Genomic DNA, 116,494 nt, shown 5'->3' with positions numbered 1-116,494 from the left:
TTTAAATTTTTTTTTTTAAATGCCACTTTTTTTAGGCCTTACTGTCTTATAGAATCAAGAATAAGCCTTGGTTCTTAGGCACAAGAGACAAGGGCGGGCTGTGGGGGTGAAGTGACTTGCTCAGGGTCACCCAGCTGGGAAGTGTCTGAGGCCAGATTTGAACCCAGGTAACCTTGACTCCAGGCCTGACTGTCCCCTGAGGCACCTAAATGCCCCCCAATAGTGTGCCATTCAGAACTGGCATTTAATGGAGTAAAAAAGCATTCTGTCCTGATCTTGGGGGGCTTTTGAGAGCCTCTTTGGAGTGTTGCAAACATGAAGTTGGAATCACCCCAACTTTTTTTATTCCACAAACTCAAAAAACAGTCCTTGCCCAAGCTGTGTACTAGGATTGGTGGTAAGCTCGTGAAGACTAAAATGGCGGTTCCTCCGCTCCAGAAGGCCACCCCCAAGCGGATGCTCCCAGGAGCACTTTGTGGAAGCAGCAAAGACCTGGAAGGAGAGGCCGGTTAGCTAAGGAATGGCTGAACAATTGGGGGGTGGGGTGACAAGAAAACCAGGCGTGACAGGGAAGTCAATCAGACCAGGAGAACCTCAACAGTGACTTCAGCACTTCACAGGAAGAACAACCAAACCAAAGATGTGGGGTTATTTTTTTAACCCTTGCCTTCTGCCTTAAAATCAATACTATATACTGGTACAAGGCCATGGGGGTGAAGTGACTTGCCCAGGGTCACCCAGCTAGGAAGTGTCTTGAGGCCAGATTTGAACCTACTCTCTAGACCTGTCTCTCTAATGACCAAACTTAGTGCTAGAAGATGCCCTTCTTTTTATTGAGGTGTGGACCACAGGGATGGAATGTTATCGGACAGGATTGATGGACTGGTTTTTGCTAAATTTTTCTTTAATCTTGGAAGGAGAGGGCATCTGGGTAGCTCAATGGATGGAGAGGCAGGCCTAGAGACGGGAGGTCCTGGGTTCAAATCTGACCTCAGATACTTCCTAGCTGGGTGACCCTGGGCAAGTCACTTAACCCCATAGCCTAGCCCTGACCACTCTTCTGCCTTGAAGCCAATACACAGAACTGATTCTAAGAAAGAAAACAAACAAAACCCAAACAGAAGGCAACATTTCTCCTAGAGCTGGACAGCCACCTTGAAATTGAGGTGATTTACACCCAGCTATCTGCAGGATTGAGGCAGGTATCCCCCCCAGTCAGGAGTTTAATCGAGGCCCTATTAGGTTTCCAAATATCACAGAGGAGCCCCAAAGGATGTTTTGGGAGTCATCTACGCAGAAATGATCATTAAACCTGATTACAGTCCTTGGAGGTCATCTTTCATTTCTTTTTTTTCCCAAGTTTTGGAAAACTTTCATTAATTAGTTTAGAAGATGTTTCCATGGTTACAAGATTCCTGTTTCTTCCCTCCCCTCCCCTTGTTCGCACTTTCATTTTAAAGACAAGGAAAGGGAGGCCTGGGGGAAAGGGACGAGTTCAGGGTCTCACGGCTAATTCGTAGCAGCGCCAAGAGGAGTGTCCGTTCCATTCTCCTTTCTGGATGTTGCTGCCAGAGGTGAGGGAGAGATCCCCAAGCACGCTCTGCCGCCATCTGCAAGGTCAGCTTAGTCTTTTCCGAGGTCACCTAAAACTCAGGCGCCTTCTGGCTTCTCTGAAGAGGCGCCGTGCCTTCTGTTGGTCTCAGACGCCTAGCAATGATGTCTCAGGATTCTCCCACGGAGCCACTACTGTGTTCACTTCTGATCCTTTAGAGACTTATTAACCATATCAGTCACGTCTGACTCTCCATGACCCCATTTGGGGTTTTCTTGGCAGAGATACTGGAGTGCTTTGCCATTTCCTTCTCCAGCTCATTTTACAGATGAGGAAACTGAGGCACACTGGATTAAGTGATTGTCCAAGGTCTCTCAGCAAAGATTACTTGAGTACTTTGCCATTTCCGGCTCATTTTACAGATGAGGAAACTGAGGCCAACAGGATTAAGTGATTGTCCAGTCTCCCAGCAAAGATTACTAGAGTGGTTTGCCATTTCTTCCTCTGGCTCATTTTACAGATGAGGAAACTGAGGCCAACAGGATTAAGTGATTGTCCAGTCTCCCAGCAAAGATTACTAGAGTGGTTTGCCATTTCTTCCTCTGGCTCATTTTACAGATGAGGAAACTGAGGCCAACAGGATTAAATGATTGTCCAGTCTCCCAGCAAAGATTACTAGAGTGGTTTGCCATTTCTTCCTCTGGCTCATTTTACAGATGAGGAAACTGAGGCCAACAGGATTAAATGATTGTCCAGTCTCCCAGCAAAGATTACTAGAGTGGTTTGCCATTTCCTTTTCTGGCTCATTTTACAGATGAGGAAACTGAGGCCAACAGGATACATGCATTGTTCCTGCAGTTAGCTGGATGTGAATCACTTCACTCTCAAATTGGCTGTCTACCTCTAAGAGAAATGTTTGCTTCTGGTTGGGTTTTGTTTGTTCATTTAAAACCCTTAACCTTCTGCCTTGTATTGATTCCAAGGCAGAAGAGCTTAGGTCAGGGCTAGGCAATGGGGTCAGGGCATGGGTGATAAGCCAGCAAAGAGTCCAAACATAGGGGAACTGAAGGTCACAGTTAAGTAAGGGTCAGAGATGGGATTCTTTTTTTTTTTTATTTTAACCCTCACTTTCTGTTTTAGTGTCAGTTCTAAGAAGACCACCAAGAACTAGGCAATCAGAATTAAGTGACTTGTCCAGGGTCACACAGCTAACAAGTATCTGAGGCTAGATATGAACTCGGGAAGATGAGCGAAGGATACTGGACTTCTATATCATAACTGTCTTACGATCATCTTTCCAAACTGAAGAGGAGTAACCTTGCAACTGTCCTTTGTGTCTACATCGACAGAGTAAATTCTATACATCACAGTTTAAAGTGAGTTTGACTAGCAGCCTTGAGATGAGCCCCAAGTCAAGGTTGGTTCCCCCTTCCACCAGCTGACTGGCCAGCGGTTATGAAACTTACCATTGAAATTGTCCAGACCCATCCGTCCATCCCACCGTCCCTTTTACTATCCTTACACCATGGGCTAGTGGTGAAAACCGTTCAGTTTTACTTCTCAGCCCTAAAGTTGTTGACTATCCAATGATCCTCCAGAGCATCGTTTCCCACAAGCTTTTATGGCAGCAGAACTCTTTGGGTCTTCACCAATATTGTTGGAACCCATCAGTTCTGGGTCACGGTCTCTCAGCGGGGTCTCGAACATCACTGAGGAGTTCAAGAGATACGAGGAAGCTTAGAACAAAGCGGAGGAAATTCAATCCTGAAAATGTGCTGTATTTCCGGGAAGAAAATGTCACTAGAATGCTTTGTCATATAATACTGAGGTTCAGCGGATCAGAGATTTAGAGCTGGAACCCCTTTCATTTCTGAGACCCAAAGAGGCTGGCATTTGCCCAAGGCCACACTGGTAGGGATGATGGGACCAGGACCTGAAGCTAGACTCAGACTTTCTCTTTCCAAATAATTTGGAGCTGATGGAGGGAAAGGGTGAACCAAGTAGTTTCAGATGCACTCTATATCCTCTACTATGACACGAAGCAGTGAGATATGATGGAAAGAGTTAGAAGTTAGAATCCCAGCCTCAGTGGAAATAGGACATTTAGGAATAAGGGTTCGGTAGGAATCCTATCCCTGGGGGGGCAGCTGGGTACCCCAAGCCTAGAGTAGGGAGGACCTTGGTTTGAATCTGACCTTAGACACTTCCTTGCTGTGTGACCCTGGACAAGTCATTGAATTCTGATTGCCTAGTCCTTAGTGCTCTTCTGTCTTAGAACTGACACTAAGAAAGTGAGGGTTAAAAAAAAAAATAAAGAATCCCATCCCTGACCCTTACTTAACTGTGACCTTTAGTTCCCCTACATGTTTGGACTCTTCGCTGGCTGATCACCCGTGCCCTGACCCCTTACCTCTGCACGTAGTCCAATGTTCTGTCTTGGACTGAAATGCTAATTAGCTCCCATGAACCCAATGATTCTATAGTCAATTTCCAACTCGTTAATTTCCCAGGTTCCAGCCCTAAATCACCAACTACCTCCTGGAATTTCCAACTGGATCTCTTCCAGAGGTATCACAAACTCAACATGTTCAGAGCACAAAACAGAGTCCTCACCACTCCAACACACCATCTTCCCAAGTCTATTTCTGTGGGATGTTCTGCTAGTCTCTTGTGTTCAAAACCTCACTCATCCTCCATTTTTTTATTCTCCTTTATTCTCCCCATAACCAATCAGGTGGCGAGCCTTGTTGATGCTACCCCTATCATATGTCTTACATCAGTCCCCTCATCTCCACTCTTGTAGCCACCAATTATTAGAATTATTCAGGCCTTCTTCACTTTCTACTTGGACTATTGCAACAGTCTCCTAATAAGTCAAGTCTTTCCCCTCTGCAATCCACAGAGTTGCCAAAGTGAAATTTCTTTTAAGTTAATTTTTATTTTAATAGCAAATTTTCCACATCACTTTTCTTAAGTTATATGATAAATAGTATCTCCCTTCCTTCTTCCCTCCCCATTCCTGGTGCTGGCAGGTGATTTAATCTAGGTTATACATGTATTATCACACAAAACATTTATTTCTATATTATTTATTTTTGTAAGCAGATAATCTTGTAAAACCAAAACCCCCAAATCATATGCCCTAATAAACAAGTGATAAATCATGTATTTTCATCTGCATTTCTACTCCAACAGTTCTTTCTCTGAGGGTGGAAAGTATTATTTTTGTAAATTCTTCAGAATTATCCTGGATCTTTCAATATTGCAGTTACTGTGTACAATGTTCTCCTAGTTCTGCTTATTTCACTCTGCATCAGTTCATGGAGGTCTTTCCGTTTCTTTCTGAAATCATCCTATTCATCATTTTTTATAGCACAATAGTGTTCCATCACCATTAGATACTACAATTTGTCCATCCATTCCCCAATTGAGGGACATCCTTTCAGTTTCCAATTCTTTGCCACCACAAAAAGTGCAACTATAAATATTTTTGTACAAACAGTCCTTTCCCGTTTAAAAAAAATCTCTTTGGGATACAGACCCAGCAGTGGTATTACTGGATCTATTATCTGGATCTATATCATATTACTGGTAGACATTCTTAGTTTTTTTTTTATTTTTATTGTCATGCAAGACACACTTCTGTATTGGTCATTGTTGTAAGAGCAAAGTCATACATAACCAAAACCCCAAATAAAACCAGATACACTGATGTGAAAGATGACTCCAACAGTTCTTTCTTTGAAGAAGGAGAGCATTTCCCCATCATGTCTTTCAGTATTGTCCCAGATCATTGCATTGCTGAGAGTAGCCAAGTTTTCATAAATAATCATTGTCCAATATTGCTGTTACTGTGTACAATGTTCTCCCAGTTCTGTTTATTTGGCTCTGTATCAGTTTTTGCAGATCTTTCCAGCTTCTTCTGCCATCATCCTGCTTATCATTCTTTATAGCACAATAATATTCCATTACCACCATATATCAAATTTTGTTCAGTCATTCTCCAATTGAGGGACAACCCTTCATTTTCCAATTCTTTGCCACTACAAAAAGAGCTACTATAAATATTTTTGGACAATTGGGTCCTTTGCCCTTTTTTTATTATCTCTGAGATAAAGACCCAGTCATGGTTTTACTGGATCAAAGGGTATGCACAGTTTTATAAGGTATGCAATCTTTTATATCCTTTTGGGCATAATTACAAATTGCCCTTCAGAATGGTTGGATTAGTTCACAACTCCACCAGCAATGCATAAGTGTCCCAATTTGGACACATTCTCTCCAACATTTATCATTTTCTGAAATATTTCTGACTATGTCGCTCACTTGAGTAAGCAATTCAGTAGCTTCACCTCTCAGATGAAATAGAAATATTTTCTATATTTGGCATGTAAAACACTTTGTGATCTGTCTCCAACCCAAATTTTTAGGTTTAGGATACATTCATTCATTTTAGAAGAAGGCAAACTGTTTTATGTACAGTCCCTGACAAGTTACATCCTTCCTCCCATCTCTGTGATTTTTTACAAGTTGTTCTATGATTTACATGTTCTCCCTTCTTTTCTCTGATTCTTAGAATCAAAGCCTTAAGGCAGAGTCAAGATGGTGAATTAAAGTGAACATTTTTGCATATTTCTCCCAGTATTACCCTCTAAACAACTTTTAAGAATTGTGTCAAGTGAAATTCTAAGTAGCATAAACAATAAAAAGCCAAACTGTCATTTTTACAGTCCAGGACAGCTTAGGAGGGCAGAAAGAGAGGTCTGTAGACACTGGGGTTGGGACTGGCTGGGAGCAACATTGGCTATGAGACTTGAAGGTGGTGACAGTAGTACTTAAGACCCAGATATGATGAGAGATTGAATACTTGGTCAAAAAGTGATTACAGGAGCTCCCTGTGCTAGCAATTGCAAGACTGGGCACCATTTGGCAATTCCATTCCCCATTACTCAAATCCAGGTTGCTATTTTCATGGGCAGAGAGGAGTGCTTATGATCACAAGGGAGCAGGGTCCCTACTAGGGTACAGTTTGAAATTTTAGAGTGGAGAAGAGTTAAAGTTGCAAGGGAAGTAAGATCCCTATCTGGGTAAAACTACTACAGTAGTGAATACACACCTCTCTAGAACACAGCACCTTTGGAAAAGGTCCCCAAATTCTCAGACCTCCTTATGAAAACTAGAATTTAAAAGCCTGAAGCTCAGGACAATCAACATAAGAACTCAACTCTAAGTTAAAGTCCAAAGTTAAGATAGTCAAGAAATAGCAAAAAACAAAAGGAGAACCTGACTGTAAAAAGCTACTTTGGGGAAAGAGAAGATCAAGGCACAAACTCAAGAGAGGACAATAACTTGAAAACTTCTCAAAGAAAAAAAAATGGACACAAGCCCAACAAGAATTCTAGGGTAGCTAAAGAAAGAAATGAGAGCAAAAATATTTATTTTAAAACTTAAAAAGGGGGCAATTGGGTAGCTCAGTGGATTGAGAGCCAGGCCTAGAGATGGAAGGTCCTAGGTTCAAATCTGTCCTCAGATACTTTCCAGCTGTGTGACCCTGGGCAAGTCACTTAACTCCCATAGTCTAGCCCTTACCACTCTTCTGCCTTGAAACCAATACACAGTATTGATTCCAAGATGGAAGGTGAGGATTAAAAAAAAAATTTAAACAAGAGAGGTAAAGGAAAAAGTGGGAAACAAATGATAATAATACAAGAAAATTATGAAGAGAGAATCAATAGGTTGGTAAGAGAGGCACAGAAAAAAAAAGTATAAAAGCTCAATGAAGAAAATAATTCCTTAATTAGAATTGGGCAAGTGGAAGTTAATGACTCCATGAGATTTCAAGATACAATAAAACAAAGTCAAAAGCTGAAAAAAATAGGTGAGAATGTGAAATATTACAAAGAAAAAACAATTGATCTAGAAAATTGAGGAGAAATCATTTAGAAATTATTGGACTAACTGAAATCCATCATTGAAAAAATAGCCTAGGTAACATATTTTGAGAAATTACTAAGGTAAGTTGCCATGATATTTTAGAATCAGAGAACAAAATAGAACCTAAAGAATCTATTGATTATCTCCTGAAAAAAGATCCCCAAATAAAATTACTTAGGAATATGATAGCCAAACTCCAGAACTTCTAGTTCAAGGAGAAAATATTGTAACTGGCCAGAAATATATAATTCAAATGCTGCAAAGTCACAGTCAGAATGACATAAGATTTAGCAGTTACCACAATAAAGGAGCAGAAGGCTTGGAATGTAATATTTTAGAAAGCAAAAGAGCTATGATTACAACCAAAACTCCCGTCCCCAGCTTACTGAGTAAAATCCTTCAGGGTGGAGGGAATTGATATTTAACTAAATAAAGGACTTTCAAGTGTTCCTGAAGAAATGCCCAAGTCTGAATAGAAAATTTGACATACATGTAACTTCCAAGAATTTTATAATCATTAGGACATTTATAAAGACTTTATTTAGACAGAGGCATGGGTGTGAGTCTATTATATTGATATGACCTCAAAAGAAAAATGGAGGGCAGTCAGGTGACTCATAGGATAGAGAACCAAGCTTGGAGACAGGAAGTCCTGAGTTCAAATTTGACCTCAAATTCTTCCTTGCCATATGACCCTGGGCAAGTCATATGACCCCAGTTGTTTCATCTTTACGAACCAATACATAGTATCAATTCTAAGATGATGTTTATTTTGGTGCCTAATTAGGGCTTTTGATTTGTTCTTTTCCTGTGTTTTGTTGTTGTTGTTGCTGCTGCTGCTGCTGCTGCTCCTGCATACCCAATTAACTGATCTGCTCTTTCTCTCTTTTGTTGATGTAAAAATTTAGAGATATAGTCAATGTTTGCGAAGGTATCATAGACAATGAGTTAAAATAAATACTAAACATATATGTACCAAATGTCATAGCAACCATATTCCTAAAGAAAAAATTAAATGAGTTAGAGGAAGAAATAGATAGTAAAATTGTACTAGTGGGAGACCTCAATTTACCCTTCTCAGACTGAGATAAATTTATCTAGAAGCTAAATAAGAAAGAAGTTAAGGAGATGAATGGAATTTTAGAAAAGTTAGATATGATAGATATTTGGAGACTATTGAATTCAAATATAAAAGAATATACCTTTTATTCAGCTGTACAGGCACCTTGACATATATATTGACTCTATATTAGAGCATAAAAGTTTCAAAGGAGCAGTAAAGCAGAAATAATGTAACCTACTCTCCATAATGCAGTAAAACATCAAAGGGCCTTTGAAGTGAAGATGAAAAATTAATTGGAAATCCTAAAGAATGAATGAATCAAAGAACACATCATATAAACAATTAATATTTTGTTAAAGATAGTAACAACAATGGGGCAACATACCAAAATTTTGGGGGCGCAGCCAAAGTAGAGCTTAGGGGAAAATATTTATCTCTAAACGTTTATACCAATAAAAGAGAGAAAGAACACATCAATTAATTGGGCATGCAACTTAAAAAGCAACAACAGGGAAAGAACAAATTAAGAATCTCTAATTAAGCACCAAGATACACATCCTGAAAATTGAAGAAGTGATTAATAAAATTGGGGGAAAACCACAAAAGCAAAAATATTGAGGTAATAAATAATATTAAGATCTGGTTTTATTTAAAAAGTAAACACAATAAAATAGATAAACCATTGGTTAATTTTATTTTTTAAAAAAGAAAAAAGAAAACCCAATTACCAGTATAAAGAATTAAAACAATAAATGCTACACAAGTGAAGATGAAATTAAAGCAATTATGATGAGTTATTTTGCCCAATTATATGACAATAAAGTTGACAATCTAAATAAAATAAATGTCTATTTAAAAAAATTCCCAGATTAACAGGGGAGGAGAGAGAATACTTAAATTTTATTTTAGTAAAATTAAATTTTATTTTAGTAAAAGTAAATAAGCAAACCATTGAGTTCCTAAGAAAAAAAAATTCCAGACCAGAAGGATTTATAAGCAAATTCTACTAAATATTTAAAGAATAATTAATTAAAGTAAATTAAAAAATAGGTAAAGAAGGAGTCCTACCAAATTCTATGACACAAATATGAATTTGGTATTAAATAATAGAGAGCCAAAAAAGAACAAGAGAAACTATAGATTAATTCCACTAATGAATATTGCTCCAAAATTTTTAAAAGAAAATACTAGCAAAGAGTTTGTAGCAATATATCACAAAGATCATACAACATAACTAGGTTGGATTTATGCCAGGAATGCAAGGCTGTTTTGATGTTGGGAAAATTGTAACCATAACTGACCATATCAATAACAAAAACAACAAAAATCTTATTATTATCCCAAAAGATGCGGAAAAAAAAACTTTTGAGAAAATATAACATTCATTCCAATTTTTTTTTTAAACCCTTACCTTCCATCTTGGAGTCAATACTGTGTATGGTTCCAATGTAGAAGAGTGATAAGGGCTAGGCAATGGGGGTCAAGTGACTTGCCCAGGGTCACACAGCTGGGAAGTGTCTGAGGCCAAATTTGAACCTAGGACCTCCCATCTCTAGGCCTGGCTCTCAATCCACTGAGCTACCCAGCTGCCCCTTCATTCCAATTTTTAAAAATTAATTAGTTATAATTTTTAAACCCTTATCTTCCTTCTTAGAATCAATACTGTGTATTTGTTCCAAGACAGAAGAGTGGTAAGGGCTAGGCATTGGGGGTCAAGTGATTTGCCCAGGGTCACATAGCTGGGAAGTGTCTGGGGTCAAATTTGAACCCAGGACCTCCCCTCTTTAGGCCTGACTTTCAATCCACTGAGCTACCCAGCTGTCCCTTCATTCCAATTAAAAAAACAGAAAACATGGGAATAAATAGAGTTTTTCTTAACATAAGTAGTAGAGCAATGGGGATAATCTACAGTGGGGATACATTAGAAGCCCTCCCAGTAAGGTCAGGGGCAAAGCAAGGATGTCCACTATCACCAATATTAGTCAATATTGTACTAGAAATGCTAACTAGCAATAAGAGAAGAAAAAGAAATTGAAGGAATTAGACTAGGTAATGAGGAAATTAATCATCACTCCTTGCAGATGATAGATGGTGTAGTTGGAGAACCCAAGAGAACCAACACTACTAATTCGTGCCTGGGGTTGGCTTTGAACTTAGATCTTCCTGCTTCTAGGCTGTGTTGGCTAGAATGATCACCCTCCTTATTATTGTTATTATTATCCCTATCACCTTCTGGAACATCCGTGAGACCCTGGTAATGCTGCTTTGGCAGCTGGTGAAGTACCGATCCCTTGGCTGCCTCTGGATGGAAAAGTACGAACAACTGCAAAGGAAATATTTACTCATTCTGGAAATGCCACAACTTTTTTTTTTGTCTTAAGTTTGAAGTAAGAAACCTCATCAGCTTTCAGATCATCTTCCTCTTTTCTTTTCTTTTTTTTTAATTGAATTACAATACTGGACAGTATTCCTTTCTTCTGCTTCCACCTACACACACACACCAGCTTACACACACAGTCTAGAACTGATCCCACTCACTTATGCAACTTCCTGAGATCACCTGGGCAAGAAAAGGGACTCAGGTGTGGGGCTCAGCCTTCCTTTCTGAATAAAGCCCTCTAGCACAAGCATGTACCTTGCTTTAATTTGAGAAGATTTTCCTCTGCATCAGATTGCTTGTCATCTTAGGGATGGGAGAGGTCAGAGAGAGAGAGAGAAAGAGAGTAAAGGAGGGAAGGTCAGAATAAGGGAGAGAATTTGGAACTCAAGACTTAAAAAAAAGGATGTGAAAAATTATTTTTACCATAATAGGAGAAAAATAAAATATTATTATTTTTTAAATTTGAGAATATTTTTCCAATCAAATAATGAAAAAGAGAAAAAAGAACTCACACCCTCTCTAGAGTCTGTGGTTTGTCTAAAGGCTACAGTATGAGGCGGTTAAGGAATCTTGATTCATGGAGATGCTTGACTCATAGTCCCATGTCTTTGGTGCTGCCCTCCCATTCACGTGACCTGAGAAATGAACTCATGCCAAAGGGATAAGCTTCATCGTCCCATTTCCAGCTGCTTCTAATGTTGGGATTGCCCAACAGTCTGTGCTCAGTATCATCTTGGGTCCCCTGAACACTGCAGTCCCGCTCTCCTCTGTTTTTAAGAACTAAAAAGGTTTTTGTTTTGTTTAGAAAGCTTTTACCTTTTTAGACTATCGTTGATTCTAAGAACAGCAGTAAGGGCTAGGTGAATGAAGTTAAGTGACTTGCTCAGGGTCACACAGTTGGAAGTAAAACTTAAATATTTTTGATGTTTTGTTTTTATAATACATTCATTATTTATATATACTATAAAATACATTTATTACACATATGTTATATAATACATTTATTATTTATATACACTATATAATACATTTATTACACATGTATTATATAATGCATTTCTTATTTATATAATACATCTATTACACATACATTATATAATACATTTGTTATTTATACATATACACTATATAATATATTTATTACATATTCATGATCTGAGAAATTTATTATTTTATAATATATTTATTATTTATACATAATATATAATACATTTATATAATACATAATGTATTACTTTATAATGCTTTATTATTTATGTATAATAAGTAATACATTCATTACTAATATATTTATTATTTAGCCATAATGTAGAATAAATTTATTTTTATCATATATTTATTTTTTATATATGTAATATATTACTTAATATATTTATTATTTATGTATAATGTAGAATAAAATTTTATAATACATTTATTGTTTATATGTAATACATTTATTATTTTTATAATGCATTTGTTACTTCTACATAATATATAATACATTTGTTATTTTTATAATACATATCCAATAATTCTCCTTCACTCCTTATACTAGAAAAAAATGAGAATAATAAAAGCATTTCAATAAAACTAGCCAACCCTTCAATCAAATCTGATGGCAAATGCAAAATCCCACATCCATCATCTCCCACCTTTGCCAAGAAGGGAGAGACAAGTATGTTTTGTCATCTTTTCTTTTTTCTTTTTGGAATGATAGATTTTATTGATATCTCTTGTTTTCACATCACCTAGATTTTCTCTGAAACCCTGCCCTGTCCCTGTTGCCAAAGGATCATCCCTCCTAACACATTTTTTTTTAAAGACACAAGAAGAAAAAGAAACAACAAAAGCCATCAACTAAGTGAAAAAAAATCCAAATTGCTTATTATCTGGGGGGCTGGGGGAGAGGGAAGGGAAGGGAGGAGACAATTTGGATCTCATAATTTCAGAAAACATGTTGAAAATTGCTATTATCTGTACCTGGGAAATAAAATATCTTTGAATAAAGAAAAAAACACCCTGACAGTTATATGTACTAGTCCATGTGTTGCAGCTATAGTTGTGTACCTAAATAGCTTGTCTCCAATTTATATACCCTGTATAAAACATGAATGTTTCCTGAATAAAATAGGAGTGTTTTCCAATGCAATATATGAATATTTCTGGGGAGAAACTGTTGACTGATCAAGAACAACCTTCTGTTATATTAGTGAAAATCACTCTATAGTCAAGTTATAAAATTGTTTATTTTATCCATATTGTCTGTTATAATTTTTTAACTTCCATAAAATGTGAATTTTAAACAGGAAGAACAAAACTTCTGCATCCACTTCTGCAAAGGAGTAGGAGAAAGAGGGAAGGGGGGGGCGGGGTTCCAAGTCTTTTTTGTTACATTTCTGCAAAACTCAGTGACCTTTTCTCTGGAGAGAAGCTTAGTCTCCATCACTATATAACATGGAGCTTAGTTCTTGTGCTTCCCTTGTTGAAGTCATTAGTGTATGTTTTCCTGGATCTGCTTACTTCAGTTTGCATCAGTCCATATAAAACTTTCTAGGTGTGTCTGGATTCCTCCTATTTAGCATGGTGAGGGATGGCTACACCCACTCAGTCCAGACCAGCCTGATGCTCTTGGTGTGCCCAAGCTTTGAGAAGGGATTGTGCCTTTGGACCCTGATGCAACTCGTCTATCCTCCCAAATCCCCCTTTACCTTTGGGCAAAATGGAAGGTCTTCCATTCTTAAGAATTACTTAGGACACGTCTAGGCCTGTGATTGCCTCCATAGACTTGGGTGGAGTGAGCTGGGAGGGTGAGTCACCAGATGGGCTGAGGCTCTTTAAGTAGGCTCAGATGTCAGGGGCCTCTTTATTTATTTTTATTTTTAATAAAACCCTAACCTTCCTAGCTGTGTGACCCTGGGCAAATCACTTGACCCCCATTGCCTAGTCCTTAAGCTCTTCTGCCTTGGAGCCAACACAGTATTGACTCCAAGACCGAAGGTAGGGGTTTAAAAACAAAAAAAAAACTACCTTACCTTCAGGGTCCTCTTTAGATGATTGTGTGTAGTGATTTGAAAGGCAATATAGGGGGTAGCTAGGTAGCCCAGTGGATAGGGCACCTGGCCTGGAGTTGGGAGGACCCAGGATCTTACCTATCTCAGACACTTCCTAGCTGGGTCACTGTAGGCAAGTCACTTATGCCCCAGTACCTAGCTCTTGACAATCTTCTGTCTTAGAATTGATACTGAGATAGAAGGTAAAGGAAAGAAAGAAAGAAAGAAAGAAAGAAAGAAAGAAAGAAAGAAAGAAAGAAAGAAAGAAAGAAAGAAAGAAAGAAAGAAAGGAAGGAAGGAAGGAAGGAAGGAAGGAAGGAAGGAAGGAAGGAAGGAAGGAAGGAAGGAAGGAAGGAAGGAAGGAGGGAAGGAGGGAAGGAGGGAAGGAAAGAAGGAGGGAAGGAAGGAAGGAGGGAAGAAAGAAAGAAAGAAAGAAAGAAAGAAAGAAAGAAAGAAAGAAAGAAAGAAAGAAAGAAAGAAAGAAAGAAAGAAAGAAAGAAAGAAAAAAGAAAGGAAGGAAGGAAGGAAGGAAGGAAGGAAGGAAGGAGAAAAAGAAAGAGAGAAGGAAAGAAAGAAAGAGAGGGAGGGAGGTAAGGAGGAGGAAAGGAAGGAAGGAGGGAAAGAAAGGAGAGAAGGAGGGAAGGAAGGAAAGAAAGGAAGGGAGGAAGGGAGGGGAGGAAGGAAAGAAGAAAGAAAGAAAGGAAAAAAGGAAAGAAGGAAGAAAGAAAGAAAAGGAAGGAAGGGAGAAAAAGAGAGACAGGAAGAAAAAAAAGAAAGAAAATATAGATGAGGAATAAAGAGATGGCCTTCTAGTTAGGAAGACCTGGATTCAAGTATTGCCCATGACATATACTAGCAGTTTGACCCTGGCAAGGCACTTATCCTTGACTGCCCTTCTGTCTAAGAGCTGTTAAGAAGCCAGAAAATAAGGATTTTATGAAAAGAAAAATGACCAGGGGAAAAGCCCTAACTATGCTAGGTTGTTCCATGTTTCAGTTGTGTCTGACTCTTTAAGACCCCATTTGGGGTTTTCTTGGTAAAAATACTGGAGTGATTTGCCATTTTATAGATGGGGAAACTGAGGCAAAAAAGGTTAAGTGACTTGCCCAGGGTCACACAAGCTAGTAAGTATTTGAGGCTGGATTTGGACTCGAATCTTCCTGCCTCCAAGCCTGGTGCTCAATCCACTGTGCCACCTCACTGCCCCCAACTAGTCTATAGATGACCTTCATCCTGAGATAGTAATTCCCACATAAAACCGTCCATCCCAGCCTCTCCCATTTCCCTGAAGAGCTCCTGCTGCTTAAATCATGATATTTTCCAGGGTCCCTCCTGGTGGAGGGGGCAGAGCAGGTGCAGAGGCTGGGGATAGGTAGCAGAGGATTGAGAAGGGAGATGAGGCACTTGGTGGCCGGCTCCGGTATATAGTATATAATATATTTTACACACACAATACTACATACATATTGTAATAGTGCTCGGGCTGGCTCCCTGCAAGCATGGTCCTGAGGAAGCCGGCAATCCGCCATTCTAGTATTTCATCATCATCTTTATTTCGTCCTCGGGGAGTGGTTCGGGCAGGTGAGGGATGAGCAAGCTCAGGTGATGGCAGGAATGGGGGTGCTTTTAGGGAGGGGGGGAGAGGAAGGGGAGGGAGCTTGGGGTGTCCTAGGGAAGGGGCTGGGGCAGCAGGGGTGCCTCCCCCTCCCTAATAGCCAATGACCAGAGGAAAGTTTCCAGGGGAATCCTAGCAATGACAAGAAGCTGATGGCAGAATGCTCAAAGGCTAAAATGAAGAGAGGAAGGCCAGTGAGAGCCTCAGGGGCCGGGGAGGGTCTCAAAGGGCTGGGGGGAGAGGGGGCTGGGTGACTTTCGTGGGGCTCAGGAGCCAGGCAGAGTTCCCAGGACAGCCAGGAGTGGGTTTGGAGAACAGCCAAAGCAGAAGGGACTTTATGGGGAGACAGAGGAGACCCCAGGCCTGAGCTCAGGGGACTGACCCAGGAGCTGCCCAGGGGGTGAGTGAGGGGGCTTCCGTGCCCAGAGCGGGAGGTGACCCAATTCAGGGGAAGAAGATCTGGGACCAGATCTAAGAGAGCCGGAAGGCCAGGGTCCTAGGAGAAGAGCCATAGGGTCTGGGAGGTCCTGAGAGGCACGGGGCTGGGAGTGGGGCTCAGAGCTGGCCCGGGTGGGCGTCCTTGGGGAAGCCATGGGGTCGGTGGAAGGGGCGGAGGGTCTCTGGATTTGGGTCGAGGACCCATAAGGCCGCGGTGTCCGGGGGGGGAACTACCAGGAGGAGCTGGAAGGGCAGAGTGTCCTGGGAGCAGAACCAAGGGGGCAGCTGGGGACGGGGGAGGCGCAGGCTGAGGGGCCTCGGCTGAGAGGGCCGGGAAGGTCACAGTGTCCCGGAAGCAGGGAGCCGCAGGGGATCGCAGGCTGACAGGTCCGGGGAGAGGAGCTGGGAGCCCCAGGCAGGCTAGGGAGGAAGTGAGAGTCCCCGGGTGTCGGGCCTGAGTGGCCCGGCTGAGGGCCAGGAAGGTTTGTGGTGAGAAGGTGAGAGCCTCTCAGCAGCCTAGGGGAATGGGAGCTCCGTGTTCCCGGACTCAGGTCTAAGAGTGTCGGAGTTTAAGGGCCAGAAAGGTCACGTTATCCCGAGAGGGCTGGGGGTCCTGGACAGACTAGGGCCGTGGGTCAGGAGGGTCCCAGGGACCCAGGAGCCGGGGAGAGGGGCGCCAAATGGAGCGGGTCTGGGGGTCTCTGAGCAGATTAGGGGGATGGGAGTCCCAGGTTCCCTGGCTCAGGTCTAGGGGAGCCTGAGTGTTCTGGCTGAGGCTCGGGGTGGGGGTCGCCCTGTTTGGGGCGCTCCAAAGAGGGTCGCAGCGTCCAGCCTGACACTCAGGAAGGTCCTCGGATCCTAGGCTTAGATATGGGGGGGACTGACTGTTTGGGGCTGAGGATAAAGGTGGGTGTTTCCTGGTCCCGGGACGCTACGGGCCGGTCCCGGGCAGGCGGGGTGGAGCCGGGCCGGCCCCTCTCCTGACATCAGTTCCTGCCGCCAGGCGCGGCTCCTCCCCGCCCCCGCCGCGCCTGCCCTCCCTCCCGGTCCGGCCCCACGAGCCGCCTGCGCGGAGCCCGGGCCCGGGGCGCGGGGCGGCGCACGCAGCAGCGCAGGGGGCGCGGGGCGGCCCGCGCGGAGCCGCCACCACGGAGCCCCCGGGCGGCGGCTGGAGGCAGCGGGAGCCGGAGCCGGAGCAGCCCCGGGAGCGGTTGGCCGCAGCGGCGGGGGCGGCCCGGCGGGGGAGGAGACGGCGCGGCGGCGGCGGCCCCGGCCCGGGCACGGGCAGCGCCTTCGGCACCATGGAGCCCGGCGAGGTGAAGGACCGCATTCTGGAGAACATCTCCCTGTCTGTGAAGAAGGTAAGGACCAACCCCCAGCCCACCGTCCTCCTCCTCGAACCTTGCGAGCCCCCCCATCCCTAGCCTGTTCCCCGCCGAAGTTCCTGGGGGAGCCTCGCCCCACTTCCAGCCCCCTACGCTTCTCCCGCCCTGTGACATCAGCTGGTCCCCTTCAGCCCCCTGGGGGGGGGAGGGACTGGCTCCACCCCCCAGCACCCCACCCCCACCCTGCTGTGGGCTAGCGCGAGGGGAAGGGGAAAGGGGTGACCCACCTGAGCCCCCGGGGTCTCTCCAGCTCTTAGAAAGAGCAGAGCTGAGGCCAGCTTCATGGTAGTGTGGAAATGACAGCTCTGGGGACCCACGGGCCACCCCAACCCTGCCGGGGCACCGGGCACCTGCTAGGTGGCCCCCTACAGCCAGGGACACCCCTCTTCTCGTCAGCTTCAGCAGCCAAGGGACCCCTCCTCTGCTAGGTGACCCCCGCCAGCAAGGGCTGCCCCCTCACTTACTCAGGGGCCCCTCTCCCGTGCTTCCCTTCGCTTGGCAGAGGTGATTGACAAGACCTGCAGGTGCCCCCTGTCAAACCCTTCCCAAGCCGGGGACCTCCCCCCTCCCGCGCCCCACCTTGGCTGAGGGTGGCTCCGGTGACAGAGCAGCCCGGTCCCCCCTGCTTCCTCGCCGGGACTTCCCCAAACTCACTTGCTCCGGGGTTGGAGGAACCAGGAATGAGGGAGCCCCGGAGCCCTCTCCCTGAAGCAGTTTCTCCTCTTCCTCTGCCCCTTTTTCCAGCTCTGGTCCTGGGTGGTTGGGAGATGGAGGAGGCGGCTCGGAAAGGGGCCCATGGGCGCCACTTGAGTTTGGGGGTGCAGAATGTTCGCCGTGTCTTCTTCTAGGGGCCCTTCTCCAGATGGGGTGACAAGCTTAGTCCTTAAAGAAATAAAACTCAGAGAGCCCACTGAGCCGTATTTCCACAGCCCGAGGGGACTGGCGGGTAGGGAGCCCCTAGGGGGTTGGACAGGGCCAGGGTGGGGGGGGGGAGGGGGGGAAGGACGGAGGGAGGGGGAAATGCAGGGACCTGGGGTCAGATTCTGCCCCCGGTGACCTTGGCCATCGCCCAATAGCCTCGGCTCGCTTCAGATCTCCGAGCGCCGGCAGCTTCCCTCCTGCACCCACCCCCGAACTGAAATCTCCTAAAAATAACCGTCCTGGGCTAGCGCTCGGCTCCCGGCTCCTGGGGGGAGGGCTGGGCTATCTGTTATGAAAAGGGCCATTTCGAAAAGGAACTCCTCCGTGCTGGCCAAGGATGCCGGCAGCAGCTTTCATTCTGGAGCTGAGAAATCAGGGAAAAGCCAGCCCCAGAGCGCCCAGCTTATCTGGCACTTGGTGAGAGTCACCCCCGAGATGACATTATAACAATAGATTATTATGGAGGCAACCAGGTGAAAGCACTGACCTGGAGTCGGGAGGATGAGTTCAAATCCTGCCTCCAGCATTGAGACTATTCCAGTTACTTAACTTTGCCTGAGTTTCCTCATCTGTGAAATGGAGATAATAATATAAGGAGATAAATCATGGAAAATGGGGAGATAATAGCATCTACCTCACCGGGTCATTTCCAGGACCAAATCACATATTATTTCTGATGCTTCTCTTTCTCTCTCTCTCTTTTTCTCTCTCAAACCCATTCCATTCTTCTTAGAATGAATACTCTGTTTTGGTTCCAAGGCAGAAGAATGGTAAGGGCTAGGCCATGGGGGTTAAGTGACTTGCCCAGGGTCTCATAGCTGTCTGAAGTCAGAATTGAACCCAGGACCTCCCATCTCTGGGTCTGGCTCTCAATCCACTGAACTACCTGGCTGCCCTTCAGTTATTTCTTTCTCTCTTTTTTTAATCCTTACCTTCCATCTTAGAATCAATACTGTGTATTGGTTCCAAGGCAGAAGATCGGTCAAGGGTAGGCACAATGGGGTTGAAATGACTTGCCCAGGGTCACACAGCTGGGAAGTGTCTGAGGACTAATTTGAACCCAGGACCTCCCATCTCTAGGCCTGGCTCTCAATTCACTGAGCTACCCAGCTGTCCCCCTCCAAATATGTCTAAAAGCCCTCATATTGGACACATAGTTAAATGCTTATTTCCTTCCTTTCTATGATCATTGTTAGTATTATGCCCAGCACATAGTAGGTACTGCATAAATGTTTATTCCCTTCTATGATTGGCACATAGTAGGCAGTCTATAAATATCCCTTCTATTCTTATTGTTATGACTGGCACTTAGTAGGTGGTGTATACATGCTTATTCCCTTCTCTTTTTTTGTCATCAGTATTATTCCTGGCACATGGTAGGTGCCATACAAATGCTTATTCCCTTCTATGAAGGCATTCTACAAATGTCCCTTCTATTACCTTATTATGCCTGGCACATAGTAGGGGCCATATAAATGTTTATTCTCTTCCCTTCCCTGATGGTGATAATGACAAAGACAATGAAGATGATGATGACGATGACGACGACAATGATGATGATGATGCCTGGCACAGAACTGGCACTCTCTAAATGCTTACTCCTGTCTATGATTGGCACATAGTAGGCATTTTATAAATATCCCTTATATTATCATTATTTTGCCTGACACATAGTAGGTGCAATATAAATGCTTACTTCCTTCTCTTTTGTCATCATCAGTATTCCTGGCACATAGTAGGTACCATACAAATGCTTTTTCCTTCTATGACTGGCACATGGTAGACACTCTATAAATGTCCCTTCTATTTTCATTATTATGCCTAGCACATAGTAGGGGCCGTATACATGCTTATTCTTTTCCCTTCCATGATGGCACTCTCTAAGTGCTTATTCCCTTCGATTATGATGTGGTGATGTTGCCCCTTATTGTCATGAACATTATTATTACTATTATCATAATCATTGTTGTTGTTATTTCATGGGAGGGATTAGCTTCTTTCTGCTGGACCCCAGAGGGCAGAACCAGGAGGGGTGGGCTGCCTCAGGAGGTATGGGTCATCCTTGGTCATCCTCCAGGAAAGCTAGTCATCCTGGTGTCCAGATCGACTAGGCAGCCCATTGTTAACAAAGTTCTATCTGGAAGGCTTTGCCTTTGGACTCTTTCTTGCTGACCCTAATAACTCCTTTCACCTCTCTGAGATTCAAGTTTTTTCTATCTGTAAAATAGGCAGCAGTGGATAGAGAGCCAGACTTAGAGATGAGAAGTTCTGGGTTCAAATCTGACCTCAGACACTTCCCAGCTGGGTGACCCTGGACAAGTCACTTAACTCCCATTGCCTAGCCTTGACTGCTCTTCTGCCTTGGAACCGATATACAGGGAAGGCAAGAGTTTGTTTGTTTTTTTTCCTTAAATAAAAAATAAAGTAGAAAACATTAGAGTGGGCTCTTCACAGGCTTGCAAAGCTGGTAAAGGATGGTGCAGGAGGAGCTCCTGGGCTGCACAGCTGGTTGGAAGGTCCCGTGTCCCAGAGATGATGGGATCCATTTGGGCGTTCTTGCATGATTGTTTCTCTTAGTCACAGGGAGGTCCAGCTTGGACGCGGCGGCCCCTGTGGTCCCTTCCAACCTGGATAGTCTATATTTCTTACCCCCGCCCCCAAGTAGGGCTAAATATACCACCTGGTTTTCCTAATGGGATGTGATTTCTGCTTACCCAGGAAAGGCTGAAGGAGCAAATCACTGTGAAAAGGCAATCAGTCTTTTGAATGGGAGAGATGGATGGACTGCTGACTGTAGTGATCCTATCAGTGCCGGTAATGGCATCGGTGCAGGAGGCCAGGAAGTTTGCCATTCACTTCTAATGTGTGTTTGGAGGGTGGGGGGGGAGTCACCCGTGTAGGGGTGCTGAGCGAGATGCTGGGGGAGGCAGAGTGTCAGCAGGATTTCAGAGGCTCAGGACCTGGGTGCAGGCCCCGGTTTGGACCCTGACCCAGTCCCCCAGCTTCCTCGTGCCTTGGTTTCCTGATCAGAAAAAATGAGACCAAATGAGATCTCTTCCAGCTCTAGCTTGAAATGCCAGGAGCCTATAAAATAGATTATGTGAAAATATTGCCCACCGAGACCATTAGACAACGTGCAGATGTCCTCCAGCAGTGATTGGGGCCATCTGGTCAGGTGTGACTTCACAACAGCTACAATATCATTTTTTTTAAGGTTTTGCGAAGTGCTTTGCAATTGTTATTTGATCCCTCTAGTCATCTGGAAAATGGGCATGATAATAGCAGGTGCCATGTAGGGTTGATGAGAGATAATATAGGTTAAGTTCTTGACAACCCTTAATGGGTCGAATTATTATTAAGGACAAAAGGGGAAGATGGTTGGTATTAGAATGGTTGTGGGAAAATAAAGCTCAGGATTGCATTTGGGGGTGGCTAGTGTGAACTTTAGATTAACTCCACCCTACTTAGCCTAACAAAAACAGGAATGTATACACTCCTACTTAAGGATTAAGTGTTGAGGAGGATGGCCTCTGACAGACATGTGCTAGCAAATGACAAATCAGAAACTGACAGACCCCTGGGCTATCCTAAGTCAAGCTTAAGCTACCATTGGTACAGGTGAGACACAGGAAAGTGATGTAAAACTGTCTGACTCTATGGCTCTACTAGGGACACAACTGAAAAACAAAATTACAATTGTGATTATTGATTATTAGCTCTATTAAGTGGCAGGCACAGGATTTGAATTCTGGTCTTCTTACTCTTTCACTCCTTGGGCTTTGGTTTTCTCCTTTGTAAAATGGAAGAGGTTGAACTTGGTGGCCCCTGTGCTACACTCTGATAATGTCTCCTACTAAACTGTGGGCTCTATGAGGACAGGCACTGACGTTTTCTCTACATTTTGTATGGACTTCAGGGCGATGTGTTGAACACAATCATTTCAGGGATGGCTACATGGCAGAGCAGATAGATAGAGACCACGGAAAGAAATGTGGGTGAGAATGAACAAATGGATGGATAAAACCTCCTAGTGGAGGATCAGAGGCAGCGATGGGGGGAGGAAATCACCATACTTGGTGCATGGAAATGATTTGAGGAGGCAAGTTCAAGGGCTAAAGTTTGATATTAAATATTTGAATAAAACATTTTTAAAAGTTTCAAGCAGGAACATGGTAGATAGAGAGCCAGACCTGGAGCCAGAATTGGGAGGACCCCAGTTCAAATATAACCTTATAGACTCTTCCTGGCTGTATGATCCTGGATAGGTCACTTAACTTCCATTTGCCTAACCCTTGCCTTTTGGTCTTAGAGTTGTCACTAATACAGAAAGTAAGAGCTGTTTGGTTTTTTTAAGTGGTTGTTTCTGTTTAGAGGCATGAGGGAAGACTCAGTGAAGATAAAATGGCAGCCACTTCCATCAGATTCCCATCAATATGATGACTAGAGTAGGTTCTGGAATCTTGGGGTCCCCAGTTTGTTCCTAGGGCTCACTTGAATTTGCTCCATGTCTTAAGGAAAGTTGCTTCTCTCCCTCCTTCTCCTCACTTTCCTTCCTTCAGGTCTCGGCCAGTTTCCTTTCTGTCAGCATCCATTCCCAAATCCCCCAGAATGCTTGCGCCTCCCTCTTAGACCATCTCTAGTTTATCTCATCCATCCCTTGTTTGCCCATAGTTGTTGCTCCCGTTGGACTGTAAGAGCAAGCCTCATCTCTCCCTGTTCTTTGTGACTCCCACCATATTTGGAACAGTGCCTGGCACTTATAATGCCCATTAAGTCTCTGGCTTCTCGTAGAATGGACTGAACCCTCTCCTCTTCCTTCTCAAGGATGTTATTTAAAGGAACAGGATGCAAGAGATATAGTTTGGGTTTCTGCAAAGAAAGACGTAGCCCAGAATGGCTGTGGTTGACACGATGCTGCGCTCCAGACCTCCTGAACCCAGCTGGGTAACTGTGAGCCCTTGGCTGTAGAAGGAGGAGGTTCTGCTCTAGAATCCACAGTCCTGCGTTTCCATTTAGGCTCTGTTGGCATCATAATTGGATTTCCCAGCCTTCGAGGTGTGGGAGATGAGCTCCCTGGGGTGACACCACTACCTCATTTCAATATCCATCCCACCTGACGCCCTGGCATGGGGTGGGTTTAGAGGAAAAGGAACTGAGCTGTTGGAGCTTTTGACTCAAATTCAGAGAGAGAAAATGGAAGGGGTTTTCATATGTTCTAAAGCCGGAGTGCTGGCAGAGATCTCCCAGGTGCAACCAGTGGTTGCTGGTATGATAACACCTGTCTCCTAAATGAGGGCTTTGGATTTGAATTCCAAGGTTCTTCCTGTATCTGATGAGCTCTAGGATTCACTACTGAGTAGACCAGAGTCTGGGTGCTGGGTTTTTAGGGGGAGTAATAGGAGGAAGGGTTGGAAAAGCAAGTTTGTGTATAACTTTCATGCAATATTTGAGCCTCCATGGGGATTTGTAACATAATCTGTGTTTTTCAAACTAAAATATTCAATTACTCCTAAAAAATATTAAAAACAAAACAGCCCTTTTGTTCCACAGTGACACAATTACTGCCCAGCTTTCATTTTCCATTTGGAATCCACCAAGTCCTTGAACCAAAATGAGAAAAAAACAAACACCCTAAAACTGAGCTGTTAGTTATTGGTCCAAATGATGACTTGTTTAGAGAGAATCCTTTCTATTTCAGCTTCAAGCATTTTTTTTAAAAAATCCTTACCTTCTGTCTGATTCTGTAGAATCAATATTGCATATTGATTCCAAGGCAGAAGAGCAGTAAAGACTAGGTGATTGGGGTTAAGTGACTTGCCCAGGGTCACCCAGCTCCTAGCTGAATCTGAGGTCATATTTGAACCCAAGACCTACCATCTCCAAGCCTGACTCTATCCAGTGAGCCACCTAGCTGTCCCCCATCTGTTCATTCTTACCCACATTTTTTCCTGTGGTCTCTGTGAAGGTGACCAGCATTCTTCTGGGGTTTTTTCCCCCCCAGTTTGTAGGATTTCATGAAGTTCTTTCTAGATTTCTTTGTATTCATCATACTTAAGTTATAGTGGCTTGGTTTGATTCCATTCTGTTAATAACCCACACACGATATACAGGCTCCTTTTGTTGGACTTCATTAGGGTTGGTGTTTTTTTTTTTTCCTTGGAGGGAGTATTTAGCTAGAAAGCTACTGTGACCAGTTTTGAACAGAGAACTCTTGTTTTTGTTTGTTTTTGATAACAAAGCCAGCATATATTCTACAATGTTCTCTTGCTCTCCTTTTCATTGTCTGTGGTGCAAGGCCCTGATCTTGGATTCACTAGAGAAAGAGAAAATCTAAAGATCATGGAAAGTGTGTGCTTGGCAGTATGGCTAGGTCTGAATCTGGATCTCTGTCTCTTGCTCCATCGCCAAAGCTAGGCTGGTCTCTGTCTCTGCCTCTCTCCCTCCATCTCCATAGCTGAATCTATCTCTGACTCTGTCTCTCCATCTCCATCATTTATATTTGCATATACATATACATCTGGTTCAGACTCATGATTTCATCAATTTAGGGAAGTCCCAGGATGAGAACGCCCTCCCTGATGATCTATAGTAGCCCTTCTGGAACTTAGGAGTCTTGCCTGGTCAGTTAGCCCCAATGTGGCAGAGACACAGAGATGGGAAACCTGGTCTTCCTACCTCGAGGGGCCACTTGGGGAAATAATGCCACCACATTACTGTTGGTGACTGCTTGGTACTTGGCCCATGGGATGGAATCTCAGTCCTCTCCTCAGTCCATTCTACTAAACAGCACTGAGAACATTTTCATCATGTGGACCCCACAACTGGGCCCTGATTCTGTCTCTCTGCCTGGGAAACATCCTACCCCCAGGGGTTTGTCCATTCCCTGCCAATCCTGCTTAGGTCAGACTAGCATGGAAGAAGAGAGTCCACTTTTCTTTTTGGGTTCTCTGGGTCTGATGGCTATTTTAGGGTCATCTAAATCTTGCATGGGACCAGCAGGAGTCTTTCTGTTTGGCGGCTGCTGAAGCTTAATAATTGACTGCAGCTGTTATTCAACTAGGAAAAACTGTCAGACAGCTGAACCCCCCAAATGCATGCACACTCCCCTCTCCCTCCCTCTAATCTCTCTGTCTCTCCCTCTCCTTCATTTCCTCTCTCTTCTCTTTTTGTCTCAGTCTTTTTCTCCCTTCCTCCTCCCCCTCCTCTTTGTCTCCCTCTCTTCCTCACCTCTTTCTCCCTCTCTCCCCCTCTTGTCTCTTTCTCTCTTCCCCTACAGAGTCCTCTGTTCTAATCAGCCACATTTGGTGTAGCAGTTTCAGTTCTGGGGGCATTTAGGGAAGGAAACAGGTAAGCCAGAAGAGGTCCAAAGCAGGACAAACAGGAAGGAAGCTGAAGGGTCTTGAGATCCTTCCCTTATTAGGATTAGCTGGCCTTTCTCCAGAGCTAGTAGTTTCCCTTTCCTTGGAGGTCTTCAAGTAGAAGCTGGATGGCTGACCTTTTATTGGGTACGTCAGTCACTCAGCGAGTGTTTAAGTGCCTACTGTGTGCCAGGCACTGTACTGAGATGCCAAGTGTGGTGGAAGGGAATCTTTTTCCAATGTCTATTGGACTTGAATGGACCCAGATGTCCCTCCAGCCCTGGATGTCTTAATTCTATGTGAACCTCATGATCGGGACAGTGGAAATCCCTTATTCTTCCAATTAGTTGTTAATACCTGCTATGTGCCAAGTGCTGAGGATATAAAGACAGCCCCCACCCTCAGGGAGCTCACAATCTAATAAAGCAGACAACATACAAATATCTACAAAATAATATTCAATATACACATAGATTTGTTATTGTTGAATCTTTTCCAGTAGAGTCAGAATCTTTGTGTCCCCATTTGGGGTTTTCTTGGCAAGATGTTAAAGTAGTTTGTCATCTTCTCCAGCTTATTTATTATTATTATTTTTTAAACCCTTACCTTCCGTCTTGGAGTCAATACTGTGTATTGGCTCCAAGGCAGAAGAGTGGTAAGGGCTAGGCAATGGGGGTCAAGTGACTTGCCCAGGGTCACACAGCTGGGAAGTGGCTGAAGCCAGATTTGAACCTAGGACCTCCCATCTCTAGGACTGGTTCTCAATCCACTGTCCAGCTTATTTTATAGATGAGGAAACTGAGGCAAACAGGGGTGAAGTGACTTGCCCAGGGCACGTGGCTAATAAGTATCTGAGACCAGATTTAAATTCAGGAAGAGGAGCCTTCTTGACGCCAGGCTGGTACTCCATGGTACAGCCATACACAGGACATGTACCAGCACTGAGCTCTGGCCTCTGCGGGGTCCCGTGCAGTGAGCAGAGCTGGGTAAACCTTCCCTCTCCCTCTAAGCCAGACTGAGGGGAAGCAGTAGGCCTCAGACCCACTGTGAGTCAGGGGGTGCCTCCCCCAGGCACGCGACCCCTGAAGACGTCCCCAGGCAGGAGAACTATTTGTCCCAACGGCCTCCAAGCGAGCCTGTGGATCCCTTAGAGCGTGCTCAGCCGCCAAAGACCCCGGGTCAGCCGCTGCCTCCGGGCTGGCCATCCCGGTCTTCCTGACTTTTGTCCTGCCACTGGACGTCAGTGACTGGAAGAGAGACTCAGTGGGGTGCAGCTTCATAGAAATCCGACTCACGGATGAGGCTGGAATCCCCGCAGTAATGCCGCTGGCCCTTTCCGGAAAGGATAAACAAGTAGACGGTCCACTGGAGCGGCTGCCGTGGCTATACAAAGGATCGGGCTTCCTGGTCGGGCCCCCTGCTCTTAGAGACCCCCGTGGCCAGGGCTGGTGCCCTCTGTCTGGGAGAGGCAGGGAAGGACCTTTGCTCCTTCCTAGAAGCCAGACCTCCAGGACGGAATGGAGGCTGCTCAGACGCCGAGAAGCGTTGGCAGCGTGGACGTCGGCAACGGCCCCCCACCATTTATAGTTCAGTTCATCGTCTAGACTTCAGAGACGGGCAGATGGACCGAAAGCCAGGCCTAGAGATGGGAGGTCCCGGGTGCGGACACTCCCTAGCTGGGTACCCCTGGGCGAGTCCCCTTCCCCCCACTACTGAGCCCTTACCACTCTTCTGCCTTGGAACCTAGACACAGCGCTGATTTTAACGTGGAAGGTGAGGGTTAAAAAAGAAAGAAAGCCGATGGGGAAAGGGTGAGTCATGCAGAACCTCGGACCTGCATGCAGTTTTCTTTCCTGGAGAACTGGTTGTTAAACTCTGACCAGCACGCTTCTGCATCTGCCCGTTTTGCCCACAGCCCAAATCGGAAATCCTCGCCGGCTCCCGTAGAATGCAAGCGCCTCCGCCTGGTATTTAAAGCCTCACGGAATTAGCGTCCTCTCCTCCCGCTGTCTAATTATATTAACCATTGCTCCAGCTCCCGTGCTCTGTTCCCTTCCGGCCCGCCCCATGGCTGCTGCCCGTCTGCCCGTCTCCTGCTCCGGGCATCGGCCTGGGACGGCTGCCGCCCCTGCTCTCGCCTCTGAGCAGCCTTTGCTTCCCTCCAAACCCGGTTCAGGGAACTCCTCCTCAGCGGAAGAGGCGGGCTGACCCAACGGATGGAGGAAGAGCAAAAGTGAAAAAACGCGGGCAAATACCAGATTTGATCTTCCCAAGAGCCCTGGGAGGCGGGGCGGGGCATTAGAGGCATCAGAGTGGGCAGAGACCAGGGATGTGTTCAAGGAAGGGAGGAGGAAAGCCAGCCTCGAACCCCGGGCCAGCCACAGACTTTGGCGTCTGGCAGCGGACTTTCTGCCCCCTCCGCGGTCCTCGCCCCCCAAGGGTTCCACATGAGAGAGCCCTTGCCAGGGGCCTCTAACTGGGCTGCAGCGGCCCCGGGCCCAACGGGAAAACACACTCCCCAGGAGGTGGCTACATGGGCCGCCCGGCACCATAGACGGTGAGGACTGGAGTGGGGACATGCCAAGCCCTAAGGCGGAGTAATTCCATTCTAATGACTGTCTCCCGCCTCTTTGTCTCCCTGGCCCTTCGCACACAGTAGGCACTTAATTAATGTTTATGGATGGATAATAATGAACCTACAATAATAATAGTGAATATAAGCTCCCCACAGGCCCCTGGGATGTTTCCTCACTGGGGGGCGGGGCTTGCTGAAGAAAGGACCAGATGCAGTTCACTCCTTTACTCGCTGAGTTTTGTCTCTGGGTTTGGATCCAACGTGCCGTCCTGACAGGCGGTCAGAGTGGACCTCGCGGGACCCCGAGTGCAGTGGCTGAGAGGAGGCTCTGCCTTCTGCAGGAATTTCCTCGTGTCTCATGTTCACTCCCAGGCTGGCTGGATTTTGGACAGTCAGTCCATAAATACTTATTAAATGCCTACTATGTCCCAGACTATGTACCAAGGCCCGAGTTCAAATATGGCCTCAGAAACTAACTACTGGGTAACCCTGGCAAGTTACCTCGCCCTGTTTGCCTCAGTTTCCTCACCTGTAAAATGAGCTGGAGAAGGAAATGACAAACCACTCTTGTATCTCTGCCAAGGAAACCCCAGATGAGGTCTGAAAGAAGCAGATATGACTGGAACGACTGAACAACAAATATGCCAAGCACTGTGCTAACTGCTGGTCAGGACCTGTTGTCCTTCTGGGTTGCCCTTCTCAACTCCTGCCGCCCTGATGGGGTTGTTCTTCACCAGGCTGTCCCTGTTTCCTGCTGAGCATGGGTCCAGGGCTTCTACTATGTCTCCTACTATGAGACCCTCCCCTCTCTCCATTTTGTGTCTCCCTGGAGAGTCCTGGCCTGGATAGAGGATCTTGGGGTGTCTGGGGGAACCGGGCTCCTCCTCCAGGCCCTAACCCGCTGCCATCTTCCCAGGGTGTTGGGGAGGGATACATCTGGAATTGAGAAGAAATGTCAATAAAATTTAATTAAAAAAAAACAACTGGTGTTAGTTGAGGAGATCGAATAGTGGAAACCGTGAGTGAGAGCAGAATATATTGGGATTAAATGCTTGGGAATAGAGATGGGAAAAGGAAATGATTCCTGTCTTCTGGGAGCTTGGGATCTTTCTGGGGGTGAAAATGGGCACGTTTTATACTAATGAAGAGGGTACTTTTTATACTAACTAAAGAAGAGGGTAAGTCATGGGTTTGGCCTTAGTACCCCACAGTCCCCAGTTGGAGAGATACTTTCTTCTTTCTTAGAAGCAATACTAAATATTGCTTCCAAGGCAGAAGAGCAGTAAGGGCTAGGCAATGGGGGCGAAGTGACTTGTCCAGGGTCACACAGCTAGGAAGTGTCTGAGGCCACATTTGTGGGAGAGATTCTTCTCCAGTGTCCAGAGGGCTTTCCCTTCTCATCCAGGTGTTAGTACTCCCCCTCTTAGTTCCAGTGTATGTGACATCATTGAAGCTTCCAGGGATGCCCCCAAAAGAGTCAATTCTGTTCTTTTCCTTCCTGGTTATGATGCAAACTTCCCACCATCTGCTGGGCATTTGGTCATGGTTTCCTAGGTCCAGGTTTGGGGATGCCAGTAGTGGTCAGGGGAGAAGACCAGCTCCTAGGCCTGGAGACGCCATTCTTCAAAGTCAATCTCTCTTTCTCTCTCTCTCTCTCTCTCTCTCTCTCTCTCTCTCTCTCTCTCTCTCTCTCTCTCTCTCTCTCTCTCCCTCTTGATCTGTCTGTCTATCTGTCTATATCTATCTATGTCTATATTTGTCTATCAATCTATTGATCTGTATATAAATATCAATCTATCAATCTGTCTGTCTATATCTGTCTATAGCTATCAATCAATCTATGTTTATATCTATCTATCCATCCGTCCATCTATCCATCTATCTGTCCATCTATCCATCCACCTATATCTATCTATCCATCCATCTATCTGTCTGTCTGTCCATCCGTCCGTCCGTCTATCCATATCCATCCATCTATCTATCTATCTATCTATCTATCTATCTATCTATCTGTCTGTCTGTCTGTCTGTCTGTCTGTCTGTCTGTCTATCTATCTATCTATCTATCTACCATCTCTCAGCTAGGAAGTGTCTAAGGACAAATTTAAACCTAGGACTTCCTGTCTCTAGGCCTGGCTCTGAATCCACTGAGCCACCTCTCTGCCCCTAAAAGCCATATTAATGTCCTCTTTTTGTGCCACATCTTGCTTGTTTCTCCCCCCGCCCCCCCAAGGGCCAAAGGCTCTCATGACTCTGATTCCTGGCAGGGAGGTTTCTCGGGGAGAGTTCATTTGGCCACAGCCAGACCTTGGGGCATCGATTAGCTCATTAGCTCAGACCCATGGAACCAGAAGAGCGACTTGGCTGCTTTTGTCTGTCTGTGCAGCCTTCGATGAGTAGGAGTCCAGCTGCTTAGCATTGTGGGCAGCCCAGGCAGCCTTTCTGGTCCTGGCAGTGGAGGGTGACTTCAGTTCAAGGCAGGCTCTCGTCATGCCCTCTCTCCAAGAATCTCCCCCAGAAACCAGTAGCTGCCAGGGCTCTGGAGGACTGACTAGCCTTTTAGAGGCTCCGATTTTCCCACCCACTGTGCTAGGGGGCATATTGTAGAACAGTGGTCTGGGCCAAAGCTGGATGGGGAAGAATAAAGCTTTGTTCCACCCCGGACACTCATTCTCTAAGCAGTCCAGAGCAGAGGCTGCCTCCAAACCTTCTCCGCTTCCATTTTGTTTGACACAACAAGAAGGATCCAAGAATTGTTAACCCCAGACTCTGGTGGCACCAACGTGTTGTCCATTGTTTCAGTCCTGTTTTTATGGACCCCATTTGGGGTTTTCTTGGCAGAGATACTGGAGCAGTTGGCCATTTCCTTCTCCAGCTCATTGGACAGATGGGGAAACTGAGGCAAACAGGGTGAAGTGACTCACTCAGGGCCACATAGCTAGGACATGTCTGACGCCAGATTTGAACCCAGAAAGATGAGTCTTCCTGATTTCAGGCCTAGTGCTCTATCCACAGTACTACCTAGCTGCCCCTCACATTCCTTAATGTGACTTAATAAGAGGCAATTGGTGGTGCCATCATGCACAGAGTTCTGGACCTGAAGACAAAAAGACCTGATTCAAAAAAGCCCTTCCTCTTCAAGTCATCCTCAAAAACTCCTAGGTCAGTTTGGGCATGCTTTATTCCTGTTCAGGCTCTGTGGAAACTCCCAGTGAGGAAACTCCCTCCACCAGTCTAGATAATCATCTTTGGAGTTGGCCTAATAGTTGAGTGACTTCAATCAGAGTCAAGTCCAGCCAGGACTTGAATGCAGGACAAGAATAGTAATTTGTACCTTTCTCCTGGGGTTACTGTGAGGATCCAATCAGATAATATGGGGTGTTTCAAAAGTCTTAATGTCATTCTAAAGCTGAAATTTAAGGGTGGAAGGAGACAGAAAGAAAGGGGAGAGATAGCAGGGTGGAGGGAGGGAGAGACAGAGTCTGACAGAGACAGCGGTAACATTTGGGTTCCACGTCCTTAAGAATTACTCTTGGCCTCTTGAACAAGAAAAAGCTGTTGTCAAGGCATTAGTTGCCAATTTTGCCATATCCCTTCCAACACTTTTTCTTTTTTCTCTTCTCTTCTCTTCTCTTCTCTTCTCTTCTCTTCTCTTCTCTTCTCTTCTCTTCTCTTCTCTTCTCTTCTCTTCTCTTCTCTTCTCTTCTCTTCCTTTCCTTTCCTTTCCTTTCCTTTCCTTTCCTTTCCTTTCCTTTCCTTTCCTTTCCTTTCCTTTCCTTTCCTTTCCTTTCCTTTCCTTTCCTTTCCTTTCCTTTCCTTTCCTTTCCTTTCCTTTTCTTTTCCTTTCTAAACCCTCACCTTTTTTCTAAACCCTCACAGTATTGGAATCAATACTGTGTATTGGTTCCAAGGTATAAGAGTGGTAAGGGCTAGGCAAAGGGGGTCAAGTGACTTGACCAGGGTCACACAGCTAGGAAGTGGCTGAGGCCAGATTTGAACCCAGGACCTCCCATCTCTAGGCCTGGCTCTCAATCCACTGAGCTACCTAGTTGCACCCCACTTATTATTTTCCTTTACTGTCATATTGGCCAATCTGCTAGATGTGAGGTGGTTGGTACCTCAAAGTTTTGATTTGCATTTCTCTAATCCTTTCATATTCCTTTGACCAATTTGTCAATTGGGGAATGGCTTGATTTTTTTGTAAATTTGACTTAGTTCCTTATATATTTCTACATAAAGGAAATTTATATATAAAGGAAATTAAATCTTTGTCAGAGAGTTTTGTTATCATTTTTTCCCCAGTTTGTTACTTCCCTTCTAATTTTGGTTGCATTGGTTTCGTTTGTACAAACCCTTTTTAATTTAACATAATAAAAATTATTCATTTTATATCTTGTATATATATTCACTTATGTTCTCTGTCTCTTGCTTGGTCTTAAATTCTTTCCTTTCTCATAGATCTGAAAGGCATACTATTCTATGTTCTCCTAATTTATTTATGATTTCACTGGATTAGCTTCCAATTCCCTATTCAATCTTCCCCAGACCATTCTTCCCAGGAATTTGTATATATCCCAGGATTTGTAAATTTGTAAATATCCCAGGAAGATCCCAGCATCTTCCCATAAGTTTATATCCAGAATCCCAATTTAATAATCTCGTTAAAGTGAAGGGAGTTGTGACACTTCCTGGGGGCGGACTCCAGTTTAATCCCTTCTAGAGTTCTAGGGAGGAGTTTGGCTTTAGATGAGTCAACATCCTGGTCACAAGCCTGGGTGGAAGAAGGCCATGTTCTTCTCTTTAAGTTTTTATCACCCTTAACCCATTTACTTAATAAAGGGCCCTTTTCCTTTTGTCTTTGACCTGCCCCACCCATTTTTCCTAGGGACTTTTTCTAGGAGTTTGGGAAGGGAAAAATAAAAAAGATTTTTTAAAAAAATTCTGTCCCAGAATTCAAAGCAGGATTGGAACTCATGGTTTCTTGACAGCAAGTCTAAAACTGTTAATCATTGAAGGTACTAAAGAGGAAGGCTGTAGTGTCCAAAGGGACAGAGAAGCCAAAGATCTTGGCCATTAGATGGATGAAATAGTCCTGGGTCATCCTTAAAAAATGAGGCTAAAACTGAGATAGAATGTCGTGAAAATATAAAGAGCAGGGGTGGCCCCAAAGAAGGTTTAAGCATTGGTACCTCCCTGCTCTCCTTTGCAGAGGTAGAGGCCCCATGGATGTGTAACATGGCATTCAAGCTCAGTTTTCTTTTGGATGGACCCTTTGGGTTTGTGGATTTTTTTTTCTTCTTGATCTTTTTTATTAGGGATGGCCCTCAGTATGGGAGAAGGGGAAGAAAAGGGCAAATCAAGGTGCTATAAAAACAAAAGATAGCGATACTAATTATTAAAAAACAATAAAAGCTCAGCTTTGTGAGATATGGGTTGCCTGGGGCTCTCCCACTGTTCACTGGGATGCCAAGCTTTCCTTTCTGAGTCTTAAACAAAGCCCTGCCACTTTGGCTTCTTGTTTGTTTTTGGTTTTCCTATTTTTCTTTTTAAGTTGTATTTTCCTCCCTCCTTTCTCTCTACCTGCCTTGGAGATGACAATAATCTGATATAGATCATACATGTGCTTAACCCCATTACTTTGGAAGTCTGGGGCCTAAAGGAACCTTAAAAAAAAAGATTTGGTATATAATATAATATTATATTATATTATAATATATTATGATATGATATATATATATATAAAACATACTATCATGTTTACAATAATATTGACAACATTGAGGTTTTGAAATACTGCCTTAAGTTGACAATTTTGTTGGTTAGTCATTTTTCAGTTGTGTCTAACTCTTTGTGACCCTATTTGGAGTTGATTATTATTATTATTATTATTATTGTTACTATTATTTCAGTTACATGTAATCATTTTCAATACACATTTTCTGATATTGTAAGATCCAAATTGTCTCTCTCCCTCCTTCTCTTCCCTCTCCCTCACAGAGATGGTAAACAATTCGATCTGGGTTATACGTATACAATATAATATAATATATATAAATATAATATATAATTTGATGTATATTCTCATGTAAAATATAGTTCTCTATTGGTCATTGTTGTAAGAGAATACTCATATGAAACCAAAACCCATTTGATATTTTCTTGGCAAAGATACTGGAGTGGTTTACCATTTCCTTCTCCAGCTCTTTTACAGATGAAGAAACAGAGGCAGATAGAGTTAAGCAACTTACCCAGGGTCACACAGCTAGTAAGTGTCTAAGGTTGGATTTGAACTCGGGTCTTCCTCACTTCAGACTCTGTTTTATATCTGTTTTCTCTTATGCTCACAACTGTCCTGTGGGGTATGTAGTCCAAGTATGATTTCCATTTTACAGATGAGAAAAAGGCATCATATGCCATATCACATTTATTTCTGAATGTACTTCTCCCTTCTCCTACCCATGAGCACTCCTTAAAAGTAACAATAATAATAAAAACAAATATTTATATAGCCAGGAATGGTCAGCTGGGTACCACAGTGCACAGAGCACTGGGTCTAGAGTCACAAACACCTGAATTCAAATCTGGACTTGGGCACTTAACTAGCTGTGTGAGTCCCTGAATCTTGTATGCCTCAGTTTCCTCAATTGTCAAATGAAATGAAGAAGGAAATGGTAAACCATTCCAGTATCTTTGCCAAGAAAACCCCAAATGAAGTTATGAAGAGTCAGATACAACTAAATCCACCAAATGATGTAGCCAACAAATCAATTATCAACCAATGACAAGCATTTATTAAACACTTACTGATGAAATGATGTAGTAAGATTTGCCAAGTCCTTTACAGATATTTTTGATTGTCACAACCACCTTGGGAAGTAGATGCTGTTATCACCCCCGCTTTCCAGATGAGGAAACTGAGGTTGACTGAGATAAAGAGACTTGCCCAGGATCACATAAGCTCTTAAGTGTTTGAGGCCAGATGTCTTCCTGACTTGAGGAGACAAGGAGGAGAGGTTCAAAAGGCTGACTGAGCCTCAATTACAAAATTATACAAAGCATTACTCAGAAATAGAAATAATACAGTGTCAGAAATGCCACTAAACCTTCTCCTATCTTTATATATGTGCATCTATATCCACACACGTGTGTGTGTGTGTGTGTGTGTGTGTGTGTGTGTGTGTGTGTGTGTGTGTGTCTCCATCTGCACTTGAGTCTGTCTCCTCTCTCATCAGTGGATGGGTGGCATGTTTTATCACGAGTTCTCTGTCACCGTGGTGGGTCTTTATATTTCTATGACCCCCCCCCCCAAGTTGGCTTAGGGATTCCCCGGTTCATGGACACCTGCTTTTGTTTCCCAGATCTTTTCACCAGACAGGTACTTACTGTGTCTGAGGTAGTGAAGTGATATGATGCAAAGGATGTCATGAGCCATGGAGCTCCAGAGTGATGGCTTAGAGTCTACATCCCCAGTCATGTCCCCATCGACCCATGTGATCAAGCAGTTGTTTTTCTTCTGTGTTTCCTCTCCCACAGTTCTTCCTCTGGATGTGGATAGCATCTTTCTCATAAGTCCCTCCTAATTGTCCTGGATCACTGCATTGCTGCTAGTAGAGAAGTCCTTTACATTCGATTGTGCCACAGTGTATCAGTCTCTGTGTACAATGTTCTCCTGGCTCTGCTCCTTTCACTCTGCGTCACTTTCTGGAGGTCGTTCTAGTTCACATGGAATCCCTCCAGTTCATTATTCCTTTCAGTATAATAGTATTCCTTCACCAATGTGTTCAGCCATTCCCCAATTGGAGGGCATCCCCTCATCAAGCCTTTTAAGTTTAGAGAGGTGCTGGCTCCTTGGCTCAGTAAGAAGGCAGATGAGATTCAGTTTCGTGCTGATAGTACAGCACAATGCCCTGGTGGCTACTTATGGGCCAAAGAGCTCTGGTGTGTCTCAGCCCCTCAGCACTGATGGAGCCCCACTGATCTGTGATGAGGACTGGATCCTGGAGAGACGGGCAGAATACTTCCATGATGGTCTCATAGACTGTCATCAGACGATGCTGATAAAAACACAGAGAACAAACCAATCCTACATTCCAGTGGGGCAGACAGCAAATAGATAAATCTGTTCTAAATAAAAAGAAAGAGAATAAATACAAATATTTGGAAAGCAGGCATTTTGGGAGGGAGAGCACTGAGATGGGGAGATCAGAGAGGAGGGAAGGAGAAAGGGAGGCATTTCAGGCACAGGGGACAGACAGTGCCAAGATAAAGGGGGGGTGGAATGTGCGAGGCAATGTGCTAATCTCTAGGGGTAGACAAAAATGAATCAGTCCCCACCCTCCAAAGAGCTGACTTTCTACTGTGGGAGATATGCACCTATTGACCAGTCACTCACAAAAAATTTATTGCAAGTGGGGGCAGCTGGGTAGCTCAGTGGATTGAGAGCCAGACCTGAAATGGGAGGTCCTGGGTACAAATCTGGCCAGAGAAGCTTCCTAGCTGTGTGACCCTGGGCAAGTCACTTCATCCCTATTGCCTGGTCCTTACTGCCTTGGAACTAATATGGAAGGGAAGGACTTTTTTTTTTTTAAGTGCCTCATATATCCTGGGCAACATACTAGCCAAGCAGCAAGGATACAGAAACAAATGATGAAGTCTCTATCCTCAAGAAGCTTATTGTTCTGCTTGAGTTACACAACACATGGAGATATGTACAAAACTCTTAGAAAGTTATTGTGAAGTAGTGTTAAGAGGGAGAGGACCCTGAGAAGGGGTGGGGGAAGAGCCCAGAAGCCTCTCCTGTCTGGCACTTGGCAGCCCCTCAGTACCCATGTGGCCTCTCATCCACGAGGTGTCTGGCTGATGTTGGGATTGGAATAACTGCAGGCTCTGGGAGATTGGGTATTTCCCCTCTCTCCAGGGTTGGATATCTATTTTTGGGAGCCCAGATCAGAAACTTCTCCACTGTGGAGGGTTAACAGAAGAAGGCCACAGCGCTGGGGTAAACTTCCTTTTGTACTGCAGATGCACTTTCAGAGGGTCCACGGAAAAAGAGGATCCAGTTATCTTCTGACATCCTCTCACTGTCTCCTGTAATGTAAAGCCTGAGCAATAGATTGAGGAAGAGTTGTGTAATGCTCTCAGGGTCAGGAAACTCCGAGTTCAAGTCCTTCCTCTAACATGTAGCAGCTGTGAGACCCTGGGCAAGTACCTTATTCTCTCCATGCCCCAGGGCACTCTCTGAGGATTTAAGTTGTAAACAGGTGGCTGACCTGTGTTTGTGGAAGGAATTTCTACTTTAGGGATGAATTGGTTTAAATGATAGATCTGAGGTCAGTGAGATGGCACCAGACCTGGAGATGGGAGGACCTGGGTTCAAATTTGGCCTCAGACACTTCCTAGCTCTATGGCCCTGAGCAAGTCATTTAACCTGTTTGCCTAACCCTTGCCCTTCTGTCTTAGAGTGGTTATTAAGACAGAAAGTCAGGATTTGAGAAGTCTGCAGGAAGCTTAAAGCCCAAGGGTAATTCTAAGTCTTCCAGGTAACCAGCCCTCTGGCCGGATTTCAAGCCCTGAGCTTCTCTGAAAGCACCTCCTTCCCAGGATGGTCAAGGTAATAATTGTAAAGGGCTAAGCACAGTGCTTGACTCATAGTGAGCACTTTATTATTTTTTTATTTTTATTTTTTGGGTTACAATATTTCCCTCTCTCCCCTCCACCCACCCTTCCCGCAGCCCATGCGTAATTTCATTGGGTATTACTTGTGTCCTTGATCAGAAACTATTTCCATCTTGTTGTTTGTGCTAGGATGTTCATCCAGAGCCTATATTCTCAATCATATCCCCTCGACCCATGTGATCAAGCAGTTGTTTTTCGTCTGTGTTTCTACTTCCATACTTCTTCCTCTGGGTGTGGATCGCATCTTTCTCGTAGATCCCTCCAAGTTGTTCAGGATCATTGCAATGCCACTAATGGAGAAGTCCATTACATTCAATTGTGCCACAGTGTATCCACCTCTATGTACAATGTTTTCCTGGTTCTGCTCCTCTCACTCTGCATCAATTCCTGGAGGTTGTTCCAGTCCCCATGGACTTCCTCCCATAGTGGGCACTTTAGAGATGCTCTCTCTTATTATTGTTGTCGTTATGATTATTATTGTTCCTTTTCTCTGAAAAAAAGCCATCACTAGGGCTTGTTGGACACAGCCAGCACACAGAGGGGATGTAGGAGTAAGGCTGGTCCTAAAGCATCCTACTGACAGGACTGGTCAATTGTGCTTCCTCCAGATGCCCTGTAATAATAATGAGCAGCTAGCCAGGGTTTATATAGGGTTTGCAAAGCATTTTACATATATGCAAAGTCATCAAACCCCGAGGTATGTGCTGTTGTTATCCTCATTTTACAGGTGAGGGCACTGAAGCTGAGGGAAGTTCAGTGACCATAGCTGGTAAGCATCTAAGACAGGATTAAAACTCAGGCCTTCTTGACCACTGAGCCCCACACTCTGTCCTGACAAGCTGCCTCTTATTGGCCCCTAGCTACAAGCATGAATAAAGACTCATCACCAACTGGAGAAGAAGCACGATTTCCATTAGGCAGATGGAGAAATTGAGGTTCAGTGGTCATCCCATCACCATCATAGATTTTAGAGCTGGCTGTAGAAGTCATGTGGGCCAACAACCCATCATGGGATTGTTTTGGTTGTTCACGACTTACTTAAGTTACTTGATTGCTGCCTCTTTTGGTTTCCTTATCTATAAAAAGGGTATAATAATAGCATCAACCTCTGAGGGTTGTTGTCAGGGTCAGATGAGATGATTGTAAAGTTTTTTGCTAACCTTAAACTGCCACATAATAGCTATTATTATTATTTTTACCTTCATGGGATATTGTACCCAATCAAAGAATGACGAGGTCAAAGTAGGAAGAGTTTGGTGACTTTTCTCTCAAATTGTTTTCTTTTTAAACCCCTTAACTTCCATCTTAGAATCAATACTTGGTATTGATAAGGGCAAATGAGTTTCCCAAGGATATATAGCTAGGACCCAGGACCTCCTCTCTCTAAGACTGGCTCTCAGTCCACTGAGCCACCAAGCTGTCCTCAAATAATTTTCTTAAAAGAGAATGAATCTACAGCCCCATGAACAGAGCATCAGTGGGCACTAACATGCGCCTTCCTTCCCCCAGGCATTGACTAGCTGAATCTCTTGTCCTCTGTGTCCCTTCTCTGGCTGTGGAGTGAGGCAAAGACTGGCTTGTTTTGATTTGCATTTGTCTTCTGATTCGGAGCTCTTGTTCATATGGTTGGTGATGGTTTTGTTCCTTCCTTTACAAACTATGTTTTGATTTGAAACTTGGTCATGGGATTTTTAAAATAAATCAGTGGTTAAGACATGACTCAGACTCTTAAACTCAGGGCAGCCTATGGCCCAAAATATTTCCCATGGGTCTCATCCCTTGTCTGAAATACTTCCCAAGAATATGCCCCAGGAAGCCTTTCTTTTCTTTAAAAAAAAATGTCCAATGGCTTTTGTTTTATGTTCATTCCCCCTTCCATTCTTTTTTTTTTTAATTATGTTTTAAACCCTTACCTTCAGAAGTCTTAGTAGCAATTCTAAGACAGAAGAGCAACACAAATTGGCAGTGGGGGTTAAGTGACTTGCCCAGGGTCACCCAATTAGGTAGTGTCTAAGGTCAAATTTGAACCCAGGACCTCCTCTCTGACCCTGGTTTTCAATCCACTGAGCTCTAAGCCATTCCTTTTAACAAAGAATAAAATTAGAAAGAGGAGGAAAGGAAGCAGTCAAGCAAAACTAACTGGCCAAAATATCTACAAGTACAGGCTGTATTCTTCACCTGTAGTCTCCCGCCTCTGTAAAGGAGGAAGGGAATTGAATTCTCATGTCTCTTCTTTGGGGACCCAGTGTGCCATGCATAGTTACCCAGTGTTCAGTTTTGATTTTTACTTGTTTGTTTATTTGTGGAGCTGAATTTCCTTAAGCTTCTTTCATATAATCTTCCATAATCTTTAGGAATGAACAGGATGTGACATCACAGGAGGTATATATTTCACATCTATATATATCCCATCAAACCAAGACTTGATCTGGTTTGGAATCACGACCTCCTGATCTTAGGGGAGGTGAGATCTGATCCATCTGCAGGTTGGATGCATCGGCCCTGATGGGGCCTACTGTTGCCTAGCAACTGCCTCCCTGGGTATGGGAGGAGAGCTGCCCCTAGTGTGGGGCCCCAGAGCAGCAGCTACTGTTTTCCCAGCCTGGGCACTTTTGTCTATATTGCTAAGGCAGAAAGGGCACTGGGGTGGGAGATGACTTAAACTAAGTTTCACTTCCCATATTTTTGAAGTTTCATTTTCCTTTTTCTTTTAAACACTAGAGACATTTCCACAAATACTTCCAACCCCTCTGGGCTCTCCTTTGTAACCAAGAAAAACATTTAAGCAAAACCAGCGGGCAGAGCAAAAGTGTCTGACATTGAATCCGCTGTTCTGTGTCCGTGGTTCCCCATTTCTTTTGTTTGTTTCTAAGACAGAAGAGTGGCATGGGTTAGAGGACGGGTATTAAGCGACTTGCTTAAGTTCACACAGTTAGGAAGTGTCTGAAGGCAGATTTGAACCCAGGTCCTTTTGATTCGGGGCCTGGCTCTCTCTGTCCAGTGAGCCACCTCACTGTCCCCCATCCTTTATTTTTGAAGAAGACCAGTGGCATCCTGAGTGCTGTTTTGACTCGAGAGTGGTAAATTGGATTTAAGTGAGGCAGAGATGCACAAAGTCTCACTCTCCCTTCCAGAGTCGTCCAAACCAGTGACAAGACAAAAGTTAGGATGACGGGAGATGGCCCGGGATGCTGTGGATGACCTTGGCCTCTTCCATCTTTGACCTTGATCTCTGAAAAGGCCTGGACAAATCACCCAATATCTGACCTTCACGTTTTCTCATCTGTAACGTTAGGGGGCTGGACACAATGCCTTCTAAGGCCCCCTCCGGCTCTCAGGCATTGATCCGCTGAATTCACTGGCGTAAGTGGGGAAACTCTGCCCCAGATGGGCATTGATTCTGCAGTTTATAGAGGTGATGAGAGGTCAATGAGAAATAGGTGTCACAGGCAGGACTGGAACCCAAGTCTTCATGACTCTGAGGCTACTTACTGGTCCTCTCTCCACCACATCATCCCACATCTCTTGTTTTTTGTGTTTTTTTTTAATTAAAAAAATAAGAATTGTTTTGTTTTACCTTTGTTTTATTTTAATAACCAATGTCCACATAAGTTTTCCCCACACCTCTTGTTTAATTTCTTCTGGAGTGGAATCCCCGGACCAAAGGGCCCATTCTCTGAATTTCCTAAAAAACTCAAAGGACATTTTATATACCTGGGAGACGGGGAGGCTTCCTCCTTTGCAAATTTGACAGGGCCAGCCCGGCATGGCATTTGCCATCTGTGTGACCACTTCGCTGAGCCCTGATTCTACATCTGGAAGATCAGAGTGTTGGACCAAATCAACGTGAAGACCTCCCCCAATTCTAGATCTATGAACACAAGTTACTTACTGTCTCTGGGTCTCTGTTCTCTCATCTGTCAAATGGGTGGGTTGAACTTATAACCACCAGAGTCCCTTCAAGCACTAAATCTAGGGCCCTTTGTTCCTTTGAACCCAGAGGGAGGTTGGAACCAGCCCCCAAGCCGTCTGCTCGTAGATGAATGCTACATGTTCCCTCTCCTGGTTCCTGTGATCCCCAGGCTTTCCCTGGTGCCATCTGCCCCTCAGCAGTGGGCAGGAGCCAGGGACCAAAGGGTGACACCAATAGCCTTGTTCTTTCTGCAGAGCAGCTCCTAATGCTCCCCAGATGCTCCCGAACTTGTGGGTGGGAGGGAGGGAAGAGGCCCAGCCCTGGGGCCCCGATGATAATGATCTGAGTCAGGCCTGCACAGGATGCAGAGCCGGTCAGCTGGCCAGGGTACTGTGCCAAAGGAGATGCCAGGGCATGGGGGCAGGGACTCTTCCTGGGCACTCACGTGCCTGAGCAGGCTCCAAGGAAGGCTTGGTTTTTGTCTTAGGGGGATCTCCTGATGGGGAAAGCCTCTCCACTGGCGAAGATTGCAACTCTTCTCCAATTTAGGGACTTTAGAGGGTTGCTTGAGGGGTTGTGACTTGCCCAGGGTCACACAATCAGAGTATCAAACTGCAACTCCTCTCTTTCTGGCTTTTGAGGTCAGACTTCTACTATGTTCACTATGTCTCAACGCAAGTACTAATATGGATATTAATAATATTTTTCTATTGTTAAATTAATAGTAAAACATTCATTATAAATCACAATAGACACTTAAAGGGAGTTTTATCCAGATTGCACTGTGGATCATAAGGTCATAAATTCAGAGTTCATTGAATCTAACCCCCATTTTACAGATGGGAAGACTGAGACCTTAGAGGCTGAGGGAACTGCCCAGGTCACTCTTATTACACAGTTTGGATTTTTTTAAAAATTAGAGCTGTGATTTCCCTGCATATGGGTGCTCTCCTATGTGTGCCTTCAGCATTTGGCACTTGTGTAATAGGTGCCTAATAAATGCTTGTACCCAGCGAGGCAGGTCCTACAGGTTTTATGCCCTTAAAAAAAAATAAAACTCCAGACCTGTCTTGATGTGAGGAATTCCTGGCATGGAAATTCCTTTCACTAATGCAGATCTCCATCCTCAGGGCTGCTCTGACTTCACCTTAGAGAATTGCTCGAGGGAGCCAGCTCAGTTGGGGTCCAACAGCCTGCATGTTTCCTAGTCAGGACTTGAGGCTGCTGGGCCATCCTCTGCCTTCTGGGCCATCCTGTCTCTCATCATCATCCCTCCCTATGGACGAAGGGCCTAAAGAGGAGTGAGGATAAGGGGTGGGTGGAATTTGAACACAGTGCTCTTTCCATGCTGTGCCGTGCCATATATTGCTTCCTAGAAGAGCTAGGCTGAAGGAAGAGAGGCTTAACTAGCAAAAACCCGGAGAGATTGTGGTTGTGCCCATTACTTCAAAAGGATTTGTGATAAATTCCTTCAATGGTGCAGATCGCAGCCCCTCTCTACCTTCTCATTCTTTTAGATTCTGATCTCTGCCCTTCTATCACTCTCGGTTGTCCACTTCTCTTAGCAACCTTTGGACTATCCAACTGCTATCCCCTATTCTCTTTACATTCATTTCTTTCTTTTTTTTTTAATTAAAAAAACAACAACAACCTTTACCATCTGTCTTTTAATCAATACTAAATATTGGTTCCAAGGCAGAAGAGCAAGAAGGACTAGGCAATTGGGAGTTAAGTGACTTGCCCAGGGTCACACAGTTAGAAAGTATATGAGGCCACATTTGAACCCAGGGCTTCCCATTTCTAGGTCTGGCTCTCCATCTACTGAGCCATCCAGCTGCCCCATTTAAATAGAATTCATTTCCTCTCAACAGTAGAAAAACATCCTAGAAAAAAATAATAAAAGCATTTTATTAAGCACCTTCTGTATTTTAAGGTACTGGGAGTACAAAGTTAAAAAAAAAAAGGCAAAGAGCCCCAAATCTCTCAACCCCAGGTTCATGAGGTTTCTGAACTGGTTTCCAAATCCATCTGGGACTCTTGTTGTCTGGCCCACATCTCTTCCCCCTTTTCTGCCAGAGCAGCCCCAGAGACTCTGGCAGAATCTCTGTTCAATGCCATGGGGAGGAGGCAGCTAGAGATGGGAGTTCTCAGCCTGGTGACCCTGGGCCAGTCCCTTTACCTCCATTATCTCGCCCTGACCGCTCTTCTGCCTTGGAACTAATACACAGTATTAAAGATAAGGGTTTTAAAATAAATAAAAAGTGTTTTAAAATAAATAAATGAGATAAAAATAAATTTAAAGGGTTTTAAAAATAAATAAAATAAAAAATAAAAAGCCCTTTCCTCAGCCTCCCCCTGATCTGCCAGAGGAGTAGTCCTGTCAGATAAAGAAATAAAGTTAGTCTGGCGCATCCTGTTCTTGCCAAAGCTCCGCCAGCTCCCCGAGATCACCGTGTTCTTTTCAGGAGCCTCCCCTTCCGTCTCTTTAATAATAGATTATAAAATTTTACCAGGGATCCACATCACTGGCCAATAAATTGAAGATTTCATTTTCTTCTTCTTTTTTTTTCCAAAATCTGGGACAACATAGGCCCTTCTCCAAACCTATAGCAGCTCTCATTGACGATGACCTTTTACACCCCATTGCCTGGGGCTTATGGGTCCTATCCTGGACTCAGCCTCAGATCCTTCCTAGCTCTGTGACCCTGGGCAAGTCACTTCACCCTGTGTGCCTCAGTTTCCTCCTTTGTCAAATGAGCTGGAGAAGGAAATGGCAAACCACTCTAGGATCTCTGCTAAGAAAAACCCAAATGGGGGCATGAAGAGTCAGACACGACTGAACAGCAGCAGGAATGATAATGAGCTGTCAGAGTTTATTGAGGAGAGGAGTGACACACAGTCAGAGCTGAGCTTCAGGCTCCTCATTCATAAAATGAAGAGTCTGGACTCGATGGCTGCTAAGTTCCTCCCATCATGCTCCATTGGCCTGCAGAATGGACATGCTTCTGGAGCCTTGCTGACCATGGAGAGATGTGTCACCAATATATGGAATACCTGGTGATAAAACTTTTTTCGCTGTGATTTAAAAAAAAAATTAAAAACGAAATTTGTCAGAATAAATGAACAAAGTACATTTTGCCATGAAGTAAACTTGACAACGGCATGCTGCTCACCATTTGCTAATCAGGAAAAGCATTCTCTCTTGCCATCAAGATGTTACCATTTTTCTAGTAATAAAAACCAAAATGAGAGCATCAAAAGTGTGATTGACATTGAAATGGGGAGAAATAAAAAAATGTCCCCATTAATGAAGCAAAGAGAAGCCCTGCTCTGACTCAGACGTAACCTATTACAAGCGAGGGTTCTGGACAAATATTGATGCAGGAGGGTACGATCGGCACAAAGCAATGGAACGATTCCCACTAACACTTCTCCGAGCCAGAACAAGTTAGTTGGACAGACTTCTGCAACACTATAGGCTACTTGGGGAAATGATGAGAACTTGGCGCAGAATTAAAAATGTTTAAGTCATTTTCTACTTTTATTTTTCTTTTGATTGCCAACCGTGTATACCTGAAATTCTTGTTTTGTAACAAGGTCCTACTCTGCAGCTTATACACCACACTGGCTGTTAAAGATGAATTTGATTAAAAAAAAAAAACTGAGCCAGAATATACTCTGGAACTTGGTGCTTTCAGTGCACAGGTTGGGAAAAAGTGAGGATAAGGGAAAAAATAGGAGAAAGGATGTTTCAGGAGGAAGAAATGAGAGAGGCAGAGGATTTGTAGATGATACCGAAGCCTCGTGCCTCTGTATCAGGGACTTTAAAATAAGGATTGGTAGGTTCTGTACATTAAGGCTTTCCTCATCTTCCCCATTAGCACCCTTCTCCTCAATTATTTTTATTATTTATTTTTATGGTATTTTATATTAATATTAACATAAGAATATTATCACGATATCATACAATATTATATGTAATAATATAGTCATCATATGTTATATAGTATTATACATAATAATAATAATAATAATATTTTACTTTAATTAAATATTTTTCATATGCCCTTAGCTAGATAGCACAATGGAAGACCTGGCCTCTGCACCCAATGACATCACAAAGAATGAAACTGACAGCATTTCAGTAGATGGGAAAAGACTGATGGGTAAAGACTTTATCCACATCAGTTGTCTTTGTATAGTCAGACTAAGATCTGAATTTGTAATCAATGAGGAAAAAAGAACACTAGTGAGAAATTATATGGTACAGCTCAGAAGATTTAACCCTGAATTATTTAAAGAAACTATTGAAAATTAAAAATGGACTCTAGAAAAGACATCAGCACCAACTCAAATAATTTCATCTAGAAATTAAAGCAATGCAAATTAATGACTATAGCAAGTAGTCTAAAAAAGCAGACATTTGGCTTACTTGCCAGATGGAGAGAGAGAACAGCCAATGGGTCCAGCAGAATCTTAGAAAGGACAATGGGCAATTTTAAGCAATGTCCTTGCATTGCATAAAAAGGCGATCAGCAATGGAGGCTAAAATTGGTCTTTTTTTTTAAACCCTTACCTTTTGTCTTAGAATTGATAAGTATCAGGGGGCAGCTGGGTAGCTCAGTGGATTGAGAGCCAGGCCTAGATAGATGGGAGGTCCTAGGTTCAAATGTGGCCTCAGACACTTCCTAGCTGTGTGACCCTGGGCAAGTCACTTGACCCCCATTGCCTAGCCCTTACCACTCTTCTGCCTTGGAGCCAATACACAGTATTGACTCCAAGATGGAAGGTAAGGATTAAAAAAAAAATTGATAAGTATCAATTTCAAGAGAGAAGAGCAGTAAGGGCTAGGCAATGGGGGTTAAGTGAGTTGCCCACGTTCACAGCCTAAGAAGTTCTAAGACCATATTTGAACTCAGGACCTTGCTCTCTCGACACTGAGCTACCTAGTTCCCAGTTTGTTTTTTCCTTCCAATCTTGGTTGTATTGGTTTTGTTTGTACAGAACCTTTTAAATTTAATATAATCAAAATTATTCATTTTATATCTTGTAATATTCTCTGTCTCTTGTTTGGTCATAGATTCTTTCCATCTTCATAGATTTGACAGGTAAACTATTCTGTGCTGTCCAATTTTCTTATAATATCACCCTTTATGTCTAAATAATATACCCATTTTATTTTGGTGTATGGTATGAGATGTTGGTTTCTGCCTAGTTTCTGCCATACTGTTTTCCAGTTTTCCCAGCAGTTTTTGTCAAATAGTGGGTTCTTCTTCCAAAAGCTGGGATCGTTGGGTTTATCAAGCACTAGATTGCTGAAGTTATTTCCCCATAGTCTATTCCATTGATCCACCCTTTGATTTCTTAGCCAGGACCAGATTATTTTTTTGATGATTACTGCTTTAAAGTACAGAGTAAGATCTGGTACCTCTAGGCCACCATCTGTCACTTTTTTTTTTTTCAAAAATTAGTCTCAAAGAAAACTTGACAAGATATCTGACTAAGCAAAATCATTCCAAGGGCATTCATGAATGAAAATGTGCAGATTACAATGAAAAACTACAAACAGACAGGGAATGGAAAAGATTTGCAAAAATCGTTCCAACAAACCATTTACCATCAAGTGTAATGAACCCACCACACCAACACCCTTGGGCCATTACTATTCCTCAAACGTTTATGGCACTTAAGATAGGAAAAGCAGCTGGAGTAGACTAATTATATATAAAGATCATTCATTCTAGAGAGCATTGAAGGACTGGTTTCCTAGGTACCTAAAAGAGGGGAAGATATCAAAGATGGGGGGAAAATTATTAGGCTTTATTGATGCAAAAAAAAAAAGAAAAAAAGGTGAGCAAGAAAAGAAAATCAGCATCATCTGCTCTGTATTCCAACTCTTATCTGTACAAAGTATTTATTCATTAAAAACCCTTACCTTCAGTCTTAGAATCCATATTAAGTAGTAATAAGGCAGGATCACATGACTTGCCCAGGGTCACCCAGCTAAGAAGTGTCTGAGGCCAAATTTGAACCCATCTCTAGGACTGTGTTACTCCCATCTCTAGGTCTGTGCTACTATCTATTCTATAGACTACTGTCTATCCATTGTGCTACCTTGCTGCCCCAGTTAGTGCTATTCTTATCCCCATTTTACAGAGAAAAAAATCAAGGTGCAGTGAGGTTGAGCAATTTAGCTCAGGTCACACAGGCAAGAAAATAGTGGCAGAGCCAGGATTTGAACCCAAGCCCTCTGAGTCCCATCTAGCATTCTAGGTGCCGTGCCATACTGCTTCCCAATCTCTTGATTTTCATTCCACGTCACATAACTCTCTTTTATACAGTGGGACAGGCTTAGGATTATTTCACTTGGCAGACTCGTGGCACCCCTGACCACCTCCACCTTGTTCCAGCTGAGCAGGGGGAAATCCTTGCAGCAGACTTACTATTCCTCCAACAGCCCAATATTCAAGCACTCTGGCCAGGACTAAAAGTTCAATGGTTCCCACAGGCTTTCACTCTTGGTTTCTTTGTGCTGGGGTCTTGGCTCAACCCATCCTCCTTTGCTGGCTGAATTGGAAGCTCCCTGGCCTTGGCAGCCAGGACTAACAGCTCTGTCTAGGGCTGGCAGGAGGAAGAGAAGCTACATTTGTTTTAGGGACTGAATGACTGGCCCCCCTCCAGGAGCCCGTGCTTGGTGGGATGATGGATTTATCTTGACTACCACTGTCAGTGGCCTCTAGGAGACACAGAAGAAAGCCTTTGCTGGGTCTTAGGAGCTGGCCCCGAGTGACCAACTGATGAGGATCCCTCCTGCTCTCTCCATCAGTCTTCTGTCTCCTCTGAACAACCTGAGACTCAGATGTGGCCAGGAAGAGATAGGGAGATGGGGTGGGAAGAGAGGCTTCTTTCCTTAGGGATCCTTGTCCTCATTTGCCCCCCTGGGATTATTTGAGGGGGCTCCACCCCCATAGTTTGGAGTCCTGCTTTGGTCAGAGTGCACCAAGACTTCATCTCTCCTATGGGGTTTCTGTCCAGTGGTCTGGTTCATCAGATCCACAAACTGAGTCAGCATCTCCTCTGGGCACACCGTCCCATCCCCACCTTGATGAGCAGGTTCATGAACTTGGCATATATACAGATTCTTGTCTGGATCTGATCTTCTTTCCCTCAAATAGACAGCCCCCCCCCCCAATGGTCTCTTGATTTGTCATGTGCTGGAAAGAGGCAACTAATGGAACATCTTCCTTTAATAAATTCTGGAGCCAGGCAGCAATGTTTCCTCCACCCCAATTACCTAAACCAAAGCAAGGACTTGGGGTCAATCCGAATACCCCACAGAGTCATCAGTGACATTCAGAGCAGATAAGGTAGAAAACTCTTGTCCTTTGGGAACTTACAAATTTCCGAGAAGCAACTGATGCAAAGTGGGATAAATGCAATTTCAATTTCAATAGAAATTATTATTTTCTTAATTTTGGATTTTCTTATCCTGAACTTGACAAAGATCTCCATAGGCAAAGAAGAGAAAAAGAGGGTTATATAGAAAGCAATGAATCTCTGTTATGTATCACTTGTATTTTTTAAAAAGAATATAATGAAGTCAATAGTTCCAAAGCTGTCCTGCTTGTCTGAATCCTTCTGAATGTCTTTCTAATTTTTCTGGATGTTTTTTAAAACGATTAACCGGCATTCTTTTCTTTCTTATTCTCTTCCTTCCCTTTCTTCTGTTCTTCTCCTCTTTCTCCTTCCATCTCTATCATTTTCATAAATAGTAGCATGGAGTAGTAGATAGAAGGCTGTCCTTGGAGCTCAGAAGACCTAGGTTCCGGTCAAACCTCTGACCTGTACTGGTTTTGTATTCCAGGAAGAGTTATTTAAACTTCAGTACCTATGCCAGTGATTCTCAAAGTATGGCTTGAATGCCCCTTAAACGTCCCTGAGACTTTCTTCAGAGGACCCATGAGGTCAAAATTATTTTCATAATACTGATAAGATGTTTTAATTTCTCATTTGGTAAATATCAGTAGAATAATTCATGTAAACAAAAACTCTTTGGGGAGGCCTTCTGTTTTTTTTTTTTAAACCCTCACCTTCCGTCTTGGAGTCAATACTGTGTAGTGGCTCCAAGGCAGAAGAGTGGTAAGGGCTAGGCAATGGGGGTCAAGTGACTTGCCCAGGGTCACACAGCTGGGAAGTGTCTGAGGCCAGATTTGAACCTAGGACCTCGCTTCTCTAGGCCTGGCTCTCAATCCACTGAGCTACCCAGCTGCCCCCTAGACCTTCTGTTTTTAAGAGTATAAAATGGTCTTGGGACCAGAAAGTATGAGAGCCACTGCCCTCGCTAAGTCCAAGACTCAAGTTGTAGAGAATGTTGTTATTCAGTCGTTTTAGCCTTGTCTGACTCTTTGTGACCCGATTTGGGATTTTCTTGGCAAAGATACTGGAATGGGTTGCCATTTTCTTCATTTTCTAGATGAGGAAACTGAGGCAAACAGGATTAAGTGATGTATCCCAGGGTCCCACAGCTAGGAAGTATCTGAGGCTGGAGTTGAACTCCGGAAGAGAAGTCTTCCTGATTCCAGACCCTGTGCTCTATCCACTGTACTGCCCTGTAGAGAAGGTACCAACTTCTGTTGGTAGAAGGTTTCCTTGTCCATAAGTTCCCCATATTGGTTAAATTGATCAAGACCTATGTTGATCATTAGCCTCTTATCCCCGCATTTTCTTCTCCCCTGCAAAATAAACTTCCCTTGTAACAAATAAACAGGAGTCAAGTAAAACAAATTGATGTGGTAAACTTATTTTCTAAAGTCTCATTGTGTACATTCGTCTGTCAGGAGATGGGAACCAGGCTTCATCGTAGGAATCTGTACTCTAGAGCAGTTTTAAAAATTTGATTTAATATTATTTTATTAATTAATATTATATTATATTTATTAATATTTAATATTATTTTACCATACTTTGAGAATCACTGACGTAGGTACTGAAGATTAAAGATTATTATTTTATCTGTCTGAGCTGGGGGCTCCCTATCTTAACCAGGGTTAGAAGGGTATGGACCACTTACAGGCCTGGTGCCAAGGCTGATCAGGATGGAAGCTTTGCTGCTCTCTTGTTCTTCCCTGCTCCGCTTTGCCCTCCTGGGGCACTTGGTGGCCCCCTGTCCTAGGGGTGCGTCATATTGGTCCTGGATTTGGTGGGGACACCCAACTGGCTTTAGCTCTGCTGTGGCTGAGAATTCCCAAACTCATGGAATTACCAACGTTGGCCTTTACAGGCATGCACCACCATGCCCCGCCATTTGTAGCCTGTTAAATGGGGCTGAATGGAATTGATCCTTTAATTTCCCTACTATCACTGACAATTGAAAGCCGGCTGAATCAGTCTCTTAGGAAACCCCAGAATGGTTGGTGACTTTACATTGACTAAAAGACTTTAATGGAATAAAATGTTTAAATTGTGGGGGGAAAAAAAGACTTTAATGGCGGCACATGGTAGTTTCTTGAATTGAGGGGTATCTCACCGGGAGAAGAGAAGGCGTAGTGGGTACCCAACAGTCTCCCAACATTTGAATTCATGTGGAAAACAGATGAACTTTGTTCTTCTCGGTCTCAGAGGGTGTGAAAATGATGGAAGAGAGACAAAGATGAAGCCTTGATGTAAATAAAAAAACTCCCTGCTTTTTAAAATTGTTCAGAAATTCAGAAGGGTGAGGAGTCCTCCGTTCTTGGGGTTCTTCAAGCCAGGCCGAATGGGCACTTGTCAGGGATGTAGAATGTAAGCTCCCTGAAGGCAGGAGTTGGCTCATTTGTGTCCGAGTGTCATCCCAGGCTCTAGCACTGTGCCTGGCAAATAGGAGGTGTTTAGGAAATGCTTGTTGGCAGAATGATTGACGTCCTAGAGGAAATTCCCATCCCGTGGACGCCTCTCTCCTTGGTAAGAGCATCTCTGCATCCATGGCTAATTCAGAGTCTTTTTCTCTTCTTCTCTAACCTCCAGTTGCAGAGTTATTTTGCTGCCTGTGAAGATGAAACCCCGGCCATCCGAAACCACGACAAGGTCCTGCAGCGTCTCTGTGAGCATCTGGACCACGCGCTGCTTTATGGGTAAGGCAGATGGGGTTTGAGGGAGTACCTGGTTCAGGAGAAATCTGTGAAGCGGGAGGGACAGGCATGGGAAGGGTGGGGGCAGAACAGGCTGCAGGAACATCTCCTTAGCAGCGTCTGCCAGGCGTTGCTCCCCCGTGGGAAGGACACACGAGCTCAAGCAGCCATTCTGCATCTGTTTTCTGTAAATTGCTTTTGAGGGCTGAGTTAAAGAACTGGAGGAAGGGTGGCCATCTAAGAAGAAGAGGGCACCAAGGCATTTGGGGGAATTATCTGGATTCTACTCAGCAAAAATTGATTCATTTGTTTCATTTATGTTTTTATTAAGGAAAAAAGATAATGAAAATTTACATAAAAAAACTCATGAGTTGGCAGACTGGGTTTGACTCCCAGATCTGCTCCCTTAGTATCATGAGACCTTGGACAAATCATTTCCATTTTCTCTTCCTCTGGGACTAGGGCTGGTCATTGCAGTTAACCTGAGCTCAGCTGCCTCTCAGCACTGTCTTTGTTGGCACTGCTAATTTTGGTGTTGTTCTTCTGGGTCTGCTTTACTTTGCTCTGTCTCCTGTCATAAGATTAATTAACCAGGCGTTCTGTGTTCCTCATTTCTTACGGCTCAGTAAAATACTCTGTGACACGCACATACACAATTTGTTATGCCGCTCCCCAACTGAGGGACACCTACTTTGTTCCCAGCCTTTTGCTGCCACAAAAAAAAGTGCTAATATGGTTCAAATCTGACCTCAGACACTTCCCAGCTGTGTGACCCTGGACAAGTCACTTGACCCCCATTGCCTAGCCCTTACCACTCTTCTGCCTTGGAGCCAATACATAGTATTGACTCCAAGATGGAAGGTAAGGGTTTAAAAAAAAAGTGCTAATACAAATATTTTGATTGCTGTGGGGTGGCTGCAAGAAGTAAATTTTATTTATTTTTATTTTTTCTTATTTTGTCTTTATTTTATTACAGTAACAAATTTCCACAAAAATTTTCCAAGGTGACATGATTTGTGTTCTCTCCCTCCCCACTCCTGGAGTTGACAAGCAATTCCACCGGGTGAAACGTGTTATCATTCAAAACCTCCTTCCATATTATTCATTTTTGTAAGAGAATGATCTTATAAAACCAAAACCCCAAGTCGTATTCCCAAATAAACAAGTGATAAATCATATATTTTCATCTCCATTTCTATTCCAACAGTTCTTTCTCTAGAGGTGGAGAGCATTCTTTTTCAGAACAATTTCAGAATTGTCCTGGATCATTTTATTGCTGTTAGTAGCAAAAAGCACATTTTTTAAATTGTTGGTTGTAATGTTTACTTTAAAATGTTTTTAATTTGAATTTTTTTCTTTATTTTTTACATGACCTTCATTTCCAAATAACATCTTTCCTTCCCCTCCCCAGAAAGTCATCCCTGGTGAAGAATAAAAACAAATGAGAGAAGAGTGGTTCAGTAGATTGAGAGCCAGGTCTAGAGATGGGAGGTCCTGGGTTCAAATCTAGTTTCAGACACTCCCTACCTAGGTGACCCTAAGCAAGTCACGCTCTTCTGCCTTGGCACCAATACTCAGTATTAATTCTAAGACAAGGGGTTTGGGTTTTTAAAAAAATGAGAAATAAATTCCTCAAAACTAACAAACACACCAACAACATCTGGTGGCTCCTCCACCTCTGCAGAAGGGGAGGGAAATATTTCTTCTCCTTTCTTTTTCAAAGCCAAGACTGAATTATCATGATAATTTCGCAGCATTCTCTTTCTACAGTTTCTTTGGTTTTTGTCTTCTTTTCTATTTTGTTGTTGCCATCATTGTGCATGTTGTTTCTCTGGTTCCACTTAACTTCATCAGTTCACGTACGTCTTCCCCTGATTCTCTGGGTTCCTTCTGCTCATCATTTCTCGAGGTGCAGGAATAGCCTGTTCCATGGACAAACTGATTTTGGCCAGAGCACCCGGGGGTCCCTCACGTTCCTGCTGTGGCAGGTCTGGTAGGCAGCACAGCTAGCCAGGGGCCGGGCTGCTCTGGCCCCCCACCAATGCCCACCCCTGGCTCTCTCTCAGGCTGCAGGATCTCTCCTCCGGCTACTGGGTCCTGGTGGTGCATTTCACCCGAAAGGAAGCCATCAGGCAGATTGAGGTGTTGCAGCACATCACCACCAACCTGGGGCGCAGTGAGTACAGCCTGGGGGCTGGTGGGCTGGATGAGCTGGACCATCCACTTGGGGGGGAGCAGTCATGTGGCCTCTTGTTCCAGCCTCAGTGCTAGGAGGCTGTTAAAGCAATACCCTTCCCTTCCGAATGTTAATGCTGCCTCTTCCCCCTTGTGAGTCCTAGTGGAAGGCTGGGGGGTCCCATTCAATTGGTATTACCTCCTAAGCTCTCTTGGCTTCAGTTTCCTTATCTGTCAAATGAAAGTATTGGAGACTCGATGGCCCCCGAGGTCCTCTTGAGCTCTAAATCAATGATCCTGCCCCACGCAAGAAAGATTTCTCTTTCTAATCTCAGTAGATGCAGATGAAAGCATATGAGCTATCACTTGTTTACTTGGGTCTATGTTTTGGGGTCTGGGTCTTATAAGATTATTCACTTACAGAAATGAATACTAATGAAATAGGTTTGTGTGATAATACATGTTTGTATTATCCTCCCCAGATTGAAGTGCTTATCTGCTCTGGGAGTGGGGAGGGAAGAATGGAGGGAGATGATTGGATCCTATAACTTCAGAAAAGGAATGTGAAAACTTGTTATTACATGTAATTGGCAATAAATAAATAGATAGGTAGATAGAGAGAGAAGGATGGATGGATGGATGGATGGATGGATAGACAGATAGATAGATGGAAGGATAGATGGATGGATAGACAGACAGATATAGATGGATAGATAGATGGAGAGAAAGATAGAGATGGATAGATAGATGGATGGATGGACAGATGGATTGATTAGATAGATAGATGGATGGATAGATAGATGGATAGATAAATTGATTAGATGGATTGTGGATAGATAGATAGATGGATTGACAGACTGATTAGATTGATCAATTAATAGATTGCTTAGATAGATGGATGGATAGACAGGTAGGTAGATAGATAGACTATAGATGGATAGATAGACAGATGGTGGATGGATGAATAGATGGACTGATGAATTGATATATTGATTAGATGGATGGATAGATAGATGGATGGATGGATGGATAGGTGGATGGATGGATAGATCGATTAGATAAACAGACATGTAGATGGATGGATAGATTGATAAATTTATAGATTGATTAGGTAGATAAAATAGATAGACAGGTAGAGAGATGGATGGATAGGCAGACAGGAAGGCAGAGACAGACAGACAGACAAACCTAAGCTAGTAGGTACTAGCCCTAGGGATTTTCAAAGGAGTTTATGACTCTTAATCCTTTTGAGCCAGACAGTCCCCCTTCTTCCTCAGCCCACTGACCAGTAGCCATGGGTGCTAGTGTGTTTGAAGATCTTGGTCCTTAGGAAGACCTAGATCCAGAAGTCTCTTCTACTACCAGAAAGGTACTCATATGGCACTAGTCAAACTCTCTCTCTGTCCTGGGCCTCAGGTTCTCCATCTGTAAAATGAGAGGGATTGAGGAGATGACCTCTTGGCCTGGACCTCTAGACTTCCTGGTCTAAATCTGTGGCCCTATGATCCCTTCTCCAGTCAGAACTAGAGGTCATGTCTGTCCCTCATTGCAGGCCGGGCCTGGCTCTACCTGGCCCTCAATGAAAACTCGTTGGAGAGCTACCTACGATTGTTCCAGGAGAACCTGAGCCTGCTGCACAAATACTATGTCAAGTGAGTACCTGCAGGTCTGTCTGGCGTGACACCGAACAGATCTCCCCTCTGGTGTGGCCAGGCCCCTCCCTCACCTGTAAAATGCCCTGGGAGTCTGGGCAGTGTCAGCAAGGATGGAGTGCCCTTTGGGGTGCTGGCCATGCTCTCCATCTCTCCTTAAACTCAAACATATCCAAAACAGAATTCCTTCTCTTTCCCTCCAAACTTCCCTCTCACTGCTAAAGACTCCACCATCATCCTATCCCTCAACATCACAACCTGAGAGTCAGCCTTGGATTTCTCCCCCCGCCCCCACCCCCACATTGAATCTGGAGCCAAGACCCATCAGTTTCCCTTTTGCCACCTCCTTCCAGTGTGCCCCCTTCTCTCCTCTGATACAGCTCCCACCCTGCAGCAGACCTTTGTTGCCTCCTACCTGGATTTTTGCAATAGATGCTGGGGGAGGGAGGGGGCTGCTTCGGTTCTCTGCCCACTCCCATCTGTCCTCCGTTCAGCCACTGAAGTGATGTTCCCAAAGCTGGGCTCTGACCATGTCACCCCCGCCCCCCATTCAATAATCTCCGGTGGCTCCCCGTGACCTCCAGGGTCAAATACAAAATCCTCTCTGGCTTTTCAAGCCTTCCAAAGCTGGTCGGCCCTTCCTCTAGTTATTTGGGCAGCTAGGTGGTGCAGAATCATCTTCCTAAGTTCAGATCTAGCCTCAGGCATCCACTAGCTGTGAGACCCTGAAAAAGTCACTTTACCCTGCCAGCCTTAGGATCCTCCTCTGTCAAATGAGCTGGAGAAAGGAAGGGGAAACCATTCCAGTGTCTTTGCCAAGAAAACCCCAGAGGGGCTCACAAAGGCTGGATGTGACTGAAAAATGACTGACTGGCAAACCTCTAGTTGTTGTCGAGATTCTCCCATTAGACCATGGATTCCTTGAAATTAGAAATTGGTTTTTTGCCTTTATATTCCTTGGCACTTCGCACCATGTCCAGCGCATAGCAGGAAATTAATAAATGTGTGTTGACTCGTCCTAAAGGCTGAGGCGCTCTGCCTGTCTTCAGTGGTTTGGGCATCCTGGGCTTGCCTCAAACTCTGAAATGTTTCTTGTCTTTCCCCTACACTCTCCCCTCCCCCAGATTTCCCTGTTTCTGTGGAGGGCACCGCCATCTTCCCATTTACATCCCTAGAATCCTCTTTGTCTCTTCTCTTCCCTTACCCGTCTGGCCAGTCAGTCTGCTGAATCCTAGAGACTCGATTCCCACAATGTCTCTTGCATTTGCCCCTTTCTTTCAGACTCTATAGCTTAGACTTCGCAGGCCTCAGTTTCCTCATTTGTAAAATAAAAGGGGTTGGACTCGCAGTCTCTGAAGCCTTTTTATCTCCAGGTCCAGAACCCTTCTCTTTTACATTTTCTCCCAACACCCCCCATCCTTCCCACTTCCCACAGCAGAATTCTCTCTTGTGACAAAAGAATAGTGATGAGAGAACAGATCGACTCAGTGGCCCCATCTGGCAGTGGATGCCTTTCTCCAGCTCCTGCAGCTTCCCAACTCTGTGTTGATAAGAGGCTGGAAAGGTGCTTTACCATCTGATCCAAAGTCACATTCATGACTGGAGCTCCAAAGTTTTTCAGTGTATCTTCTTTATTTCACGTATCCAGAGCTCCAACGTTTTTCAGTGTATTTTCTTTATTTCATGTATCCAGAGCTCCAACGTTTTTCAGTGTATCTTCTTTATTTCATGTATCCAGGGCTCCAAAGTTTTTCAGTGGACTTTCTTTATTTAACGTATCCAGAGCTCCAATGTTTTTCAGTGTATTTTCTTTATTTAACGTATCCAGGGCTCCAACGTTTTTCAGTGTATTTTCTTTATTTCATGTATCCAGAGCTCCAATGTTTTTCAGTGTATTTTCTTTATTTCACGTATCCAGGGCTCCAACGTTTTTCAGTGTATTTTCTTTATTTCATGTATCCAGAGCTCCAAAGTTTTTCAGTGTATTTTCTTTATTTCATGTATCCAGAGCTCCAACGTTTTTCAATGTATCTTCTTTATTTCATGTATCCAGAGCTCCAAAGTTTTTCAGTGTATTTTCTTTATTTCACGTATCCAGGGCTCCAACGTTTTTCAGTGTATTTTCTTTATTTCATGTATCCAGGGCTCCAAAGTTTTTCAGTGTATTTTCTTTATGTCATGTATCCAGAGCTCCAAAGTTTTTCAGTGTATCTTCTTTATTTCATGTATCCAGAGCTCCAAAGTTTTTCAGTGGACTTTATTTAACGTATCCAGAGCTCCAACATTTTTCAATGTATTTTCTTTATTTCATGTATCCAGGGCTCCAAAGTTTTTCTGTGTATTTTCTTTATTTCACGTATCCAGAGCTCCAAAGTTTTTCAATGTATCTTCTTTATTTCATGTATCCAGAGCTCCAAAGTTTTTCAGTGTATTTTCTTTATTTCACGTATCCAGGGCTCCAACGTTTTTCAGTGTATTTTCTTTATTTCATGTATCCAGAGCTCCAATGTTTTTCAGTGTATTTTCTTTATTTCATGTATCCAGAGCTCCAAAGTTTTTCAATGTATCTTCTTTATTTCATGTATCCAGAGCTCCAACGTTTTTCAGTGTATTTTCTTTATTTCATGTATCCAGAGCTCCAATGTTTTTCAGTGTATTTTCTTTATTTCACTTATCCAGAGCTCCAAAGTTTTTCAGTGTATCTTCTTTATTTCATGTATCCAGAGCTCCAAAGTTTTTCAGTGTATTTTCTTTATTTCATGTATCCAGGGCTCCAAAGTTTTTCAGTGTATTTTCTTTATTTCATGTATCCAGGGCTCCAAAGTTTTTCAGTGTATTTTCTTTATGTCATGTATCCAGAGCTCCAAAGTTTTTCAGTGTATCTTCTTTATTTCATGTATCCAGAGCTCCAAAGTTTTTCAGTGGACTTTCTTTATTTAACATATCCAGAGCTCCAACATTTTTCAATGTATTTTCTTTATTTCATGTATCCAGGGCTCCAAAGTTTTTCTGTGTATTTTCTTTATTTCACGTATCCAGAGCTCCAAAGTTTTTCAATGTATCTTCTTTATTTCATGTATCCAGAGCTCCAAAGTTTTTCAGTGTATTTTCTTTATTTCACGTATCCAGGGCTCCAACGTTTTTCAGTGTATTTTCTTTATTTCATGTATCCAGAGCTCCAAAGTTTTTCAGTGTATTTTCTTTATTTCATGTATCCAGGGCTCCAAAGTTTTTCAGTGTATTTTCTTTATGTCATGTATCCAGAGCTCCAAAGTTTTTCAGTGTATCTTCTTTATTTCATGTATCCAGAGCTCCAAAGTTTTTCAGTGGACTTTCTTTATTTAACGTATCCAGAGCTCCAAAGTTTTTCAGTGTATTTTCTTTATTTCATGTATCCAGGGCTCCAAAGTTTTTCAATGTATCTTCTTTATTTCATGTATCCAGAGCTCCAAAGTTTTTCAGTGTATTTTCTTTATTTCATGTATCCAGAGCTCCAACATTTTTCAGTGTATTTTTTTTATTTCATGTATCCAGAGCTCCAAAGTTTTTCAATGTATCTTCTTTATTTCATGTATCCAGAGCTCCAAAGTTTTTCAGTGTATTTTCTTTATTTCACGTATCCAGGGCTCCAACGTTTTTCAGTGTATTTTCTTTATTTCATGTATCCAGAGCTCCAATGTTTTTCAGTGTATTTTCTTTATTTCACGTATCCAGGGCTCCAAAGTTTTTCAGTGTATTTTCTTTATTTCATGTATCCAGGGCTCCAACGTTTTTCAGTGTATTTTTTTTATTTCATGTATCCAGAGCTCCAAAGTTTTTCAATGTATCTTCTTTATTTCATGTATCCAGAGCTCCAAAGTTTTTCAGTGTATTTTCTTTATTTCACGTATCCAGGGCTCCAACGTTTTTCAGTGTATTTTCTTTATTTCACGTATCCAGGGCTCCAAAGTTTTTCAGTGTATTTTCTTTATTTCATGTATCCAGAGCTCCAAAGTTTTTCAGTGTATTTTCTTTATTTCACGTATCCAGGGCTCCAACGTTTTTCAGTGTATTTTCTTTATTTCATGTATCCAGAGCTCCAAAGTTTTTCAGTGTATTTTCTTTATTTCACGTATCCAGGGCTCCAAAGTTTTTCAGTGTATTTTCTTTATTTCACGTATCCAGGGCTCCAAAGTTTTTCAGTGTATTTTCTTTATTTCATGTATCCAGGGCTCCAACGTTTTTCAGTGTATTTTCTTTATTTCACGTATCCAGGGCTCCAAAGTTTTTCAATGTATCTTCTTTATGTCATGTATCCAGAGCTCCAAAGTTTTTCTGTGTATTTTCTTTATTTCACGTATCCAGGGCTCCAACGTTTTTCAGTGTATTTTCTTTATTTCATGTATCCAGAGCTCCAATGTTTTTCAGTGTATTTTCTTTATTTCATGTATCCAGAGCTCCAAAGTTTTTCAGTGTATTTTCTTTATTTCACGTATCCAGGGCTCCAACGTTTTTCAGTGTATTTTCTTTATTTCATGTATCCAGAGCTCCAATGTTTTTCAGTGTATTTTCTTTATTTCACGTATCCAGGGCTCCAACGTTTTTCAGTGTATTTTCTTTATTTCATGTATCCAGAGCTCCAAAGTTTTTCAGTGTATTTTCTTTATTTCATGTATCCAGAGCTCCAACGTTTTTCAATGTATCTTCTTTATTTCATGTATCCAGAGCTCCAAAGTTTTTCAGTGTATTTTCTTTATTTCACGTATCCAGGGCTCCAACGTTTTTCAGTGTATTTTCTTTATTTCATGTATCCAGAGCTCCAAAGTTTTTCAGTGTATCTTCTTTATTTCATGTATCCAGAGCTCCAAAGTTTTTCAGTGGACTTTATTTAACGTATCCAGAGCTCCAACATTTTTCAATGTATTTTCTTTATTTCATGTATCCAGGGCTCCAAAGTTTTTCTGTGTATTTTCTTTATTTCACGTATCCAGAGCTCCAAAGTTTTTCAATGTATCTTCTTTATTTCATGTATCCAGAGCTCCAAAGTTTTTCAGTGTATTTTCTTTATTTCACGTATCCAGGGCTCCAACGTTTTTCAGTGTATTTTCTTTATTTCATGTATCCAGAGCTCCAATGTTTTTCAGTGTATTTTCTTTATTTCATGTATCCAGAGCTCCAAAGTTTTTCAATGTATCTTCTTTATTTCATGTATCCAGAGCTCCAACGTTTTTCAGTGTATTTTCTTTATTTCATGTATCCAGAGCTCCAATGTTTTTCAGTGTATTTTCTTTATTTCACTTATCCAGAGCTCCAAAGTTTTTCAGTGTATCTTCTTTATTTCATGTATCCAGAGCTCCAAAGTTTTTCAGTGTATTTTCTTTATTTCATGTATCCAGGGCTCCAAAGTTTTTCAGTGTATTTTCTTTATTTCATGTATCCAGGGCTCCAAAGTTTTTCAGTGTATTTTCTTTATGTCATGTATCCAGAGCTCCAAAGTTTTTCAGTGTATCTTCTTTATTTCATGTATCCAGAGCTCCAAAGTTTTTCAGTGGACTTTCTTTATTTAACATATCCAGAGCTCCAACATTTTTCAATGTATTTTCTTTATTTCATGTATCCAGGGCTCCAAAGTTTTTCTGTGTATTTTCTTTATTTCACGTATCCAGAGCTCCAAAGTTTTTCAATGTATCTTCTTTATTTCATGTATCCAGAGCTCCAAAGTTTTTCAGTGTATTTTCTTTATTTCATGTATCCAGGGCTCCAACGTTTTTCAGTGTATTTTTTTTATTTCATGTATCCAGAGCTCCAAAGTTTTTCAATGTATCTTCTTTATTTCATGTATCCAGAGCTCCAAAGTTTTTCAGTGTATTTTCTTTATTTCACGTATCCAGGGCTCCAACGTTTTTCAGTGTATTTTCTTTATTTCACGTATCCAGGGCTCCAAAGTTTTTCAGTGTATTTTCTTTATTTCATGTATCCAGAGCTCCAAAGTTTTTCAGTGTATTTTCTTTATTTTACGTATCCAGGGCTCCAAAGTTTTTCAGTGTATTTTCTTTATTTCACGTATCCAGGGCTCCAACGTTTTTCAGTGTATTTTCTTTATTTCACGTATCCAGGGCTCCAAAGTTTTTCAATGTATCTTCTTTATGTCATGTATCCAGAGCTCCAAAGTTTTTCAGTGTATTTTCTTTATTTCACGTATCCAGGGCTCCAACGTTTTTCAGTGTATTTTCTTTATTTCATGTATCCAGAGCTCCAATGTTTTTCAGTGTATTTTCTTTATTTCATGTATCCAGAGCTCCAATGTTTTTCAATGTATCTTCTTTATTTCATGTATCCAGAGCTCCAACGTTCTTCAGTGTATTTTCTTTATTTCATGTATCCAGAGCTCCAGTGTTTTTCAGTGTATTTTCTTTATTTCATGTATCCAGAGCTCCAAAGTTTTTCAGTGTATTTTCTTTATTTCACGTATCCAGGGCTCCAACGTTTTTCAGTGTATTTTCTTTATTTCATGTATCCAGAGCTCCAATGTTTTTCAGTGTATTTTCTTTATTTCATGTATCCAGAGCTCCAAAGTTTTTCAATGTATCTTCTTTATTTCATGTATCCAGAGCTCCAACGTTTTTCAGTGTATTTTCTTTATTTCATGTATCCAGAGCTCCAATGTTTTTCAGTGTATTTTCTTTATTTCACTTATCCAGAGCTCCAAAGTTTTTCAGTGTATCTTCTTTATTTCATGTATCCAGAGCTCCAAAGTTTTTCAGTGTATTTTCTTTATTTCATGTATCCAGGGCTCCAAAGTTTTTCAGTGTATTTTCTTTATGTCATGTATCCAGAGCTCCAAAGTTTTTCAGTGTATCTTCTTTATTTCATGTATCCAGAGCTCCAAAGTTTTTCAGTGGACTTTCTTTATTTAACGTATCCAGAGCTCCAACATTTTTCAATGTATTTTCTTTATTTCATGTATCCAGGGCTCCAAAGTTTTTCTGTGTATTTTCTTTATTTCACGTATCCAGAGCTCCAAAGTTTTTCAATGTATCTTCTTTATTTCATGTATCCAGAGCTCCAAAGTTTTTCAGTGTATTTTCTTTATTTCATGTATCCAGGGCTCCAACGTTTTTCAGTGTATTTTTTTTATTTCATGTATCCAGAGCTCCAAAGTTTTTCAATGTATCTTCTTTATTTCATGTATCCAGAGCTCCAAAGTTTTTCAGTGTATTTTCTTTATTTCACGTATCCAGGGCTCCAACGTTTTTCAGTGTATTTTCTTTATTTCACGTATCCAGGGCTCCAAAGTTTTTCAGTGTATTTTCTTTATTTCATGTATCCAGAGCTCCAAAGTTTTTCAGTGTATTTTCTTTATTTTACGTATCCAGGGCTCCAAAGTTTTTCAGTGTATTTTCTTTATTTCACGTATCCAGGGCTCCAAAGTTTTTCAATGTATCTTCTTTATGTCATGTATCCAGAGCTCCAAAGTTTTTCAGTGTATTTTCTTTATTTCATGTATCCAGGGCTCCAACGTTTTTCAGTGTATTTTCTTTATTTCACGTATCCAGGGCTCCAAAGTTTTTCAGTGTATTTTCTTTATTTCATATATCCAGAGCTCCAAAGTTTTTCAGTGTATTTTCTTTATTTTACGTATCCAGGGCTCCAAAGTTTTTCAGTGTATTTTCTTTATTTCACGTATCCAGGGCTCCAACGTTTTTCAGTGTATTTTCTTTATTTCATGTATCCAGAGCTCCAATGTTTTTCAGTGTATTTTCTTTATTTCACGTATCCAGGGCTCCAACGTTTTTCAGTGTATTTTCTTTATTTCATGTATCCAGAGCTCCAATGTTTTTCAGTGTATTTTCTTTATTTCATGTATCCAGAGCTCCAATGTTTTTCAATGTATCTTCTTTATTTCATGTATCCAGAGCTCCAACGTTCTTCAGTGTATTTTCTTTATTTCATGTATCCAGAGCTCCAAAGTTTTTCAGTGTATTTTCTTTATTTCACGTATCCAGGGCTCCAACGTTTTTCAGTGTATTTTCTTTATTTCATGTATCCAGAGCTCCAATGTTTTTCAGTGTATTTTCTTTATTTCATGTATCCAGAGCTCCAAAGTTTTTCAATGTATCTTCTTTATTTCATGTATCCAGAGCTCCAATGTTTTTCAGTGTATTTTCTTTATTTCATGTATCCAGAGCTCCAATGTTTTTCAGTGTATTTTCTTTATTTCACTTATCCAGAGCTCCAACGTTCTTCAGTGTATTTTCTTTATTTCATGTATCCAGAGCTCCAATGTTTTTCAGTGTATTTTCTTTATTTCATGTATCCAGAGCTCCAAAGTTTTTCAGTGTATTTTCTTTATTTCACGTATCCAGGGCTCCAACGTTTTTCAGTGTATTTTCTTTATTTCATGTATCCAGAGCTCCAATGTTTTTCAGTGTATTTTCTTTATTTCATGTATCCAGAGCTCCAAAGTTTTTCAATGTATCTTCTTTATTTCATGTATCCAGAGCTCCAATGTTTTTCAGTGTATTTTCTTTATTTCATGTATCCAGAGCTCCAAAGTTTTTCAATGTATCTTCTTTATTTCATGTATCCAGAGCTCCAATGTTTTTCAGTGTATTTTCTTTATTTCATGTATCCAGAGCTCCAAAGTTTTTCAATGTATCTTCTTTATTTCATGTATCCAGAGCTCCAAAGTTTTTCAGTGTATTTTCTTTATTTCACATATCCAGGGCTCCAACGTTTTTCAGTGTATTTTCTTTATTTCATGTATCCAAAGCTCCAATGTTTTTCAGTGTATTTTCTTTATTTCATGTATCCAGAGCTCCAATGTTTTTCAGTGTATTTTCTTTATTTCACGTATCCAGAGCTCCAACCTTCTTCAGTGTATCTTCTTTATTTCACGTATCCAGAGCTCCAACGTTTTTCAGTGTGATCTCTGACATTATCTCCATATATTTTTCACCAGATTCTAGGGGTGGGAAAAGGTGAACCACAGCATTGGAATTCAGGGTCTTGATGAACGTTGGGCTACAGTGCCCTGGACTGGGTCACCACTCTCAGTCCCATGGGGAGAAAAGACCAAAGTTGTGGCTGGCTGGCTGGAGACCAGGCTGGTCACCCCTGGGGTGGAGTTGGGTCGCCCCACTTTTGCTCCCAGCCCACTTGCCCCGCTGTGTGTTTCAGGAATGCTCTGGTCTGCAGCCATGACCATTTGACACTCTTCCTCACCCTCGTGTCTGGGCTGGAGTTCATCCGATTTGACTTGGATCTGGTGAGGACATATCCCGGGACACGGACCTGGATGGAAAAATAAGGGATTAAAATGGGAAGGCCCCTTCCCCACAGCCCCCCTCCATGGGGAGAGCTTGTTTAGACTATGGCCAGATGGTACCCAGCTTAGAAGGGCAGAGACACTTGACACCAAGAGTCAGAGAGATGCGAGTTCAAGTCTTGCCACTGGCACACACTGGCTCTGTGATCCAAAGCACGTTTTAACCTCTGTGCCTCATTTCCTCATCTATGAAATGGGAAGAATAATATCACCAACCTTCCAGGATTGCTGTGAGGATCAAATAGGATGAGCTATGGAAAGTGCTTTGCAAACCTTAAAATCCTATATAGTATAACCCCAACCCACTGGAATTGCTAGTCCACTCCAGGAGAGGGAAGGGAATAAGGGAGGGAGACAACAAGAATCATGTAAAAATTTTAAAAAGCCCTATATAAGGGGGCAGTCAAGTGGTTCAGTGGACTATTATTTTGCTCTGTAAAATGAGCATAATAATAGCACCTACCTCACAGGGCTGGTATCCAGTGAGATAATCTATGCAAATATACATTTTAGTGATTATCGTTAGCTATTATTAGGCTTGATGGAGAGCATCATGGGGCAGGAAATGCCTCCTGGGTAAAGCACAGATTCCCCCACTTGTCCTCTAAAGCCCTTCCAGGCTGGCTCTAGGGATCTTGCCAGGCCCTGGACCCAGCATCCTATCAGCCCCCCATCTCCCACCTCCGAGCCTTTGTGTAGGCTGCCCTCCTCTCTGGAGTGGCTTTCTAGATCCCGGGCTTCCTGCAAGGCCCAGCTCAGGGGCCGCATCCTTTGGGAAGTGTGTCCAGATGCCCTTGGTGTTCAGCACTCTCTTCCTCCCCTCAGATGACCATGCCCATGCCATTTACTGTTTGCTTTTTAAAACCCTTCCCTTTAGGTTTAGATTTGATATACATTTCAAAATCAATAATCAATTAATAGTTAATATAAATCTAAGGCAGAAGAGCGGTAAGGGCTGGGCCATGGAGGTACAGCTAGGAAGAGTCTAAGACCAGATTGGAACCTAGGACCTCCCATCTAGGCCTGGCTCTCTCTCCACCGAGCGCCCTGCACTGTTTTCCACAGCGTCTCTCCCGGCAGCCAGCGTGTCCCCAGCGTCTGTGGGTCAGCGGGTGGCCGGCTGGGGGAGGGGCTGTCGGTGGCAGGGACGTGCAGGTCCAGCATCCCTGGCCCAGCCTAACCTCCTGCTGTCTCCCCAGGACGCTCCGTACCTAGATCTGGCCCCCTACATGCCTGACTACTACAAGCCGCAGTATCTGCTGGACTTTGAAGACCGGCTGCCTAGTTCGGTCCACGGCTCGGACAGTCTGTCCCTCAACTCCTTCAACTCGGTCACCTCCACTAACCTGGAATGGGACGACAGCGCCATCGCGCCATCGAGCGAGGGTCAGTGACGCGGCCTGGGCACGGGGCACCTTTCTGGGCTCAGGAGGGGACAGACTGCCCCGACTGCAGGCTGGCCGAGTTCTGAGAGGGGAGAAGGCGAGTGCCTTTGGGGCAGGGGGCTGACACAGGGGTCACGGGGGGCCGCAGGGGCCTGAATCCCGGGGAATCGCCACCTTATTCTAGGAAAATGGTCTCACCTTGACTGGGAAGCGATCAGATCCTTTGGAGACTAATCCGGGTAGTCGAGGGGCGTTAGGAAAAAAATCTGTGACAATATCTCAATCTCCCTTGTGCTGGCTGTTCATATAATGGGCATATCACCCCTATGATGTGCATCGTGTTCCCTGCCTTCTCAGTGGAGGGAAGGGGAAAGAATTTGGAATAAAAATGAAATAAAAAAAAAACAAAAAACAAAAAACCCCAAAATCTTCCTCATGCTGACCAGAGCCACGCAGTGACCCGAAGAAGCTGGCTACCAGCATGGTGGGTGATCATTTTTGTTCTTTTGGATGAGAATTTTTACTTGCCTGGAACTTGACTCCTTTCAGACTGGGGGGTTTTGTTCATTTGCAAAGCTTCCTACCAGGGACCCCACTCTGGCTCCACAGGAAGGGCTTCAGTCCCTGAGGACAGCCCAAGTGGAAGCCTCCTCTCCCTGCCAAAGAATTAGCTTCATCTTCTTTGGTTGAGTCAGTGGCAATGGGAGAAATAATTTGCTGGAAAGAAATGCCAGAAGGAAACATACAGAAGGCACCAGGATCTCTGGGACATGGGATGGAGGTTCTGGGTCACCTTTTAAGGGATCCTAAGAGAGGGCAAAAGATAGAGGAAGTCAAGGGTTTTATTTAGAATCAAGAGGATCTGGATTGGAATCTTGACTCTACCCTCTGACGACATGGGCACTTTTCTGGGTCTCAGTTTCCCCATTTGTAAAAAAAAAAAAAAGAATGATCCTTCCCAACTCTGAGTCTAGGATCCTGCAAATGATAGACCCAATTATAACAGTCTTGACTTAGCTCATTTTCTGCCAAAGTCAAGTACTCGTCTTATATTTATTTTATATTTTGTTTGTGCGTTTATGTGAATGTGTGTTGATTTTTTTTTTAAGTGAAAAACCCTATTGATCTTTCTGAGGTTTCCTGGGCTAACTATGCCGGGTACTCATTAGGGGAATAGCTGACCTGTCCACCATGCTGGGGTTGCCAGCAAATTATTCTTAAATTTCTAAATGAAATATAGAAAGTTAAATTTTTTTCTCTCTCATGTTTTCTTCCCATGTTCCCCTCCCCATTGACCTGCTCTTCCCCCCCTCCCCTCTTCCAATGGCCTGTGTTTCTAATCTTCAGTTTTGTCCCTCGTTTTTGTAGATTATGATTTTGGAGATGTGTTTCCAGCAGTGCCGTCTGTCCCCAGCACAGACTGGGAAGGTGGGGATATAGCCCGCTGCTAGCCTGTTTTTGTGGTTTGCACCATTTCCATGCCAAGCTTGCTGCATGTTCTGAAATCAGTCCATTAACAGTGATGATAACAAATCCAAAAATTGGCTTTCTGATCCCGATGGAATTCTATAGAACCTTGACCTAGCTGTGCCCCCTGCCTTTCCAAGCACAGTGAGACCCGTGTGGTAGTTTTGGGGGCATTTTGGCTGCCCTTATAGGAATGTCTATTGGGAATTGTTTGATGGATGCACTTCCTGGGAGGGCCAGGTTGCCCATTTCCTCCCATGTTTAATTTCGGTCATTCTCCTGGCTCCCGTGGGTGTCAGAAAGGACCTCTCCTTCCCAGGCACTTCCGATTTATTCCATAGAGCAATCCCGTGAGGGGCACCATCTGGAAGCCTCCTCAAGTCAAATGATCCCAAAGCTCTCTCTCTCAGAATGAGTGGCTTTCCTCTGCTTGGGTGAAGTCCTCCAGTCCTAGGAGGGGCTGAAATCTAACTGGATCGCCTCAGGGCCACTGGATCCCCTTTGGGAGAAGGCAATGGGGCTTTTTACTAAGGGAAAACCAGTTTGGTGTTGCCTCTGCAGCAGGTTCAGGAAATCCGTCAGCCATGGGGCTGGTCCTCTCTTGTGTCCACCTCGGCCGTACCTCAGGGATCTCACTTAGCCTGTAGCCCATTTAGAAGAGGACTGTTTGCCAGATTTCTGTGACTACTCAAAGCAAAAGCTCTTTCTAGCTTTTATTAGCCCCCGAGATAGCTAAACGGTCCTCCTTGGTCATAGGTCTTCCTTGACAAAAGTGTCCTCAATGGCAAGATGCAACTGCCTTGAGTTTAAAGTTCTAGATCAGGGATAGCCATAAGGTAGCTTCACAGGGAAGGGCAGTACGGGCTGCCTCGACCTGCAGAGAGGCTGATGAGGAGAACGTCGGGGCTGGCGGTCAGAGGACCGGATTTGATTCTTGGTTGTTCTATTTTTCAGCGAGGGGCCCTTAGCAGGGGGCCACTGCCTCGCTGCATCCCCTCCTCCCCCGTCCCCAGGCCTCCGTTGTCTCTGGTGTAAAATGAGGAGATTAGCTCCTAAAATCCATGAATTTGTGACGCTTTCAGCCACCGTGCTTATTTACCAGGCTCATCATTGTCCCCCAATCTCCTTTCATAGTGAAGGCTATAAATACTACAACGAGGTCCCCAGTTGACCTGGCAATAGGTCCCATGTTGTCTTCTTACAATAGCCCAAGTTAGAAACATCTAAGCTTTAATGAGGAGAAATAATTAGGTGATGATCAAACTCGATCTTCTCCTGCATCCGAAACATTCACTAGTGACATTCCCCAAATCCACGTTCCTGTGCAAATTGGCTTTTACAGCCCGGAATTCCATCCCAGGAGCTTTGATTTCCTCGAGCAGCTCTTCTCGTGGCACACACGATGTGCATTGGGTTGTTTGGGGGTTTTTTTCTTCTTTCCTCAGCAGCCTAACAACTAACCACAACCTCCAATCAAACTCCCTCTTGCCTCTTGCAGTCATTTGGTGAATGGGGCTTAGCCTTGCTCCGCAGCACCTCAGAACTAACAGCACTCGTGGCCTTGGTAGGGCTGGGTCCCTAGGGGTAGCTAGTCCTCTAATTCCTCCAGCAATGAAAGGGTTCCCAAGAGAAACCCCTCGATGGCAGAGGGCTGCACCCGCAGCATTTCCAGTTTCCTGGGGCATCTTGAGCCCTAACGCTTGTGGCATCCGTGGTCCAGTTGGCCACCCTTTTGGGCACGGTTCCTGGCTTGCAGAGTCGGTGGGTTTCCGAGGCCCCACACTCTTCCCCGGCAGCCTTAGCGACCAGGAGGTTCAGTGGTGTGTTGCCCCACTGGTGACTTCTTCTCGGGAGGGATGAGCGAACATGAGCGATCACTCTGCCAGCTGCATAGGTTGAGGGGAGCGATAGAGACTCAGGAGAGAATAAATGGACGGCGGAGACCCTGAGGCAGCATGAGTGGGGAAAGAGAACTTCTGTTCTGCTTTTTTACTCCTTCTGTGACCTCTGCAGTCCATGAGCCTCAGTTTCTCGATCCGTAAAATAAGCTCGTTGGCCCAGACGGATCTCTAAGAGTCTTCCTTGCTTGAAGTCTTTGAGTCGGGTTCCAGTGGTGTCGGAGCCCCAGGGCCCATGGCTGATGTCCTTAGTCCTCATCCAACCAAGACTGCAAAAGTGAAGGCTGAGCTAGCACTCAGCCCTTTCCCTTCCCCTAAACGCTGAAAGGAAATTTGCTCCTTCAGCAGGCGGCTGCCCTGTTGTTTTCAAGAACCTGCTAAGATGCTTCTAGCGAGATGGGCCCTTCCAGATGGGCCCTGGGGAGCAGAGGCCGAGGCCACGTTTACTCAGGGTAGATAATGGGCAGGGAGATGTGCATGAGCTGGGAAATGCAGCGTGATGTCCTGCGTCCCTCACCCCATTAACCCTGGCCCTGGCTGCTCCGCCACCTGGACTCTTCTTTTTCCATATTCGCCTGATGAATGCTGTGTCTATATGCTTTTCATGGCAGCCCTTAGCCTTGCGCCATCTTCCAATTCCCCCCCAAGAACTGAGGGCACCGCTGGGAGTCAAATCACCTCCTTTCTGCAGTGATGACTCTTCCAAAGGGGGCATCTCCCTGGTCCGGCCTCTTGGTGGAAGGTGGAAGGCAAGGACAAGCAGGACAAGATGAGTGGTCAGATCGGGGGGGCCTCTTGGGTGTACAGGAGCAAGAACAAGTTAGAGAGCGGATGCTCGGACCTTTGTAGCTCAGCTGAGGAGCCCAGAGTCGCTTTGGGTGCCCTGTCCTGCACATCGAATCCCCTCCCTGTCCCTTCTGGCCCTGCTTCTTCCAGCTCTCCATTCTCTAGGCCTCGGCCTCCCAGCACCCCTTCTTTGCTCTTCATCTTTCCTGCCCCCCATCCTCTGGCTCTCATTGTCCCTCCCACTCGGCCTCTCACCCTCCTTGCCCCTCTCTTCTCTCTCCTTCCCTCCATCCTCCGCCTCTCATCCTTCCTTCTGTGCCCCCGTCTCTGCTCACTCGCCGCTCTCCTGGCCTCCCTTCTCTCCCTCCCTCTTCAGCTGCTTCCTCTTGCACCCCTCTGGGGCAGTCTGATGAGAGCACATCGGAGGGGACGCTAAGGGACCATCCTGTGCCTGCTCAGCCTTCCTGGTGGCCAAGGAAGCGAGGGAAGCATCTCCGTCCTGCCTCCCTCGAGGCCGCTGAGTCAGGCTGGGAGGAACCTCTGGCGAGGCTTCCGTAGTAGATGGGGAGATCGCGCGAGGCCTTCCCTGCAGCCCCAGAACCTGAGGTCCTCTGATAGCCTTTCTGGGAGGAGGCTCACCCGCCTCCCCTCCTGAGGTCAGGAACCCCGGGGTGCCCGGCGGCCATGTCTGATGGGCGGTTCTCCCCGCTCTCTTCTTCGCCCCAGATGGAGACCTCACGGACACCGTGAGCTGCCCCCGCTCCACCGCCTCCGACCTGACCAGCGGCAAGGCCTCCACGAAGAGCCCCACGCCACGCTACAACCCCTTCAATGAGGAGCGGGCGGACGCTGTGTCCTCCTCCGATACCACCCCCGTGCACGCCGCCTCTCAGGACAAGGGGGAGGCCAGGGCCTCGGACCTGCAGGAGGCGAGCACAGAACTGGAGGTGATCAGGTCAGCAGGGACGGACGGGGCGCCCCCAAAGGCAGCCCTACAGGGGGAGCCTCGCCATCCCTGAAGCTCTCCCCGAGGATGCGTCCTGCACTTAGCCTGGGCCTTGCCGTCTGGGGCTCAGAGTGACTGCTGTTTCTTTGGAGAGATTTGGGGGGCAAGAGGGGAAGGCAGCAGGGGCCTAGCCTGTTCCCCCAGATATTTCTGAGTCATTGTATTACAATACATGACCACATATAATGCAGCACAAAATAATATATAGCATTGTTTTATATTATGATGATAATCACCATACCGGGCATTTATAGCGAGCTTTTAAAGCTTTTCCAAGTGCTTCCATATATCCGAACTTCTTAAACACCCCCATGAGATAGCCACAGGGGTTATTACAACCCTTATTTTACAGATGAGGAGACTGAGGCCAAGAGAAATTAAGTGACTTATCCAGGGCCACACAGCGGGTAAGTGTCAATGGCAGGATTTGAATTCGGGACTCCCGAATTCAAATTCCAGGACGCTCTGGATGATGCCATTTAGCCATTTCTAGCTGCCACTTGGGGAGTCAGGAAGACCTGGGTTCAAATCTCATCTCTGATACTTTATGGCTGTGTGATGCTGGGCACGTCCCTGCCAGCCTCAGTTTCCTCATTTGTAAAATGAAGGGCTTGAACTCCATAGCTTGTAGGGCCCCTTCTGGTTCCAAAATCTGGGCTTCTGGGCCCCTATTAGGCATCCCAGGGATGGAGCTGAGCCCTCCTCAGTCCTCCCGGTGCTCCTGAGGCCCCTTGCCCCCTGCCTCTGCAGGGAAAGCACAGCCTGGGTCTGTGGGCTCCATCTGGGCCCAAAGCCTCCACCTCTCCCCATCCTTTCTGGTCTCAGGGTCACCAAGAAGAAGAAGACGGCCAAGAAGAAGAAGGCCAGGCCAGAAGAGGAGGCCAGCCCCCTGCACCCTGCCTTGGGCCAGCCGAAAGGCGCCAAGCCGGGGAGCGGCGATAGCTGCCTCAATGGCCCCGAGCCCCGGGCCGACCCTGGCAGCACGGCACCAGCTTCCCCTCAGGAGGCGGGCGAGGGCCCGGGCAGCGCCGCCGAGAGCAGCGACCGTTCGGAGCTCAGCCAGATGGGCCTGCGCATCCCCGAGATGAAGGACACGTCCATGGAGAGCGTGGGCCAGCCCCTGAGCAAGGTCATGGACCAGCTCAACGGGCAGCTGGACCCGGGCGGCTGGCCCTCCTGCGCCGAGCGCACGGACCAGTCCTTTCGGAGTGGCTCCCCCAGGGACACCCCGGAGAGGCCGCCGCCATTTTGCAACTTTAGCGAAGGGCTTGCAGCCCCAATGGACTTCTACCGATTTACCGTCGAGAGTCCAAACGCTGCTCCATCAGGTGGTGGCCACCATGACCCTGCAGGGCCTGGCCAACCGCTACATGTTCCTCGTAGCCCTGAGGCTGCTGGCCAAGAAGAAGGAGGGAGACAAGAAGAAGAAGCCACCGCCCCTGGGCCCCTAGAGTGCCCCGCCGAGGAGCCCTCCGACGTGCTCCGGGAGTGCCCCGCCGCGCCCCCACCGGAGCCCATCAAGAGGGACCAGCCCAGCCCGGGGGTGAGCAGCGCCGAGGACTCCGGCGTGGACGAGGGCCAGGGGAGCCCTTTGGAGATGAGCCACCCGTCTGAGTTCAGGTGAGGACGGCCGCCCGCCCCCTCGGAAGGAGCAGGGAGAGCGTGAAGAGCAGGAGGCTCCATGTGCAGGGAAAGAAAGTAGAAAGCCTCTCCCGGAGGCTGAGACTAGGGTCCGAGAAGGAGGGATGATGGCCCGCAGGGTTCGGAGGGATCGGCCTCCGCAGCCCAGCGCCAAGGAGCCCCCAAGCTTCCCCGCGCCAGTTCTTGTCTTGGTTGGAAGTTCTCCGGCTGGAATGAGGCACCCAGGTGCCCTCCTCCCCGGCGCATGCATGGTCTGCCTCCACTGCCCGCTCCCTCCCTCCCCGCGCCTGACTCCCCCTCTCTCCCCTCCCCCCTCCCAGGGTAGACAACAACCACCTCCTCCTCCTCATGATTCATGTCTTTCGGGAGAATGAAGAGCAGCTCTTCAGGGTAAGCCTCAGCCCTCCCGATGGAGGGAAGGAGTGGGGGAGGGGCCAAAGGCACCACTTTACACACCTCCTCATTGTCTGGGGAGACTGAGCGAGGCAGCGGGGCGGAGTTGGGGGGGGGTTCACTGCGCCCCCCCCCCTTCCCGGAGCTGGGACCCCAGAGAACCTTCTTACCCTCCGCTTTTTATCTAGACTTTCCCTGATTTATTCTGTATAGATATTTAAAAACGCTTCCCTTCTGCCTCAGGACCAATAGCCTTGGCTAGCTGGCCTCTCGAATAGCTCCAGCTGGGAGGCTACCCAGAATGGGGTGGTTCTGAGACTACTAGCGGAGTAGCAAGGACTAGGCAGGTGGGAGCCAGTGACTCGCCCACAGTCTCGCCACTGAGGAGTGGCTGAGGTCATAGTGGAACCCAGGACTCCTCCTGAAGGCTGGGCGGGGCCCTGGGGAGTGAGCAGACAGCTGCCAGGACAGACTGAAAGCTCCCGGTCTCTAACAGGCAGGGGCCTTCTCTCCCTTTGGCCACCCAGATGATCCGCATGAGCACAGGCCACATGGAAGGAAACCTGCAGCTCATGTACGTGCTGCTGACCGACTGTTATATCTACCTGCTCCGAAAAGGTACCTCTAACGGGGCTTGAGCGTTCCACGCGCTGCCCCACTCCTCCCCTTCCGGCCTTCCTGGGGTGGGGGGGCCCCTCTGCCTGCACCCTGAGCCCAGAGAGCCTTCCCCTCGCCCAGCCCCGTCAGGTTCTGAGGGCCTCTTCCTCCAGGAGGCCTTCGCTGTGGTCCCCAGCCTCGGGGTACCCCCATCCCCCCCCCCAGCTGCCCCACCGGCATTGGAGGCTTCCTGTTGTGGAGAAGGGCTGCCCTTGGATGCCTGGGGCTGGGCTGCCCCCCCCCCCAGCCTCCCCATCCCCCGGGCCATTCCTCCAGCCCTCCCAGGCAGCCTGGGGGAGAAGGGGGGTGCTCCTCCAGGAAGCCGACCTGCAGCTTCCTCCCCAGGGGCCACGGAGAAGCCGTACCTCGTGGAAGAGGCCGTCTCCTACAACGAACTGGACTACGTCTCGGTGAGTCTCCCCTGGGGCTGCTCCGCAGACACCCCTTTATTGCCCCGGATAGCTCGGATCAGGGGCCAGAGCTCATCACCCTCCCCCCCCCCCCATCCCTCGGGAGCTCCGCGAGTCTGCCTCCTCCCAGTTACACCCGCCCAGCGGTCTGGGGTCAAGGTCTGGACATGGACGGCACAGTGCCGCAGGGTTTGAGGCTCCATCCGCCAGGGAGGCCAGAGGGTCCCCGCGCCCCAGCCGAGCTTCCTTCTGGCCGGGGGGTGGGGATCCGTGTGCTCCTACACCCACACACACATACGGCTTGTCTTGGTTCCCAGGTCGGCCTGGATCAGCAGACGGTGAGGCTGGTGTGCACCAACCGCAGGAAGCAGTTTCTTCTGGACGCGTCAGACGTGACCCTGGCAGAGTAAGAGGCCCTGTGGGTGGGTGGGGGGCGGGCTCCTTGGCCGAGATACTGGTTTGTCCTGGCCTCCCACTTATGGGACAGATGAGGAAACTGAGGCACACAGGGCCAAGTGACTAACCCAGGGTCACAGCTAGGAAGGGAATTTGTCCTCCGCTGTCCTCCATCCTCCTGAGTCCAGGCCCAGTGCTTAGATGCAGAGACCGAAGGTGAGGCTTTAAAAATAACAGAAACAGTCCCTGCTCCCAAGGAACTTACTTGAAGGTGGGAGCACAGAAGAGGGAACATTGGGAGGTCTGCCGGGGATCAGGAAAGGTTCATCCAGGGATGGGGCTCATAGACTGCTCCTTAAAGGACTTTAGAGAGGCTGAGGGGAAGTGGGAGGGCATTCTGGGCAGGAGGAACAGCCAAGACAAAGGTCTGGAGACTAGAGATGGAGTGCCTGGCCCAGGAAATTATGGGCTGCCCACTTCAGCTGGAATTGATGAAATTTGGCAACTGATCAGATGTGAAATCCTCTCCTTCAGCCTGCAGCCCTCCACTAGTGCAAGGCACGCCCCTTCTCTGGGTCTCTCTGTCTCTATCTCTGTCTCTCCCTCAATTTGAAGATAAAAGAGCAGCAAGCACTAGTCAGAGTTAAGTGACTTGCCAGGGTCCCACGGGGTCCCACTGAGGTCAGATTTGAACCCAGGTCCTCCCTACTCTAGGCCTCACTCTCTATGCTACCCCCCATAGCAGGGACTCTTTTTCATTGATCTTGAAACCCCCAATACTTGGCTTGGTGCTTGGCACATAAGTGTGTGTTGCTTGGGCTGGGTTGGAATCAGAGGAGCTGAGTTCAACACCTAACTCTCCCACTTATGACTTGCATGAACACGGGAAGTTGAAGTCCCCTCTGAGCCTCAGTTTCCTCCTCTGTAAAATGAGAGGATAGAACAAGATGGTCTGGGAAGCCCCTTCTTGTCCTCATCAGGCTCTAGGCTTCGACACCACAGGGAGGCTGTTAGAAAGGGCCTTGGGGGGGCAGCTGGGTAGCTCAGTGGATTGAGAGCTAGCCCTAGAGACAAGAAGTCCTAGGTTCAAATCTGGCCTCAGACACTTCCCAGCTGTGTGACCCTGGGCAAGTCACTTGACCCCCATTGCCTAAAATTAAAAAATTAAAAAAAAAAAGGGCCTTGGACCATTCAAAGTGGAGGATATCTGGAGCAAGAACCGTGGGAGTAGACACAGAAGAAAAACAACTGCCTGATCACATGGTTTGATGGGAATATGACTGGGGATGTAGACTCTAAACCATCACCCTGGTGCAAACATCAATAATATGGAAATAGGTCTTGACCAATGACACATGTAGAACCCAGAGGAATTGTGTGTCGGCTTTGGGAGAAAAGTGAAAGAACGTGAATCTTGTAACCATGGAAAAATATTCTAAATTAATTAAATAAACTTTTAAGAAAGCGGAGGATAATACAAAAGATGCTTCTTACTTAATAGCAGTAATAACAACGATGGACACTTGTATAGTTTCTTTTGATGCCAGGCCCTGTGCTAAGTCCCTCGTGATTATTATCTCATTTGCTCCTCCCAGGGTCATTGTGACTCTGGACGAGTTATTTCACCTATTTGCCTCAGTTTCCTCATCTTTAAATGGGGCTAACTATAGTCCCTGCCTCTTGGGGCTGTTTTGAAGACCAATTGAGGTTGTAATTGTAAAGGATCCAGCCTGTGCCTGGCACAGAGTAAGGGTCCCATCAGGGCCCGTTTCCTTCCTTTCCTGGCTTTTGGACCCCCAGACCCGTTGCACTCGGGTGCCCTTCAGTGGAAGGATGGGGGTGTGGGGAGGAGACCCCAAGCTCTACTTCTGCACCCCGAGGGTCTCCCCTCCCACCCTCACTGCTCTTGCTCCCCCTTTCTACAGGTTTTTCTTGGTCTCTCTCAAGTCAGCGATGATCAAGGGCTGCCGGGAGCCCCCCTACCCCAGTGTCCTAACGGATGCCACCATGGAGAAGCTGGCGCTCGCCAAGTTTGTGGCCCAAGAATCGAAATGTGAGGTAGGAGGCCAGGACTGGGCCAGGGGAGGGGCAGGGGTCTGTCTGTCTGTCTCTACAGAGTGGGGGTGGGGAATGTGGCAGAAGGCCTGGCAAGGGGTGGGGGGTGAGACCCCCTCCCAGTACCACTCTGTGGCACCATCATCTGCTTGCTGACAGGGGCTCTGGGAAAGGGGGCGTATAACAGGCATTTATTAAACATCCACCTGGGCCGCTGCTGTGCTAATGGGATTTCTGACCACAATGCTTTGCTACTCAAGAAATTTCAAAAGCTCCCTATTGCCCCTAGGATGCAATTAAAACCCAGTTGGGCTCTGGGTCTCCCTCTCCAGGCTCATTTCTCAGGATTTCTTTTCAAAAACAAAGCAGTCCCTGGCCTCTTGGAGTCTCCATTCTACTGGGAGAAGTGCCATGTAGACCTAGATACTTAAAATACAAAAAGTAAATGGGTTTTCTGGTGAGGTGGGATCAGAAAAGAACCTGTGGCACTCGGGCTGAGGGGGAAGGACCTAAAGGTTCTAAGAGTCATGAGGAGGGAGGGAGGAAGGGCCTTCAGGCCTGGGGAACAATCCGTATCAAGGGTCTCAAGGCCTGGAAAGAGAAGAGCCAATGCCAAGAACAAGAATCCACAAGGAGGCTAGTTTGGCTGGAGAGACCAGAATCTGAAGAAGGCTGTGTTGTGAGGCTGGACAGGAGTGGGAGCCAGCTCTACCCTTCCCTTCTTTTCCCTTCCTTCCCTTTCTCCTTCCTCTTCCCCTTCCTCCCTTCCTCTTTTCTCCCTCTCTTTTTCTGTCTTCCTTTCTTTCTCTTTTTTCTTCCTCTCTTCCTTTCCTTCCTTCCTCCCTCCCTCCCCCTTCCTCCCTCTTTCTCTCCCTTCTCTCCCTTCTCTTTCTTTCTTTCTTTCTTTCTTTCTTTCTTTCTTTCTTTCTTTCTTTCTTCTTTCTTTCTTTCTTTCTTTCTTTCTTTCTTTCTTTCTTTCTCTCTCTCTCTCTCTCTCTCTCTCTCTCTCTCTCTCTCTCTCTCTCTCCTCTCTCTCTCTCTCTCTCTCTCTCTCTTCCTTCTTCCTTCCTTCCTTCCTTCCTTCCTTCCTTCCTTCCTTCCTTCCTTCCTTCCTTGCTTCTGATGCTTCCTAGTTCTGATGCTTCCCACCTGGCAGCCTCAGAGGGTCCTGTAAGGCCTCTGTGCCTCATCTCTGGATGAGAGACTTGGCCCGATGCCCCAGAGTCGTCCTGTTCAGGCAATCAGTGTGTAGTCCTATGGTTGACCTTAGGAAGGAAGGAAGGAGAGAGATCAGGGGAGGCTTCCTTGAGGAGGCCACACTCCTAGGAGGGGAGGCCATTGAGAAGCCAGCTTGGAGCCAGGGCCCAGGAGCTTCCTTCCCGCGCCAAGCCAAGGGGCTCATCGTTCCCCGTATGGCCAGTGGGGGTGCCAGGAGGAAGAAGGCTGTGACTTCCCCAGAGCAGGGGACTCTTCCCCAAGGCTGACAGCAGCTAATCCACAGCCCGTGTGCTGCAAGTGGCTCTGCAGCCGGTGGCTTGGGGAAGTGGGGAGCCTGGGTCAGACGATGTGGTGGTTCAGGAGGGATGAGGGCCCAGCCAGGGGGCGGGTGGAGAGGTGGGCCTGAAAGGACAGTGGGGGGGGGGGGGCAGGGAGGGAGAGCCAGGCCCGGACCCAGGAGGCCTCGACTGCCGCTGCCTAGCAGCAGCCGCTCTTCTGCCCCAGAAATGGCCATTCTGAGAGGGAAAGTGAGTGCTAAAGAGGAACCGGGGAGGCAGTGAGTCCAGTCTGAACTGGGGTATCCCCCCCACTAGACCTGCCCAGGGCCCGCTGATGGCCCGGAGTGAGGGAATGGCGATGATTGAGGTCATGTTCCTCCCACCCACCGCCCTGTCTGTCTGTCTGTCCGTCTGTCTGTCTGTCTCCCTCCCGCCCCCCAGGCGTCAGCAGTGGCTGTGCGATTCTATGGCCTGGTGCACTGGGAGGACCCTCTGGACGAGTCCCCGAGCCCGGCCCCCTGCCACTACTCGTCCCTCGTGGAGAGCGCCGTCACCAAAGAAGGGATGCTGCACTATAAGGCCGGCACGTCCTACCTGGGCAAGGAGCACTGGAAGACCTGCTTCGTGGTGCTCAGGTGCGGAGCCCTGGGGGGAGGGGAGAGACGAGCAGCGCAGGTCCTGCCGAGTGTCCACGCAGGGCGCCACCCAGGATCCCCGGCGCCCCGGCGGCAGAGCCAGAGGCCCTGGCGGGGGTGCTGGGCAGAGGCCGCGCCCTGCTCACCCTGCCCTCTCTTCCCTGCAGCAACGGGATCCTCTATCAGTATCCTGACCGCACGGACGTCACCCCTCTGCTCTCGGTGAACATGGGGTACGTGCTTCGGGGACCCTCAGGGCCAGAGAGCTTCGTCCCTTCTGGGGGGACACGAGAGCCATTTTCAAGTGCTGCGGGGTACTCGAAAGGGCTAGGGGCCGCTCGGCAGCTCAGTGAGCAGAGAACCAGGCCTGGAGGTGGGAGGTCCCGGCTGGGTGACCCTGGGCAAGTCCCTTAACCCCCCATTGCCTAGCCCTGCCACTTTTCTGCCACCTTGCCTCCAAGACTTTCAGAAGATCCGAGTTTTAAGAAGGAGGGAGGGAGGGAGAGGGGTGGGGAGACAGACAGACAGACAGACAGACAGACGGAGGGAGGGAGTCAAGTCTCACTCATCCTGGGCCCTGAAAGCAAAGCCAGGAGCAGAGAATAGGAACTCCAGAGGCCAGTGGAGTTTTGCTGCAGGGAAAAACATCTTATCCCCGGGCCCTGCCCCACGGGGGAAGGGGCTGCCTAGAGTTGGTGGCGAGCTCTCCATCACAGGATGTATCCAAGCAGAGGCTTGCTAAGCCGTCATCCTCTGTATTGTGGAGCGGTATCTCCTTCAGGAAGAATTAGAACTAGCTTTGGGGTCTTCTTTAAAAAATATATTGAAAATGGTTTTGTTCTTACGTCACCTGAATTCCCCCCCTGCCCCCTCCAAGGGAGCCATTCCTTCTAACAGTTATTCCAAAGGCAGGTCCAGAGCTCTGGTTTCGTCCTGCTAGGGATCCACCCTCCCCTCCCAGTGTGGACGGTCCTTCCCCCACTGGCCTGCCCAGGGCCTTTCCTGGAGCGCTGAGGTGCGGCAGAGCTTAGGAAGCAATGGGTGTCCGCGAGTGGCCCCTGAGCTGATGAGGGGGTGTTCGGGGTTCTCTTGGGGAGCACACGCGGAGCCCCGGGGCGTGGAGGCGGCCGTCGGGGTCCCCCTGCCGCCCTCCCGTTCCCATCCCTCTCCCTGTCTCGCGGTTGGCCCAGGGGGGAGCAGTGTGGCGGCTGCCGGAGGTCCAACACCACGGATCGGCCGCACGCCTTCCAGGTGATCCTCGCGGACCGGCCGTGCTTGGAGCTGAGTGCGGACAACGAGACGGACATGGCAGACTGGATGCAGCACCTCTGCCAGGCTGTTTCCAAGGGGGTGAGTCGTGGAGGCGTTGGAGCCACCTTCGAGGGCCCTCCCGGGACTTGGGCCGAGGGGCCGGGGCGCCCTTGAAGCCTCAGCAGGACTCGTAGCAGCCGGGTGCTCCCGGGTGGGTCCCGTCCTTCCCCAGGCCTGAGTGTTCCTATGGGTCCCATGAAGGCGGTCGAGACGCCCTCTCTGGGAGGAGGGACGGGGTGGGCGGAGAAGGGGCCCGGCCAGCCTGGCCTCCTCCGTCTCTGGCCCAGGTCATCCCCCAGGGCGTCGCCCCCAGCCCCTGCCTCCCCTGCTGCCTGGTGGTCACCGATGACCGGCTCTTCACGTGCCACGAGGACTGCCAGACCAGCTTCTTCCGCTCTCTGGGCACAGCAGAGCTGGCCGACATCGCCGCCGTCTTGACCGAGCCCGGCAAGGAGTACTGCGTCTTGGTGAGTCCCCGAGATGCGGGGGTGCCTGGGCCGGGGGGGGGGGCCTCCCGCGCCCCCGCCCCGCCCTGACCGCGCCCCCTGCCCCCAGGAGTTCTCCCAGGACCGGCAGCAGTTCCTCCCGCCCTGGGTCATCTACCTGAGTTGCACTACAGAACTGGACCGATTCCTGTCTGCACTGAGCTCTGGGTGGAGAGCCCTCTTCCAGGTAACGCGCCCGGCCCGGCCTGGCCTGGGCTCCTCTGAGAGCGAACTTGCGCTGAAAACATGTTTACTGACGTTGCGGGGGATGGGGAGACCCGCGACAGGGCAGAGAATCGAGCATCAGTTGGGCAAACAACAAGCTAAGAGAGATGGAGGCCAGCACCTGGCCCAGACCTTTGGACTGCCGGTGGGGGGCAGTCAGAAACCCCCCAGATTTGAGCCCCACTTCGGTGCCAGGATCCAGAAGTCAGGCACGGGAAGTATTAGAAACACACCCAGCAGGCTGGTCCACGAGCATCTTTTGTCCTTACCTGGAACCCTATAATAATAGCCCAAGAACCCTGCCGGAAGGAATCTCCGACTGCAGAATGTTGGCGTTTAGTCTGAGACAGATCCCGACCTTGTTCTGCCATCTGGGCCCCAGCTGCCTGCCAAGCTAGGGCTGGGCCGCCGAGGGCTCTCCCAGGGTGCCTGTGGCCGAGCCGGGACAGAATCCCAGGATCCAAACTAGGTCAGGCTTCTTTTAACCCAAGAAAGTCTGTCTTGGGTTCCTAGCTCCCTGGGGAAAGTCACTCCCTTCTCGGGCCTCAGTTTCCTCCCATGTAAAATGAGAGGGTTGGACTCTCCAGCCTCTAGGATCTCTTCCAGCTCTGCTATCTCGCTCTGCTGCCTCTGTTTCCCCTCCTGACAAGAGGCTCTTAAGCCAGTGTTTGCCCAACACCCTCTAGGGGGCAGTGGCTGCCCATTCTCGGTGTCATAGAGCCAGAAGGGGTCAGAGAGGCAAATGGAATCATTCCTCCCAACCCCCCCCACACCAGGGAGGAATGGGGCAGCTCTGGGAAGGCTGTGACTTGCCCAAGGTCACACAGACTCGGGCTCAGCAGGGGTGAGAAGAAGCCCAGAGAGCTTCCCTTCTTCCCCTCCTCGTCTCTTCCCAGGTAGAACTCCCACACAAGGCCATCCAGGAAACTTCCAACAAGAAGAAATTCGAGGATGCCATGAGCCTCATCCACAGTGCCTGGCAGCGGAGTGACAGCCTCTGCCGAGGCCGAGCCTCCCGGGACCCCTGGTGCTGAGACCAGAAATGGGCTGTACGCCTGCCTCCTCCCACCAGGAAGCCGGGAACAGGAGAGGCCCGGGCTGGGCACACAGTCGCCCCCTCCCCTGGCTTTGGAGGACCAGCCCCCTTCGGCCACCTGCTAGCCCCCGGGGAGAAAGGGTTGCTCCCCGGGGCTGGGTTCCAGGTCTTGGGGAACGTGATAGAGACCCAGAGTGAGCCCCGTGGGTTCCATGGCCGCCCCGCCTCCATCCTGGACCAGGGAGGCTTGGAGCTGCCTCTCCCTGATGGACGGCGCCGACAATGACAACCACCACAACGAAACACTGATATCCTCCGGTAGGGGAAGGCCGGCTGGCCGGAGGGCCTCAGCTTTGTGGGCTTCAGGGAGCGGCCGGAGTGGGGGAGCGGATGCATCTCTGGAGCCCCTGTGCAATCGCGTTCACTTTTGAGCCTTTCACCCGGAAATGTCGCGATGTGGGGACACTAGGGGGAGCTCGCGTGCATGTTTGCGTCCCCGGCTTCATCGGGGAGTGCAAGGCAGGGGCGTGGGGGGGGGGGGGCCTTCTCTGGACACCATTCACTCCTCCCCACCCCCACCCTCGTGACTATCCTGCTCAGGGCCAGAGGAGATACCAGCCAGGAGGGGAGAACTGGGGGAGGGGGGGGTTGCGTACATCTCCATCTCCATCCTTGATCTTATCTCCTCGCAGCTCCTGCCGGGCAAGGGGGATCTAGAGAGGGGTTGGGGTGAAGAGGAAGCTCTAAGGAAGGGGGGGGCCCCGCTATTCTCCACTCCTTCCCCCCTCATCCATAGGAATTTACAGGAATAGCCACAGCCCCCCCTCCCGCCCCTCCCCGAGGTGGGAGGTGGGATGGGAAAGGGTTCGGGTTTTTTTTTAATAAAAGATGTTATATTATCCCAACTTGTCAGTGACTTCTTTCCCACCTTCCCAGGGGGCTTGCTGGGCTCTTCCTTTATTTTTGGCTCCCTAAAGGTCCTGAAGCTCTGAGAGAATGAGCAACGCTCCCTTTGGGGGGCGGGGCTGTTTGTCCCCCACTGAATGGCTACTTGTTGACTGACTTGCTAGTTTGAGGCAGGATCGGGCTGCTGTTCCCGCCCAGCCCAGATCGCTCCCACTGAGGACTTGACTTTACCGGCCTGAAAGGTTACGGAGTGGAAGGGGGACCGCTGGAGAGACCTGCCTCAGGTCCCAGAGCTGGGATGAGAGCACAGGACTTGGCATCAGACTCACCTACCTAGCTCAGTGACCCTGGTCAGGGCAGGAGCTCCCTAGACCTCAGTTTCTTCTTTTGTAAGATGAGGGAGTGAGACCGAGTAACCTCTAAAGGTCTTTTTCAGTTCTAAATTTGTGATCCCCTAAACCTCCCCCTCCTACTTCAGGGGCCACCCTGCCCCTTCTAGGATGAGCCCTTGAAGCACCCAGCCCATCCTCCCACACAGGTGCCAGCTGCCAAGGTCACCGACTGCCATCTGTGGGGGATTGATCTTGAAAGAGCCTGACTTCCTTCCTTCCTTCCTTCCTTCCTTCCTTCCTTCCTTCCTTTCTTTCTTTCTTTCTTTCTTTCTTTCTTTCTTTCTTTCTTTCTTTCTTTCTTTCTTTCTTTCTTTCTTTCTTTCTTTCTTTCTTTCTTTCTTTCTTTCTTTCTTTCTTTCTTTCTTTCTTTCTCTCTTTCTCTCTTTCTCTCTTTCTCTCTCTTTCTTTCTTTCTTTCTCTCTTTCTCTCTCTTTCTTTTCTTTCTTTCTTTCTTTCTTTCTTTTCTTTCTTTCTCTCTCTCTCTTTCTTTCTTTCTCTCTCTTTCTTTCTTTCTTTCTTTCTCTCTCTCTCTCTCTTTCTTTCTTTCTCTCTTTTCTCTCTTTCCTTTCTCTTTCTCTTTTCTTTATCCTTTCGCTTTTCTTTCTCCTTTTGCTTTTCTTTCTTCTTTCTCCTTTTTCTTTTTTCTCTCTTTTTCTTTCTCCTTTTTTCTGTTTTTCTTTGTTTTTCTTACTCTTTCTCTTTGCTTTCTTTTTTTCTTTCTCCTTTCTCTTATCTTTCTCCTTTTTCTTTCTTTTTTTTCTCTCTCTTTCTTTCTCCTTTCTTTTTTCTGTTTTTCTTGGTTTTTTCTTATGCTTTCTCTTTTTTTCTTTCTTTTTCTCCTTTCTTTTTCTTTCATCTTTCTCTTTTTTCTTTTTCTTACTCTTTCTCCTTTCTTTTTCTTTTTCTTTTTTCTTTCTCTCTTTTTCTTTTTTTCCTCACCTTCCTTTCTTTTCCCTCCCTCCTTCCTTTCTTCTTTCTCTCTTACTTTCTGCTTCTTCCTTAGAATCAATCACATGTATCAGTTCTAAGGCAAAAGAGTGGTAAGAGGTAGGCAATTGGGGTTAAATGATTCACCCAGGGTCATATGGGTAGGAAGTATCTGAGGCCAAATTTGAACTCAGGATCTCCCCTCTTTAGGCCTGGTTCTCAATCCACTGAGCCACCTAGTTGCCCCCCAAAGTGCTATCTTTCATGGGATATGCTTCTTTTTTTTTTTTTTAAATATATTTTATTTGATCATTTCCAAGCATTATTCGTTACAGACATAGATCATTTTCTTTTCCTCCCCCCCACCCCCCATAGCCGACGCGTAAGTCCACTGGGCATTAGATGTTTTCTTGATTTGAACCCATTGCTTTGTTGATAGTATTTGCATTAGAGTGTTCATTTAGAGTCTCTCCTCTGTCATGTCCCCTCAACCTCTGTATTCAGGCAGTTGCTTTTTCTCGGTGTTTCCACTCCCATAGTTTATCCTTTGCTTATGAATGGTGTTTTTTTTCTCCTGGATCCCTGCAAGTTGTTCAGGGACATTACACCGCCATTAATGGAGACGTCCATTACGTTCGATTATACCACAGTGTATTAGTCTCTGTGTACAATGTTCTCCTGGTTCTGCTCCTCTCGCTCTGCATCACTTCCTGGAGGTTGTTCCAGTCTCCATGGAACTCCTCCACTTTATTATTCCTTTGAGCACAATAGTATTCCATCACCAACATATACCACAGTTTGTTCAGCCATTCCCCAATTGATGGGCATCCCCTCGTTTTCCAGTTTTGGGCCACCACAAAGAGCGCAGCTATGAATATTTTTGTACAAGTCTTTTTGTCCATTATCTCTTTGGGGTACAGACCCAGCAGTGCTATGGCTGGGTCAAAGGGTAGATATTCTTTTGTCGCCCTTTGGGCATAGTTCCAAATTGCCCTCCAAAATGGTTGGATCAGTTCACAACTCCACCAGCAATGAATTAATGTCCCTACTTCATGGGATATGCTTCTTAACTGGCGTATACTCTTCTGTCCCAGCTGTCTTTCAATCTAGAGCTGGAAGGAGCCATCTAGTCCAACCCCCTCAATTTATTGATGAGCAACTAGACCCCCAGAAGTCAGGTGACCTGCTTAAGGTCAAAGATCAAGAAGCCATTAGAGTGGGTTGGGGGCAGGTGGGAGGAGCTGGGTGGCTTAGTAGAGCCAGGCTTTAAGATGGGAGATCCTGGTCCAAATCTTGCCTTGGACACTTCATAACTTTGTCGCCCAGGGCAAGTCCCTTAATCCCCATTGCCTCACCCTTTTGCCTTAGAATCAATAGACAATGACTCTAAGAAGGAAGATAAGGGCTTTAGAAAACCCTTAAGGTGGGGGGGGGGGTCTTGGAGTTCAAGGTTCCTGGATCCCATCCTCTGGACACTTGACATCTGTAACCCAGCCACACAGATTAGGAGATGGAAAGCCCTTTACAGACCCTCTGGCCCAATCCTTTCATTCCAGAAGAGGAAGCCAAGCCCCAGAGAAATTAAATGGTTTGGCCAAGGTCCAACAGTAGGAAGAGACTGAATCTGAACCCAGATCCCTAACTCCAAGACCAGCTGGTGCTGTCCCACGGCTGCACACTGCTGTGCATTCTCCAGGAAAGCGGCTCCCCACAAAGGCCCAGATAATCAGACAGGAGCAGACAGCACCTCATGGGGGGAAGCCCCAAGGTTTGAGTGTCCCTAAGTTCAGGATGAGTCCACTGTGATGTGGACACCAAAAGAACCCGGGCAGCATTAATGTGAGGTCAGTTGGTCAATAAACATTAAGCACCTACTGTGCACCAGGCACTGGGCTAAGCTCTTAGAGGTACAAAGAAAGGCAAAAGGCAGTCCCTGCCCTCAAAGAGCTTACAGTCTAATAGGGAAACCCTAATGGATGGATAGAGAATTTATTAAACACCTACTGTGTGCCAGGCACTGGGCTAAGCACTGGCAAGTACAAAAAAAAAAAGTAAAAGACAGTCCCTGCCCTCAAAGAGCTTATAGTCTAATAGGGGAGCCCTAATGGATGAATAAAGGATATATTAAGCACCTACTGTGTGCCAGGCACTGGGCTAAGCACTGGCAAGTACAAAAGGCAGTCCCTGCCTTCAAAGATCTTAGTCCAATAGGGGAGCCCTAATGGATGAATAAAGGATGTATTAAGCACCTACTATGTGCCAGGCACTGGGCTAAGCCTTGGGAGGTACAAAGAAGGTTGGCACTCTTCACCATCAAGCTATTCACAGTCCAGTGGAGGAGACAACCAGTTGTGTGCCACAAGATCAGGCCAGGGTAAGGAGGAAACGATATTGATAGCCCTGCTACCCTCTGCCCTGGTCTGAGTCCGCCTGGAGTAGGGGCAGACTCAGTACTGGGTCCGACCTTTAGCCAAGAAGGGATGTCACATGAGGAAGAGGGCTGCTGCCGCTGGAGCCAAGTTTCTCGCCTTCAGAGCCAGGTAGCCTGTGGGCTCCTGGGAAGCAGGGACTGTCTCTTGCTTTTCTTTGCCTGTCACTGAGCAGAAAGGACGGGGGCTCATCTGAAGAGGACCTCCATACCTTTGGAAGTAGTCCGGAGGGCCTGGGGGGGGGGGGGCACCAGCATGGGCTGGCAATGTCAGACCCAGATCCAGGCTGCCCATACAGAAGATGGCATGGACTGCCCAGAGAAGGAGGCAGGTAATGAGTTCCCCATCCCTAGAGGTCCCAAAGCAGAAGCTGGATGGCTACTTGTCCATGATGTAGACAAGATTCTTATTGAAGGGGACAGTTAGGAGGGTGGCTAGAGAACCAAAGCTGGAGTCAGGAAGTCCTGGGTTCAAATGTGGCCGGAGACACTTCTTAACCGTGTGACCCTGGGCAAGTCACTTAACCCCATTTGCCCAGCCCTGGCCCTTCTGTCTTAGACAGATTCTTCTTCAAGGTCTGGGTTGAACTAAGGAGATTCACTTGAAGTGAGTCTAGGTGGGGAGTTAGGTCATGGGAAAGGGGGAAAGGGGGAAGGGAAGAGGCATTAAGCACCCAGCCTGTGGCAGGCACTTTATTTTATTTCCTTTTTATTTTTCCTTTTTTTAATTGAAATTTTTTATTCAACTAATTAATTTAGAATATTTTCCCATGATTCCATGTTCTTTCCCTCCCCTCCTCCCCCTTCCCCACAGCCCACACGCAATTCCACTGGGTTTTATATGCATCATCGATCAAGACCCATTTCCACATTATTGATCATTGGCAGGCACTTTAGAAACGGATCTCCTTGGATCCTCCCAAGGAGGCAGAGTTCTGTTAAGCTCATTTTACAGTTTAGGAAACTGAGGCAGGCAGAGACAAAGTGCGTAGTGAAGTTCCGATTTGAACCCAGGGCTTTCGGACCCTGAGTCTGGAGCTCTCCCCACTGTTCCACCCACGCGGAGGAGGGAGGGAGCAGCCTCTCCCCGCCCCAGCCCGGAGTGACCTTTCCTCCAGATCCCAGGGCCAGGGCGCCTCCCGGGGCAGGGGAGGTGTGAGGAGCAGCGGCCCCCGGGATTGGCCAGGGCCGCCAGTGGGAGCGTCTTGGCGCCCTGGGTGGGTTCCTGCCCGTCCGTCCGGGCACTGGCTGGGCTGGAGACCAGAGCTAGGACGGAGGGGACTCGAGCCCGGCCACAATTGCGTCCTGCAGGCGGGGGGCCACCTAGAGCGGCTCCCCGCGTCCCCCCTGCCCCCCGCCGCTGCCCGCGCCCATGCCCGCAGCCCACACCTTGCTGAGCCCGAGGGGGGCCATGCAGACTACCCCGGCGCCCGGCGGGGCTGACGCCGCGTCCGTGTCCCCCGCCGCCGACCTCGTCCTGGGCGCCTCAGCCTGCTGCCTGGCCTGCGTCTTCACCAACCCCCTGGAGGTGGTCAAGACGAGGCTCCAGCTGCAGGGCGAGCTGCAGGCCCGGGGCACGCATCCGCGTCCCTACCGGGGGCTCTTCCGGGCCGTGGGCGCCGTGGCGCGGGCAGACGGGCTCCGGGGACTGCAGAAGGGGCTGGGGGCGGCCCTGCTCTACCAGGGGCTCATGAACGGCGTCCGCTTCTACTGCTACTCGCTGGCCCTGGAGGCTGGCCTCACGCAGCAGCCCGGCGGCACCGTGCTGGCAGGGGCGCTGGCTGGAGCCCTGGGCGCCTTCGTGGGGAGCCCTGCCTACCTGGTGAGTAGACTGGCCGCCCTTCGCTGCCGCCCCCTTAGCAGAGGGCGCCACAGCTGGACCTGGCACCCAGCCTCCTAGCTGCCCACGCTTACTATCAATTCTAACACAGAATGATGGTCAGGGCTAGGCAATGGGGGTGAAGTGACTTGCCCAGGGTCACCCAGCTGGGAAGTGTCTGAGGTCAGATTTGAACCCAGGACCTCCCTTCTCCAGGTCCAGCATTCTCTCTGGGCCCTGCTCCAAACCACTCTTAATTTGAAGAGGAAGTGCCAATCTGTATTGGTAAAGGAAGTTTCCTCTTCTGGGAGTCCCCTGTATCAATAAAGTCACGCCTAGCCCTATAATAATCGCTAAGGTTTGCAAAACACTTTATAACTATCACATTGGATCCTTACAACAACCTATAAGGTTGCAGTCATGATTAGTCCCAATTTACAAATGAGAATCACATAGCTAGTAAGTGTCCGAGTCAAGATTTGAACTCAGATCTTGTGACTCCGAGTTCAGCACTCTGTACCCAAAGGCACCCCGCAGCCTCTCTCCTCTATAAAAGCTCATCACTGGAGCCATCCCAAAGAGAAGCCCCCTTTGACGGGGATATGATGGGAGATGTAGACTCTAAACCATCACCCTGGTGTAAATATCAATAATAGGGAAACAGGTCTTGATCAACGACACATATAGAATTCAGAGGAATTGTGGGTCAGCTAGGAGAGGGGAGAGAGAAACAACGTGAATCATGGAACCATGGGGAAATAGTCTAAATTAATTAAATAAATGAACATTTCCCCCCAAAAAAATCAAAATTAAAAACCAAAGAGATGCCCCTTTCTGGAGGTCTCCAAAGGGAAGCTGGGTAATGAACTAGAAGGAGGATTTCAGATATTGGTCCAACTAAGAGCCCCTCCGAGGTTTTGACTTTGAGATTCTGGGATTCAGAGACAGTGAAGCCTGAAGTGCAGGGACTGGGGAGATTGGATACTGGGGGGAAATTAGGGGTTCCCTACGCTGTGAAGGGTATGGAATGGCCTCTTGCCCTGTAGCTCGGGACTACTTTCTCCCCTTCCCTTAATCTGTTCTTCACACCAAGATTGAATTTGGAGTCCCAAGACCTGAGTTCAAATCCCACCCATTCTATTCTTATTACCGATGTGATCTTAGCCTCTGATCATGGCTTCAAGTTCTTTATCTATGGATAAAGCCCTAAATCTGTGATGCTGTGACCATTCTCCCAGGTCAAAACGCAGCTCCAGGCGAAGACAGCGGCCACTGTGGCTGTTGGCCATCAGCACGAGCACCAGGTGAGGAGCTCTTCCCCTGCTCCCTCTCCCCATGATGCCCCCCAAGCTGAGCCCTGTGACCCCGCCTCCTGGACCCCAGAGGAGGGCCCCCAAAGGGTCTAGAGGGGACTCCCGGCAAGCCCTCTTCCTCCGTTTCTCTCTCTTTCTGCAGAGTGTCCTTGGGGCCCTGGAAACCATCTGGCGGCAGCAGGGTGTCCCTGGACTGTGGCGTGGGGTCGGCGGCGCTGTGCCCAGGGTCATGGTGGGATCAGCCGCCCAATTGGCTACCTTCGCCTCTGCCAAATCGTGGGTCCAGGACCACAAGGTGAGCGGCTCAGGGTACCCAAATCCCTGAATCCTTCTTCTGGAACATATTTTTTTGCTGCTTCTTTAAAAGTGGGAATCACTTAATTAAAAGATTCATCAGGGTGGCCAGTTGGTTCAGTGGACAGAGAGCCAGACCTGGAGATGGGAGGTCCTGGGTTCAAATATGACCTCAGACACTTCCTAGCTGGGTGACCCTGGGCAAGTCACTTAACACCATTGCCTAGTCCTTTCCACTCTCCTGCCTTGGAACCAATGCACAGGATTGATTCCAAGGTGGAAGGTAAAAAAAGAAAGAGGCAGAGAAGCTGGGATCAGCTCATGGGGCTTCCTGTCTCCTTGCAGTGGTTCCAGGAGGACAGCTGGCTGGTGGCCCTGGCTGGGGGCATGATCAGCAGCGTGGCAGTGGCTATTGTGATGACGCCATTCGACGTGATCAGCACCCGCCTGTACAACCAGCCTGTGGACCCCACAGGAAGGGTGAGCCCGGGGGTTGGGAGGGAGATGGAGAGAGGGAAAAGGAAGAGATGGGCAGAGTTAATGGGGGGCTGGGAAGAGAAGGGGGTGCGGAGCTCCCTCACAGAATGTGGGTCTAGAGCCAAGATTTTAGAGGTTCCTGAAGTCACTCCTTTCCTCATCCTTTTACAGATGAGACATTAAGTCACTTTCCTCAAGGTCACACCAGTGGGGGATTTGAATCCAGGGCTTGTGACTCTAAATCTCTTATTCTCCCTTTGGGTCTCTGTGGTAGAGCCTGGGACCGTGGAGGTCTCCCTGGATCCAAGATCTCATGGATGTGGCAGCCCATGCAGGGTTACTTTTGTCCATGTCCCCCTAAAAGTCCTTCTTGGGGTGGGGGTGCTTTCTCCTATTCTCCTGACATGGTTTGGATCCCAGCAGAGCATGGGAGCTGCCCCCAGGTCTTTCCTTCTCTCTTTCAATCAGGAACAAGTCATCCAAGTTCATTTTCAATATTCTCTTCTCAGGCTCAGCTCATCTTTTCTTAAAATTTTATTAAAATTTAATTTATTAAATGTAAAATTATTTAAAAACAAAACCAACCTCACCATCTGTGTTAGAATCAATTCTAAGTATCAATTCCAAGGCAGAAGAGGAAGAAGGGCTAGGCAATGGGGGTTCAGTGACTTGCCCAGGGTCACACAGCTAGGAAGTGTCTGAGGCCAGATTTGAACCCAGGACTTCCCATCACCAGTCCTGGCTCTCTATTCACCAAGCCACTTGGCTGCCTCACCTATCTTTTGCCATATTTTTTTTTCTTTCTATCTGAGCAACAGTGTAGACCTATTCTCTAAGACTAAGTCCTGATAGCAAGCGCAGCCCTGGAGGATAGATTCTTTGGCCAAGACATCTCAGGATCCTCCTCTCTTCCTCGCCTTCCCGTCTTCAATGAACAGTTATTAAACTCCTCCCAAGACTCTAAAGATGGCCTGGCACAGTCGGGTCCCGGCCACTGAGCTGAACTGCCGAGTATTCAGACTCTACTGCAGAGAGTCCAGCTCCAACGGGCCGGCCGTGTCCGAATGTGTACCCCCAAAAGACGATTTTACGGAGAATTCCCACGAGGCAAGCCCTCGGCAGCAGTCAAAAGAGCTCTGGTATTTCCTGGGAGGCTGCGGAGACACTAGACAGAAGACGCTGCGCTCTAGGAACAGAGTCCAATGGTGGTAGTTCTAAAGAAATGGGAGACGCACAGATCTAGAGCCATCTCCATCCCAAATGCTCCTACGGGCTGTTTGTGCCCGACCTGAGGCAGAGCCTTCCCAGCTCAAGTATTGCTCTGATCAGCCACGGTGACACGCCGGACGTTGACCCTGACGTAGTGATGCCATCTGGTTCTCTTCCAGTACCGGGGACAACGACCGAAGATGACCGAAGATCAGATCGGCAACCCAAAGAAAGACAACAAAACAAAGATGGAGCCCGAGAGCCCGGCCAAGTCATTAGCAGCAAATATCTCTCCATGCCAACTTGGGGCCAGGCTTGGGGCTCATCGATAGAGAGATAAAAATGAGGGATGGAGATGGCACATGCCCTTAGGGAGTTCACACCCTAACAGTAGAAGGTGCAGAAGGAGGAGTTGGAAGGCAGGGTTTAGAACTGGCTGGGAGGTGCCATGGAGGCAAGAGAAGATGAAAATTTCCCCTATTAGAGTCAAGGGTTCCAGGAGGTGGAGGTGGGCCAGTGTGCAGGTAGCATGGTTTGGAAATGACCAGAAAGTGATATGATCAGGTGGCTCAGTGGATAGAGAACCAGACCCAAAGATGGGAGGTCTTAGGTTCAAATCAGAACCCAGTCACTTCCTAGCTGTGTGATCCTGGGCAAGTCACTTAATCCCTATTACCTAGCTCTTATCACTCCTCTGTCTTAGAACCAACACACAGTGTTGGTTCTAAGACAGAAGATGAGAGACAGAGACAGAGAGAGACAGAGACAGAGACAGAGAGAAAGGAAGGAAGGAAGGAAGGAAAGAAAGAAGAAAGGAAGAAAAGCAATATAAGGAAGGAAGGAAGAAAAGCAATATAAGAAAGAAAGGAAGAAAGAAAAGCAATATGAGAGAAAAAAGAAAAGGAAGGAAGGAAGAAAAGCAATATGAGAAAGAAAGAAAAAGAAAAAAGAAAAGAAGGAAAGAAAGAAAAGCAATATGAGAAGAAAAAGAAGAAAGGAAAGAAGAAAAAACAATATGAGAAAGAAAAAGAAGAAAAAAGAAAGGAAGAAAAGCAATATAAGAAAGGAAGAAAGAAAAGCAATATGAGAAAGAAAGAAAAAAGAAAGGAAGGAAGAAAAGCAATATGACAGATAAGACCAAGGCCTTGCCCTCAATGAGTTTATATTCTGTTGAGATGCAAAGATATGACACAGACCCTGTAATGAATTTATAACCTCCTTCAGTTGATTTGAATTCTTGTCAGACTCTTTGTGACCTCATTTGGGATTTCCTTAGCAAAGATAATGGAATGGTTTTCCATTTCTTTCTGCAATTCATTTTCTAGATGAGGAAACTGAGGCAAGCAGGGTTAAGTGACTTGCTTAGGGTCACACAACTAGTAAGTGTCTGAGGCCAGATTTGAACTCAGGAAGATTAGTCTTCCTGATTCCTGGACTGGCACTCTATCCACTGTGCCACCCAGCTGCCTGTTCAAACTCTGCTGATATGCAAAGATTGATAAGAACTAACTAAAGTTAATCTTTATGCAACACTTTACAGACATGACTTCTCTTGGATCTTCACAAACAGCCCTGTGAAACAGGGCAACAGCTATTATTTGCCTCATTTTACAGATGGGGAAACTGATGTCTGAAGTGTAAGTGACTTTCCCAGGGTCTCACAAGTGTATTGAGTAGAATCTAAGCTGGGATCCAAACTTGGGCTCTTTATTCCACACTTGCCTTCTCTGGGGGGAAAGGACAAGTTCACAATGAACTAATTCTGCCGTGGAAGTTGCAGTGGGTGCAAAGGAGAGGCTTCGGTTTGGGGAATAGGAAGGCTGAGATGGCTTTTCCCCTGGACGATGGGAAATCAGAGGAGATTTAATGGAGAAGATGGTACCTGAGATGGACCAAGCAAGGAAGAAGGAGTTTCCGGAGACAGAATGGGGAAGAGGATTCGATTCCAGGCTTCCTAGGGAGGATGAGAACAGGAGATGAAGGAAATGGAGGTTTATCTCATTGGCTGGGATGGAGAATTACTCAAATGGAATGAATGTGAGATGAGGTAGCCAAATGGGTTGGAGCCACTTTGGAGAGAGCCTTCACCATCTAAGACGATGATAGGACTTGAAACCAGGAGGAGTCTTGGGAAGCAGCTCATCCAACACCCTTAATTGATCAGAAAACTCAGTCCTCCAGAGAGATTCTTTGACCATGAGAGAGAGTGATTTGACCAAAGTCCCACAGAGAGTAAGCAGCAAAGTCAAGCTCTGAACCCAGGGCCAGCTAAGTAGCACCATGGATAGAGTGCCAGACCTGGAATTGGGAGGACCTGGGTTCAAGTCTAGCCTTAGATAGTTTCTAGCTGTGTGACCTTGGATAAGTCACTTCACCCCCATTGCCTAGCCCTTACCTCTCTTCTGCCTTGGAACCAATACACAGTATTGAGTCTAAGATGGAAGATGAAGAGCCATGAATGTGGCCAATGAATCAGAACATGTGCTGGATAAAACGAGTGATGCCCCTGCCTTCCTCCTCAGGGCCAGCTGTACCGGGGACTCTTGGACTGCTTGGTGAAGATTACCCAGGCAGAGGGTCCCCTGGCTCTCTACAAGGGTCTGGGACCCGCCTACCTGCGCCTGGGCCCCCATACGGTCCTCAGCCTGCTCTTCTGGGACGAGCTCCGAAAGCTCACCTACAGATTCCAGCACCAGGGAGCTTAGGGCCCCTTCCTGGCCCTCTCCCAGCAGCCCTCCCTGCCCAGACTGGCTCTCCATCCCCCTCCACCCAGCCCCTACCCCTTCTTCATGGCACCCTGGAAAGGACTCATAGTGGAGGAACTGGGGAGCCAATGGGGAGCCCCCATGGAGAATGGGAGTCAGCGCAGCCGTCCCAAGGGACCCTGGACTGTCTGGGGGATCGGAATGGGTTGGCCAACGTTCATGGGCGGCACTTGAGTTTCCACTTCTAAGAGGGCCAACTTCCTGTCCTTGTTCAGTCCTTCACAAACTGAATCCCCCTGAGCTGAGTGTCCCAAAATAGGATCCCTGATTCCCAATGCCTCAGTGTACCCCATCTGTGCTCCTGGGGAAAGACCTCATGCTTGACCCAGATACATGGCTCAGGATTGGAGGGAGTCAGAAAATGGCCCACGGATCATCAGATCGTAGCCAAAAGAACCTCAGAGGTTATCTAGTGAGGACACGTTTTACAGATGAGGAAACTGAGGCCCTGAGTGGTCACACAGGTAGCAAAAACAGAGCTGGCCTTTGCCCCTTGGGTCCTCAGACACTGAAGATGTTCTTTAGAACATGGAATGTTGGGATCCAGAATATACAGTTTACGACAGAGGGGAGGCAGCATGGAGGATGTTGGACTTGGACTCAGAAAGACGTGGGTTCAGGATTGAGATTAGATGTTACCTGACTGTGTGCTCTGGGGAAAATCATTTCTCTGTGACTCAGTTTCCTTCATCAGTAAAAAGCTGGAATTGGATCGAATGGTCTTAAAGGTCCTCTCCAGCTCTCCTGCCGGCACTGAAAAGGATCTCTGAGCCCACCCACCCCAGCTCCTGCCTCTCACAGAGAACTGAGTCCCAGACAAGGAATATGACCTGTCCAGGATTCTATGACAAGGGGCAGAGTCAGGATCTGAACCCAGGTCTTCTGACACCCAGTTATTCCACTTCCCTCTTCCAGAAGTCCCCCTGAGAGGCTGGACGGGGGGCAAGGCTGGTCCCTGTCCTCCAGAGCTGTCACAGAGCAGTATGGTGTATGAATGCTGTTAAATGAACGTCTTTCCCATGACCTACGTCTTTCTAGGTTTCCAATATTCCTGGGGATTTGGTGGGGATCAAAGATCACTGCCTCCATCTCACAGAGATAGAAACAAGCCCAGAGTGGGGCAGCAACTTATCTAAGGTCACACAGCAAGAGAGCTCTTTGAGATTTATAAAGCACTTAAAAATATTATCTCATGGGGCAGCTGGGTGGCTCAGTGGATTGAGAACTAGGTCTAGAGATGTGAGGTCCTGGGTTCAAATCTGGCCTCAGATACTTCCTAGCTGTGTGACCCTGGACAAGTCACTTAATTCCCATCATCCTGCTCTTACTGCTCTTCTACCTTAGAACTAATGCGCAATATTTATTCTAAGATGGAAGTTAAGGGAACTGGGGGGAAAAACCTTATTTCACTGAATCCTTACAACAGCTCTGGGAGTAGGCATTATTATTCTCTCCATTTTACAGTTGAGGAAACTGAGGCAAACAGAGGTAATTGCTCAGGTAGTAAGTGCCTGAGGCTGGATTTGAACTTGGGTCTTCCTGACTTCACAGAGGAAGAGAGTCTACAGGAGAACACAGACAACTGACCTTGGGGCTGGGGGGCTCCCCCAGAACCCCCCCCAACACTCCAGGCCCCCTCCCCCACTCCAGGTGAATAAAGTTTTCTATTTTTGCTTAGTTGGTGCGTTTTGCTTCTGGCCCCTCATTTCTGCAGGCCGTTCCCCGCGCTTATCCTCTTTGCTCCCTTTTTGGTTAAAAGTCCGGAGTGTCCCAGCTCACCCAGGTGAGAGTGCCTTGCCCAGAACCGGCTATGGGGGCATTCTGCCCCCTGGTGGTGATGACGCGAAACTGCAAAACTGAATGACCCGAGAGAGATTGGAATGGGAATTGTGGGGAGGGGGAGCTTCCCATCATGCAACGGAAGGAGAGAAAGCCTTAGACTGGGGGGAGTGTGGGTGGGTGAGCTATCCTCGGACACTTGATGGGGGCGGGGGAGGCTCAGGACGCCCAAGGAGACGGAGCTTTCGACCTCAGGAGCCGACCTAAGGCAAAGGAGGCGTGTTCTCATCAGTTTTGAGTTCTTCCATTTTCCAGATGGACTCACTGAGGATGGACGGATGGGAGGATCCAGCCCCTGCCTGAGCACCCAGGCTCAGATCCTCAGTCCCCACCCTAGACTCCGAGTCCTCTGCACCCTCAGAGGGTCAGAACCAGGTTTAGGGGAGCTTCCCCATCTCTCCAGATAGCAATTCCCTGGTGGGTTCTCTTTCTTTTTAAAAAATTATTAGTATTTTATATGGAAATGGGTATTAAGTGATAATCCAGGTATAACCCCGTGGAATTACTTGTCATCTCCGGAAGAGGGGAGGGAGAGAACACAAATCATAGAACCATGGAGAACCTAAATGTGTCACTGGAATAAAATAAAGAAAACCAATTTTAATTATTATTATTTTAAAAACCCTTCCTTTCTGTCTTAGGATCAATACTGTGCATTGGTTCCAAGGCAGAAGAATGGTAAAGGCTGGGCAATGGGGGTCAAGTGACTTATCCAGGGTCACACAGCTAGGAAGTATCTGGGAATAAATTTGAACCCAAAACCTCCTGTGGAATGTTCTCTCTTAATAAAAATAATGATGATGCTACTAGCCTATATTTCCACTTTTAGATTTAGAAAAGTGATTTCCTCACAGTAGCCCAAGCTAGTAGGGAGTACAAATCTGTCCTATGGGGGCAGCTTGGTACAATGGGAAAAAAGACAAAACAAAACCAGAACCCTCAGGGTTTGAGGTCTGATGGTAAATTCAAATCCTGCCCTGGACCTTTTTCGCTGTGTGTGTGATCCTGGGCAAGTCACTTTACTTCTGTCTGCCTATTTCCTCATCTGTAGACTAGATAACTCTGAGATCCTCCAGGAAGCCTTCATTTCTGTGTCCTGCAGCCATGTGGGGGATAAGGTTTGAGATCTGTGATTTCATTGACTTCTACAGGCAAGCCGTCTTCTCTACTACGTCTAGTACTAGAGCAGGGATCTTACTCTGGGCTCTGTGAAGTTTAAAGGATTTCTATTTTGGTAATTATATTGGAGGTCATCTCCTATGTATTTTATTTTATGCATTTAAAAAGGTGCCGAGCAGGAGTCCAGAGGCTTCCTAGACACGGCCAATGGGGTCTACAACAACAGAAGAAATAAAGAAGTTAAAAATCTCATCTGAGGAGACTCTAGTTTGGGGAGGGGGAGACATGGTTCCTCCACCACTATTGTTGACTTACTGTTCAGTCAGTCAATAAACAATGAGAACCTACTGTACAGGCACTCTACTAACCTCTGGGGACACAAGAAGAGGCAAAGGTCAGTCCCTGCCCTCAAGGAGCTTACGGTCAAGTGGAGGAGACAACATGCCAGCAAATATGCACAAATATACTCTCTAAGGGATAAATAGCAAATTCTTAACGGAGGGGAAAGACACTGGAATTAAGAGGGACTGGGGAGACTTCCTGTAGAAGATAGGGTTTGAGTTGGGCTTTAAAGGAAGCCAGGGAAATCAGTCAGTGGGTCTGAGGAGAGAGAGGCTTCCAGGCATGAAGGACAGCTAGAAAAAACACCCCAAGTCCAGAGATGGAGTGTCTTGCTCTTGGAACATCCAGGAGGCCAGGGTCACTGGATCAAAGAGTATGTGATGGGGAGTAAGTAAGGTATCAGAAGCCTGGGGAGATGGCACTGGGTGAGGTTCGGAAGGGCTCTGAGTGCCAAACAGAGGATTTTGAATTTGCTCCTAGAGGCAATAGGCAGCCACTTGAGTTTACTGAGGAGGGGGTGACGATGGATGTCGTAGGAGTAAAAGTGAATAAATACTCCTAGTATTTAAAAATATGTAGGATTTTTAATACTAAATCAAAAGAGAGAGAAAAGAAAAAGGGTTTTTTCAGTCAAGTGAGCAGAGCAAAGAGAGCAGAGACTCCCATCTGCAGCACTCTACCAAAAGCACAAGCTCTGAGAAAAGGGTCTCAAGTGGATCTCAGCCAAATTTATCTCCTAAGCATCCTTACGTAAAATGAGGGTGTAACTTAAAAGGATGCTGGGAATGTAGCTCAGGTGTGGCAAATTTTCCACCTACACGGTGTGTTTTAGGAAACTCACTTTTAGTGGCTGGATAGAGGGTGGATTGAAGTGGGGAGAGACCTGAGTCAGACAGACCCACCAGCAAGTTGTGGCAATAATCCAGGAGTGAGGTAATAAGGATCTGCACCAGGGTTGGGGCCGTGTCCAAGGAGAGAGGGGAGATGTTGACAGGCCTCACTCAACAGCAATTTGGATGGGGGGGAGGGGGAGGTGGGATGAGAGAGACTGAGGGAGGATAGGGAAGTTAGGAGGGGAAAAGGTTTAGGGACAAGATAATGAATTCTGTTTTGGCCATGTTGAGTTTAAGAGTTTAAGATTAAGATTAAGAACATCTTAAAGACAGATGGAGACGCAGGATTGGAAATCAATAGACAGTCTGGCCTAGAGACAAGTGGTTCTGGGTACAAATCTGATCTCAAATACTTCCTAGCTGTGTGACCCTGGACAAGTCACTTAACCCCAATTTCCTAGTCCTTCTGTCTCTTCTGCCTTGGAACCAATACTTAGTATTGATTCTAAGATAGAAGGTAAGGGTTTTTCTGCTTTGGGACCAAGGATTCTAAGACTAAAGGTCAGGGTTTAAAGAAAAAAGCCAAAACAAAAGAAAGAATCTGGTAGGAGTAAGAACTGAGATAGGATGGATGGCTCATTGCCTCCATCTAAGGTTGGGGAACTGGGCAAGATTCCAGCTCACCAGATCAGGAAAGGATGAAAAAGTAGTTAAAAAAAAGGAAATCAATGGAGAGGTTAGAACTAGATAGGTAGATCTGAAAATCACCAGCATAAATATTGTAATTAAATCCATGGGAGCTGATGAGATCACCAAGTGAAGAAGAGAGGGAGAAGAGAAGAGGGCCCAGGACAGAACTGAGGGAGAGTTGGAGGAGGACCCAGTCAAGGAGACAGAGAACCAGGAGAGATTGGTTTCCTGAAAACTTAGTGAGAAGGGAGAGAGTGATCAATAGGGGTCATGGGCTGTAGAAAGGTCAAGGAAAATGAGGATTGAGAAAAGGTCAATGGATTTGGCAATTAAAGATCAGTGGATTGAGAGCCAGGCCTAGAGATGGGAGGTCCCGGGTTCAAATCTGGCCTCAGACACTTCTTAACTGTGTGAACCTGGGCAAGTCACTTAACCCCCATTGCCTGGCCCTTACCACTCTTCTGTCTTGGAATCAATATACAATATAGATTCCAAGATGGAAGATGAGGGTTTAAAAATGTTTTAAAAGACCATTAAGGAACAACTAAATGTCTGACTCAGTAAATTAAGAGCCAAGCCTGGAGATGAAAGGATTTGGGTTCAAATATGGCCTTACACACTTCCTAACTTGTGTGACCCTGGGCAAGTCCCTTAACCCCCATTGCCTAGCCCTTACCACTCTTCTGCCTTGGAACCAATGCACAGGATTGATTCTAAGACAGAAGGTAAGGGTTTAGAAAAAACAGCTCATTAGTAACTTTGGAGAGAGCAGTTTGGGTGGACTGGTGAAGCTGGAAGCCAGACAGTAAAGGGTTAAGAAGAGAGTGAGAGAGAAAGTGGAGGCACCCACTTTGTAGATGACCTTTTCAAGGAGTTTAGCAACAAAGGGCAGAAGAGATCTGGGACAATTGTTAGCTGGGATGGAAGGATCGAGTGACAGGCTTTTTCAGGATGGGAGACATGGGCATGGTTGTAGGCAGTAGGAAGTGAGCCAGCAGAGAGGGAGATGGGAAAGAAGCAAAAGAGTGGAGATGAGAAAAAGGGTGAGCTGGTTTGTTTTGTTCTGGTTTTTTTCTTCCTTCATAAAACTGTTCTTTGCTCATTGGGACAACAGAGCAGCCCCTAGTCTGGGATAAAAGATGGGTGACAATCTTCCCACAGCCTTTTCTCTTACAACCATCCCATCATAGTTCTGAAACTATAGAGGTCCTTCGTCAGTGGAACGGAGACAGTGGTGCCCAGATTAGTCAGACAGACTTTCTGAGAAGACTGGCCTGGACTTCTGCCTCTGAGCACCTCTAGAGGGCTTAGCCTTGGTAAGGACTTGGGCCACTTCATCTTGGGAGAGAGGGCAAAAGAGGAGACCAGAAGGTGCCTGAGCGGCGAGAGATGAGGAAGAGGAGAAATGAGGAAGCTCATGGGGAATGGCCTCCGTTTTTTCCTGTAAAATATGAAGTGAAGTCCTCAGCCTAGAGATTGGAGTGAGAGGGGGAGAGATGGAAAGGTTTGGAGAATAGGATAGTGGGTGGACAAAGGAGATATATAGTAGAATTGCCTAGCAGCAGTGAGGGCCCAGTGGAGGCCATGTAACAGATTCGTAGTGGACACAGAATAGTTGTAGAATTTTTTCCACCTTCATTCATTCAATATAACACTATGGCAGAAAGGGTATAAAGAGAACATCACAAAATGTATGAACTTCTTTAATGGCATAAGAACTTTTAGAATCATCCTGGGTCTCCTGTGAAGAAATGTTTCCATGACCTTTAAATCATGAAAAAGGGCTCTCAACCTCCACTGTTTGCAGAGGTGCTGACTGAATTGCTTCACCAGATCTTCCTTGATGAATACAAAAGTGTAGTCCATTAGAGGATAATTCATATGAACTGTCAGATACACCAAGGTTACCTTAGCACAGCTGTAGTCATCACATAATCACAATCTCTGAATTCAATCAAGATGATATAGGGTGGTACTGATCCAAGACTGAAGCTTGGCTTGGCATGAGGAAATGCTGGTGGTGGTGGTGGTGGTGGTGGTTGTTTTTCATGCTCAAAGAGGACGAAAGTGACATCACTGGTGATGTTTTTTGACTCCAGCATAAGTTGGATATAGTAAGGCAGAGTTACACAAAGTCCTTGAGTCTCACTCTCTTCCAGAATCATCAAAGTCCAGTGGCAAGGGGCAGCAGTGGATAGAGCATCAGGCCTGGGAGTTGGGAGAACCTGGGTTCAAATGTGGCCTCAGACACTTCCCCACTGTGTGACTCTGGATGTGTCAATTAAGTCCAACTGTCTAACCCTTGCTGCTCTTCTGTCTTATAATTGATATTAAGGGGGTAGTTAAGTGGCTTAGGGGATAGAGAGCCAGGCCCAGAGACAGGAGGTCCTGGGCTCAGATCTGACCTCTGATACTTCCTGGCTGTGAGACCCTGGGCAAGTCACTTATCCCCATTGCCTAGCCCTGACCACTCTTCTGTCCTGGAACCAATACACAGTATTCATTCTAAGATGGAAAGTGAGGATTAAAATTAAAAAAGAATTGATACTAAAACAGAAGGTAAGAGTTTAAAAAAAAAAGTCCACTAACAAGACAAAAATCAGGATGACAGGTAATGGCCCAGGAGGCAATGGATGACCTTGGCTTCTTCAGTGTCTGACCAAGCTCTAAGTGCTCCACCATGCCTACTTCAGCTGCCTTCATGGCCTTTGGAACAATTTATTCTCATTCACTCCATCCATCAGGGAGAGTCATCACATACCACCCCCCACCCAACTCACTTATGAGTTTGAAGCCTGTAAATTCCCTTCAACCTGGTTTAGCCAGCCTGCCAAGATCAGCTACTGGGATATGGCTACTGCATGTGCTAGAGCTTCTTGGAACCACAGGCAAGAACTGAGTGGCGAGTAGACAATAAAGGAGGAAAGTGGCCCTGAAAAGGTACTAGTCTTTTCTGAACACTCTGGATACCCCAAATTTAAATCCAACCTCAGACACTTACTAGCTGTGTGACCCTGGGCAAGTCACTTCACCCCATTTGCCTCAGTTTCCTCATTTGTCAAATGAGCTGGAGAAGGAAAAGGCAAACCAACTCCAGTATTTTGGTCAAGAAAATCCAGATAGGATCATAGAGTCATCATTGAGATGATGGCTAAGGAGGCCAGGGATTTAAGAGAGGCAGAGTTGAATTGGTTCACTAAAGAGTGAAGATAAGAGAAGAGGAGAAAGTGGCTACTGCAGGGGAGATGGGCTGGGATGGAACTGAGTGGTCAAGAGATTAGGGGTCATAGTGCAGATGAAAACTAGGGTTATGTAAAGGGAAGCAGAGAGAGAAGTGAAAAGCCAATGGGTTAGGATCAGATAAGAGCACTTCAGAATTCTTGAACATGGTAGTACATTTCTGGGAAATGCCAAGGCGGCAGGGATGACCATCTCTGACTGTGTCTGAGGTAGAATAGAGATGTAATTCATGGGAAGGGGACAAGTTGAGAATCCCAGTGGTTAGAGTGTTTGAGAGAGTATCAGTGTGTATGTTGAAATCCCAAAGCATGAGGGCAAAAGTTGGAGAGAAGAGAGAATTGTCACTCACCGAAGAGGTGTTATGGGTAAAATTTGGGGTTGAGACTGATTATATTATATTAGTGGATGCCAGGGATTTAAATTCAATCTCAATGAAATACTCAAGTCAGTATGGGATTTTAGGGTGGTTTATTTACAATAGAAGGAAGAAATTAAGAAGAGGGAAAAGAAGGAAAGGGTAGAAAATTTGCTCCCGCCTGGCCTAAGCCAGGGGGAGTTCAGAGGCCTCAGCCAAAGGGCCTTCTCAGAAGATTAAATCTAGCTTGGCTTCCAGCCATGAGGCCTCCTCCAAAATGAGGGGTGTCCTCAGAGTATAGTGTCTTCAGAAGGTCAAGGAAAAGGGGAGACAGCCTTATCACTCACCAAGTTCCTGGAAACTACCTCACCTAAACCATGATATAGAGCTCCTTCCAGTAAACTCTACCCACAAAGTCCTCCAAAAGCTCCCAACACCGTCAAGAGCACACTTCACAGGAAGTGATGAAAAATATATATTTTTTTCTTTACATCACTTCCTGTGTCTCACATGTACCGATGGTGGCTTAAGCTTGGCTTAGGACAGCCCAGGGGGTCAGTCAGTTGTTTCTGATTTGTCACTTGCTAGCACATGCTGGTCATAGGCCATCCTCCCCTACAGTTAATCCTTAAATGGGGGTGTATACATTCCTGGTTGCTAGAATTCTAAAGACTAAGCAGGGTGGAGTAAAACTAAAATTCACATAGGGAAGGGGAGAGACCTGGAGGTCTTTAAGAGCAACCAGGATTTTGAGGGAGTGATAGACATAGATTTGTATGAACCTCAAAGGAAGAAAGGTTACTAGACAGTAGACACAGCGGGAGAACCTGAAAATGGCAATGAGGAGCAAGGAATTCAATTTCCATGGGCTTCATTTCCTCATTTTCTTTTTGATTTAAAAAACTCTATCTGGGGGCAGCTGGGTGGCTCAGTAGATTGAGATCCAGGCCCAGAGACAAGAGGTCCTGGGTTCAAATCTGGCCTCAGACACTTCCTAGCTGTGTGACCCTGAGCAAGTCACTTAACCCCCATTGCCTAGCCCTAGTTACTCTTCTGTCCTGGAACTAATACACAGTATTGATTCTAAGATGGAAGGTCAGGGTTTAAAAAAAAAAAAAGATCATTGAGGGGCAGCTAAATGGTGGACTCAGTAAATTGAGAGCCAAGCCTGGCAATGAAAGGACTTGGGTTCAAATCTGGCCTCAGACACTTCCCAGCTGTGTGACCCTGGGCAAGTCACCTGACCCCCATTGCCTAGCCCTTACCACTCTTCTGCCTTGGAACCAATACATAGTATTGATTCTAAGACAGAAGGTAAGGATTTAAAAATAAATAAAATAAAATAAACTATGATCTGTCATATTTCTTCCATGAAATTTTCTCTGTGTGTAAGCAGTATGTTTTGTTTCACAACATGACTGAACAAAGCAATATGTATTATATATATATATATATATCTGTGCAACTTATAACATACTACCTGCCTTCTGAAGAGGGGGGAGGGACAAGGAGGGGGGAAGATTAAGACAGATTTTTTTAACAGAGCTAATGTGAGAATTCTTATCTCCTGGATAAGTATATATATTATAATTTATTATGTATTTACATATATCTTATTGTTGTTATATATTATCAATGTTACATATTCTATACAATGTATTACATGCATACAATGTTGCATATTATATTATACTATGTTATATATTGTTATATTTTGTTATGTCATATTTATACATTTATTTATATATATACATATAAATTTATACATGTATAAATGGTAACTAAAAAAAATTGGGGCAGCTAGGTGGCTCAATGGATCAAAAGCCAGGCCCAGAGATAAAAGATCCTGGGTTCAAATCTGGTCTCAGATACTTCCTAGCTGTGTGACCCTGGGCAAGTCACTTAACCCCCATTGCCTAGCCCTTAAGGCTCTTTTGTCTTAGAACCAGTACACAGTATTGATTCTAAGACAGAAGTAAGGGTTTGACTAAACCAAACAAAACTGGCAGTTTCTCCCTGACCCGACTCCTCATAGGGCCAAAGAGGAGTCTTTGGGGGCTCTTTTTCCCCCCAGTTCTTCCGAGGGCTCACTGAGTGGCTGCACTGGGGAGAGGGAGCAGCAGAGCATCTACGAAGGCGGGGCTGGATGGGGTAAAGTCCAGTGGGTGGGGAAGGGGGGTCTGGAGGTCCACCAAGAGTTCATTCAGCTTCCCTGAGGGTTTTCCTGTCCCTTTCAAACTGGGAAAGAAAAGGGGGATTGGCCAGGGAAGCAGCCAGGACCTGCTGCTGCCCCTGGGCCCTGGCCCGGCTCTTCTGCTCCTCTTGGCTCATCTCCAGTCCCCACTCACCTGGACAATCATTCACTGGCCCGAAGGCTCTCTCTCAGCTCCCCTCCCCAGAGCTGCTTATCAGCCCTAACCACCTTTGGCCCAGGTGACGTCGGCCGGTCCCTTTCCTGCCTCCCTCCCTCCCCCTGGCTGCCCAGGGGAGCCCGCAGGGTCTGAGCTTCCCTACAAAGCGCCCCCTCCACCCGTCCCCTCAGCCCCCCCCCCCAGCGCCATGTTCTCCCTCACCTCCTGGCTCCCCTCACTGCCCTCCTTGGACTGGGGCTCCAGCTTACTGGACTCCCTCCTGCAAGGTTAGTCACTGGCTATTCCCCGCCCCCCCAATACCCACCTTTGAGCTCCCCTCAGGCTTTGGCCAGTCCTCCTCCTCTCTGTGTGCCTTCGCTGGACCCCCGGGGTGCCCCCATCCCCTCCCCCCTCTCCGGGATCCCTAGATAAATCTAAGGCTCTTAACCCTTTGGGTGCCTCAGGCCCCTTTGGCAGTTGGGAGCTCTTCCCCAGTAATGTTTGGAAAGGCATTAAAGGAAATTCCTAGGATTACAAAGGAAATCGGCTGTGGGGAAATAAATTGCTAAAACGAAAAAGAAGGAAAAGAAAAGCTCAAGGACCGCAGATCAAGAACCCCTTGTTAGATGGATTGCAGCTCCCTGGGGTGCCCCTCTCCCCCCCTCCAGTGCCCCTCCCCAGTGCTTGGGACCTTCCCTGTGTTTATATTGATTCTGTGGAGCGCCTTCCTGCGCTATAACCTGCTAGAGTCTCCCGAAAGTTCCGCTGTGTCTCTCTTAGCTCCCAGCTGCCCCTTCTCCAGCCTCCTTCCTGGACTATCCCCACTGCAGACCCTTCCTGCCTCCCAGAGACAAGCTTCCTTCTCCCCATCTCGGCCCCATGTCCTCCTCCCCAACTCTGGTGTCTCCCTCCCTCCTTCCCTGAAATCTCCTCTTGCCTCCCTTGGGGGGGGGGGCTCCCCATTAGGGCTGAACAGCAATGTTGTCTCTCCCTCCTCTCAGGTCTGATTGGAGCTTGTGGAGTCTCTGTGCTGGGCAGCTTCATGAAAATCTACTTCTTCATCTATTGTGTGAAGTGAGTGACCCCTTCTTCCTTCTCTTTCCTTTCCCTCCTGTCTCTCCGAACCCACGGCTGGCAGGGCTAAGGGAGAAGGAATGGGGGGCATGAGGGGACCCCGACTTGTCAGACAGAATTGGCCCACAAGAAAGAGCTGGGTTGCCCAGTTTCTCTCTGGGCTCTGGATTTCCTATTTTTAAAATTGGTCTGTCTAAAGGGCAACTAAGTGGCACAGTGGAGTCAGGAAGACTCCTTTTCCTGAGTTCAAATCTGGCCTCAGAAACTTATTAGCCACGTGACCTTGGGCAAGTCACTTTGCCTCAGTTTCCTCATCTGTCAAATGAGCCAGAGAAGTAAAGGGCAAAACCATTCTCTGCTGAGAAAACCCCAAATGGGGTCACAAAGAGTCAGAAGGGACTGACACGACCATGACACAGTGGTTTCTAGGGTCCTTTCCAATAATCCCCCTGCCATGCCATTCTAAACCTCCAGGGTTTGTGCTGGGCCCCCGAGTAGGCACAGTGACTGAGCTTCTACCCAGGAGCTCTCTGTCATTCCCTCCACAGTGACCCTAGGAGAGTGAAGGAAAGGCTGAACCTGCTGAACCAGTGGAGGCTGCTGGAGCCCCTGCACCTCCTGGGGCTGACAGTCTTCCTCACCGTGGTTGGGGTCCGCGTGGCTGCCCTCGTGGTCCTGGAGTTCTCACTCCGGGCCGTCTCCATGCTGCTAACCTTGAACAAGGTAAGACCTGTCTGTGGCTCTGCGCTGTGGGAGATGCTGAAAAGACGAGGGGACGGGAGGGGAGCCTCGGACATCCGACCCATCAGCCACAGGCAAGCCCCATCCTGGAGGAAGAGGCACGAAGGCCAGTATCCCGAGATGCTGTCTGGGCTTGGGGCTGAAGAGCTCACCAGGATAGCATGCAGAGGTCGCTTCCCTTCCTAGCATGTCTCCCCTGCAGGTCTGGGGGAGAGGGACAGAGGTTCTCCAAGGAGGAGGAATAGAAAGACCCATGGGACCTGGGTTCGGGTTCTGCTTTTTGCTAGATAGCCTTGAGCCTCAGTTTCTCTAACAATAGAATGAAGAAGTTGGCCCCGATTATGGCTGAGGGCCCATCTTCACTGCCATTCTGAGATTCCCAGGCAGTTCCGTGGGGTGGACTTTGATGGGGAAGCCCCAGGCCCAAGCGGCTCTCTTACCTCTCATCCCCAGGGCCCCCTGGTCCCGGAGTTCCTCCAGCTGTTCCTCCTGTGCCAGTATTCCCTGGGTTGTGGGCTGACCTGTGGCCTGAGCTTCCTCCTGGAAGGGGCCCCCCACCGGACTCTCAACTTGCTGCTCAGTCTGGGGCTGGCCGGCCTCCTGGCAAGTTGGTCCCAGCGCCTGTACAGCCACGTCTGCCGCCTCTATGAGCTGCACAGCCACGAGCACTACTGTGGGGCCTGCCTGACCCTTCTGGCCAAGTGGCTTGACCTGCCCATCCTGCTGGGCCGAGCCCTGCGTGTGGCCTTCCTGGTGGGTGACCTGGCCGCGGTGGCCCTCCTCAACCGGGACTTCCTGACCACCTCGGAGGCCGTGCGCTTCTGGACCCCGCTGACCATCTGCTACACGCTGCTGGTCATCTACATGCAAGGTGAGGGCCCCGGGCAGAGGCCAGCGAAGAAGGGGGCCCCAGAGCAGTCTGCAGGGAGAGCCACAGCGGGGGATGCTGTGCATTCTGGGAACCTAAGGCGTCTCTGGCCACGGGAGGCAGAGGTGCAAAGACTGAAGAATGAGGAAGGGGCTTTCTGAAGACAATCTTTAGGCAATGAGCCTTGGGAGGCAAAGACCACTAGAAGGGGATAGCCAGGGCTGGGGAATAAGGAAGGGGAACCTCGGAAGGACGCCTCCTAGGGAGAACATGAGTTTTGTGGTTGTTTTTGAAAATGTTATTTAATTAGTTAATTTAGAGTATTTTTCCATGGTTACAAGATTCATGTTCTTTCCCTCCCCTCCTCCCACCCCCCCCTCCGGTAGCTGATGCATAATTCCTCCAGGTTTTACATATGTCATTGATCCAGACCTATTTCTCTATTATTGAAATTAGCACTAGGGTGATCTTTTAGAGTCTACATCCTCCATCAAATAGGGAGAACATTAGTAATCATAACAATTTCATATTGCTTTAAGATTTATAGTAAGGGGGGACAGCTGGGTAGCTCAGTGGATAGAGAGTCAAGTCAAGAGATGGGAGGTCCTGGGTTCAAATCTGGCCTCAGACACTTCCTAGCTGTGTGACCCTGGACAAGTCACTTGACTCCCATTGCCTAGCCCTTACCGCTCTTCTGCCTTGGAGTCAATACACAGTATTGACTCTAAGATGGAAGGTGAGGGCTTAAAAAAAAAAGATTTATAGTAAGAAGCAGCAATGCAATGACCCAGGACAATTCTGAGGGACTTAGGAGAAAAAACACTAACCAAATCCAAAGAAAGAACCGTGGGAGCAGAAATGCAGAAGAAAAACAACTGCTCGATCACATGGTTCAATGGGGATATGGGAGATTTAGCCTCTGATCACCCTACTACAAATATCAATCATATGGAAATGGGTCTTGATCAATGACCCATGTAAAACCCAGTAGAATCACTTGTTGACTACAAGAGGGGGGATGGGAGGTGGGGAGGGAAAGAACATGAATGGGAAAATATTCTTAATTAATTAAGTAAAATTTAATAATAATATTTATAGCTATTATTCTGATAGTGCTTTAAGTTTATAAAGCACTTTACATGTTGTCCCATTTGATCTGCACAAAAGCCCTATGAGGTAGGAGCTCTTCTGAATCCCCATTTATTGATGAGGAAACTGTGGCAGTCAGCAATGAAATGACTTGCCTAGGGTCACACAGCTAGTATTTGAACTCAAATCTTCCCGATTCCAAGTCCAACAGTCTATCCACTTAGTCATCTAGATGCCTAGGGAGGTCACACGCTTGGAAGCCACAGAATGAGGAATGCTAGGGTGATGCTGTCCAAGGGGGACCTTAGAGGGGAGGTCAAGTAACCTATAAAAGGGGCATTCAGAAGAGCTCCTACCTCCCAGGGCTGTTGTTCAGATTGAAGAAGACCACGGGTAAAATATTTTGCAATAAATCCTAAAGTACTTTATGCATTTTAGCTACTGCTATTAGGGTAGGGTAGAATATTCAGAAAGGATCCTTAGAGGTATATCCATGTGGTTGAAAGCCATGGGAGGGAGACCCACATTCCAGGAGGGGAAATACAAGGACACCAAAGGAGGGAGTCATGAGTCGGTGTGTCCAAGTAGAGGGAGGAAACCTGGGAGGTCTCCAGTCCACGAAGAAAGGAAGGCAGGGAGGAGGGAGGGTCCTCCTGGGGACAAGCCATGATGTGATGGTACACCGTTCCCACAGAAGAGCAGCGACAACATCCAAGCCAACAGAACCAATACCAGACGGTGTTTGTACGGATGGGTGGCCTCTTTATCCTCCTGTTGACCGTCGGCCGCTGGCTGGACCTCATGGGTGTCTTTGTTTCCCTCTTGGGAGAGCTCTGGTGTCTGGCGAGTTCTCGTGTTCTGCTTGACCTCTGTCACAAGCAGGTAGGACCCCCATTCTCTAAAATCCTTCCATGAAGACCTCAAATGTGTTTTAGCTACATTTGAACTCAGGTCTTCCTAGTTCCAGCCCCCAGTCACCTCGCTGACCTATGAGAGCATCCATACAGGATCTCTTTACACTCTTTTTTTTTTTAGGACCTCCCAAAGAACTTGAATTTTTGTGGGTTATATAGATGGACACAACTTTAGTAGAAAAAAAGATTTTTTTAAAACCTTACCTTCTGTCTTAGAGCAATGGTTCTAATTATTGGTTCCAAGGCAGAAGAGATTGGTAAGGGTTAGGCCATGGGGGTTAAGTGACTTGCCCAGGGTCTCACAGCTAGGAAGTGTCAGGGTTCAGATTTGAACCCAGGACCTCCCATGTGCAGGCCTCCCTCTCTATCCACTGAGCCACCCAGCTGTCCCATTTCATTAGCAATGAAAGCAGCTTAGTATTATTATGAAAATAATTTTGTTCTTGTGGACCTTCACATTTTTGAGAACCATGGTTAGAGGGGAAACTTTGGATCTGGACTAAGAGAAACTAAACTTGAATCTCAGGGTTCTGGACTCGGGGGTCAAAAAGACCTGATGTTCCAGCGCCATCTCAGATACTCGTTGTAGGACCCTTGGCCAGTGACTTCACCTTTCCAAGCTTAACAATTTTGGGGGTTAATCAGACCACCTACCACAAGGGATTCTTGAGAGGTTTAAAGGAGATCTCCGACCCAAAATGCTTAGCAGTGCCCCCAGGACTCTACAGATATGAGCCATTTCTACCATCAATGTTGGTGCTTTCTTCCAGTGAGTTTGTGTATGTCGTGTCACCTCTGCCCCTTAGTTTGCTATTCTGCAAAATGAGGGAAAGCGGATTCAGGGTTCTCTAAGGTCTCTTCCCTCTCTAATCCTGTGATCTGGGTATCCAGTTTAATAGACTTCATCTCTTTGGATCCTGAAAGGGCTTCCCTTCCCCTACCAATCCCTATTCTGCCCAGATCCAGAGTGGGCTGGGCTGCTTTGGCTAACAGAGACTTCATAGGATCATCATGGACGGAGAGTTGGAAGGGACCTTAAAGATCATCAAGGGGGCAGCTGGGTAGCTCAGTGGATGGAGAGCCAAGCTTAGAGATGGGAGGTTCTGGTTTCAAATATGACCTCAGACACTTCCCAGCTGTGTGACCCTGGGCAAGTCACTTAACCCCTATTGACTAGCCCTTACCACTCTTCTGCCTTGGAACCAATACACAGTATTGATTCTAAGATGGAAGGTAAGGGTTTAAAAAAAAAATAAAGATCATGGAGTCCAACCTCCTCATTTTATACATGAGAAAAATAAGGGACAGAAGAGGTTGAATGACTTGCCCAGGGTCATACCACTAATGAAATTTGTTTTTGTTTTTTAATACTCTATTTTAATATTAATTTAAGAAATTTTTAAGTTCCAAATTCTCTTCCTCCCTCTAGTCTCTACTCCACTCATTGATGAGAGAGAGTAGGATATCCATTATACATGCAAAGTCATGAACATGCATTTCCGTATTAGCCATGTTGCACGAAGGAGGAGTTAAACCCAAGATCTTCCTGGCTGCAGGTCCAAAATTGTAATCCATCACATCATACTGCTTCAGTTCAGCATCCTCTGAGTCCTCTGGCTGAATCAGCCTGGTATAGTGGATAGATCCCTGGAAATGGAGTCAAGAAGGTCTAGGTTCAAATCAACTTCAGAGATTCAACATAACTTTGAGACTTTGGCCAGGTCATTGAGCCCTCGCTTCCTCGCCTATAAAATGGGATTTAGTAATAGCACGTACCTACCAGGCAGCTAGATGTGCCATGGTACATAGAGTACGGGGTCAGGAAAACCCGAGTTCAAGTCTGTTCTCCCTGGGCACGTCATTTACCCTCTATTTGCTTTAATCCACTGGAGAAGGAAATGGTGAACCACTGAAGAATCTTTGCCAAGAAAACTCCTTTTGGGGTCCTGAAGAGTTGGACACAACTGAAGGACTAAACAACAATCACCTACCTCACAGGGTGGTTATGACTCCAATGAGATAATGGATTATAAAGTGCTTTATACATGTTGGCCATTAGGAATAATTAGATTATTCATTCATTCTCTCTCCCTCAGGATCTCCCTCAGATATCTTCGACAGGTAAAAAGAAGGCCCAATCCTAAGGCCAGGGTGCCAGAAGTGAGACTCTTCCAGGACCTGGAACCCAACAAGGACTGACCTGCTGTGGGGGAAGACTTAGAAACATGGAGCCCGAGACTTAGCCCTGGGGTCCTTCAGGTCCAATAGGAAAGACTCCTTGGAGATGGCCGGGTCTCTGAATCAAAGTCAGCCCTGAACAGGATGGAGAAGGAGCCCAGATCAAACTTCATATTGTGGTCCTTGGACCAAAGTTACGCTGCTGATTTTATCCTCTGTTTACCCCTTTGGGAGGTAAATAGACCCCAGTGGTGGGAAAGGTCCTCCACCATCCCCTCTCTGGTCTCCCTTCCTAGTCCCATTAGAAATAAAATATTCAGACCCTTCCCACAGTGCATTATCACAGAGCCTTTTCAAGCTCTAACGTTCTTTTTTTTTTTAAACCCTTACCTTCCATCTTGGAATCAATACTGTGTATTGGTTCCAAAGCAGAAGAATTGTAAGAGCTAGTCAATGGGGGTCAAGTGACTTGCCCAGGGTCACAGAGCTGAGAAGTATCTGAGGCCAGATTTGAACCTAGGATCTCCCTTCTCTAGGTTGGGCTCTCAATCCACTGAGCTACCCAGTTGTCCTTCAAGCTCTAACATTCTTAAAGAGCACCTAGTCAAAATAGGGAAACCAAGGCCCAGAGAAGAGATAGCTTGTTGAAGGTTATACAGCCACTTAGTGGAAGAGTAGAATTCAGAAGCGACAGCCTGGGTGAGGGGAGAGCTGAACCTAGAGACAGAGATCCTGGCCCTGAAATCCATCAATTATGATGAGGTAGAGATGATCTGAGTGCAGGAATCATCTTTTATTTGTACCCAAGGCCATGTCCAAGGTGGAGAGGCTTTCAGTGGCTCCATAGTTCAACCTCTGTCTGAGTAGAAATCTTTCTACATCTCGGACATAAATGATCATTCAGCCTTCTCTTGAGGACCTCCAGACATAGAGAATTCACCCCATCTCGAGACAGCCCATTCTGCTTTGGGATAGTTCTTATCATCAGGAAGTCTTCCAAATGCAGCTGTAACCTGTCCCTCTGCCATTTCTAACTGTTGAGTCCTGTCCGTCCTTGTGAGGCCAAGGAGAACCAGTCATAAGGAAAAACTCCATCATAGTAATCGCCATCCCAAAGGGGAATGGATGGACCTTGGAAAGTGGTGGGGTTCACCATCCCTCGAGGACTTCCAGTCCTGGCTGTATGGCTGGCTCCTTGGTCCAACAGGTTGTGGAAGGGATTCTTGGACTAGATGACCACTGAAAAAAGAACCCTAGCAACTCCGAGAATCAGCGAATCAGTGAGGCCAAATCCCTCTTCCACAGTATGGCTTTTCAAATACTCGATTTGTAGGATTTAAATGAATGTTCAACACTTCAACTATTAATTGATAAAGTTTATTATCTGAAAAAATAGAACCACATGACCAAGTTTTTCTACCTGCTCAAAAATCCCCACTCCACCAAAGCTGAGACAAGCAAGGAAGAGACTGAGAGATGGGACTACACCCAATTTATATCCTGTCTACGTCAGCACATGGCAACAGGAAGTGAGTAGGGTGCTGGGGATCATAGTTTTGGTGGGGATCATAGTTTTTAGGGTAACAGATTCTAATTACATGAAGTCATGATGTTCCCCCTCCCTAAGTTTTCCTTTCTTCAGACTAAATAGTCACAGTTCTTCGCCTATTTCTCATTTGTTTTGAGTCCTTCCCCTCCACATTGCTGTGTTCCAACTACATTCTCTTGATACATGTACATACTGTCCTCTGGATGAGATCTGATTAAGGCCAAGAACATGGTGGTTCTCACCTCTGTAACCCTGGACATTAATCTTCATGGCAGACTGGGCTCCCCCTCTTGGCCACCATACCACACTGTTGACTCATTGACTGGCTTAAGGAATGGAGGGTTGGTTCAGATGGGGAGACAAAACTTAGACATGTTAAAAACTGAGTATCTTTGCAACACTCTGTGAGTAATCAAGGCCTAATCTGTTGGCAAAGCATTAAAATTGACAGTGAGCCATGCCAAGACTAGCAATGAGTCAAATAGAAAGCTGCCCTTGGCACAGTGAAGGATGCTTATTTATATTCACCTTTTTTGGTTCTTTTTTTCCTTTCTGATTTAAGAAAGGAGAGACAGTGAGTCTGAATGGGTAGAGAACTTGCCTCAAATCTAGGAACACTTGGGTTTGAGTCCACACTCTGCCCTGCATTGGCGGTGGGCAAGTCATTTAACCTCTCGATCCTCTAAAGCTATGAATTGTGAAGGTGGTACCAAATTGGTAAAGGGAGTTTCCTCTTCTGGGAGTTACTTACATCGATGAAATCACTGGTCCAGCCTCTGAGTGCTATCCTTTTCTTTCAAATGTTTTATGGATGCTCATCTCTTTTTGTAAATGTTATCATCACTTCTTATGACTTTCCCTCTCCTTGGCCAGCTTCCTTCTCCCTCTGCTCCAGCCCCATCTGGGTATAGATGCCTCATTCTACACCTCTTGGTTGAGTAAGAGGTAAGAGGCTTCACTTATCAGCCCCCTAGTGTCCCATCTGGACATGAATTGTCCAGGGTTCTGATGCCTCTTGATGCTGTTTTTACATTGTAATCATCGTGTAAATTCTCAGGTTCTGCTTACTTCTCCCTGTATCAGTTCATTCAAGTCTCCTCAAATTTCTCTGAATTATTCCTCCTTGGCTATAGATCCTCCTAAAAGCACACTAAACTAAAGATTCAGCAGCCTCGAGGCTAAAGGTCTAGAAAGGGATTATCCATAACCTAGCTTCACAATGAAGGGATACACCCATTGCCATATCCTGTATAGAGTCTGAAGAGACCTGGGTCAAATGATCTATATTTGATTCTTGGCTCTGCCCCCTTGGGGGATAAGCCAAATGCTATTTCTTGGTCAAAGAGTGTAGACATTTAGTCACTTTATTTGCATAATCCCAAATTCCTTTTCAAAATGGTTGTACTGATTTATGGCTCCACCAACAATGCTCCTAGTTGGGTACCTATTTCCTCCCAACTCTTAGCTATTTCCACCTTAAAAAAAACAAAAACAAAAATCTTTATATTCTCTATTAGGATGTCTTACAGTTCTTTCTTAAGTCATTTATATTTTTTCCCAAACACTGGGTAACTGAGTGCTATTGTTTCTGATGTTTCCTTGTTTAATCTGTTCCATTGATCTGTCATACCAGATAGTTCCGATGCTACTACTTTATAACATCAATTGAGATCCAGAAGTGATATTTCTTTTATTTTTTTTAAACTCTTATCTTCTGGCTAAGAATCAATATTAAGTATCAGTTCAAAGGCAAAAGAGCAGGAAAGGCTAGATAATTGGGGTTAAGTGACTTGTCTAGAGTCACACAGCTAGGAATTATCTGAGGCCATATTTGAATCTGAGACCTCTCATCTCCAAGTCTAGCTCTCTATCCACTGTCTACCGAGCTGCCCCTTAGAAGTAATATTTCCCTTGACTCTACTTCTTTTTGATTATTTTCCTTGATATTCTAGATATTTTTGTTTTTCCAAGAGACATTTGTTAATTTTTTTTCAAGTTCTATAAAGTATCTCTCTGGAAATTTGATTGGTATAGCAGTAAAAGTATATGTGACACTCCCGTTGTGGCACTCCCATTCCACTGGAGGACACAGGAAGTAGTTCACTCCCTGCATGTTTTAGGGGACCAGATTTATCATTTCATTGGTGTAGAAAACTCTCTCTTTTGAAGTAGATCAGGACTTCGTCTGTCACCCATACAATTTTAGCTTCCTGGGACACTAAGAGATTGTCTCAGGTCTATACAACTACTATGTGACAAAGGTCAGACTTGAACCTGACTGTCAGGTTATCTACTACTCCAGAGGTGTTTAAGCTTTTTTGCCACTAGGATCCTTTTACACTTTTTTTTAACCCATACCTTTGATCTTAGAATCGATATTGTGTTTTGGTTCTAAGGCAGAAGAGTGGTGAGGGCTAGGC

The 116,494-nt window shown here is 46.4% G+C and overlaps 3 protein-coding genes across 5 annotated transcripts; all 3 read left to right on the top strand.

Moving 5' to 3' along the window:
- The first annotated feature begins 17,037 nt into the window (after nucleotides 1-17,037).
- PLEKHM2 (pleckstrin homology and RUN domain containing M2) lies at nucleotides 17,038-83,261 on the top strand. 3 transcript variants are annotated; one of them, XM_056795735.1, is made up of 20 exons: nucleotides 17,044-17,375; nucleotides 51,843-51,949; nucleotides 54,013-54,122; nucleotides 55,674-55,773; nucleotides 64,933-65,020; nucleotides 66,280-66,466; nucleotides 67,834-67,893; nucleotides 71,343-71,571; nucleotides 72,448-73,242; nucleotides 73,584-73,653; nucleotides 74,184-74,274; nucleotides 74,659-74,723; nucleotides 75,041-75,129; nucleotides 77,045-77,177; nucleotides 79,112-79,305; nucleotides 79,473-79,538; nucleotides 80,496-80,655; nucleotides 80,904-81,083; nucleotides 81,172-81,288; nucleotides 82,223-83,261. In XM_056795735.1, the coding sequence occupies exons 1-20, from the start codon at nucleotides 17,316-17,318 to the stop codon at nucleotides 82,358-82,360; spliced, it is 3,039 nt and encodes a 1,012-aa protein (XP_056651713.1). In that variant the 5' UTR covers nucleotides 17,044-17,315; the 3' UTR covers nucleotides 82,361-83,261. The 3 variants fall into 3 exon arrangements, with proteins under 3 accessions (XP_056651715.1, XP_056651713.1, XP_056651714.1); XM_056795736.1 differs by lacking the exon at nucleotides 67,834-67,893 and having other exon boundaries at nucleotides 17,045-17,375; XM_056795737.1 differs by lacking the exons at nucleotides 80,904-81,083; nucleotides 81,172-81,288; nucleotides 82,223-83,261 and having other exon boundaries at nucleotides 17,038-17,375; nucleotides 80,557-80,655.
- A 4,913-nt stretch (nucleotides 83,262-88,174) lies between these two features.
- SLC25A34 (solute carrier family 25 member 34) lies at nucleotides 88,175-96,569 on the top strand. The gene is made up of 5 exons (XM_001377385.4): nucleotides 88,175-88,837; nucleotides 90,073-90,138; nucleotides 90,290-90,442; nucleotides 90,787-90,921; nucleotides 94,650-96,569. The coding sequence occupies exons 1-5, from the start codon at nucleotides 88,388-88,390 to the stop codon at nucleotides 94,830-94,832; spliced, it is 987 nt and encodes a 328-aa protein (XP_001377422.1). The 5' UTR covers nucleotides 88,175-88,387; the 3' UTR covers nucleotides 94,833-96,569.
- Nucleotides 96,570-105,698: 9,129 nt separating this feature from the next.
- On the top strand, nucleotides 105,699-112,851 carry TMEM82 (transmembrane protein 82). Its single transcript, XM_007491668.2, has 6 exons — nucleotides 105,699-105,948; nucleotides 106,663-106,735; nucleotides 107,284-107,458; nucleotides 107,930-108,347; nucleotides 110,128-110,315; nucleotides 112,444-112,851. Exons 1-6 carry the CDS (start codon nucleotides 105,870-105,872, stop codon nucleotides 112,489-112,491), a joined length of 981 nt encoding a protein of 326 aa, XP_007491730.2. The 5' UTR covers nucleotides 105,699-105,869; the 3' UTR covers nucleotides 112,492-112,851.
- Nucleotides 112,852-116,494: the final 3,643 nt, after the last annotated feature.

This window comes from Monodelphis domestica, chromosome 4 (genome assembly GCF_027887165.1).
Source record: "Monodelphis domestica isolate mMonDom1 chromosome 4, mMonDom1.pri, whole genome shotgun sequence".
In the NCBI taxonomy this organism is placed as follows: Eukaryota; Metazoa; Chordata; class Mammalia; order Didelphimorphia; family Didelphidae; genus Monodelphis; species Monodelphis domestica.
Note: the sequence above shows the minus strand (reverse complement) of the source record. Positions and strands in the feature narration are given on the sequence as shown.

Bases quoted from the DNA above. Each gene is read 5' to 3' on its own strand.
- PLEKHM2 (XM_056795735.1), top strand. From the start codon at position 17,316: ATGGAGCCCGGCGAGGTGAAGGACCGCATTCTGGAGAACATCTCCCTG. The intron at 79,306-79,472 runs GTGCGGAGCCCT...TCTTCCCTGCAG, and splicing joins ACCTGCTTCGTGGTGCTCAG to CAACGGGATCCTCTATCAGT. The intron at 81,289-82,222 runs GTAACGCGCCCG...GTCTCTTCCCAG, and splicing joins GGTGGAGAGCCCTCTTCCAG to GTAGAACTCCCACACAAGGC.
- SLC25A34 (XM_001377385.4), top strand. From the start codon at position 88,388: ATGCCCGCAGCCCACACCTTGCTGAGCCCGAGGGGGGCCATGCAGACT. The intron at 90,443-90,786 runs GTGAGCGGCTCA...GTCTCCTTGCAG, and splicing joins CGTGGGTCCAGGACCACAAG to TGGTTCCAGGAGGACAGCTG. The intron at 90,922-94,649 runs GTGAGCCCGGGG...CTTCCTCCTCAG, and splicing joins CTGTGGACCCCACAGGAAGG to GGCCAGCTGTACCGGGGACT.
- TMEM82 (XM_007491668.2), top strand. From the start codon at position 105,870: ATGTTCTCCCTCACCTCCTGGCTCCCCTCACTGCCCTCCTTGGACTGG. The intron at 106,736-107,283 runs GTGAGTGACCCC...TTCCCTCCACAG, and splicing joins TTCTTCATCTATTGTGTGAA to TGACCCTAGGAGAGTGAAGG. The intron at 107,459-107,929 runs GTAAGACCTGTC...TCTCATCCCCAG, and splicing joins TGCTGCTAACCTTGAACAAG to GGCCCCCTGGTCCCGGAGTT.